Source organism: Ahaetulla prasina, chromosome 3, assembly GCF_028640845.1.
Source record: "Ahaetulla prasina isolate Xishuangbanna chromosome 3, ASM2864084v1, whole genome shotgun sequence".
NCBI lineage: Eukaryota > Metazoa > Chordata > Lepidosauria > Squamata > Colubridae > Ahaetulla > Ahaetulla prasina.
In genome coordinates, this window is record NC_080541.1 from 162,003,670 (window position 1) to 162,147,848 (window position 144,179).

Here is a 144,179-nt window from a genome sequence, read left to right on the forward strand (position 1 = left end):
TCAGCGTTTTTAAAAGACAATACGCAGGAAAAATATTTAATTGAATGGAAAAAATGGATTGATTATCTACAAAACAGATATCAGATTAAGAAATATCAGATTGCCTTTGAATAATTAGAAAGTTATTTTATGTAATGGGGAGGGGGTTGGGAGATGAAAAGCTTTGGATGTGGTTATTTGGATTGGAAGGGAAAATTGTATTCTATGCTTGGTTTATGTATAACAATACCTTGTGATTGACCCGGGAAGCCGGGGGGGGGGAAGGGTTTTTGGTTTTTTTTGTTTTTTTTTTGGGAGGGAGGGGGAAAAAAGGGGGGAAATGTTTTTGTTTTTTAAAACTCTTTCAATAAAAAAAAAAAAGTTACAACGGCACTGAAAAAAATGACTTATGACCATTTTTCACACTTAGGCCCGTTGTAGCATCCCCATGGTCATATGATCAAAATTCAAGTTCTTGCTAATCGATTCATATTTATAATATAATATAATATAACAACAGAGTTGGAAGGGACCTTGGAGGCCTTCTAGTCCAACCCCCTGCCCAGGCAGGAAACCCTACACCATCTCAGTCAGATGGTTATCTAACATTTTCTTAAAAATTTCCAGTGTTGGAGCATTCACTACCATTTATGATGGTTGCTGTGTCCTGAGGTCAGCTTTTTCAACCTTTTGACAAGCAAATTCAATGGCGAAGCCAGGTTCACTTAACAGTGTTACTAACTTAACAATTGCAATGATTTACTTAAACAGAAGTGGCAAGAAAAAACATAAACTGGGGCAAAGCTCACTTAACAAATGTTTCACGTAACAGCATAAATTTTGAGCTCAATTGAGGTTTTAAGTCAAGGACTACCTGTACATTCAAGAGGCTGTACAAAAGATGCATTTTAAACCTTACCAGTGCATCTATTTTAACCTTGGAGTGTTATCATGTTTGAATAAACAATAAAATATAGTTTATTAAATTTCTTTAAATAATATACCTATTCTAACAACAACTACAACTAGTGTAGAATTCTATTCATTTAAAAAAATACATCTTCCATAACAGTTGCTTTAAAATGTGTTTGTATGTATGTTTCTCATGAAGAATGTTGATGCACTATTTTAGACTATAGTCACCCAATTACATTTCTCTATAATTCCACTTCAGCCCAAAAGCAATCTTAGTTCCTAGGCATGCTAATTTGCTTTTTAAAGAATCAGTGGCAAAATAAAAGGTCAAAGACCCCTATGGATGCTGTGAGCATTGCTACTGTTAATCCTATTTCCTATACTCCTAATCTCTTCCCACCCACTGAATTTGGTTTAAATCAATTATTTTAATCATACCATTTCAATGAGTCACCTCATAGGAAACATACTTGGAGATTATTCTAAACTGAATCACAGTCATACCAAATTTTCTATAGATTTGTATGTATTTCAATTTTAGAACTATATTTTATATTTATTTTATAGAGCATGTCTTAACTGATGATATTCCTTGATTTCAAATGAACTTACCTAATTGAGGTCAGTTACTAAAATATAATAAAATTTCAATTTTGCAGAACAATCAGGGAAGACAGGTATACCTTAAATCCACATATCCAATAAATCCAAATGTATATAATTGATGTATTTTACAGTACTGATACATAATTAATTCATTAACATCAACCTATTCATTTAATTACAGAAAATATGTAACTATTTCATAGAAATTTATACTGATTATAGAACTATGCAAATTATATAAACTTTTGTAAATGATGATTATATCATCTATTTGTAATACGTTAGAATTAAAGGAATTAATTTTGGAAATTTGCAAATCAAGTTTAAACTAAAACTTTGTCTGACACATCTGTATACCACTGAATAGACATCCCTAAAATCAAGCATTTATTATAATGCTGGTTATTTTCTTTCTTCATATGGGTCTTTTTTTATTAAACTTATAATTGCTGTAGTCTTGATTATTTTGGCTGCCCACAAAGAATGTAACAGAATTCAAAATAGTCACAATATGGTTAAAATAGTAATAATAGCATAAAATCCCTAGCAAAGGCAGTAACAACAACAAAAATCTCTGAAATTACATATTTTCAGTATTTTCTCGAAGACCAAGAAGAAACTATCCTGATTCAGTATGGATGCTCATTCATTCAAAAACTTTAGCTTTTTCTTTCCCAGCCAGAACCTTACAGTCTCCATGACACTAGCACAGGCATCAGTGGCATTTCCCCTACAGCTTGTGATGGCATGGAACCATCATATGACCTCTTCCTAGGTGTGTCGCATACATGTTAAAAAACAAGGGAAGGAGAATATATCAGGAGGCACAAGAATGACCTCCCACCCCCCACCCACTGTGAATGAAACAGAACCACTGCAGAACAATGCATGGTCAATGGTATCAAAACTTGCAGGACTGGCTTAGATTTTTAAATTTAGAGGGGTTTTAAATTGATTTTAAATATTTATATTTTATATTTATATTTCTATTTTTAATAATTCGGGCGCTAGAATAAGTTTTTTAAGGATTATTTTAATTTGTATATTGATATTGATGTTTTATATGCCTGTGAACCGCCCTGAGTCCTTGGGGAGATAGGGCGGTATATAAATTCGAATAATAAATAAATAAATAAATAAATAAATTTACATCCTTGCAGTTTACAGGGCAAAAGTAATCCAGTTAATATTGTAAGACAGTGCTCTCGTCATGACCAATGCAACTACTGATGTAAAGTCAAGATTCCAGCCATTATAGTTATATGTTTATGTAAGAAAGATTCATTTGCAAAGTAACAGATTCTATATTTGTACTACTAGCCATTGACAACTCAATGGACAATATGATGGAACTAAAGTTAACTTTCTAATAATTGCATGCATCCTACAGTGACGTTACATGATCTTCTGAATAATCCATAACTCACAGTGAGACTTATTAGGGAGGCACAAATTAGAGAAAGCTACTCAAGTACTTAAAAGAACAATTTAATTACTTACAGATGTCCAAGATGAGCTACTGAAATTAATCATTCTCTGGGTTCAGAGCAATTCAATTGACTAAAAACCATCAATTCTTCTTTGTTTTTCATATGTAAAACAAGTTCATTAAAGCCAGAATATTACAATCTATTCCAGGGAAACTTTCAAATGGCTTTTAAAACATATTTACATGAGTTGTTCACTTTCTGTTGTTATCAGGAAAAGCACCTAATACTTTTATATTAAATACCTTTGGTTATTTCAACTGTTTGGAAGGAAGAATGAGTCTTTCTCAAGAAAAAGCAAAATGAAATTATAATAAATACTGTATATTTATGTGTGTGCATATGTGTGTATATAATATGATATATAACTAATAATATATAAACTGATTATAAATTACAGAGAAATCTATAGACTTAGCATATTTTAGAACAGACAATTATTAGGGTATGTCAATTTCCAAACATTAGGGATGCTTAAAAGTTGTGGATGCCTTGGGGATTATAAAGATATTTTGGTTACTTTAATATAATTTAGATTTGCTTGGTAAGTAACTACATAAATATCATAACTTTTTAATTTGTTTGTTTTATTTGTGAGGAGTTAAGAACAGTTTCTATTATTTTATGTTAGTAATTTCTCTTCAAATTTTTAAAGATCAATATACTTTTGTCAAACCAGGAGTGCACCGAAATATAGAAAATGTGATCTCTGAACAATTCTATCAATCCTTTAATTAAAAAAAAAATGTATTAGTCAGTTCTACTTGTCATCTGCTATAAAGATTAGTCACAATGTAAAAATAATTGCATTTTGTATGAGTAATAGATGCTCAATGAAATTTTTCTCTGGTCTTTTATGTTGTTATATTTATGCACAATGAATTCTACAGTTTTCTAACGTGTAGCAAATTATCATACTAGTCTCTGCTATAAATGTTCACACATAATGCACACAACTATTATAATGAAACTTCTCCATTTTCACATCAGGATGTGAACTCATGTTCATCTCTACTGTAAAAAAATGAAATGTAATAAAAGCAATAAAAATGGTTGTGAGCAATATTCAAAACTACAGTAAATTATAACTCTGAATTTCTGCATTATACAATTATATTAAAAAATTAAAAGACTGTTTAAAAATTGTTTTACAAAACATTCAAAACCTGATTTATAAACAATACATAGACAATGGACATTAAAAGTATCATAGAAAGTGATCTTCATTATTTCCTTAAATTAAAACTGAATTTTTCAATAGCTTATTGGGTTTTGTGATAGAAATCAAGCTTGTTTAGCTTAAAATGGAAGCAAAAGCTCAAGACAGTCTGAAAATTACCGGTAGCTGCTGTATAAAAAGAAAAGACAGATAAAACTATACTGAAACTAACCTATTCAGACAAACTACATCGTAGTTTTTCATTACATAAAAGCTAGTTTAGTGTCTGCTATTTTCTTTCTCCTGCTAAATATCTCAGTATCACATAAATTACTAAGTCTTGGGTATGGATCTGTGTGTGTGTGTGTGTGTGTGTGTGTGTGCATGTGCACGTGCATGCACCTATGTGTGTGTATATGTGTATGTGTATGATGTATGATGTATAAGTATATAAAAAAACTTAGGCTAAAATAGTGAATACCTTATAGACAATCAATCTATGCATGCCCAGCAGCAGAATAAAGAAAGAAAGAAAAAGCTAACAGGAGGTCCACTGATATATGTCACATCATCCCTGACAATAATGATACTGGAACTCATAACACTGACTGAAGATAGTAGCCTAGCAGCCATGCCCGGAAGGCATTAATAAATGCATAAAAATAGCTAAGCAATCACACACTGTATACAGCCCTCCATAAACAGTGAAACCATAGCACTTACTTTCTATAAGTTTACTATTCAAATCTACAGCCAGAAGCTTCCTAGGTAAACCTCAAAATGATGACACACGTAGTGATGTCATGATGTAAATGTCATGATTAAGTACACGCATTCTGATGTCTGACTCAAGTAAGTCAGTCACAGCATTTGTGTGATATATCCCACGTTTCATCATTCACCATCTCCCCCGGAAGCTCATGAATAAAGCTTATCAGCTTTTGTTCAATTTTGAAATGGTGAGCACATTTTATCTTTGGTAGCTTATGTATAGTGTGCACCATCACAGTAATTAAGATGAGTAGAACCAAGTGGTGCAATTCTATATATGTAGTGCTCAAGTTATAACTAGTCATCTACTGACCGTTCAAAATTATGACAAACTTTATTGCTGATAAAGCACTTCCAACTGTCATAAAAGATTGTGCTAACCCCACGGTCACATGACTACATTTGGGGCACTTTGCAATTAGTTGTAATTGTGAGCTGGTTGCCAAGTGCCAATCATGTGATCACCGTTTGCAATTTTCTCTGCTAGCTTCCCCAAAAAATCAGTTGGGAAGCCAGTGGAGGGAACTGATGGTAGCTGAAATCTTGTAGGCTTCAGGATTTCTCTTCCATGTTATAAATGCGAAAATTGGTCACAAATTTATTTCTCCATCACCATCTTCACTGACAATAGTCATTGTACAAGGCAGTGACTAAATGAGTCTCACCAGCATTTACTGGCCAATTCAAGTAATTTGAGAGCTAATATGCCTCATTCACTGATCAAGTTTTAAAAATATAATTCAACAAGAAAAAAACCGTAGTACCAGAAGAATTACATAAGCAAAAATCAAGCCCCTAAAAGCAATGTTCCTCATCCTTGGCAACCTGAAGATATTTAGACTTCAACCCCCTGAATTTCCAAGCCACTTCAAGTTTACACATTTCCTGGTTGCCAAGGTTGAAAACACTAAGAAAGGAAACATTCTATCTTTGAGATCCCAAATACTTGCTGAAACTAACAGATCTTGATGTGGCTACAAAACATCCAAAATGTAAGGAACAATCTGATTTCTAAAGGAATATTATTTCCATAGAACATGGCCAGTGAAGGAGAATGCCCACCTCTGGAGTTCTTGTAGATGACATTCCCTAAATGTAGAATCAAAGGGAGCCCCTGTTCAGATCCTAACAGATAAACAGACAAGAAATCCATCTCCTTCCACTTATGACTATATGACTGTAACTTTGTTGCTTGTATCCTTATGATTTATATTGATATTGCTTCCTGATTGCTTATTTGTAACCTATGACTATCATTAAGTGATGTATCTTATGATTCTTGATGTACGTATCTTTTCTTTTATGAACACTGAGAGCATATGCACCAAGACAAATTCCTTGTCCAATAAAAAATTCTATTCTGTTCTGTTCTAAAATATGGAGCATAAATTGATGGGATTGTTGTCATGGATAACCCTATATTCTTCCTCAGGACCAAAAGACCCATGTTTAGCCCAGCAATTTAATCCTCCAGATACTCAGCAAATTTCTTACAGAGGCCTAACAACCATTTGTCTGACTTGTTCTTCCCAGAATGGGTCTGGATCACCTTGCATAGGATAAGTGGTAGCAATTTGCTTTAAGAGCAGAGAAATGTTTCCTCTTATTTGGAAGTTGAATCATGGCAACTGGATTTATTTTCCTGTTGGTTTGAGATGTTTCACTGCCCATCAAGTAGCTTCAGTCTGAAACAAGTTGAATAAGGGAATCTGAGTAGGTAGAGTTGTTGGAATGTGTCAACTCCTAAAATTCTTAGGGGTATTCCCACATCAACATCAGGGTTTCTTCCCCAAAAATGAAATACTGTCATTGTCATGAACATATTGTCTTTTGTTTCACCACACTATAGGCTCAGATCTAACTCCATGTTTGATCAGATTCGGTCCTTGTCTTCTGTCAGCATCATTTTAGATATTTCCTCTTTCTCTTCATCTCTCAGAGCTCCTTATTAAATCAAAGAGATTCCTCTATATTGGCAAACAGGAAGAGACTGTCCAGATGTAATCATATCCAAGGATGCTACTATCACTATATTATAGGAAGTGACCAAGTTCTTAGCAGAATTGTCTCCCATAATTGCAGGAAAAACCCCAACCACCTTCTGGAAACCAATTGATCTATTAGGACTGATCAAATAGGAGTTCATAGCACCATTGAATCCACAGCAGTGAAGGAATGATCTGACCATTTATCCAAATGATAAATAAATACTTGATTTCTTGGTCTGCACTGCCTAGTAAGACTGATATTAGTCTTGAAAGTCTGATTATGTTGTAATTCCTCCTGTTGCTTATAGTTCAATGAATTAGGAAGCTGCCTGTCTGATTCACTTTTGAATATTATCTGTCTGTTGCATATTTAATTTTTTTTTATCCCCCATTATCCTTGCAAAGAAGCTTGCATGTCTCTGTCAAGGTCATATTCCTTACTCTACAACTTCCTGAAAATTTAGGTCATCTTCAAGTGCCTAGCTTTTTGTAAACTATTCATTCTGGCAACAAAGCTTTGCACCACCAGATTAGATAACTAAGTAAGATCAGGCCATCAGGAAACTCCAGATTGTAGTATATACAAGAAAGTCAAAGTAATATACCAGAAGAAGGCACAAATCACTTCCATATGGTTTCTAAGAAAAGCTGAATTTGAAGAAGTCATGCTTCTAATGATACATAAAAGTTTCTGTTCAGAACATATTCTTGAGGAAGATATCTAGAAATAAATATAATTTACTCTTGCTGTGTTAAAAATGGAAGATGCATTTTTATTCCTTTTGTAGTTTATCATCATTTTGCAATCCTATTCTAATTGGAATGTGAATATACATTTCAGTAGAAAAACTGAATATTGGATATATACCACTAGACTGTGAATGGCTTTCAGCTGTAGATGAGCAATTTCCACTGGAAAATATCAAGTGTTGAACTTACTTTAAGGTTATACTTTTAACTATCTACTCTAAAATGTGCATAAAAGTACATAATACCTTTATATACTGAGTTTGAATCAGATTTAGGACATAAAAGCACTTACAATTTAAGCTGCTCTGTCCTATGTTCATGCCAGCTTAACTCAAAGCCAGCTTAAGAAAATACTATCCAGATTAGGACACTTTAGCAATAACTTGCAAGATATTCAATCTGGAAAAGAGCCTAGTAGCTTCTCACTGGAAAATTCTTTTGCTGCTAGGTCCTCCCACATTTCTTTTCCATTTGTTTTTCTTCTTGGGGGCAGATTTTTCTGAATATAAATATATACCTTTATATGTGTGAGTGTATAAATTTGTAAATATACATGTGTATGCACATATGAACATATACATACATGTTTATACATACATATGTATGTTTTCTGAGGTTTTCGCGGGTGTTTGTATGTAGGTCAAATTTGCTCCCAGAAGCACGAAGCTGAAGCCTGAAGATGACGAATGAGACTTCGTCGAAACGTCGCCAAGACACTTCCAATTTTACGTGGGAGAAAACCCAAATAACCAAAGATCTACATACACATGTATATATACATATGTGTCTATGTCTATGTGTTTGTATGTATAGTTGTGTATGTGTATATGTATGTATGTATATATGTATGTATGTGTGTGTGTGTATATGTGTGTGTGTGGATAGATAGATAGATAGATAGATAGATAGATAGATAGATAGATAGATAGATAGATAGATAGAGATATATACACACACACACACATATATTTGTTTTCAGAGGTTTTCACGGGTATATATATGCAGGTTTTGGTATGTTCGGGTCTTTCCCGTGTAAGATTGGAAGTATTTAGGCAATGTTTCGATGAGATCTCACTCATCGAAACATTGCCTAAATACTTCCAATCTTACATGGGAAAAGAAACAGCTGCAATCACACATTGCTCCCAGAAGCACGAAGCTGAAGCCTGAAGATGACGAATGAGACTTTGTTGAAACGTCGCCAAGACACTTCCAATTTTAGGCGGGAAAAACTCAAATAACCAAAGACCTATATGTGTGTGTGTGTGTGTGTGTGTAGGCTTTGGCATATTCGGGTCTTTTCCCGTGTAAGGTTGAAAGTATCTAGGCGACATTTCGACGAGGTCTCACTCGTCATCTTCAGGCTGGAGTTTTTGGCTTTGTGCTTATGCGAGCAAAGTGTGGTTATAACCACGTGTTATAACCCTTACATGGGAAAAGACCCGAATATGCCAAAACCTACATACCTTTACCCGTGAAAACCTACGAAAACAAATGTAGGTATGTATGTATAAAATATACACACACACACACACGTTTAAATGAACAAGGTACAAGGCAACAATATGTACATACAACCTCCAGTACAACAACCTCCTTTAAAATAACATTTTTTCTCTTTCCATCTTTTCCCACCTTAATAGATTCTATACAATCCTTTATTAGTGTTGCTGAAATAACCTGACCATTCTATAAGGATAAGCTTTCTGTTATGTTTCAAAAAGACATCCAAATATCAGTGTGACTTAACACAGTCATAATCAATTCATCCTATTGATTTCAATATATTAAACATGACAAAATCTGAATTCAGCACCCTGTAGACATGCATATTGTCTGGAGACAAGACAACAGGAAAAGGAAAGAAAAATCTCAACAGTACTTTAAATTTAAAAATAAGGCAGGTCTTAAAAGAAACCACCAGGAAATTGAAAAGAGATACTGGTTACAGATAACCTCATCCTCACTACATTTATAATGGGGCAGGGGGAAATTTATTAAAATATATATCTACAAATGGATCAATTCAATCATCTAAAAAACCTAAGTAAAATAGGACACATGCATAATATTGTAATATGTGCAATATCTTACTTCAAAGTCATATTGTCATCAAGTAATTGATGGTTTGTTGATATTCATAGTTATTAACCCTAGAATTCATGCTATTTCAAAGTATACTGTTTGGATTAAGAATACGTTAGAAGCATTCCATTTGTGCTAGAGTCTGGGGACTAGGGAGAAGTCTTTTAAATGCCTCCTATTTGTGAAATACCCATATGTTGGAAAACTCCAGGCTGGCAAAGGGGAAGGGTGAAGCATGGAATTAGACTAGAGTCGCAATAAAGTAGCTAGCTTGACTTCTGTACTTCTGGGTCTGTTTGTTCACACCTAACACCATCTCTTAAAATCTTTATGTAGAACACAGGAGGGAATCCTTCCAATGGGAATGAAAAATGGTGAGGAGGAAGAGGAGTCAACAATGTTTGCTTCTCTTCATCCAGGGAGATCTATGCATTGGCATAAAATTAAACGCTTTGAATATTTCTGTGATTATATCACTGTGATTATATCACTGATTATATCACTGTGATTATATCACTGTGAATCCAGTATTTATTTGAAGGAAAACATATTAAGGTATTGTTGCTTTTAAAAAAAGATATTTTATAGAAGCAGATGCCCTGGATGCCACAAGCAAATGTAGGAAATGTAGCATTTCATAAATCACAGTGCAACAATAACAGCAAGAAAACTTGAATAATATTTTTCAATACAGGTTCAATTTTCAATACAGGTTCAATTTAGTCTAAAATTACCTTTTAGATTAAGCAATATTTCTATGTAAAGATAAAAATGAACTAAAAATATAGATTTTATGCAATAGATTACATACATAGATAACACCTCAACTTAGCTTTGAGGGTTTTCAATTTTATTAGATTTTTCTTTCTTGTGACCTTCCTATGAAATTACATCATTCACAGCAGAACTGGGCTCAGGATTCAATTCAGAACTCCACAAATGATCTAGAATTCCTCTGGAAGTAGACCAATCTAAATCTAAGGTAAGATTCAGAAAATATGTTTTCCCATAATCTGTCATGAAAAATCATATTGCCTCCTTATCTGTCTTTATCAGATTACATTTTCAGAAAAAATTACAATATACAGTGGGACATGACTTTTAAAAAAAAAATCAGTGGAGTAGATTTAATCTATGCTAATTTGTTATCTAAAAATAATTCCTATAATTTAGTAGTTTTGGATATGGTGTATTTGGAGATTTTCAAATGATGTGTATATGTGTGATAAGAGTTTAGAAAGTATAAATTTACTGTAGTTCCATTAACATTCTGAGGTGTAATAGTTTTTAGCAAGGATCCAATAAAAGAGTTTATTTTGAGTACTTATATAGATATCTATACAACTATTATTACATAGTCAGCAATTTAATTGATTGCACCTCATTATTCTTGTTTAGGGGGGAAAAAGAACATCTATTGAATTGATCAAACTTTTAGTATCATGTATTGAGTGACCCACAGCGAACCAATCACACAAAGCAGTAATTATACATATAAAATTGTATAATTTTATATGTATAATAAATCAGCAGATGTAAATCCCCAACTGTTTCCTACATCCAAAGAATATTTCACATTGTGCAAAAAATGAAAGAGTCAACTACACTTTGTTTATATAAGAAGATCCCCAACAATGGGGAAAACAGTATTTTTTATACAATAAAATGAAAAAATTCAAAAACCAATATAAAAATAAATAGAGAACAATTCGGCACAATATATTCTATTTCCCTAACTAGATATATTCTATTTCCCTAAATATTGCTGGAGGCAACGCTCAAACCAATGTCGTATCTTTCTATTATAAACTTCTATCAGCAGAAGGATAGAAAAACTAAAAGAGATGTTAACTATTGAATAGTTTTCTGGTTCAATTCAAACCAAACAAAAAGGGGTCCTAGTGCATTATTGTGAGGAAATTATGAATATTGTCATGTATTAAAATTATATAAATGCAAAACTGAAACTATCGAAACTAAGATCTATTCCATGATATATTGTGCCATCTTATAAATATATATTGGCTCCAGCTCAAAGTCTAAACTAAGTTCAACCATCTATGTATAATAGATAGATAGATAGATAGATAGATAGATAGATAGATAGATAGATAGATAGATAGATAGATAGATAGATAGATAGATAGAGATAGAGATACAGTAAAACCAGAATTAAATCCAAATCTGCAACATCTGTTATAGTAACTTAGAATATATTAACTAGCAATGTCACAATTCTCCAGCTATCTGCATCCCATTTATCCCGCACAAAATATAGGTAAAACACCAGTTTGTTTTTCCAAAAAAAAAAAAAAGGATAATTATAGCACTCCCATAGATAGAACATCAGCAAATGCCCTCATGTTTACTTTTAGATTGACATTCCAGTATAATCTCTCATTTTTTAATGTTTCCCGCAGTAGAGTTTGTTTCCGTTCCCGGTTTGTAAAACTTCACCATTTGCCTCCACCGTCTCCTTTCAAGGGTCCCCTTTCCAACCCCCGTTTTAATAAATAAAAAGTCCTTCGCCCCACCTGTCAGCGCCTGGAAAAGGCAGCCTCCGCCTCCTCCTCCTCTTCTCAGAAGATCCGTGGAAGACAAACCGAGGTGGTGGGAGGAGGGGGGGGGGGCTCAATGCCTCAAAGTTCACCGAGATCTTTTTCCTGCCGGGGCTTCGCTGAAAAGGCGAGAAAGGAGTTTTCAATCTGCCGCTCAGCGCCAGACAGCTCAGTCGGAGAGAAGGCACTATCCGTTCCAGCCGCCGAAGCACGTTTCCCGCGCAGATGGGGGTTCTCTCTCTCTCTTTACCGGATTCAAACAAACCAACCGGTCACTTTTTGGGGAGGGTAGAGAAAGGATTCACACAAACGCGCGCGCGCGCGCTTCCTTTTAGGTCGCGTTCTGCGACCTAAACGCGCGCTGGCCGCTTCCCCCCCACCTGACATTTCCCCCGACGAGGTTTTTTTGTTTCTCCTCTCCCCCACCCCCCCACTACCACCTCTGCCCGGAGGGCTGGCTATTACAGGACCCAACGCGCGGCCATTGCCTCAGTTGAGGAAGCCGAAGTGAGGAGAGGACCCCGCGACATTGCTTTCCCTCAAAGGCAGACAACTGACGCGGGCCCCCCCCCCCAACCCGGCTCTTGGGGCGCTCTTACCTTTGCCGTTTGTTCTTTCTCACCCAAAAGAGGCGCGGGCCACGGCTCGGCTTTTTTCTTCCTCTGACTGCGGCTCTCGTCCAACCTGTCGCTGCCTGGAGATGGGGCAGCCCAACCGTCTCCGTTCCCCTCAGCGCCTTTCCGCCTGCAGCAGCAGCAGGCAGGCAGCTAGCTCTGCCTGCTGCTCTGAATGACAATGTTGCTTTGACTAAGTGTGTGTGCGTGCGTCGTCTCTCTCTCTCTCTCTCTCTCTTTCGTGTGTTTGTGTGTGTGTGTATGGGAGAGAGGGGGAGAAAAACCGCGGGCCACCACCTGTCGATGCTGCCAGCTAACCCAGGCAACTCCATGCGTAAACAGACCCCACGCCAGATGCCCTAGTTAATGGGAAGGCACTGGCAGCATAAATCTCTAGGGAATTGAGAGGTGGGGAAATAAAGAATATTAATCTCTTGGGGAGTGTGAGGGGGAAATGAAAAGATTAACCTTGGAGATCAGTGTAAAAGAAACGATCCACATCAGTCTTTTCCACTATCCTCCCCCCCCACTCCTCCTACTCTTCTTAAAGAGCCTGAATATCGCCATCGCACAAAGGAAGCTATAAAATAGGCCCTTTATGATGCTATTCAATATTAACATCTAGCCATGTTGGCCTAAACACATGTTTGAGGAGGTGTTTTTTAAAAGAATTTCTCCACATTTGAAAGTCTGCTGCTTTTCTATAAAAAGCCCCCACAGATAATATTAGCAATAGCACTGAGATTTCCCAGGTTTTCTGTGATTTGTCACAATGAAACAGTATTACACTGGGCTTCTTTTAGAGTATCATCTAAAGAACATCTGCAGACCCTTTTTTATATCAAACACTGTTTTATAGTCATGGGTAGGCTCTGGGATTGAAAGCAAATTATTTTCTAATTGCATATCTGGTGTAATAAGAATTCTCCTAATGTTACATTTAATAAGTTATTCTAAGGAGACATTTTTCAATACAAATGCTGAGACAAAATATTTCTAATAAATAAAATCCTGTCATTGGGTTGGGAATATGAATATTCCTTGTTGAGTGGAGGTTTTTTGTCCCATTAAACAACTATTATTCTTAGGGCTTTCATTTGATGAAGAATCACATAAATTTCATAATTGGAGATAGAAATATTAATTTCCAGGAGGAAAAATATTTTTTGTGTGGGGAAATTTATCTTTCGATTATTCTACAATCAGTCCTGTGGTGAAATTATCAAATTTGGGTTTTCAGATTGAAAAAAATCATATTCTAAGTTTTATGCCTGTGAATTATGTCAAAGCAAGATCTAATTCAGTTGTTTTTATCAATGTACACAAAGAATTAGGCACATTTATCAGTGACACAGATTCTTTTTAGTATCACTTTGGAATAAAATCAAGGGTGGTCCCGATTACTTCAGGGTCTTACCTGGATCTGATTTCAAACAGTTATTGCAAAGTGAAGTTCCAACTATCAAAATTACATTTATTTACTGAGCTGTGGTGGTGCAGTGGTTAGAATGCAGTATTGCAGTCTGATTCTGCTGACTGTCGGCAGTTCGAGTCTCACCAGCTCAAGGTTGACTCAACCTTTCATCCTTTTCAAGGGTGGTAAAGATTGTTGGGGGCAATCCTGACTCTGTAAACTGCTTAGAGACGGCTGTAAAGTGTAATATCACTTTTTGCCCCATCTCCTATTACTGTTGCACCATAAACACAATAACTGAAAAACATTCATGCTGTTTCTATATTCTATCTAATTCAATATTCTATATTATGCAGTAACCAGTCAAGTTCTATTGGGAAAGACACAAGCAAAACAAGAGTTTGCTGCACTCTTAGCCAGGAACTATTGAAAATATTGAAAATCAACTGCTAATTTATTTAGGATAGTAACTAGTAATAAGTAATGACTAGTAGACATTGCTGATTTTATATTATGTATATTTGTCCTGTTTCAATCAATATTGTTTATTTGATTGATTATGTATATTTAGTCATTTAAATATGTATTCTCTTCGTTTGCTGGTCTTGAATCTCTCTATATTTAGTAACCTCTATTTAGTTTCAATGGCCAAATCTAATATTGTAAAACCAAGACAATCTTTGAAATATCTTCATTTTCCATATGTCATACCATATATTTGTGTTATAGTATTTACTTCATGATATTGGTTGCCTTTTTCCAACTAACCAGAGTTATACATGGGAGATGTGTGTATGGGGCCCTGGTGGCCTTTTAATGGTGGCCTGCCATTACTCATCCCAGTCCCATGAAGTGGAGAATTTTTTCCACTTAAGTCTCATAATTACGAAGGGAGGGTATTTCTAAAAAAATACTGATCAGAGCTAAAAAAGAATTTTTTTTCCTTTACTGTGCATTGCTTCATCCAGTATGAAAGCAATTGTATGTTCCCAACTGTTGGGATGGAAAGATTATTTCATTGATATACTTCAAATTCCCTTCTGTGACTAAGTAATAAAAGATAAAAACTGAGATGTAGCTGCATCATACACATTCAGAGGAACATGCAGTACAATCTTAAGGGAAAGTTGTTGAAAACCATCTGCATTGAGCAGTATTCAACCTTGACTTCACTCATCAGTGAAGAAAATAGGCAGTAACAAGGATCTCAATTTCTGAACTAAGAGCAGATTCTGCTTGAAATGCAATACTAACCTACTTTCATAGATTGATAGTTTGGTTTTATTTATTTATTTATTTACATTTAATGGCTGACCCTTTCCGGTGAACTCTGGATGACACACAAAACTGAAAGAAGCATAAAGATAGCTAAAATATTAAATCAACAGACAGCCCAGGGTAACATGTTCTAGTAAAAAAAATCCACAAACAAGGGCCATTAAACTAATAACAAACATCTTCAGCCTTAATTTAAGACCTAAACAAAGTTTTCAAAGCTTTCTGGTATCATGGGAGAGCAGATGCCGTTTTATTCTGGAGGGATTGGGATGGGGTCTAATATGCATCATATTGTACTGGCATGATGTCTTTCTTATCTTACAGCTCAAGAAGAAGAAAGAAGAAAGGCACGGTCCTTGGAAAGCTCTTCCCAAATTGGCGCCATCTCACCTCACAGAGTTTTTGTTGTGTGGAAAATAAGAGGGGTAAGGAATATTAGGTATGTTCATTGCCTTGAGTTATTTATAAAAAATAACAAAGGTGGGATATGAATCAATCAATCTGTCCCAGAGGTGCTGATACAGCAAAGGCAGCAATTAATTCCTTTTTTTTAATTTGTCTTGCACCATGGACTCTTTCTTTATAGTGTTCATTATTAGGTCTCCCCCTTTTGCATTCTGAATATAAATGAGGCTGGAGTGATATGAATTTATGAGGAGATGGCAGCTATATCATCTGAATGATAGATGCAGTGTGTTGTGGTTGGATGCAAAGTTGGGCCTAGAAGAAATGCATAACAGAAATTACAGTAGCCTCATCCTAGTGTGTCAGTATTGCTAAAGCAAGGGAATCCATACAGTAGCAAAAGGCACAACAATAGCACTTGTGCCAGGCACAGAAGTTTGTTTTTTTCCTATTTGGCACGACAAATCTTGAATTGCCACAAATGAGTAAAGACAACATCAAGAAGTAGAAAGGAGCTAGGGCAAAAATTAAATTCATTAGATATTCTGTTACTTTTAAATGTTATTAATTCAATGCAAATCATGAAATTGCAAACATATTCTTTTAATGCTTTGCCTGTTTTTTATTATAAATATTACAACTGGGATGGCAAGTTACACAGGAGATTGTGCAGCATACTTAAGTTTGTGGAGGGTGGGAGTGTATAATCTTGCAGTTGTAAATCAGGTAACTTTACTATAGTCCCTTAATTGGATTATGCTCCTTGATACTTACTATAATTCTTACTCTCTATATGCATATGTGAAACCTGACTGTGTGATATTATCAAAGATTATAATTATCCTAAAATATTTTCTTATACTGGTCCCTTGATTATCCCCTAACCAGCCAGCATGATTATATGCTTCCAATTACCACCAGACTTACTGCCATCAAAATATCTAGAAAACACCATGGTGTTAAATGTGAATAATCAATCTGACATTTTATGTTGGCATGAAAACAAAGAAACCTAACTTCCACTCATAATAATATTTTATTAATGTAATTATGAAATACAAATGTGTGTGATATAGCCAGATAATTCTATTTCATAAATGACATTTATATTTGTATTTAATGTATTTATCAACAAGAAACTATGCCCAAGGCAACATACAAAATATTTTAAAAAGCACATGCATTTTATTATAAAATCTACAAACTAATTTTCTCCTTGAATGTTATAAAATTGGCAGACATATTTTAGGTCTCACTTATTCAAAACCAGGCCCTTAGTTTCTCATTAGATATGAATCAAGAAAGTATAACAGGTATAAGTTTAAAGTGCACATGAAATAAAAATTTTGAATTCATTTTGAGTTCATCTAAAATTTAGTTAATAATTTGCTGTATGTGTATATCAGGGGTGAAATGCTCCCGGTTCGGACCGGCTCGCACGTTCCGGTAGCGATGATGGCTGCTGGTTCAGAAGACCGGTAGCAAAAATCCCTGGACCCGCCCCCACCCCCCGCTCTGCTGAGCCACACCATCAGCAGAGGGTTTTTTTTTTACTTTTAAAAGAAGGTTTTGCTTCAGCCGAAACATGCCTTTAAAAGTAAAAAAAAGCCTTTGAGGATCCCGCCCCTCAGCTGAGATCGGCAGAGCCTTTACCTCATCAGCAGAACCTTAAAAAACATGTTTTCTGTAGAAAACATGTAGAAAACCTCCTTTTAAGAGATTCTAAGGCACTTACCTGATTACTGATCAAACGCATGGCTTTTTTTCCAGTCCAAAAGCCCCAGTTTCACTTTCAGCCAGACAGAATCAATTGCTTAGCTAATCTATTTCCTCAGTGAGCAACTAATGCTGGCTGGCTTTGCTGGCTGAGGAATTCTGTGAATTGAAGTCCACAAACCTTAGTTACTAAGGTTGGAGACCTCTGATTTAAAAATATAAATAAAATAAAATAAAATAATAATATTAAATATTTGTGCAGCTTTCTGAGATCTGGTGTGTTTCTGTAGTGTTCCACTCTAACTACACAAACACACAAAATCTCATAAAGCTGTATGTGGCATTTGTGTGTTTGTGTGTGTGTGGTGTTGTGTGTGTGTGTAAAGTGTGAAAGTTGTTTTTTGAGCTTTTTGTGGCTGTGTGAAGTGTGAAAGGCAGCTGCTTTTACATTGTGTGTGAGTCAGTTGTGTTGTGTTGTGTTGTGTGTGTGTAAAGTGTGAAATTTGTTTTTCGGTACCTCTTATTGTTTTTTATACTTTGTTTATTATTTTTATTATTTATTGTTATTGGCCACGTCCACCCAGCCATCTGACCACCAAGCCACGCCCACCAATTAAGCCACGCCCCACAGAACAGGTAGAGAAAGTTTTTAGATTTCACCCCTGGTGTATACCAATCTGAAGAGGCCCAACTAGATTTTATTTTTATTTTTATTTTTTTAATTGAAAAAGTTTTAGAAAACAAACATTTCCCCCCCTTTTCCCCCCCTCAAAACCCCCTTACCCCCTCCCTTCCCCCCATCCCCCTCTCGCTTCCCGGGTCAATCACATGGTATTATTACACATAAGCCAAACACAGACTAAAATTTTCCCTTCCAACCCAATTAATCTCATCCGAGTCTTTTCATTTCCTAACCTCCCCCATAACATTCTTTTTTTTTCTAATAAATAATTTTTTATTTCCATTTTTCAACATCATATTTATGTACAAACTATTATCCATCATTAATCATTCTAAGATAATACATCCTTATTATTCAAAGGCAATCTGATATCTCTTAATCTGATATCTAGATTTTATTTTATTGGTAAATCTCATAATAGGTCATATTGGAGAAGACCATTAGAAAATCCGAAGATTGTGGGTTAAACTAGGAAGTCACAAGACTTGAGAAAGTCAGTGGCAGATCACTTCCATATTATTACAATGAGAAAAATATGGACACATCCGTGCACTCAAAATCAGTCACTCAATTTGAGAGAGATTTTATCTACAATGACATGGATGCAAAAGCGCAAATGTAGAAAAAGTCACTGAATTAACTTCTTAAGTTACAAACATCTTTTTTGTCTCTATAATAATTTAATTGGAAGCTGTGAGACAGATTCTCACTAATTTTCCCAAGTGAAACCCTGCTGTGGTTATCTGGGTTATGTACATCAGTGAAACAAACTGAATCATAATTACAATTCAGGAAGTCATGCTATTAAGAGCATGTTATGCTCATTTAAATTAGCATTAAATTACTGCTAATTAAATTACTGTTGATAAGTAAAATTTATATGTTGATAAATACGATAGACTGAATGTTTATTTGAGGATGTCACCTTTTAAAAATATTTGTTTGAAAAATAATTTATTTGCTTTTCGTTTGATTATAATTTTATATTATACTATTACATTATATATAATTTGTTGAGAGCAGAGAATAATAATATTTTAATGGGTTGGCTTAATATCCCAGCATGGACTGTGTATATTTCACCACAGAATTTGATAAAGTAAAGGAGTAATATTCCTGTCATTGAAGTAAGATTTAAAGTGTTCAAGCAATGTCAGATGAAGTCTTCAGAAACACTGTCTCCAACTTTGGAATGTTCCATCTTGCCATTATCCTCTCTCAAGCAGTACCCACCATATGCATTGTCCCCCAATCCCCCAAACTGAACATCAAATCAAAATCCCCCCACAAAGAATGTTCCGAAATCTAGTGTTCAGAGAAACAGTGCCTTTGATCCTTAGGTCTTATCCTACTTTGATTTGTCTAATCTCTTTTAGCGTCATCTAAGCCAATAAGCAGCAATCCCTTTAGTCTTAACGTATTCCATAAATTAAATATATACTACAGCAGAAATAACTTTCTGTTGTTAATTTCATCAGGTGGCCTGTATTGTAGTGTTATATTATTCAAATCAATCTTTCACATAAAACTAAATCCTAGTTTTCTCTTTGTAAGACATAATCTAATTATATCTCTTTTTTTCTTTGTTTAAATTATACGATATATCATATCCCATTACAATATTTTTAATAGGAAAATGAACCCATTTTCGTACTATTAGGATTTTATGTGAGTTCTGCAATCAATGATTTAATTAGGTTGGCAAAAATTGCACACACTGCCTCCCAAAAGTGACCTCAGTAAAGATTTATATATGACCCTGGCAATTTTGTTTAACTGCTGATTATCAAATAACCCAGAGTTAGCTGAGATTGCCTGATAAGACATAAACTATAAACCATGGTTTATCGATTACTACTTCAGAACAAAACCAATTCTCGATTACAACTCATTTGTCTGGAACCCACACTGCATTTCGGACATTAATACAATTGAGCATGTCCAGAAATATTTTACAAGAAGAGTCCTCCACTCCTCTGATCGCAACAAAATACCTTATGCCACCAGACTTGAAATTCTGGGTTTAGAAAATTTAGAACTACACCGCCTTCGGCATGACCTGAGCATAACTCATAAAATCATCTGCTATAATGTCCTTCCTGTGGAAGACTACTTCAGCTTCAACCACAACAATATATGAGCACACAATAGATTCAAACTTAAAGTGAACCACTCCAATCTTGATTGTAGAAAATATGACTTCAGTAACAGAGTGTTAATGCCTGGAATGCACTACCTGACTCCGTGGTCTCATCCCAAAATCCCCAAAACTTTAACCTAAGACTGTCTACTGTTGACCTCACCCCATTCCTAAGAGATCTGTAAGGGGCGTGCATAAGAGCACCAGCGTGCCTACCGTTCCTGTCCTAATGTTCCCTTTGGTTGTATTCATTTTGTGTGGTTATTTCATGCTTATACTTATATCTATTGTTGTGTTGACAAAATAAATAAATAAATAAAATATTTGAATCTCCATCAAAGTACTGAGGTTTAAATAAACTCCAGTTTTGAGCAGTTATTTTTTTTAAAAAAAAGTCAAGAGAAACAGACAACACCAAGTAGCAGAGATGCAAAGCAGCAAACTTTATAAAGGAACACAATGAAGAAAATGCAGAAGGTTGAAGAAGAGAGTCAGAAGCAAAAGGAAACCTAATGTTTTCAAAATGTTGGCTTGGCTTCTCAAACCTCCTGTCCTCTTGTATAACAGAGAATCACAGATTGTTACTGACCAATGTGTGTCTCAGTCAGTGAAGGGGCAAGAAGACCAAATAACACTTGCCAGCTTGACCACTCAAGCACTGCTCTCAGACAAAGCTCACTTTAGTGAACTCCTGAGTGCTGGTGAAAACAGTTCCATTATTATAGAATGGATCGTGCCAGCCAGCCATTCCATTTGAAAAGGACAGTGATAAGAGAAGCTTTTAAAAAAATTACATATTACATAAGCAGAAGCAAAGTTGCTGTGCAAGTCCAGTGATAATGGCATCACTATCTCTAACTATAGGCCATGTTATATTGGTGTTTTTTTTTCAACCAGAGATGGAATTATTAGTGGCTATTATGTCTAAAAAGCAAAACCATGCAGTTTTGATTTTGTGTCCCAGGTGAAGATAGTCTTCTCTAAAATGTTTTGGCTCGGCTATCAGATTGTGCTACTTAGCATTTGACCAGTCAATACGTAACATGTACAAAAGTTCATCCAACAGCAGGGAGGATCCCATCCATCCTACCCCACAGTCTGGGAGAACATAAGAGGAGAGAATTGTCATAGCATTCAGTAAGAAAAGCAATCTTTCAAAGTAGGCTTTCTTTAATATATTACTGCAAATAGTAAACTCAAAAATCTCCCAAGGCCCAATTCAGATGCAAAGCTGAATGCTATATTTCAGACCAAATTCAATCATTTGTTTTCTCAATGTTAAAATGTTAAAAATACTGTGTAACACAACCCATCTGTTATTTTAAATGGCAAAGTATTTTCTTCAAGAATACAAATTTTAAATATTGGAGTTTTGCTGATACTTTATAGATCTGCGCATATATTTGATTAACCTGCCTGGAGGGCACCATTTTATATTTTAGTATGTTAGTATTCTATTTTCGTCCATGTTGTCTTTTTCTAAATTGCACAGTTCTAGACATGTAAACTTTTCACCATAGAGAATTGCTCTAAATTTGTGATATTTTGGCTAACGATTATTTCTTTATCTTTTCTGTTTCTATATGATCTATGTTGAAGCATAATAACAAGAATTGCCCACAATAGGTCAAGTACTGTATAATACATTTGCTTTAGATCAGGTGATTCTTGATCATTTCTCCAGTACATTCAGTGTCTCATGCAATAAAGACAATAGTTGTCTAATTTTGCTGTTGATTTTGTTAACTGATTTCTCCTCCAGAAGACCATAACCTATGAAAGAACATTTATGCCAACGTTATATCAAACTTTATTGAATCCGAAGCTCCACTATAATGAAATTATGGTCTTTCTAACACAACTTAGCAAGATGTTTGGGCCACAATAGCTTCAAGGGATTTTTAACATGTTCTTTTAGGCAGCATCCTGCCTCTGATGTAGTTTGTGAAGTGTTGTTGGAGAAAAAAAGACTACTTTTGTATATCTCTTATATATAAACACATATGAGAAGGGTCGATTTATTACAGTGCCATGTGGAAGCTTTCATTTAAGAATTGAGATTCCTAGAAGTGGAAGTCAGTAACTGGGGGAGAAAATTCAATTATTAATGTCCAGTTAGTACTTGGGTCAGTGAAGGAGTAAAGAAGCCAAGCCATGCATCAGCAATAAAGTAAGCATTAGTTTTACAGTACTTTGGATAAAAAGGAAAAAATCTGACTAAGAACTTGAGTGGCACTTGTGTAACCCCTGCCAATTGCATCTTTTCCTGAGAAGATATGACTAAGCTGCAGATCATTTCCAGGAAAAGGTTCATTAGGTTTAAGGAAAGATAGGCAGAAGTCACTCGATTTGCTGCAATGCTCCATTTTTTCCTTTGAATTTGCATTACACAACTTAGAACAGTGTTTCCCAACCTTGGAAAATTAAAGATGGACAGACTTCAATTCCCAGAATCTCTCAACTGGCTAAGGAATTCTGGAAACTGAAGTTCACCCATCTTCAACTTGCCAAGGTTGAGAAACCCTGGCTCAGAAGAATGGTGGTTTCATTCTTTTCCACTTTTCAGATAAGTGTCTCTGCTATAACTTTGCCATATTTTGTTAAGTTCATACCTCCCATTTTTTTCAGTACACTCACTGGGAAGGAAAATAATGTTTAGCTAATATGCTCTATAGCTCTTTTTTTCTGTTTCTAGCAATAACAAACAGGAGGCTTAGGGGCTTTTTAATTAGTTGTTTTAATAGATTTTTTAAAGGGAGTTTTAATGGGGATTTTAAGGGGGGGGAGGGGGGGAGGGTCAAGATGGGTGGGGAAAAACCCACTGGGGTGGGGGAGGTATGTCCAGTCCCAGTGTGTGCTCACGGCTTCATTTCATCGGGTCCGAAGACAGGGGAGGGGAGGTCAAGATGGGTGGGGAAAACCCACTGGGGTGGGGGAGGTATGTCCAGTCCCAGTGCGTGCTCACGGCTTCATTTCATCGGGTCCAAGACAGGGGAGGGGATGTTCAGAGCGAGAGTGTTATTCCATCTGTACGGTAAGTGGGAGAGGCAGATATGGCGGAGGCAAGGGTCGATGTCGTTCCCTGGGAGCACGTGCTCGATGTTTAAAAGCGATCACGTGCTCCGGCCCCTCAGTCCTTACTCGTTCCCCGGATGGCCAAGATCCTCAGAGCTTGGGTCTTCGGCTGATGCTGTGCAATGCCCGGTCCGTGGTAAATAAGGCTCCCTTGATTTACGACCTTATACAGAGGGAGTCCGCGGACTTTACGGGCATTACGGAGACCTGGTTGGGCACAGAGGGGGGTGTTCCCCTGGTTGAACTGTGCCCTCCGGGTTTCCATGCATTTCATCAGCCAAGGGCCCAAGGTAGGTGTGGGGGGGTGGCGGTTGTGATTAAAGAAAATCTAGAGCTGAGGGAGTCCACTGTGCCTCAGATAGCTGGTTGTGAATCCCTCCTTGTGAAGTGGGGCCATAGGAATCAGATGGGTCTGTTGATCGCGTACCTGGCTCCTTGCTGCGTGACTACAGGCCTGCCTGAGCTGCTTGAGGTGCTGGCCGGGGTGGCAGTTGAGACTCCCAGACTTTTGGTCATGGGGGATTTCAACTTGCCATCGGCCAGCTTGTCATCAACGGTAGCTCAGGAGTTCCTGGCTTCCATGATGGCCATGGACCTGATTCAAGTAATTGATGGCCCTACACACATGGGGGGAGGCACACTAGATCTGATTTTTATCTCTGGACAGTGGATTAATGATCTGGTATTAGGAGATTTAGTGACGGAACCGGTGTCGTGGTCGGATCATTTTCTCCTTCGCTTGGACTTTCGGACCGCCGCTCACTACCGCAGGGAGACGGAGCCAATGCGTTGGTTCCATCCCAGGCGCCTGATGGACCCTGAGAGGTTCCGGACAGAGCTTGGGCCGTTCCCTGAGGATCTTGCCCACGGCACGACTGAAGAACTAGTTGCGGCCTGGGAGCGGGCCGCGGCTGGGGCTTTGGACCGTGTCGTGCCTTTGCGGCCTCTGACCCGGCGTAGATCTCACTTGGCTCCTTGGTTCTCTGAGGAGCTGAGGGAGATGAAACGCCGGAGAAGACGCCTAGAGAGTACCTGGAGGTCTAGCCGTTCCGAGGCTGATCGGACACTAGTGAGATCTTTTACTAAGACCTACCTAGTGGCAATGAGGGAGGTGAAACGTTCCTACGTTTCCACCCTCATTGCATTGGCAGATGGCCGCCCTGTTCCGGGTGACTCGCTCCCTCCATCAGGAGGGGCGGGATGACCCCCTACAGGGACGTGCTGAGGAGTTTAACGGTTATCTATACGATAAAATCGTTTAGCTTCGGGATAGTTTAGACCAAAATTGCGATGATCCAAGTGGGATGGCAGAGGCAGGTCTTGTTGAGGTTGTTTGGGATGAGTTTGAGACTGTGGCTCTCGAGGACGTGGACAGGTTACTGGGGAGGCTACATGCGACCACATGTTTACTGGACCCGTGTCCTTCCTGGCTGGTGCTGGCTACTCAGGAAGTGACACGAGGCTGGCTCCGGGGAATTATAAATGCTTCTTTGATGGAAGGGGTTTTCCCCATTGCTTTGAAAGAGGCGGTGGTGAGACCCCTCCTCAAGAAGCCTTCCCTGGACCCAGCTATTTTGGGAAATTACCGTCCAGTCTTCAACCTTCGCTTTGTGGCGAAGGTTGTAGAGAAGGTTGCATGGCAGCTTCCCCGGTATCTGGATGAAGCCGTCTATCTAGACCCGTTCCAGTCCGGCTTCCGGTCCGGTCACAGTACGGAGACAGCTTTGGTCGCGTTGGTGGATGACCTCTGGAGGGCCAGGGATAGGGGTTGTTCCTCTGCCCTGGTCCTATTAGATCTCTCAGCGGCGTTTGATACCATCGACCATGGTATCTTGCTGCACCAGTTGGAGGGGTTGGGAGTGGGAGGCACCGTTTATCGGTGGTTCTCCTCCTATCTCTCCGACTGGTCGCAGACGGTGTTGACAGGGGGGCAGAGGTCGACCGTGAGACACCTTACTTGTGGGGTGCCTCAGGGGTCGATTCTCTCGCCCCTCCTGTTCAACATCTACATGAAGCCGCTGGGTGAGGTCATCAGTGGTTTCGGGGTGAGTTATCATCTGTACGCTGATGATACTCAGCTGTACTTTTCCACCCCGGACCACCCCAACGGTTGTCAAGTGCTGTCCCGGTGTCTGGAAGCCGTACGGGTCTGGATGGGGAGAAACAGACTCAAGCTCAATCCCTCCAAGACGGAGTGGCTGTGGATGCCGGCACCCCGGTACAGTCAGCTGCAGCCGCAGCTGGCTGTGGGGGGCGAGTTATTGGCCCCAACGGAGAGGGTGCGCAACTTGGGTGTCCTCTTGGATGGGTGGCTGTCGTTTGACGATCATTTGGCGGCCGTCTCCAAGAGGGCCTTCCACCAAGTACGCTTGGTGTGCCAGTTGCGCCCCTTTCTTGACCGGGATGCCTTATGCACGGTCACTCATGCCCTTGTCACTTCCCGCTTGGACTATTGCAATGCTTTCTACATGGGGCTGCCCTTGAAGTGCACCCGGAGGCTGCAGTTAGTCCAGAATGCAGCTGCGCGGGTAATAGTGGGAGCAACTCATTGCTCCCATGTAACACCAATCCTGCGCAGTTTGCACTGGCTTCCTGTGGTCTTTCGGGTGTGCTTCAAGATTCTGGTCACCACCTTTAAAGCGCTCCATGGCTTAGGACCCGGGTACTTACGGGACCGCCTGCTGTTACCTTTTGCCTCCCACCGACCCGTACGCTCACACAGAGAGGGCCTTCTCAGGGTGCCGTCCGCCAAGCAATGTCGGCTGGCGGCCCCCAGGGGAAGAGCCTTCTCTGTTGGAGCTCCTACACTTTGGAATGAACTTCCCCCTGGTTTACGTCAAGTGCCTGATCTTCGGACTTTTCGCCGTGAGCTGAAAACACACCTATTTATTCAAGCAGAACTGGATTGAAATTTTATTGGGGTTATTTATATTTTAAGATTTTAAATTGTTTTAATATTTCAGCCACATTATAATATGTTTTTTAATTTCTTTTAATATTTATATAGTATTTTTACTTGGCTGTACACCGCCCTGAGTCCTTCGGGAGAAGGGCGGTATAAAAATCGAAATAAATAAATAAATAAATAAATAAATAAGATATATTAATTGCCTCACACAAAAGAGCATTTAAAGAGGTTTTTGTACTCTCATTTGGAGCTTCCCCCCTAGACTGGTCTCTTACAAGCACTTTGTGGAAAGTAGTGAAAAATGCTGCAAGAGCAGCTTAAATTGTAATTCAAACGGATCAAGCCTAATCGCCTTTGGTAAAATAAAAAATGTCATCAAGTAAAATTGCATCAGAAAATAAGGTGAAAATTACTTGATCAACACAGTAAAGTCTCCTAATCTAACAAAAAGCTAGGAGGCATGTAAACTGAAGCAAGACAGATCAATCTTCTAGCAGAAATAACTCCTGGATCTTACTAAAGTAGTATATACATGACTTTGGTGCTGTCAGTGGTTCTCCATCTTCTTTGATAGGTAGCTTTGCACTAACTAGGTTCTTCGACAAACTCAGAGCATATGCACCAAGACAAATTCCTTGTGTGTCCAATCACACTTGGCCAATAAAAATTCTATTCTATTCTATTCTATTCTATTCTATTCTATTCTATTCTATTCTATTCTATTCTATTCTATTCTATTCTATTCTCAGTATTTTGTCCCTGCTGATTAAATAATAATACAATTACTCAAAGTACAATTTAACTCTTAACTTTCAGTTTTAGAACTTTTTTTTTTCATTGCTGAACTGAAATACTATCCAACCATCCTTAAATTCCCAGCAAACAACAGCGGCATTAATTTTTTTTATCCCCACTATCTTGTTTAAGCCAAATCCCAATGCAGTTGTCAGGAAAAGGTTGTGCTCTAATTAAGTGCTAATTAGGATCCAGCCTTATCAGAACTCTGCCAGTACTTTTCCCAGAGTAGGTTCACATAGTATAGTTGACTTTGTGTTAGCGTGCAATATTGACCCAGCCTTTATGGTTTTCAAATTGTAGTTTATCATTAACGTATATGAAATCTGCCAGTGTGGTTTATTCAGTAAATCAGTGTTATAAAAAGTCATAGTCTAATGTACAAGCATGGCTATTGTTTTATCATGGTTGATCACACAGCAACCAGATGTTTACACTGGATGTGGAATTTTTATACACCTAAAGTTAGGTGGTTATTGATGGTGTTAAAAGTACCATTGTAGGATGTGAGTTTTCAAAGTAAAATTGACTTCTGCAATTGACTGATGGTGATTCGGTCACTGCAGAGATATTCAGGGGGGGGCTCAGGATATTATTTTGGAATTGCACCCAACGTGCCTATAGCTATTAGTACCAGCTTTGCTTTCTTTTGTCATAGATATTTTATTTCTATTTGCAGGTTTGCAGGTTTTTATATTTTGTGAATTTATCTCTCTTCTATTCTGTTGTCCCCAGAATCAGATGCTGCCATGTCCACCATCCAGACATTTTTGTCTTTATTATCAACAGTTGTTAAGGTGTTATATGGCAGAAAACTTTCATCTTATTTATTTATTTATTTATTTATTTATTTAATCAAATTTGTATACCGCCCTATCTCCCGAAGGACTCAGGGCGGTTCACAGGCCAATAAAAACATATAAATACAGATTAAGATCACAATTAAAAAACTTATTCTAAAGCCAAATTAATTAAAATGATATAAATACTAAAACCAATTAAAATCAATACAAATTTAAAACCTAGCCCAGTCCTGCGCAAATGAATAAATATGTTTTAAGCTCGCGGCGGAAGGTTCGGAGGTCCGGAAGTTGACGAAGCAATCTTCTATTGCTTTGCAAATAAATGGCATTTCTTGCACCATTGTAATGGTTGGTCACAAGGTTAGCCAGATGTTTATACTGAATTTGGCATTTTTATCCATGTATGGATATGACCTCGTATATAGATGTTAGTATTATTATTATTACGGTTTATTACACAGTCAGATGTTTAGACTAGATTTGACATCTTTTGTCATTATGTCTTTGTACCATTTTTATTCCTGCAGCCACCAACATGCTATCTGAACTTATTTTCCTGAGGCTAAAACAAATCCCATGGATAGAGTTTAAAAACACACACAAAAAAAATAGAGTTTAAAACACAAAACCTCCATGACTTTGCTGCAGGGGGAAAAAAGGGGTTAGGGTACTTGTGGGCTAATTTCCTGAAATCTTCATAATCCAATAACATGTTATTTCAGTGATAACGGTAATAAAATCATGTGGGTAACTCGACTCATGATTATTAGTCAACTTCCAAGTTTATTATTATTATTTTTTTTATTTTATTGGATTTTTATACCTCCCTTCTCCCGAAGGACTCAGTCCATAGAAGTCACCCTTCTACTGATGTGCCATAATAAGAATTAAGAATTTCTTATTTCACCCAAAAAAACATGAGGACATTTGAATGATTTATTATTTTATTGAGTTAACAGGCACCCTAAACTGATGCAAATACCACAAAGAAGCAAAAGAGCAACATGCATTTATAGGATTTGCTTTTATGCTGTCTCTTTCTCTCCCTCCCTCCCTTCCCCCTCCCTCTCCCTTCCTTATTTTTAATTAACAATGTACACTTTGTGATCTGAAATCTTAAGACTGATGTGTCATATTGACCCTGAAAGTTCACTATAAATGTGGGTATTCCTATTCCTAATATTTGTCTCTCTTCCTTCTTTGCCTCCCTCAGTTTTGTATGCTTCAAAACATTAATGCTTAGTTATGCTTTTTCTTTAGCGTCTAGATCAGGGGTGTCCAAACTTGGTCCCTTTAAGACTTGTGGACTTCAACTCCCAGAGTCCTCAGCCAGCAAAGCTGGCTGAGGAACTCTGGGAGTTGAAGTCCACAAGTCTTAAAGGGACCAAGTTTGGACACCCCTGGTCTAGATTGTCTTCAACCATTAGATCTAAGCCAAGAAATTAATGCCCTCTTGATGATCTGCACTTTGACCCATCCTCCAAGTCACCTAAAGGTAAGGGAACAGGGAAGAAGAGCCCATATTTCTAGAGGATGCCAGGTTCATTGCCTCTGTTCTAACCTAGCAGAGAAGCCATTTATAAAGACAACCTGCCAGGCTTCTTTTTATTCATTGAATATGTCAGTACTGTCTTATTATAGAATTTGAAAGCAAGTTAATGTATTCAACAGATCAGGATCACTGAGGAACTTTTATGAGCTAAAGAAGAATATTGTAGCAGGTGACTCAGAGGCGGCTAGGTAGGTGTCGATTCTAGCCTCTTACATTATGAGGTATATGTGAGTGGGTTATAAAATAAATGACTAATCTAGGCTGAGCCTTCACATAGTTGGTTATTCAATAAAAGCTACAGTGGATTTCTTGGTTTTTGGTTTATTTTGACTCTACAGTCACAGCATATGAAATTGTTCAATGGTCTCTAATTTTTAAAAAAAACCTATTTTTGTTAACAAGTGCCAAGTTACATTTTGAACATAGTCTGGAATCAATTCTAGATCTAGAAGAATCAGACATATATACATATCACATTATTCTGAAAGCTGGTGCTTTGTTTTGCATTGTGCAGTCCCCATTTCTTTTTTTCCTTTTAATTTTTTTTTTTGGAATCGTATGGAGACAGGAAAGCTTGAAGAAAACCATCCTCAGCAAAATAATACCCAAGACTTTCATACTGGGGACTTAGAACATACAATATTAAAATAACTTTCATTTGACTTCATCTTATGGACCATGAGAATTTTGACAAAATCTTTGCAGTATTAATGACCCACATCTTTGAATATTAGTAGCTCAGGTATGTAGTTATATTGTTGGTTTGAGCTCCAAGCTTGGCAATTTGGTTGCAACCATTTCTTCACCATTTGAGGAGACATCTTCAGTGCACTTTGGATTGTTCTTGTCTGGGGGGGCACTGGCCTGATTTCTGGTTGTGTGATTGGCTGGCTGTAGTTGCTGAGGTCTATCACCTGTAGTTGCTGTAGGTCCATGACAATGACATCATCAGATGACATCAGAACAACAACACCAGCGCTAATTTATTTATTTATTTATTTGAATTTATACCCCGCCCTTCTCCGAAGACTCAGGGCGGCTTACACTGTGTTAAGCAATAATCTTCATCCATTTGTATATTATATACAAAGTAAACTTTATTGCCCCCAACAATCTGGGTCCTCATTTTACCTACCTTATAAAGGATGGAAGGCTAAGTCAACCTTGGGCCTGGTGGGACTTGAACTTGCAGTAATTGCAAGCAGCTGTGTTAATAACAGACAGACTTAGTCTGCTGAGCCACCAGAGGCCCAAGTACATCACATAGACGTACTTAAAACCAAGGACTATGACTCAGCAACTACAGCCAGCCAATCACACAACAAGAAATCAGACCAGGACTCAGCAAGGTATTTAAAGGCCAGTGCTCCCCCAGACAAGCACAATCTAAAGCACACTGAAGATGTTTCCTTGAATGGGGATGAAACATTTGCAACCAAATTGCCAAGTTCAGACCTCAAATTAACAACATAGTTAATGACCCACATTTTATATTTTTTTATATTGGAGGTGTGAATCCAATGGCATAGACTCTTTAGCCTTTCATGACTTACTGATCATAAGGGAACAGTAGAGCCTAAATAAAGAGTTAAGTAATTACTCTGTGTTCCATTTTTACTTATCACCCAGTGAACTCTTTTTTAAGAGTCTGCTAATCGGAGGACTTTCTTCTTTTGCCTTCCCATTCAGGCACACGCACACAAAACACTTATTCTTTTTTACTCTTCTCTTGATAAGATATAGATAGCTAGATGCTTGGCTTTGCTTATCATATATTCCATGTAAATAAATCTCATTTCTGTAGAATTATAAAGTCTGCTTCACTACTGTAATAGAATATGTAGATGACCTTGAAGGGGAATGATGCTACCTAGGAAACAATGAGACAAGAGACACAGGAATCCCCAATGGCTTAATGGATAGAGAAAGAAACTTTAAAAGGACCCGTTCTAGTTGATCAAGCAGTTAATAGTAGTGGCAAAGAGTTTGTGCTTTCAGACTTGCTTCTGTTAATGTAGCCTTATAATAAATTAGAATTAGTTTGTCTGTTCAGGTTGCCTATCTGGTTTACATTCCTGGGAGGTATAACTAGTAATTATTTTGTGTCAAATTGCTGGTCTCAGGAAAATGGAGAATTGCTGCATTTAGAGTAGTGTGGGTCATTTGCACCTCAGTTATCCTTGGGAAGGTGACAAGAGAAGATTACATTCCAAAAGTAATATTTCACTTAGCTCAATATAAGAAAAAGGCTAGAAAGAATATAAAGAATATTATATAAGAATATAAGAATATATGCCTCTGACCCGGCGTAGATCTCAATTGGCTCCTTGGTTCTCTGAGGAGCTGAGGGAGATGAAACGCCAGAGAAGACGCCTAGAGAGTACCTGGAGGTCTAGCCGTTCCGAGGCTGATCGGACACTAGTGAGATCTTTTACTAAGACCTACCTAGTGGCAATGAGGGAGGCGAAACGTTTTTACGTTTCCACCCTCATTGCATTGGCAGATAACCGCCCGGCTGCCCTGTTCCGGGTGACTCGCTCCCTCCTTCATCAGGAGGGGCAGGATGACCCCCTACAGGGACGTGCTGAGGAGTTTAACGGTTATCTATATGATAAAATCGTTCAGCTTCAGGATAGTTTAGACCAAAATTGCCATGATCCAAGTGGGATGGCGGAGGCACGTCTTGTTGAGGTTGTTTGGGATGAGTTTGAGACTGTGACTCTCGAGGACGTGGACAGGTTACTGGGGAGGCTACATGCGACCACATGTTTACTGGACCCGTGTCCTTCCTGGCTGATGCTGGCTACTCAGGAAGTGACACGAGGCTGGCTCCGGGGAATTATAAATGCTTCATTGTTGGAAGGGGTTTTCCCCACTGCCTTGAAACAGGCGGTGGTGAGACCCCTCCTCAAGAAGCCTTCCCTCGACCCAGCTATTTTGGGAAATTACCGTCCAGTCTTCAACCTTCGCTTTGTGGCGAAGGTTGTAGAGAGTGTGGTTGCATGGCAGCTTCCCCGGTACCTGGATGAAGCTGTCTATCTAGACCCGTTCCAGTCCGGCTTCCGGTCCGGTCACAGTACGGAGACAGCTTTGGTCGCGTTGGTGGATGACCTCTGGAGGGCCAGGGATAGGGGTTGTTCCTCTGCCCTGGTCCTATTAGATCTCTCAACGGCTTTCAATACCATCGACCATGGTATCTTGCTGCACCGGTTGGAGAGTTTGGGAGTGGGAGGCACCGTTTATCGGTGGTTCTCCTCCTATCTCTCCGACCGGTCGCAGACGGTTTTGACAGGGGGGCAGAGGTCGACCGTGAGGCACCTTACTTGTGGGGTGCCTCAGGGGTCGATTCTATCGCCCCTCCTGTTCAACATCTACATGAAGCCGCTGGGTGAGGTCATCAGTGGTTTTGGGGTGAGTTATCATCTGTACGCTGATGATATGCAGCTGTACTTTTCCACCCCGGACAACCCCAACGAAGCTGTCGAAGTGCTGTCCCGGTGTCTGGAAGCCGTACGGGTCTGGATGGGGAGAAACAGACTCCCCATCCAGACCCGTAGGGGCCGGATAGCTCAGGCTGGTAAGGCCTGTTATTAAGAACACAAAAGCCTGCAATTACTGCAGGTTCAAGCCCGGCCCAAGGTTGACTCAGCCTTCCATCCTTTATAAGGTAGGTAAAATGAGGACCCAGATTGTTGGGGGGGCAATAAGTTGACTTTGTAAAAATATACAAATAGAATGAGACTATTGCCTTATACACTGTAAGCCGCCCTGAGTCTTCGGAGAAGGGCGGGGTATAAATGTAAACAACAACAAAAAAAAACTCAAGCTCAATCCCTCGAAGACGGAGTGGCTGTGGATGCCGGCACCCCGGTACAGTCAGCTGCAGCCGCAGCTGGCTGTGGGGGGCGAGTTATTGGCCCCAACGGAGAGGGTGCGCAACTTGGGTGTCCTCTTGGATGGGTGGCTGTTGTTTGACGATCATTTGGCGGCCGTCTCCAAAAGGGCCTTCCATCAAGTATGCTTGGTGCGCCAGTTGCGCCCCTTCCTTGACCGGGATGCCTTATGCACGGTCACTCATGCCCTTGTCACTTCCCGCTTGGATTATTGCAATGCTCTCTACATGGGGCTGCCCTTGAAGTGCACCCGGAGGCTGCAGCTAGTCCAGAATGCAGCTGCGCCGGTAATAGTGGGAGCAACTCGATCCTGCGCAGTTTGCACTGGCTTCCTGTGGTCTTTCGGGTGCGCTGTAAGATTTTGGTTACCACCTTTAAAGCGCTCCATGGCTTAGGACCCGGGTACTTACGGGACCGCCTGCTGTTACCTTTTGCCTCCCACCGACCCATACGCTCACACAGAGAGGGCCTTCTCAGGGTGCCGTCCGCCAAGCAATGTCGGTTGGCGGCCTTCACTGTTGGAGCTCCTACGCTTTGGAATGAACTTCCCCCTGGTTTACGTCAAGTGCCTGATCTTCGGACTTTTCGCCGTGAGCTGAAAACGCACCTATTTATTCAAGCGGGACTGGATTAAAATTTTATTGGGGTTATTTATATTTTAAGGTTTTTAAATTGTTTTAAATTTTCGGCCACTTTTAATATGTTCTTTTTTAATCTCTTTTAATGTGTATATAGTGATTTTTTACTTGGCTGTACACCGCCCTGAGTCCTTCGGGAGAAGGGCGGTATAAAAATCGAATTAAATAAATAAATAAAATAAAATAAAATAAAACAATGAATGCAGGAACAAATGGGCCACCAGATGGTGTCTGTTTTGAATCTGCAGAAACTTCTGTTTTTAGTAAAGAGAAAGACAGGTTTGCTGAACAGAATGATTGTAAATCTATCTTTTACTTGGCTAAACAAACAAAAGAGCACCTCAACCAGAAGAAAAATTCTATAATTTTTGTTAATTTTAAAATTCTACCATTAGTCAAAGAAGAGATGCTCATTTTAATCATTTCCTCATCATTCGCTAATGACGTAAAACTATTCAACTATTCCGACAATGCTGCTGCCCTTCAAAGAGACCTTGACTATGTGTCAGAATGGTCAAACAATTGGCAATTCTGAATCTCAACCAACAAATGCTCTGTCTTACACACTGGCAAAAAAAATCAGAACACCAAATAAAAATTGGGCGGATACGACCTCAAAGACAACCCTTACTCTGTCAAGGACCTTAGAGTACTCATCTCAAATGATCTAAGAGCCAGGGCCCACTGTAACAGCATTGCCAAAAAGGCATTAAGAGTTGTTACCTAATCTTGTGAAGCTTCTTCTCCGCTAATATTGAACTGCAAACTAGGACATACAAAACCTTTGTTACACCGATTCTAGAACACAGCTCATCAGTCTGGAATCCACACTGTATATTGGACATTAACACAATTGAGCGAGTCCAGAGGTATTTCACAAGAAGAGTACTCCACTCCTCTGCTTACAATAGAATACCTTTTGCCACTAGGCTTGAAATATTGGGCTTGGACAACCTAGAACTATGCCGCCTACGGTCTGACCTAAGTGTAGTACACAAAATTGTCTGCTAAAACGTCCTATCAGAAATGACTTCTTCAGCTTCAACCGCAATAGTACACAGGCAAACAATAGATACAAACTCAAGGTAAACCACTCCAAACTCATGCAGAAAATACAATAGATATTTTCAACTTCAGCAACAGAGTGGCCAATGCCTGGAATACACTACCTGACTCTGTTGTTACATCTTCAAACCCCCAAAACGTTAACTTTAAACTGTCTACCGTGGACCTCATCCCATTCCTAAAAGGTCCGATGACCACCCCATTCCTAAGAGGTCTGTAAGGGGTGTGCATAAGCACACCAATGTGTCTACCATCCCTGTCCTACTGTTCCCATTTATTCGTATCCATTTCCTGTATTCATAATCATGTTTATACTTATTTTTTAAGAATCAAAGATCCTTTATATGTTTCAAATCTGGAATCCGGTCTGTCCTCAGTAAAATAGATCACAGGGAATAGCTGTGATTTAAGACTGAATAAACATCATTTTTATACAATCAACAATTGAAAATTGCTCATGAACTATACTCTTAGATCCATTTGAACTAAATTGTGAAAAAATGCAGCAAGAACAACAAAAAATTGCAATCACAAAAACTGTATAACCAAATGCACTAAAAAAGTGGGGCACAGAGAACCTGATGCATTTTAAAAATTAGAAGTCTTAGAAAAAGTTGCGGTCATGCGTGAATTATTCCAAATATTTATGTTGTATAAAGGCCAAAAACACTTATTGCTATTTTGCTACCATGTTTTGCGGTTAGAGGATGTTGGGAAATTCAGATTGACTGTTGGAACAGCATGCAAGTCATGGGCACCCCATGCTAGTACAAATGTCTAATGCTGGAGCATCAATGATGATGGTTATGTCTTTTGTAATAAATGATATATGGACACCGAACTCTTACTATAATTGCCAGTTACATTGATTGTGAAGACTACCTTTTCCAAATTCTGGGTTTTGACTTAGTCATTTGTGTTACTCAGTCTACAGTGGGATGCTATTGAAAAGAATCTGGAATTTGCATCTGGTGCAAAATTTAGTAAGGAGTCCATCTAATTTAATTCCTAGATTAGCTGAATTGTGTCTGTTGTAAGCATGGATCATGGTTATTTAATACTTTAAATTGCTTTAATCTGGGGGGTTTTAAGAGCTCCATTCATGAGCATCTGTGTGGAAAACAAATGTTGAAAAATGTGCATCATCATGCAAATGCTGTGAATTATTACTGGCACTAGGCACTGGGACACAAGTACAGAACTTTTTATTTTTGCATACTTCATATATACTAGCCATTTCAATAATTTCAATAATAAATGTATATCTAATCAGCAAATCCCAAAGCCAGAATTTCATTTTTTTTCTGTCTCAAGGCCAAAATTTAGAAGCAGTTTCCAAATAGAACCAAAGTTTGATATATTCTTTTCTTTGATTAAAACTGTTAATTTAACCATGTCTGCTAATTCCATCAGTTTTTCCATCCATTCTTCTGTTGTGGGAATCAGCGTATCTTTTCATTTTTACACATAAAGCTTTCTCGCTGTAGTCAGCATATACAACAACATTACAGATTTTTTCCCCAAGATCATTATTCAATAAACCTAAAAGGAAGTTTAAATTTTATATTCATTTTGAAAATCCTGAAAATCTTCTACATTAAAATATGAACATTGCCCCCAATATTTTTAACAGCATCTTGTTATCATCTAAAATTCATATTCATTATTTCTTGAAATGCAGCCACAAATCTATAGCTTTTTAGTGGTACTACCTTACATAAGGATGTTTTCTGCTTTATCTCATTGAAAAAGGAATCATTCCTTTTTATAATTTACTTGGCTGTTTGACTCCAATTCTGAATCTCCCCTTTGGCATAATTGTTCCTGAGATCAGTTCTCAGGATAAGAATAGGTAAATTCAATATTTCAAGTGATCTACACACTTGGAATGTGTTTCACACAAAAGCTTGCTGCATTGCCTTTTGCAGACCAGAAGAAATTTATTTTCACAGGATGTTCCGCATAGATAATAATCAAATCTTTTAGAGTCCACTAGATGGCAGTCCAGTGCAAAAAAACGAGGTAGAAAAGAAAACACACACACCCCTTTTTTTTCCTTGGTAACTCTGGAAGAAGATGAATTACAGCAGCTCAGACTCAAAACTTGCTTAAATGATTCCTCTGCTGGAAATCTGCTGTTTGACCTGCACTTATTTATAAAGAGTGTTAAGCTTCAGCTGCGATATAAAAGACAATGTGGCATTTTGTCATATTTAATGTATCCAATATCTGCCACTGAAATAAGTCACCACTCCTTTGGGAAGTTTTGAATGAAGAAAGCATAGCAGACACACACCAAGAAAGCATAGCAGACACACACACAAAAGGTGAAACTTAAAATGTCACTGTACAATTGGTTTGCTTTGGTTTTAAAATCAAAGCAGTTGTGGGAAGGCAACTTCACATCTACTTTCCTGATTTTAGCGGAGTGAAATATAGTGGAGTGAAATGTAAAATACACAATCTATGTAGACTTATATTTTTTATTTGCAAAAAAATATAAGGCAACTTCATAAATTCCAATAGTAGCAAATATCTATAGCTCAAGACTGAATGGTAGAGTCTGTGATGCTCTGAGTTTGGTTGTTTGCTTGCAGATGATACCCATACCCAACTCAGTAACGTCACCAAGCGTGTGGGTTTTGCTCCCTGTTTATATACAAAGGTGCCAAATTACAGAATAACAACAGGTGGGTAAAAAATCAGTAGGAGCAAGAGAGAGTTCCAACTTCTTGTTGATTTCATCAGTGGGTTGTCTGTGGAAAGCTGGCAGTGAAGGAATTCCTTCTTTCTTCCCTCCATATTCCTATATTCCTTCAATCATCAGCTCTGCGAGATGGAATCCTCCACTGGATTCCAGGTTTCTGTGAATGAAAGGAGCCCTTTCATTTAAAGAAGCATCAGGCTCAATTCCCAGAACTTTCCAGGAAAAATAAAACTTAACGTTAAGCTAAGCTTATTCCTGGAAATTGTTTTTGAATGTCAGCTTCAGAGCATATAAAAGGAAAAATGTGTCCTTGGGGGCATAGCTTTTTTCACCACCAAATGACTCAAAAAGTGTCCTATATGTTTGCCTTTTGATGATGAAAGCACAATGCCCAAGTGATTTTGACTTTTCTCATGATTCAATTTCAACATCTGAATTTTGAGCAAATCCTAGATGTGAGTAAGGGGCACTATCCCTTTCTCAAGCACATGTCTGCATGATGTTCTTAGGGTCATTTATAGCTTCCACACCAATCATTATAGTGAAATAGCTTCCTCAGACCCCTGTTCAATAGGATTTATACCCCTGATTGCGTTTCAAATACAAAAATCTGGATGACATTTAGATGGCAATCAAGACAAGCAAAAAGTGTCACTCTTTGTTGCCACCTAACGATTGATATGATTGACTAGTAAACTCTTTTTTTAAAATTAGAGTTCATCCTATTAATGGTTTAATGGGAAAGAAAAAATCAGTGAAAAAAATGGAGGCTTTTCCCATGTTGGACAGGGCTGGAATTTCAGACAAAGAACCCACAAATTACGCTCTTAGAATGTTGTGGTTCAACAATACTTGGAAGATCACTTCTCAGAATAAATAAGCTGTTATATCTCACTCTTATTTCAAAATTAAGCAATATTCCACAAACAATGTCCTAGCCTAGCCTAATTTCTAAGGGTTTGGTACAAGGTTATATTATTTCTCTTCTTGAGTCTCTCATTCTCTTGGCCTAATCCTATTCCTCAAGTACAGTTTCATAAATATGCTATGAATCATATTCCAACAATTTGGTGATTATCACTTAGATACTTGAAATGCAACATAGCAATTCAGCTTTGGCCAGGGCATTATGTTTCTCTATTCTACTATGTGCTAATTCAATATCTTTATTGGCTCCTGTTCTTTTTTGTAATTCTCAGATTACATTTTGCTGAAAACATTCAAACAAAGATTCCATGCACAAAAGATTACAAAATACAGTTGCAATGCAACTTCAATAGTGAACCTTTTATTCACAAAAGTAGATACAAAATTACTTTGGCAAGTATTTTAAAACATGAACTCAAATTGTGTTTGAACAGCTAAGAAATTATGATTGAAATCCTAAATCCAATGTTTGGCAGGAATAAAGTTCAAAACCCATTTTTCATTCAAATTCAAATACTATGACTAATCAAACAGCATAATGTGAGAGGTAATAATTCTATGGACACACATAGGATATAAAAAACAGAGCCACCCTTGATACAAATGTTATTCACAGTTTGAAAAATAGTATGTATTAAATTCATCCAGAGTAAAAGCTTTTTCAAATGACCCATTAATATTAAATATCATCCATGAATTCAAAAACACATATAAATTCAAACTGAGCTCTGTTTTTGAAGATAGCAGAAGTTATTTTGAACATGAGTTCCACCTATATATACTGTATATTCAAACATAATGTAGATATACTGTATCACCCCACAAATATGACAATTATACTTCCAAAATCATAAAAACCTATATCTTCTGCACTCAGCAGAGCTTAAAGTAAATTTATACGGAGAGGTTCACCAACCATTTTTTTCAGTCCTTAATCTTTCCAATCCTATAAACCTAATTTTTGCTTTATCTACAATTTAGACAAAACATTATTTATCATTTGGTCAAAAACATTCCATATTTCAATCCTTCTATACAGCCCAAAGTTTCTGATGCTTAAAAGTTTTACAACTTAACAGTAAGTAGACTTAATTAACATCTTCTAGTTAGTAACAAAACAACATGATATGGACAAGCACTGGACAAGCAAAAGAGCAAGCTTTACAAGAGCAAGCACTATAAATTATATGCATATTGATATAGAAATAGACATCTCCTTTTCTATATTTCTAATATTAGAACTAGCATGGACATGCTGCTGGGAATTCAGACATTAGTATTCCCAATGTATCTGAAGGATATCAAATTATAGAAACCTCTTTATACTATAAAGTCTATGGCAAAACAGAGATTAAATATAAAAGGAAATATTGGACCGGACTAGTAAACTATTTGCATACTTCTTTCTATAGCTACTGTTCCATGAATACCATTGACTATGGTATTGCCATCATTTCTAATTGCATTAATCAGTAAATATCAGAATATACTGGGTGACCTGGACAAAGTAAATGCAGCCCAAAATGAGTATGAACCATTTTATCAGCATCTGGTCTATTTGTATCATGTAAAAATAATAATATCAGTTTGCTAGTTTTGTTGTGAAATCAGTGTGCTGTACCAATGAAAAAAAATAGCACCTGTTGACTCAAATTAGCCAAGCTATTTGCTATTGTAAAGGTGCTGCTTTCAAGGATCATTGGCTTGCTAATCTGCACAAAGGTTCTTTCTCAAACATAAATATGTAATTAACCAGACATTGGACAACTAATACATGGAGCTCTTTGGTTAATTTCTGTGAATAGGATACACAAGCACACACAGAAACACACTTTCACACACTGTATGCATGTGTGTTTGTAGGACAGGGAGTATATCCTAACCTAACAGTATCCTTGTTAAATTTAGAAGCATTATGTGAAAGAGAAGACTAGTGATTAAGTCCTCCTAAACATTAGCAGAGAGCGGATCTGGTGTAGACATCAGAGTAGAAAGTGGGAGTCTGTGAATTCTAGCTCTATCTTAGACCCAAAGCCAGCTAGTGATCTTGGGGCCAGTCACTCTCTCAGTCTTAGGAAAGAAGCAATGATAAACCATTGCTGAAAAACTGCCAAGAAAACTGCAGGGACTTGTCCAGATAGCCTCCGAAATTAAACAAGGTTAAACAGAATGGATGGGAAACCATTAGCAACTAATCATGGACCTATGAGATAATATGAATTTATTTTTAAAAGTGTGGAAATAGAGGAATAATATTTCTTTCAGATCTTGCCCAAATTCTGGGGGCTTGCATTAAGACATCTAGTTTTCTTGCTGAGAATTTGGAAGTGGCTTCTCAATGAATTAAAATTAACAAGAACACAAGTTCCAGCTGACTATTATGGAAACCTTCCTAGCAGTAAGAATAATTCTCCTTCAGAACCAATTTCTTCAGCAATTCTAGCAGAGATTAGATAGATATTAATTAGTGCTTTGGATTCTTGGTCTGGGCAGATCTGATGGACAAACTAAATAGCTTCCTTCAACTGTATGACTGTATCACTTTATTAGTCCATATATCCATTTAAATGCAGTTAATGGGTTATCCTCTATGAATTTAATAGTATTCCTTTGTTATGTTAAAAATATAAAACAGTAATATAGAAGCACATTTCACTTCGATAGTGAAGAATATCTGCACTTTCCTGAACCACCCTGTATGTTCTGTGGGTATCTAGGCTAAATTTGAATAAGCATGAAGCTAAATAGTATAAACCAGTAGTGTATTATTGAGACCATCCTATTCTTCGGAGCAAGTGCATTGTCCTTGGGATCAATGGACAGTCATAGAAAATTTATTTAAAATAAAAATTGCTTGCCATTTTCACATAACCAGCATTAATTTATTCAGTTGCTACTGCCCCTATGGCAATCTAGCTTGCCATATTGCATCTTTCTGATAAATAGACTCCTTGCAAAACTACTGTAAGCTTGTCTAAATACTTTTAAGAATATTTCAGAAGCACATAGAAGGAGAACATACTCAGATGAATGGATTGTAACTGAATGAATAGTTTATACATCTTACAGAAATAGGGTTCTGGTTTATCATAGCATAAAAAGTTATACCATAAATTTCATGGTATATGTACTGTTCACTTCAGGAGCTGGTGCCTACATTATTGTAAACTAGATTTCAAAATACTACAATGAAATTGGCAAACAAACACATCATAAGGCACAGTATTAAGAATTCAGAGACAACAGCAGTTAGAACATTTAAAGTGCTACTAGCAAATAGTACAATTACAATAAAAAGAACTCCAAAATAATTGCTGTGACATAGCACATAGCATATAGCTAATTTTATCAGATTACATCATCAAAAACATATTTATACATTCAAATACATGACATTGGCTATTGATACACAGCTTTTCCAGGATAGATAATACGTACTTATTATAGATAGTAGGAGTCTCTGTCAGCCTTTGTAAAAGCAAACTTTACTGGATGTTGATGGTTAAAACTAAGCTGAGAAAGGAAATAAGATAATTCTCCAGGAGTTTGCATAATATTAGAAAATGTATCTGAGTATTATTTTTTCTTCCTTCTCCTCCTCTTTATAGTATACACTAAATAATTCATGATTGTTGTTCTTTTTAATTTGGAATGTTCATTTTGTATGTTAATTCACCATTTTAATCTGATTCTAATTATTATTATAGAACAAAAAGCTTTAAAATGTTTGAATTTGGATTTCCCAAGCTATAAAACCTAAAAAAGAAGTGAACAAAAATATTTTTTCTCTACTACCCTGCTTCCCCCAAAATAAGACATCCCCTGATAATAAGCCCAATCGGGCTTTTGAGCACATGGCAATAAGGCCAAACACTTATTTCAGGGTTCAGAAAAATATAAGACAAGGTCTTATTTTCGGGGAAACACAGTAAATGTTTTTTAATGGGTTTTTTTCCTGCCCGGCATTGGGAAACCAAAAGTAAAAGTTAAAGGATTTATGTGAATTATGTATAAACAGAATTTATTAAGTAAGATATAATGCAAAATGGATATAGTCTGCTTTATCTTACTTTGACCACATTCAGTTTTACCTATCATACTTTTTAAAGCAGTGATTCAAGCACATTTTTAACCATTTATATACAGTTGATTGTTTCAAATATTTTTCAGCAGTATTAATCTGTAAAAGGAATACATACCACAAATCTCCAGTTTAATACATTGAGGATTAGAACTCTTCTACATCAGTTCCTTTGTCCATCATCTAATACTCAGAAATTTTGCTATCATTGTTTACTTAACAGTTAAAATTTAATTAGAACAATTAATTTGAAATCAGAAACATTTCTAACAAAATTTATGATGGAAAATTACCTAGGAAATGACTAAATGTTGTCACAAAACTGTACATGGACAAACACTGTTCATTTTTTATGCAAATCATGAATAAAAGCATGCCAACTTTCTAAATTTGGTTCTGAAGATAATACTGGTCATTCTCTTGCAAATAAAAGTCTTTGAGATACAATACTGTATGAAAGGGTGAACATGTGCAGTTTCATTCATAAACAGCATATTCAAGGGCTGCATAAATATATTACCTGTGTCAGTATTCATGTATTGCACAAGGTTTCCCTCTATGTAATAGGATAATTGTAGCCATGCCCATTGACCTGCTATGGTTCCTATGTCAGTAGAGAATAATACACTGATATTAAACTTGCAAGATTAGAGACTTAAGACATGCTGGCACAAGTTTGGTTATTTCAAGCTTTCATTGAAGCCTCAATCAGAAAATAGTACAGACATCATCCTGAGAATATCGCTGAAGCTCGATTATCACTCAATTAATTGCAGAAAATTGACAATATAATAGCAGTTTATTCACAAGTGCAAGTTAACTATGGAAAAAAGAATCTTCTTATTTGGAAAGATAGAATTTACTTTGTCTTTCCAGATAATCAAGCATATATTAAAACTGTACAGTTGTTCTCCTTCAGGAAAACACAATATTGCACTACTTGGGAATTAAATATGGATTATTAATAAAACTTGAACATCTAGCTGTTCACTTGCAAAATACAGAATTTGCCAAAATGTTCTGCATGAAGAAAACTTGTTGGACATACAACATTATAATCAGAATAAATTATAAGTATGGATTAATTAAGCTTTGCTACTAGCTGTCTCTTGTATTTTAACTCTCAGTGTTTGAAACTGTGGCATATATGGTATGAATGTTTGAAGGGGCCTCTCACAGTTACAGATAAAAGGATTTAGATCAGGTGTTACATTTTGAGAAATCCTCACGCTTCTAATGAGAGTATTGGTATGAAAGTTACATGGTGCCACATTTGAATTTTCTGTTAAAAATATATCATTTTCGTTATTTTTGAGTGGGCCCATGCCTAGATAGAACAAACTTCTCTCTGGACTGTTACCTTCAGTGAAAGTTTTATCCTGTTCTGAAGATTCTGAGAAACCTTCAGAGGAAACAACAGAAAGAGAGTGAGTTTTTCTGGGAGGGTCTTGAAAATATTCAGGTAATATCAAAAATGCTTGATTTCCTACTGCCCAAGAAATGCTAGAGAAAGAAGCTGGAACTGAAGACTTAAGGTTCACAAAGCTTCTGTCAAAAGGTTTACTTGAATCCTCTGGAGGCTCATAAAGCCCACTTGACATGGAGCCACTTATAATAGTTGCATATTTTACATTACATTGTTCTGACATGCCTCTTTTATTTTCAGCATCATGGACATTCTCAGAGAGACTGTCCCTATTGAAATGACCACTAGAGCAAGTTGAGTCATGCTCAAAGTCCTGAATGGTTGAAAACAGTGAGTCAACAGCTAATAACTCTTGTTTATCTTCATGTTTCATTGCTTTATCAATACTGATATCTTCCAATACTATTTCTGATTCCAGAAGTAGAGGACCAAATGACAATGCTTCAGGATGCTTGAGAAAGAGATGCTCAAAGGTTTCAGGCTAAAAAAACAAGACACATTGTAAAGCTCATTTATCAGTTAATTGTTCACACTGAAAAGAATACAAGAATAAGAAAAATTAAGCAAATGAATATTTTATTACATTTGAATCTTCATTTTCAAAGCCAGATGAACTACATTTTTGAAATAATCTCTCTTTGGGAGGGGAACCAAATTATGGTATTGAATCTGGATGTTTTCACTTATATAGTTCAGATTAAATAAAGTGTACCAACATAAGGCAGACATGTTAAAGTAAACAAAGATATATCTGCAAGTTTTAAATATGCCATTTTAGATATTTAATTTTTATATGCTTTAAAGTAATTGTTTAAACCCTAGCTTTAGAAGCTTCTGCTTTCTCTCTTCTCAATTAGAATTATGGATATAATTCATCTTCCTTTCAATAAAGAGGAAATTAGGAATACAGTGGCTCTAAAAATAACTGATAAATAAAATGAATCATAATCAAAATAACTACAAAGCAAACCTGCAATTCTGTGTACACTTACCTGTCAATAAAACAACTGAAAATATTTTATTCTGGCCAGAGTTTATATTCTATGGTGCAGCTCTGTCTCCAGAAATCATCACTCATTGATATGCAGTACAAGGGTTTATCAGGTTTTGCTATTCCTCTCCAACATCCAGAATGAAGTTAAGTGTATTTCTCATGTAGACTACATCAACAATATATGATGATATTCCCTAAGTTCAAATATACTCTTTATTGTCATATTAAACTCCTGTTCAGTTCAACTACTGGCAAAATTTTCTGCCTTTCTTTGTGAGTGGTTAAGGAGAACTCCAAAACTGTAGGAGATGTTTTGCATCTCAGAAGTATTGCTTCTGTCACCATTCCCGAAAAAAAAAATTTCTGGGCAATTTCTTAGCTTAGCTTTATTGAACTTTATTTAAAATGTATTATGGAGCTGACCTTTCATATATTTTTTGTTGCTGGAAAGTTAGCACCCAGGGGCCTAATCCAAATCAGAATCATCATACATTGAGATGGAGAAGGCCTATGAGGATTTGATGCAGCTTCTATAGTGGCAATGAGCATCTTTGTTTCCAAGTTATGTTAGTGTCATTGGGGTAATCAAGGGAATCACTGCAATTTAAATTGAGTTCTAGAATGCTTGGAAGTAGTTTTTTCATTCATAAGAACTTCTATCAGTGCTCCATTTCAAGTTCTTTGTCCTCCCCTCCCCATTTACAATGTCTCTAAAGCAACATAGTGCCCTTGTATAAGGTTCTGGGGCTCTTGCAACAATACCAGTTTCCTGCTTTTGCCACAAACCTGTGGGAGGAAATTAATGTGGGCAAAATGGGTTGCAGCCTGGATACTGATTTCTTTGTTCCTTTACTGGTCAACTAGAAAGAGTCCAGCCTAATTGCCAAGATTTTGGCAAAAGCTTCTATGGATACTCATGGATCTTTGAAAAAATGATGTTCAGCTAAGAGCAGGGAATTTGCACACTGCCCACATGGAATGCCTTTAATATTCTGTTTGTCACAACCCTGCATAGATATGCTGCTAAAATATGCAGTGCACAATGAGAGAGAGAAAAAGAAGGGGAGGATTAACAGAGTTTTGATAACAGCTGACATGGGTGAAGAGGGCCTACAGTGTAAGACTTTCAGAAATACCTTGGATTCTGAGATTTTTTTGAGGGTAGCCAGTAGCTAATGTGGCTGAGATATAACATGCAGCTCCATGGCTTAGGACCCGGGTACTTACGAGACCGCCTGCTGTTACCTTATGCCTCCCACCGACCGGTACGCTCTCACAGAGAAGGTCTCCTCAGAGTGCCGTCCGCCAAACAATGTCGGCTGGCGGCCCCCAGGAGTAGGGCCTTCTCTGTTGGAGCATCGACGCTCTGGAATGAACTTCCCCCTGGCCTACGCCAAGTGCCTGATCTTCGGACCTTTCGCCGTGAGCTAAAAACATACTTATTTATTCAAGCTGGACTGGCATAATGGTTTTTTAACATTTTAAACTGGGTTTTATTGTTGTGGGGTTTTAAATTTTTTAAATTTTAAATTTAAATTTTTAAACATTGGCCTTTTTGTAATATGCTTTATTTTAAATTTTGATTTTAATTGTATATATATTGTGTTTTATTTTGGCTGTACACCGCCCTGAGTCCTTCGGGAGAAGGGCGGTATAAAAATTTAATAAATAAATAAATAAATAAAAAGTATTCTATTACAACATTGCAATGAAGAGGGGTGTTTATATTTATTCATATTTAAGTCCTGTTCTGTGCTATTTTCAGTTATTCTACTGACAGAAGGATGGATAGACAGACACAACGCTGGCCTCATTTGCAGAATTTGATCCCAATATTCTGTTGGGCTGGAGATAATGAATTAATGAAAACCTTATGTGTTAGAGAAATTATTAGCTGATAAAATATAATACTTTGATTACAAAATAGGTTTAAGTTTGCCTGCTATTGATACTTGGTTGTGGAATCATTTATGACGTGACAACTGAAACATATTTTCAAGAGACAGCCAAAAGAATCTATAAGATTCTGTTTATATGTCTGAAATTCACATACACACAAACTATAGCATGTGTGTATATGTGTATGTGGTACATCCAAACATACACAGGGCAACAAATACTAAGAAAATAGATAAACTCTTTTTATTCCTTATGTAAAAGAGGTTAAGAACTTTGTGTCTGTCAACAGGATAATTCTCTGTAAATAGAACAGAATGAGATCAAATCTGCAGCAAGGAAAATTTAGCCAGATAAAGAATGAGATGGAAGATGGGTTATGGGTTATGGAGATAAGGATTCCAGAAAAATTTCCAATGAATCTCATTTTGAAAGGCAGGTCAGAATACTGGCCAGCCCTTCACCCAAAGATCCTCCTTTTGGTCATACGATGAAGAAGAGGATGTGTGTGGCTTGTCCCTTCCTTCCCACTGCACACATATTCACATAAGTATAGAGATACCCTACCTGAATACTGTGTCATGTTCTGGGCTCCACGGTTCAGAGAGGGCAGTGACAAATTAAATTCATAGAAAGGCTAAGATAGTGAGGGATCTAAAATAAAGCCTTATGAGGAAATGCTAGAGAATCTGGGTAGGTTTGACCTGTACACAGCTGATAAATGGATATTAAAGCAGTCTTCAAATATCTGAAGAGTTGTCACATAGAGGAAGGGATAGAGTTATTCTCTATTGCTCCAAAGGTCAGGTTGAGAACCAATGGATTAAAATACAAGAAAGTAGGTTCAGCCAGACATTAGGAGAAACTTCCTAATTTTATAAACTGTCAGTCCATGAAACAGACAGCCATGTGGGGTGATAAACTTTTTGCTATAGGGCTCCAGGCTCCAGGCATGATCAATCAGAGTTGCTTTGGTGCAAACCAAACCTTTTTACAGAACCTGTAATTTCTTTCTAAATAAATTCCTGGAATCTCTAATCAAGAAGCAAAGCTCATGATAGGAAATTCATTGTGTTTGAGTGATGTCTTGTCCCTTTTGTACTTAGTTTTTCATGGAATCCCATCAAATTGTTCCAGAGCTTAGGGTTCCATAGAAAACAATTTGTAAAACTTCTTCATTCAACCCCTTGTCCCATGCATACAATAGTGGTGTGCACATACCCTGATTAGTTTCTGGGAAGAAAGTGCACATACACAAACACACACACAATACTTTATTATACAGAACACATACAAATACTTATGGCCACTGCTGCTAAAGATGTTGAGAAAATTCCAGAAATTATCCCCCTGAGCTTGTCAAATATTTATCAAGGAATAATTTCTGTCATTCTTGTTTATGCTGCTATTGTTTGGAATTATAATATCCAGATAGTTTTTTATCTATTCATTTTTTTTCTCCTAAAAATAGGGATAGATTTCTTACTCCCTATGATTTGCTGGTGGTCTGCCTGCTTGCATTTGTCAAGTTTGCTGAAAAGTGAGAGTGGACAAAGACTGTATTGAGTTTCTATCATTCCTCTGATAATAAATATTGTGTCCAAATTAGGAAGAATACTTGTCTTTTGATAAATACTTTATTAATTTTTCTTTTATAGCTTTAGGAAGTTACTTCAAAATATACAGCTCTTTTCCAAGTGCCCTAAAAAAAATTAGAAATCAGGACAAGGATTCTGCTCATTTATATGTCCTTCTGTTCATTGTCAACACTTCCTTTTTATATGATAGCATTTTAATGACGTAAACAAGCTAAAACAAAAGATAAAATTATCACTGGAATTAGACCAAATAAAAGCTAAAATGTTCAGAAATAAAGCTTTCAGAATATTCATAAATTTCATTTCAAAAATATTTTGAATATGATGTTAAATGTTGTAGAATAGTCTCAGCAAAAGCTGCATGGCCCTTGTATGTATTGCGTTTAGCATGAAATAGAATAAGTTTGTACCTTCTAAATAAGCTTTTAAATATTTCTGAGTTTTCAAACTTTCTGTTATATTAAGATTGAAAATTCATAGAATATAAAAGATGCCACTTGAGTGCATTTTTATAGAATTTTATATAGGAGTTCTATTCTATTTAATTTCCCGTTTCCCATTCTCTGACTGTAATCTCAGGGACAGTTTCTACCAACTAGAGCAGATAACAGTTTTTTGGCCTCTATCCCCTTACCTAACCATTTTGGCGGGGAAAGCCATTTTGTAATGGATGCCATAGTGTAATTCATAACGTTTTGTGGTAGCCTTCACCAATAATAACCTGAAACGATGCAAAATTCATGACCTTCTGAAAACACCAAGTTATGTCATGTTGCCCCAAGCCCTGGGCCACAGCCAGTGGTGGGATTCAAATAATTTAACAACCAGTTCTCTGCCCTAATGATTTCTTCCAACAACCAGTTTGCCAAACTGCTCAGAAAGTTAACAACTGGTTCTCCCGAAGTGGTGCGAACTGGCTGAATCCCACCACTGGCCACAGCTCATCTGGAATCAGGCCATGGAAGTGGTGGATGAGCGTGTGCATGCACTGCTGCATTTGTGAAAGTGATGCACCCACACAAAACCATCCCTTTCTCCCCCCTGCCACTGCAGCCTGTGCCGTCTCTGCTTGTTCACTGAGCTGTAAAGGTTGGAGACCACTGGCATAGAGCCAGTGACATTATTAAACAATTTCACTTTTATTGGAAAGTCTGATAAAATGATTCTCCCACTGACTACAAATATAGGAGGAATTTCAGAAGGCCGTTTATACACACTTTAAAATAAACTAAATAGGGTTGTTTTTCCTTTTAATAATTTTCATTGTCTTGTCTGTCTAAAACATTTACTCTATTCTTCCCTGCTTCTTGGCACAATTCAACTAAAGGACACATCAAAGTCATACTGTTCTCACTTCCAAAGCCCACTGAAGCAATTTGTAGGCCTAGCTGTCTTTCCTTCTGCTAATATGAAACACAAGTATTGCCCTGGCCAAGCTGCTGCAGTCCTCCAGTGCCTTGCAGGCATTTTTCCATCTGGGGTGGAGAAGAAATCTGATCTCTTGTCAGTGTCATCTTTGTTTATTCGCTGTAAAATCATTAAGCCAGCATTCCCTTTGTAACTAATTTCTGTCAGGAATCAGAAGGAGGGATGAGGTAAGTGTTTCCTCTCACAAGAAAATAGTAAGCTAAATTCTCCAATCCTGTTGACACAGTGAGAATATGGAAATCCAGAGCGGCTTTTAAACTGGTGCAGCAAATGTGAAATTGAGAGATTAAATTACAGGTAGTCCTTGACTTACGACCACAATTGAGCCCAGAATTTATGTTGCTAAGTGAGAAATTTATTAAGTGAGTTTTGCCTCATTTTATGAGTTTTCTAGCCACATTTGTTAAGTGAATCACTGCAATAGTTAAATTAGTAACACGGTTGTTAAGTGAATCTGACTTCCCCATTGACTTTGCTTGTCAGAAGGTCGCAAAAGATGGTCACATGACCCCTGGACACTGCAACCATCATAAATGTGAACCAGCTGTCAAGCATTTGAATGTAAATCATGTGACCTTGGAGATGTTGCAACAATAAGTGTGAAAAATGTCATGTCACTCTTTTCAGTGCCGTTATAACTTTGAATGGTCGCTAAATAAATTGTTGTTAAGTCGAAGACTACCTATAATCAGGAAAAGTACCTACACTGAGTATGTCTTAGGTACATATATGTGGCGGTTATGAAATGGTTGCTTATAAAGATTCAGCATATGATGCTCTGAGTAAGAAACATGCTCCATAATAAGCACCTGCTTATTTAGAAAACAAAATAGTTTTAGGAAAATGTGTAGAATTAAAGACACTTTGATATCGCTGGCTTTAGGACATGATGCTTTATATCTATATCTATATTCTAAATCAGGTGCCGGGAACATTCCCCAGCTATCATATAATCCCAGCTTTATTCATTCAACCCAGTCATAAGGATAGTTTGCCCAGACTATTCTTTGAGCTTAGGTTACTTAATCAGAGTTTTCTACAGGAACTTAATATATTAAGGAATATAACATAGTACCTACTGTCCTTGAATCCTCAAGTGTTCCTCTTACACAACAAAACCTGTCCTTGCTGAAAAATAGTATTCTTAGAATGATATACCATTAATATAACCTTTGTACAAAATTATTTCCAACACTATTATGTACGAACAAAGTCGGCAGACAATGAAATGATAGGAAAGTAATTCTGTCTTCTGAATTCAAATAGATAATTCTTCTAACAACTTGTAAAGGAAGTCTGGGAGCTGGAACAATGGTTCAGCGGGCAGTGACCAAGATTAGACTTCAAAGAATGTCCATTCTCTGTTTAAATGAAATGAAATAAAATTAACAATAAAGATGAGAAAGTAAAGTTTAATGGAAATGAAAACTGAAAATAATATATTAATTTTAAAAAAATCATTTCCCCAAATGTTTTCTTTCTACCTATTAGAACGTTTAATTCAACTTTTATAGTTTCATTCAGAAAGTATGTAATGGTAAACTTAATAAAACTTCCAACTGCACAACGTAAGAATCAAGAAATCTACAGAAAGCTGTATAGAGAGGGATGAGATGGAGATAAATGGATTAGATTATAATGCATTGTAGACGTTATGACCTGCTCTGTCAGAATGACCAGTTTTCTTAGATAATGTCCTAAAGATTGAAGATCCATGGTTCCAATAGAAATGTTGAATACTTGTGGCATATTGTCCTAGCAGAACATGGAATCTCTAGATTTTATTTTGAGCACTGGAGCTTGTATAATAGTAATAATGATAATAGTATTCTATAATAGTAATAATAATATAAAAACCTGGAAGGATTTTTTTTAGAATGTACATGTATCTCTGAAGGGACACCTATTCAGGCAGATTTATTTTTGTCAGTGTACCTGAAAACCCATTAGTAATTTAATGGTAGTAATCAGCTTCAGTTTTCAAATAACGTATAACAATGAAATGCTTTAAAATAAAATTCCATACCTTTTGGAAATTAACTCCTTGTGCCCAGGAACAATTCTTCGGGTTTGGGACATCAACCCACAATAATTTCTTAATTCTGAAAAAAATGCAGATAATGAATTGATTTGGTTCAAAGATAAGCAAAAGCAAATTTGGTGTAGAGTCTAAGGCTGTGAACCAGGACCTGGAAGATCCTGATTCAAGGCTACCCTCAGCTATGAAGATGTACTCTATGGTTTTGTCTCTCTCTGCTCTTTCTTTCCTATATGAAAAATAAAAGAAGCAGTGCTATGTATACTGTATAGTCTTTAACAGAAGCTAAGATATAAATCTAACAAAATAATGATGAGAAAAAATATTACAGCTTCTGGGTTGCTGCAAAGAATAATACTACAATGCAAACTCTAATAATTGTGAAATATTTCATAATTTTAATTTTTAAATTTATTCTCTATTCATCCATTCAAATGGATGATCATATAGATTATTGTATGTAATATTCTCCTAATATGAACAGATTCAGCAAGCCATCATGAAGTAAAACTTTACCTATGCTGCAAAATCAACAGTGCTCCAAGCAGCAGAAATGAGCATGAAATCATTAAGGGTAGAATCACATAGAAGTTCACATCATGTTGCTTTTCAATCCCATCTGGAAAAATAATTTATTTATTACCATTGCATTCCAAATACACTTGCAAGATATTACTTCAGTGACATTAAACTGAATGGGTGAAGATTATTCTAGAGAATATGCCTAACGAAGTCTCCTAAAATAAAAACTGAATAGTAGATACTCTAGATTATATTTTTCAATTCAGATCCTATGTACAATGCAAGAAAATTCCATTAAATTCACCAGGCCTCCAGCTTAATTAATGAATAAGATTAAAAGGCTTTAAACCTTGAGTCCTTTTTTCCTCAAAGTTAAATCTTGATCGGTTTGAATTAATCAGATTTTTTAAAAATGATTTTAAGTAAGTTTGAATATATAGTTAAAAATACATTGATTGGCTAAATTAGCCATGCATCTCAATTCTCTGTATGAATACTCAAAAAGAAGCAGCATTAAAAACAGCATTAACAGGCAGGAAATACTGCTAAAGAAGAATGACAATGACTGTGTAGTTTCATTTTTGCCCTCCATGGCCTCCTGTAGCACTGCTGGCTGAAAACAGGCCATGTGGCCCATTTTCTGCCTTCTGGGCCTCCAGCAGCACTCTGCTGGCCAAAAACAGGCCACAGGGGGGCCGCACATGGCCCATTTTAGCCAGCAGAGGCACCGCGGGCTAGTCCTTTGATATTTCCAGGCAGGCCCCATAGGCCAGATTTAAGCATCCCGCGGGCCGAATCCGGCCTGCTCTAAGTAATGCATACTTAATAGAGCTAAGCATTCAAAGGCACTTCAAACAGTGGTGGGATTCAGCCAGTTCTCACCATTTCGGGAGAACCGGTTGTTAACTTTCTGAGCAGTTTGGTGAACTGGTTATTGGAAGAAATCATTAGGGCAGAGAACCGGTTGTTAAATTATTTGAATCCCACCACTGGCTTCAAACATATATCAGCAGAAATGAAATGCATCCTAACCCTATATAAAAGTATTAATAATGTATATTATACAAAATTATATTATATGAACTAAAAGCGATATTTAAGGCAGATACAATCTCCTGCTCTGCCATTGTAAGTAGCAATCATGTCCCACTATACTTGACAAAATGATATGTGAAATAAAAACATTTCTATACTTAAATGTAAACTATTACTATGCTGCTATCTGTTATAAAGGTTCGGTTGTGTCCAGAAATTCTTCTTGAATGTTTTTGTAGTGCAATTTTTTGTTTTGTTTTACATTTTCAATATAAATAGTTGAACCAAAAAAAAAAAAATGGCTGAAGCTGTATTTCAAGGCAGGATTATTTAGAATTAAAAGTTAATAATAATTTGTACAAACATACATATCCTATTTTTCGGAGTATAAGACACACTTTTCCCCCCTAAAAGAGGATGAAAATTTGGGTGTGTCTTATACACCGAATGTATAAAGCAGGCTGTTTCCTGTTTGCTGTTTGCTGCAAGGAGGAAAATTGCTGGGGGCAGAGGCAGATTTTTTTTCTTCTTGTTTTCATCCCCAAAAATGGTAGGTGTGTCTTATAGTCCGGAGCATCTTATACTCTGAAAAATATGGTACCCATTACACTGTTGAGATGAGTGGCTCTATAAATCAATCAATCAATCAGTCAATCAATCAAACAAGCAAACATTCTTCAGCTTCAAACTAAGCAAATAAGCACAGAACATGAATAAAAAATAAAACACCAAAATGCATGATATAAGAAAAAAAAAATAGTTAAATCTAATTTCGATCAAAATCAGTCACTGTATTCATTCAATTCATTCAATTCTACTCTTGCAATCATTCTTGCTTCTACAATTTCCATATATCACTTCATACATTGCCTTTTGTTCTTTCAACTTAATTTCTCTTATTTTGAGTACCAGTAATCCTTGACTTACAACCATTCATTTAGTGCCTATTCAAAGTTACAATGGCACTTGAAAAATTGACTCATCGTTTTTCACACTTACGACCGTTGCAGCATCCTCATGGTCATGTGTCCAAAATTCGGACATTTGGTAACTGGTTCATATTTAGCCTTCCCTGGACCCGGCTGTTTTAGGTAATTATCGTCCGGTCTCCAACCTTTGCTTCGCGGCGAAGGTTGTAGAGAGTATGGTGGCATGTCAGTTTCCCCGGCACCTGGAGGAAACTGTCTATCTAGACCCGTTCCAGTCCGGTTTCCGGCCCGGATACAGCACGGAGACGGCTTTGGTCGCGTTGGTGGATGATCTCTGGAGGGCCAGGGATAGGGGTTGTTCCTCTGCCCTGGTCCTATTAGACCTCTCAGCGGCTTTTGATACCATCGACCATGGTATCCTGCTGCGCCGGTTGGAGGGATTGGGAGTGGGAGGCACTGTTTATCGGTGGTTCTCCTCCTATCTCTCCGATCAGTCGCAGACGGTGTTGACAGGGGGGCAGAGGTCGACCCCGAGGCGCCTCACTTGTGGGGTGCCACAGGGGTCGATTCTCTCGCCCCTTCTGTTCAACATCTATATGAAGCCGTTGGGTGAGATCATCAGTGGCTTCGGTGTGAGGTACCAGCTGTACGCTGATGACACTCAGCTGTACTTTTCCACACCGGGCCACCCCAACGAAGCTATCGAAGTGCTGTCCTGGTGTCTGGAAGCCGTACGGGTCTGGATGGGGAGAAACAGGCTCAAGCTCAATCCCTCCAAGACAGAGTGGCTGTGGATGCCGGCATCCCGGTACAGTCAGCTGAGTCCGCGGCTGACTGTTGGGGGCGAGTCATTGGCCCCGATGGAGAGGGTGCGCAACTTGGGCGTCCTCCTGGATGAACGGCTGTCTTTTGAAGATCATTTGACGGCCGTCTCCAGGAGAGCTTTTTACCAGGTTCACCTGGTCCGCCAGTTGCGCCCCTTTCTAGACCGGGATGCCCTATGCACGATCACTCACGTCCTCGTGACGTCTCGTCTGGATTACTGCAATGCTCTCTACATGGGGCTCCCCTTGAAGGGCATCTGGAGGCTTCAGTTAGTTCAGAATGCGGCTGCGCGGGTGATAGAGGGAGCCCCTCGTGGCTCCCATGTGACACCTCTCCTATGCAGACTGCACTGGCTACCTGTGGCCTTCCGGGTGCGCTTCAAGGTTTTGGTAACTATCTTTAAAGCGCTCCATGGCATAGGGCCGGGCTATTTACAGGACCGCCTGCTGCTACCGAATACCTCTCACCGACCCGTGCGCTCTCACAGAGAGGGACTCCTCAAGGTGCCGTCTGCTAGACAGTGTCGTTTGGCGACACCCAGGGGAAGGGCCTTCTCTGTGGGGGCTCCCACCCTCTGGAACGAACTCCCCCCAGGACTTCGCCAACTTCCAGATCTCCGAACCTTCCGCCGCGAGCTTAAAACATATTTATTCATCTGCGCAGGACTGGACTAGATTTTAAATTTATATTGGTTTTAATGGGTTTTATTATTTATATTGCTTTTTTTAATTATTCGGCTGTGTAGAATAAGTTTTTTAATTGTTATTTTATTCTGTATTTATTTGTACTTTTTTATCTGCCTGTGAACCGCCCTGAGTCCCTAGGGAGATAGGGCGGTATATAAATACGATAAATAAATAAATAAATAAATAAATAAATAAATAAATAAAAATTTACAAACATATCCCCAGGTCATGTTATCACCTTCTGTGACCGTCTAACAAATCATTATGGAAGCTAGATCATTTAACAAATGTGGCAAGAAATGCTGTAAAATGGGGCAAAGCTTACTTAACAACCGTATTTGCTTAGCAATAGAAATTTTGAGCTCAATATTTGAAATTGTGGCTGTAAATAGAGGACTACCTGTATCATGCAACCATGATTTTCTTGGCCTTCTCTTTCCCCTCAATCTTCTTCCATATTTTTGTTCTGTAATTAAAGCCTCAATCATGCTCTTTATATCATAAACTGTCTCGGTATATTTCTTTTTTTACTAATTACTTATTACTATCCTTTAATTTTTTTCTTACTCTTGTATTCAACATTCAGTTTCTTTTCACCTACTCTCATTTCCATATAAACAGAGCAAAAGTATTTTATATATATAACTGTTTTATTCTGACAAAATAAAACTACTCAAAACGCTACGTTTATTATCATGTTTTAAAATTTTCTCCATTTTTCAATCTTTAGCACAGATTCTGTCAAGTATACAAATGTATCAACCTATTCTAGTTTTTTCTGTGTGTGTGTGTGTGTGTGTGTGTGTGTGTGTGTGTGTGTATTCTGAGGTTTTCGCGGGTGTTTGTATGTAGGTCTTTGGTTATTCGGGTTTTCTCCCGCGTAAAATTGGAAGTGTCGTGGCGACATTTCTACGAAGTCTCATTCGTCATCTTCAGGCTGGTGTTTACTAGCAATTAAAAGGAAGAAACAGCTGCGATCACACATTGCTCCTAGAAGCACGAAGCAGTAAACATCAGCTTGAAGATGACGAATGAGACTTCGTAGAAATGTCACCAAGACACTTCCAATTTTACGCTGGAGAAAACCCGAATAACCAAAGACCTAAATATGTGTGTGTGTGTGTGTGTGTGTGTGTGTGTGTGTGTGTGTGTGTATACACATACATATATCTTTCAATTATTTAACTGATTTTTCTGTTAAATACCACTGGTCTCAGATTCCTTGGACTCTGAATAAAACATATCATCACCTTAGAAAAATATATTCCCAACTATATGAATTGAGACTGGTGACAGAGAACTAACTGCTTTCTCTGCCAATAAAGAGAACTGTTATATAAACATCCTTCAACTACCTCCAAAGGCCTTCACAAGATTTGCCAAGAATCCATTAATTGTGAAGGATGAAAAAAAAATAGAATTTAAACCCTGCAGCACAGATATGTATTAATAGTTTCTGATTTCCTTGTGTTTAACTGGTTAATCAACTGTTGTGTTTAAGGCTTTATTCCTGTCTGCCGTAAAGATTATATATAAAGATTATAAACTAGCTAAGTCATTTTTTAGTATTTTCTGCCAAAGCAGGGACCTAATAAGGAGTTAAGGCAGTGGTGGGATTCAAGTCATTTAACAACCAGTTCTCTGCCCTGATGGTTTCTTCCAACAACCCGTTTGCCAAACTGCTCAGAAAGTTAACAACCGGTTCTTCCGAAGTGGTGCGAACTGGCTGAATCCCACCACTGAGTTAAGGGACTGGATATCTATTACTAACATCCAAGTCCTGAGGTGTAGTGTGAAAACAACCAATGGTGGGATTCAGCCAGTTCACACCACTTCGGGAAAACCGATTGTTAACTTTCTGAGCAGTTTGATGAACTGGTGGTTGGAAGAAATCATTAGGGCAGAGAACCGGTTGTTAAATTATTTGAATCCCACCACTGAAAACAACCAATATACTTCTAATGTCACAAGCATAAATATTCCATTTATTGTCTTCCACTTAGTTCCATCATACCTCCCGCAAACTTTACATGATATTGTGATGGAATGCCTCATCAGAAGGTTCCCTGGATCTCTGCATGAAATACATCATCTCAAGGAGACTCTACCCAGTAGATAAACAATCTAGATATCTCACCTGTAGATTTAACCACCTCAGTAACTTTCCATACATAATTTAATTTTATTTGTAATTTTATTCATCACTTGTTCTGTGTGTTTTTTAATGGTTCGTTGTTCTGATATTTTATATTGAAACATTTAGTGAGTTTTCTGCATTAATGCTTGTATTCTGTTATGTCACATGAAATAATAACAGCTTCATCAAACAGTGTTCTTATCATATTCAGCAACTGCCAGCTCCATGTTCACACAAAACATTTCATTACCAAAGCCAAGTCACGTTCTCATGTGGTTCCTCTAAATCAACAAACATAAAAATAAATTATCTCACATTCATACATTTTTCAATGACCTGCTAACATTGGATCTGCAGACCCCCCTGCCCAGTGTAAAGGTACACTGTACTTCTCACATTTTGTTCATTGTCACACCATCACTCTTTCAAAATCAGAATTCAGTTAAACACTTTCTCAGGAACATTTAGCAGATTAGTACCCCAGTAGTTTTTAAATAGACTCTAGGTACCTTGCCTTTTCTATAGGAGACCCAACATATAATCTTCCAATCATTATGCACACATATTAAAGTCTTCATACAAATTAAATAAGTCACAGAACCCTTTCATAAGCAAACCATATCTGTATTTTTACTTTCCTTGGTATTTTAATATTTCTGCCTTCTTATGATTTGTCAATATTTTCACTAAAGTTTTTCTATCATCACTTTTTTTCTTTGACTACAAGTAGTCCTCTACCTACAACCACAATTACAATTGTAAGTCGTCAGAGTCATAAGTCAAGGGGCCATGTGGCAAACTTGATTTTTTGACTATCTTACAACCAAACATTTTGATTTGTATTGTTTTTTTCTGAAGAATGGCAAAAAAAAAAATCCAATGCAAATCATAGTCACGTAACCATGGCATTTTGCAACCAGTTATAAATGTGAACTGGTTGCCAAAGTCTCAATTGTGATCACATGACCATGAGGGGAAAGTGCAGCAGTTATAACTTCAGCAACAGTTCACAGCTTTTTTGAAGTTTTTTTAACAGACCAATCATGAGTTGAGGACTACCAGTACAGTTATACCATTTGTTTTCATTCCACTTTTGATACCTACTTATCATTCCCAAGTAGAACTCTAGAGTACTTCTAGCATTCCCTCACTTTATTTTCATCCTAAAACATTTAATCACTTTTAATCCTATTAGCTCTGCTGGAGACACTTTTAACAATTTTCACTTCCAAGATAGTTTTTCCAAGATTGCCACCAATTTAAATAGTTTGTTTTTCTCTATATCCTTTAAATTTAACCATTACTTGCTCTAGTTGACTATATTCTTCACTACTCTTTTTCTCTATTTCTATCATTCTCATTTTTTTTGCCAGTTGTTCTCTTATATAAACTTTTTCTCATCCACAGCCTCTTCTTTCATTTTATCATGTCAGTAAGCATGCTTTTTACACTCCCCATAAACATTGTACAACTGATGGAGCATGAACATCCTTCCAATTACTTTTTTTGTGATCACATTAACTTGAAATATCCACATTGCCACAGAAATTCAGTGCAAAGAACTTGCTTGTGGTACTGAAATATAATAAATGGAAAAAGGAATAAAAGCTATTTTGAAAACCTACTACAAAGATTCAGTAATATTAATCATAAGTAAAGTTTTCATATACATGAAGTTTTTCAATTTTTGAGTCTTCAAAGAGAGAAGGAATAACTGATGGACACTTTATTGTTCAGACATTTTTGGGAAACAAAATAATCATTCCAAGACATCCTGGAATCAGTTTGGTGGGCAATATTTTCCTTCAGAGAAGGGAGAATTAGCATTCCATTGTCTTATTTCTAACTAACATGTAACTAATAATTCAGAATACAACATAAACAAAAGTAATTGGGCTAGGGGCAGAAAATATAGTGTAGTGAAACACATATCTTAGACTTCAAGAAATCCTATTGTAAAAACGTTTAATGATTATATATAGGACTTCACAATAGTAGGAGAAAAGTGGAAAAAGTATGCACAGATTAATGGGAATTCCTGAAAACTGAGATTCTAAAAAGAACATTTGGAAATCATTAAAATGTGGAAATAAAAAGAAAGGAGCAGAAGAAACCAATGGGGTTGCTAATAAAGTTTAGTGAAAAAACTGAAAATCCAAAAAGGCACATATAAGAGGAAGAATGAAAGACATATTACCAAGAAACAGTACACGTATACCTAGATTGGTAGAAAGATGTCAGGAAAACTAAAGAGCAGAATGTACTGAGATTAGCAAAAGGGCTTATTTAGAGATGTTCAAAGTAACAAAGAAAACAATCGATATACTAGCTGCTCATTGAGGAGGGCAGAACAGATAACAAAGAAAAGGCAGTACTACTTAAATCCTATTTTGGGCCCATGTGCTCAGCGAAGATATCCATTCAACTAGGCAATTTTGAAGAACAGATTGAAGGAGCAGCATTTTCACTTCAGTTTAGTCAAAATAATCAGAAGAACTTATTGCCCGTGAACGAGTTCACATTTCCATAGGAACTGTTTCTTAAAATATTGAAGGAACCCTGTTTCCTGTTTGGTTCTGTATTAAATCAGCCAATATTAGGTTTACCGTATTTTTTTCTTGTGATATTTGAAACATTAAATACAATTATCCACCCCCTTTTTAATTAAAAAAATGCTGCCATAGAAGCATTTTCAATGAGGATTAAGGCATGAATCATACACATGGATAATATCTATTGTTTTATTGCTGCTTGTAGATGTATCTTTTTTCAGGTGGGACAAGGTAGAAAATTCAGTCCAGTCCAGTAGACTTACTAATATGTTTTTGGCTGCTTTAACACCCAACAAAATTAGCTGTGTGTATAGTGCCATCTTGTGAGTTTAACTGGAAGACATATGTCAGATATGACAGATAAGCAACTTGCATGATAAATACTTGACTTGTTCCCACATGTGTCACTTGCATGATCCTTTGTAGTCTGAGTGGCAGCAGTCATTAACAACTAAATCCCTTTCAAACTATTTATTTTTTGCAAGCATGTTTTATATTCTATCTACTAACAGGAATAAAAATATAACTGGAATATAAATATATTCTGTTAAACGCTGTAAAAAAATGTTTTGAAGTGTGTCCTAGTATTATTTGTATTCTCATTACTATTTAAGAAGTTATAAGATAACAGTTCACTAAAATCACCTTTGGAAAATCCTTCTGTTATCGCAGGTTTTGTGACTCCTTCATTAATGACCGGATATAAACTAAATCTGTATTTCTCAATGAGTACGAAGTTATCTGGAATGAAACAATCATGTTTAATGTACAAGTACTAGCAACTCACAGTCAGTCAGATTCATGGAAGAAACTCACAGCTGCATAAAGCGTCAGAGTTAAAGAAAGTCAAGCACCAGTTTGAGACTTACAAGTTTAGAAAACTGGCACTTTCCTATATTCCATTGTTTTGACATTGGAAAACTACAAACTACAAAACTCTCAAAATCACAAATAAAATGTTACCACATATAACAATAATACTCTTCTTCTTCATCTATCATAATTTAAGTTGGGGCAATCCGAAGTTGCTTAACTTCTTATATATGGTTCCCCAATATTGCAAAATCATGTTGCAAAAAAAAATTAAGGAAGGAAGGTTTTTTAAAAATTTATTTTTAAAAAAATCAATGCAATTATATTAAATATGACTTAACATGACTTTTTCAGGAATTTTTATTTTAATTGCATTCCTTATCCTTCTATGTCTCATGTCCAGATATATTTTTTTCTTCCAACGTAAGTATTGTTTAACAACAACAAAAAACACAGAAGCATATGTTTTCATATTCAAACTCACCAAATATATGATACCTCCTAACATTAGAAGGAGCTGTTATCCATTTAATTGGTTCTTCTCCATTTAGATTGGTCCATTCAATTACAAAGGATGTAACCACATAATCCATAGGTAAAAGTGTCCAGGACATTATTACACAACTGCTGTTCATTAGGTAGATATTCAGAGACTGCAGAATGTTTACTAACTCAAACCAATCAAGAAACAAACAAAAAATGGTAATCAGATAGAAAATTAGAAAGAATTCACCTAATCTCTTTAAAAAGAAAATACAAAATTACTTCATTTTACTTTGTAGATTAGAAATATTGTAAACTTCATAAGTAAAGAAAAGAATAATATCACTAGATTTCCAATTGGAAGAAACTAGTTTAATTCACATGTATAATACAAGTACATTTATTTGGATAAAAAAATATCAAATTTAGATCAGCAAACCCAATTTTAATCTCCCTGGCCACATGTCCAAATAGCTATACCTCATTATTTTTTGTAATGAAATGGGGTATTAAAACTTATTTAGAGACTATAGTCAATAGTATTTAATATTTATTAAATATAAATATAGTTTTATAAATCAAATGTAGATCTTGCCTTGCCGCCTCCACTATTCTGGAGGGCATCAGGGAGAGAGAGGAATCAAACATATCAAAATGATGGGTACAATTGAGCAATCAAATAAAATGTCTGATATCTGCATTACTTGGTTAAAAAGGGGCATGACTTTATCACTCAACTGCATCCATTTTTTTAATGTATGATGACCCCATTAACACTTTTGCACTCAGTGTTGGACTGTGGCCTCTACATGCCATCCAAAAGTGCGATATGGCCCTTGGCTGAGGGAAATACAGATCACTGTATAATTTTAATAAGTATACTGTCCATATATTTTATCTGTTTTATATACAGTACATTTATCAGAATGCCAGCATGAGAGTAATAAAAATGAGTGAATTCAAGATTTGGTTGGAAATCCTACACTTTTTATTTAAAGAGAGGACATTCCAAAAGATCAATAGTTTCTGAATACCTTCTTTATTAAACGTATAGTCATACATTAAAAGGGTTGTATGGGAGCAAGAATCCAAAATGGTTGCTCTTACCTGTGCTGATTTGTTGTGAAAGAGTTAAAATAAAATTCACAGAGGAAGGTCCAATTGAGTTGATTGCTAGAATTTTAACAGAATGTATATCTTCAGACCATGAAAAAGTATAAGTAGTGTCATTTTCTACATAGTCAGACCAAGCCATATTTTCTGAGGTATTATGCTCTACTACATAGTCTAGGACACTACATAAAGAAAGATTCTTCATCAGTGGCTGTAAAAAAATACATATATATTAGATATTTTGTATTGCAGTTGAAACTAAAGTTTATATTTTTTTTAAATAATACAGGAGAAGATATTTGATTCATTTCCTACAAATGTTAACTTTCACAGTCTTATATAGCCAATTAGGTCAGAAATTAAACTAATTTGCTGAGAAATCAAGAATTTTAAACTGATTTTTTCAAAGTGCACTGGAGGTTTTTAAAGTGTGAAAGCAATTAGATGGATTTCTAATTTAGTAAACTATCTGTGTTGGTTCCATATTTCTAAGAATTCTGATTGGAAACACTTGTTAGTTTAGACAGGCAGACTGTTTTTGGTTTAAGGCATTGGGTAGAATCCAGTGGCATGGGAACAGACTTCTGCTCATACAAGAGAATATTCTCTCCTTCTCTGCAACAGCCATGTATCCTCAGGATCTAATCTTTAGACCTGGGAATCCTTTGGAGCAAATTTTGAAATCATGTAGAATATTGCAAGGAGAAGGAAGAACTGTTTGGCTTTAGGGTTTATTTGCATTAACTGTTGACATTGCAAGTACAGTTGTACCTGTTCAACTTTTTAAAAGGTTGTAGGATTTTAAAGAACCATGCTATAAATTTGCTAATGAGCTGATTTTGATAATGAATTTGTTTGGATCATGCATCCCTGAAAGGCAACGCAAACCTGAATTATGCCTATCACAAATAGAAATGAAAAAAATTCTACCTTTAATTCCTTTGAAAACGAATTTACAAATTCTATTCCAAGGCAACTTTTAGCATTAAAGCCTACTAGGATTTATTTTTTTCCTGAATCAAAGCTTAATCAAAAATAGTTCTGAGAAAACATACACTTCGGAAAGTTGCGTGTAAACAATAATAATTACATTGTGGAACTTCAACTTTTAAAAAACTTCCCCTTTTCTATTTTTAAAAAAAGGTTCTTGATTAATATATGTTAAGAATTGTGTAAATCAGGACACTACATAAAATGTCTTCTTTATATTTTTAACTAATTGAAAGAGAAAGCCAAATTGACTATTATCCCACCAACATTAACAGTAAAGGAATTGCAGTTTTAGCTAGTTTGATATATCTAATTGTAAGGAATAATAGAGCATTACAAAAAATTAGATGTTGAGCAGCTGCTTCTTCTTCTCAGACTTACCTTCCAAAGCAAAGTGACATTTTTCTGATTCATAATGGGATCTTCATTAATAACTCTCCAGAATTCCGGTCCTCTCAAAGGAGCTGAAAAAATAATGCATATTTCAAATTGTTTACATACAACTTGTTCTAAATGAAAAGCATATAGGTAATATAGCATATAGCCAAAAGCAAATAGGTAATATACTGACCTTTGATATCCTTAACAACTGTATAAGCAGATCTGCTCCAATCACTCCAATAGCCAATTCCTTCAGTCATCCTGCAGCGCACCTGTATAATGTAAACTATGCAGGGATCTTGTACTGCAATACTCACAGAGCTAACTGATACAGCAGGAACTTCCTGAATCTATAAAAAAAGCAAAGAAACCTAAACAATAATAATAAAGTAATTTTTGAGTGGCTAAAGCCAAGATTGGATATCTATTAAATATTCTAGAGAAAAGAAACACATCACAATTGTTCTTTTTCCTCCCAAAATGAACCAGACACTAATAAAACTAACAGAACAATCCTAAGTAAAGAAGTAGTTTGCATCAAATCAGAACATACCTTCCAGTTAATGTCTTCTCCGCTAGTCACATATCGAACTTGAAACTGAAGGTCATTCTTTGGAAGTTCAGGGTTCTTCCAACTCACATTCAGTTGCCCAGTGTCCTCTGTAATCTCAGCTTTGACACTGAAGGGAGAGAATGGCTTCACTAGAAAGGTGAACAAAAGAAATTTGGCTGACTTACTGAATATCTCCCTTGGATACCTATGCATTGGTTCTTCCCTATTGCATTTCACTAAAGCAATGTATCCTGCAATTTATAAAAACATGCGTTTGTCATACTTTAATTGTAAGCAATTGCAGTAATAACCTGTTGCCTTAAAAATAAGTTCCTTCTCATGAAAAACTCCTTCTGTGATTCTTTCTCACCCAATCTAGAATTAACTCATGACCACTATGTTAAACTTGTGCCAAAATCTAGAGGACAGCATTGCTTCTCCAAGGTTTTTCTAGTGTTCTTACATTTTTGGAAGAAATATAATATCTAGCTTCTCAATAATCTGGTAAAGACTAATAGCTGAAAAATACTGGGTTGCCCAATTCTAAAGATTTTATGGAATTGGATTTCTGATGTTATACTTCCAAGACCAGCAGTCAGGCATTGCACAGTGATACATGAAGAAGAGTGGTTACCAAACTATTAACATATAGGCAGGGCAAGAAGCAATGGATGGAAACTTATCAAGGACAGAAGTAACCTAGAACTAAGAAGAAATTTCCTTAAACAACAATTAATCAGTGGAATAACTTGCCTCCAGAAGTTGTGAATGCTCTAACACTGGAAGTTTTTAAGAAAAGATTGGACAACCATATGTCTGAAATAGTATAGTGTTTCCTGCCTAGGCAGGAGGCTGGATTAGAAGACCTCCAAGGTCCCTTGCAAGTGTGTTACTCTATTCTATTCTATTCTATTCTGTTCTATTCTATTCTATTCTATTCTATATGATACAGATGCAAGACAGGAGTAGTATTCACTTACCTTCATCACCGGTTTGCAAATGTGGGTGCGCGAGCGCATGTGCTCGCTTTGCTTGCGTGCAACACCTCTGCACATGCGCAGGACCTTCTGCGCATGTGCAGAGCATCAAAAACAAGATGTGATGACATCCGAGCAGGAAGGCAGAGCCTCCCGCAGCCACCGCTACTGGTTTGCCCAAACCGGATAGAACCGGCTGAATACCACCACTGATGCAAGATCTAATTAAAAATCATTTTGTTTTCAAATTAATTTAAGTAAATTTTACAATAATTTATTCAGGAAGCCAATTATGTTTGGTGGCTTTTAGAAATGCAACATGTATAAACCTGTTCAGTAAAGATGATTGGTTCAAACTGCTCAGAAAATCACAGCAACCGTTGCTGATCTTCAGCAATGCTAGAAAGTAATCATAATCTCAGGCCCATGTAAGGCAATGGGGTGGATTTATAAAGTAAATATGTATTATTTTTTCCTCCTTATAACACGTCATTGTCCCATTTTCTCTTTCTTCACCACCTTCCCGGCAGGCTGACTCATGCCCAATACTGGAGAACCGTAAGGGAAATGCTCAGAACAAAGAACTGAAGGCAGGTAAAGCTGGGGACAAAGAGAAGTTTAACTACTCCTGTACACACATCTCTTTCTTGATGTTAAAATGAGGCGTCTTTCATGTGCTGCTTTAAAGGTGAAAGGAGCAAACAAAAAACACTGCAGCCTTTGTTGTATCTGTAGCTGCAACAGAACTGAATCTCCAAAACCAACCTTTAAATCAGGGGTCTCCAACCTTGGCAACTTTAAGCCTAGAGGACTTCAACTCCCAGAATTCCCCAGCCAGCAAAGGAATTCTGGGAGTTGAAGTCCTCTAGGCTTAAAGTTGCCAAGGTTGGAGACCCCTGATTTAAATGACCATTCAAGGCCTTATGATCTTGTTATTGAATCGTGTAATATGACTCTTGAGCCAAAATAATCTGTTCTATATATCACCTCCCTATCTATCAACATGGAAATGTAATAAAAACATGTTAGAAATAAAAACTTATTTTAAATGTTTATTAAAAGGCCTGATAATTCATTGCAATTTCATATGCATTTAATTTTCTTTCAGTTTTAATAAAAACAGCTATCTTTATCTTCCACACAGACTGACCAAATAATTAAAATGGCCAATTGAAAGGAATACTTTGGAGGAGGAATATGAAAAAATAAAAAAAAATTCAACCAAATAGTATATATGTAAGCAGCAGCAATTACATTTTTATAATTACAGATTGAAATATAGGATACATCTTAAAAGGAATGTTGTATTGCAGCTTGCATTAGCTGTATTATACACCTTAAAAGGGACGCAAAAACCTAAAATTTCTATTTCCCTTTCATTCATACATTTAAAAAGCTGTTTTGCAAACTGTCTTTTTCCTTGGAAATGAAATTTGTTGCAAGCCCTTAAAGAGTTATATTTGAACATGTACAGTATAACATGCAGATTCAACAATAGCAGCCCTCATCTCAAAGTCAAAACTCAGGCTCTGGGATACAGTATGTTATAGTATGTAAAGTAGTCTTTATCACAAGAAAATCAGTTTGGTGTAGTTATCAAGATATCAGGATAGAAATTGGGAGACAGAAAGCACAAAGTCAGCTGGGTAACCTTGGGCCAGTCATTCTCTCTCGGCACTAAGAAGTAAGCGCTGGCCAGGGGTGAAATGCTCCCATTTCGGACCGGATCACTAGATCCGGTAGCGATGGTGGGGAGTGGTTCAGAGAACCGGTAACAAAAATCCATGCCCACCCCCCCATGCCCAGCTGAGCTGCGCGATCATCAGAGTTTTTTTTTTACTTTTTTACTTTTTTTCTTTTTCTTTTAAAAGTAAAAAAAAGGCCTCTGATGATCACGCAGCTCAGCTGGGATCGTCAGAACCTTTTAAAAGCATTTTTTCTACAACCTCTTCAGCTGAAGAAGTTGTAAAAAAATGCTTTTAAAAGGCTCTGATGATCCCAGCTGAGTTGCCTGATTGTCAGAGCCTTTTTTTTCTTTTAAAGGCAAAAAAAATTCTTTTAAAAGAAAACAAAAGCCTCTGACGATCAGGCAACTCAGCTGGGATCATCAGAGCCTTTTAAAAGCATTTTTTTGCAATCTCTTTGGCCACAGAGGTTGTAGAAAAAATGCTTTTAAAAGTAAAAAAAAAAAAGTTGGCCATGCCCACCCAGTCACATTACCCCCACCACCACCAAGCCACACACAGAGAACTGGTAGTAACAAATTTTACATTTCACCACTGGCAAACCACTTCTGAAAGCCTTGACAAAAATACTACTTGGATTTGTTTAGGCACAAGTCAAAATCAACTGTGACTTAGAAACATACCCCCCAAAAGGGGGGATTTATGATGTGAAATCACAACCCCCATGTCAATCTTCCCTTCACCTGTCCTCTCCTCTGGTTGGTGCTTGTACTGTGAAGATAACAGAGAAGAAGAAAAAGAAAGAGGAGGACTTGGAAGAAGAGTTGGAGAAGGAGATATCTTCAAATCAATTTAGGCCACAATCCATTGTTGGAAATCCCTTTCACTTACCTACTTCTTTTGGAAGGACACATACTGGCTTTGATGTAATTGTTCCCAGTGAGTGCTTAATCTCTATCCACATAGTGTATCCAGACAGAAGGTAAAAGGGTTGAAAGATGCACTCATAAACATTATTCTTAAGCAAATTGCATTCTTTCACCTCTGAATCTGTATGCATGCTTGGAGACTCTGAACAGTATATATCGTTCCTTAAAATAATAAAAAAACAATACATAGAAAACTTCGCACTTAAGATCACATAAATACTGTAATATAACTTCTTCATGAAAAAAAATGTAAATGATAAAACATAGTCTTCACATAACCTGCAGTTTTTTAATTACAAAATTTGTAGTTAACTATTTCAGCTTACTCAGCTAAAATAAACAATTTTATTTATGTATTCATTTATTTGTAAAATGTATATGTCATTGAATGTTATTTCAGCATATCTCCCTGAAATAAAGCTATCTATTATAATACATTAAGATGTAAACAAAATCCTTAGGCAAATGCCTGGAAAATCTATTTGCATCTCAGAATTTCTCATTTTAGATCATCAGCACCATTGTCTCAAGTCTAATGAACGAACAAGCCTGAAGCTCATTCTAACTATACACATTTTGCTATAATGTTTGAGGCTACTGGCTTCATTACATTTGAGGCTGAGTTTCTCCATACTGCCATTTCAGTCAGATGGGAAGTCAATTATGTCAAGTACTGGAAGACATTTGGCATGTGTCATCTTACCAGAACCTGAGTACACACAGCTGGTGTACTCATGGTTGATTACTTGATTGTTGTTATTAGTCATGAAAGATATTGCCTCTTTAACCAAGCCACAGATTTTTAGCCTCTTTGAAAATAGGCAGGTCATTCAGTTTTATATTTACTTTTTGGTAATCCACCAGAAAAAAAATAAACCTCACAGTTTGATGTAAAGCCTGCTAAAATCAGTGGGAATGCTGATAGTGATAATGAATAGGATCTGTGAGGAAATGAATAAATGTCTCTACAAGACATCACACTAAAGAAAGGAACTGCCATCAATCTAGTTTCTCTCTGCGTTGATGAAAAACTAAATGTGGCAGGTACATAATATGTTTACTTTCATTCATGTTTTCTCTTTCTTTTGCAGACTTTGGAGATGGAGGGGTGGGAAATTGAATTATTGGTTTCATAGTGCTGACTGGTGACATAATCTCTATGTGAAAGAGTACACATGAACAAAGATTATTAAGGGCTATATTGCAATTAGAAAAGAGGGACAGAGACAGAGATCACTTCTAGTACACAAGGAACTTTGTAAAACTTATTCGTGTTCATCTTCACAATGACTCTAAGAAACAGGTCAATATTAATCTCATTTTGAGAATGGGAAACAGAGGTTGAAGAAAGGAAGGTGATTTCAACAGCAGTTTGCAAAAGCTAATATCCAATGCTGCCACAATACTAAGCCAAGGAGCCTTAAGGCAAATGTAATACATACTCCTTTCCCTGGCAAAAGACCTAAGACTAAATTTATTGATTTTAAATGAAACTCGTTTTTTTCCTCTAAGATGCTCAGAACTGTATTTGCAGCTTAACAATAAAACTATGAGTATATTAGGCTGTGAGACAATGACTAAGACAAGATAGTTCAGAGGTCTTCACAGTTAAGCCAAATTTGAATCTGCAACATCTTAGTTGCTACCAGAAATGTCCGCAGGGAGATCAAGGGAAGGCAAATTATGAAAACACCTTCCAACATTTTCAAGAAAGAATTAGATCCTGTGGATGCTTCTGGTCACCATGTTATATGACTTATTTGTTAAAGTGTCAGTCCGTGATTGAAAGCCAGTTTATCTCCCCCAGAACATATTATCTAGGAGCTCTGGTCAGCAGGTGCTGTTTAGAGCTAAAAGGTAGCAGTTGAAGTAGCACGCCACTGGATTGATTCACATTAGAATGAAGAATTAAGATACCCAAGGGTCAGTCCTGATCATCCTTCACTTCGATGACGATAGGAAAAATATTTATTTATTTATTTATTTATTTTATTTATTTTATTATGAAATTTATTTGCCGCCCATCTTGTGTTCAACGACTCTGGGTGGCTTACAACATAAAAACGTTTAAAAACAAATACATTTCATAATAAATAAATACAAATAAACATTATTTTTCAGAAAGGAAAGGTTTTATTGTATAAGAGGAAGACCTGGGGATTCAAGGACATTGGGGACTATGTTACATTCTTTAATACATTAAATTCCCCTAGAAAACTTGGATTAAGTAACCTAAGCCCAAAGAATAATCTTGGCAAGCTACTGTATCTTCATGATTGAGTTGAATTAATAAAGCCGGGGTTATCAAATCTGCAGGTAACACAAAATTTGATAGTTTAATTCATATCCCAGACAATCAAACTGGTTACCAAAACTGGTAAACTGATTACTTTAAAAAGTGATAGTTCTTTAAACTATCATCTATACATTACATTTACACATGAGTTATATATTTGCACAAAGACCTGTGGAGAACTTCTTAAAGTTTACAGAATCATATCCATTACATACAACTTCACTAGGCACCACTTTCACTAAAACCAAGAAATGACTTCAAAGGAACAGAGAGGACTGCAACCAGGTAGAAGGATGAGTTCCATAAGATAAAGTATAGTTGATTACCATTTGACCAAGAAGTCAATGTGGAGCTTGTAATAATTTTATAATATCTTGAGGAAAATTTCTGAAGAACTCAAAATATTAGCACATTCATTCATTTGTGCCCTAAGGAAAGTACTGCCTCAGCAAGTGGCAGCACCTAGCTGACCTGCTGTTGATTCAATACCTATGTAAGATTGGGCCTGGTTTGACCTACATGGAATATCAGTGGTACAATAAGATTGGTATATTTAAAAAAATACTGCAGGAGGTAATTTATTTATTGATTTATTTTTTATTATTATTTGCATTTATATCCCACCCTTCTCCAAAGACTCAGGGCAGCTTACACTATGTTAGCAATAGTCTTCATTCTATTTGTATATTTATATACAAAGTCAACTTATTGCCCCCCCCAACAATCTGGGTCCTCATTTTACCTACCTTATAAAGGATGGAAGGCTGAGTCAACCTTGGGCCTGGTGGGACTAGAACCTGCAGTAATTGCAGGCAGCTGCTGTTAATAACAGACTGCATTAGCAGCCTGAGCCACAGAGGTTCAGGGAAAACACATATTTAATTGCATGAAAACTGCATGGACATGTCCCAAGTTACAGTGAATTATCTTGATAGGAGGAACATCTCAGCAATGGATGGTTCCAATCCAGCTAAATATATTTAGTAATTTATTAAATTGAATATTTTTAAAATATCTTTCACCTCTAGAAAGTGAGCAGAATTAGCACTATTACAACAAGGATTGTGATCAGAGTGCGAGAAGCAGTGTCATGAATAAAGCCTGCAATCCATGTTGGTATTGATAGGGCTGAATTTCAAAAGGGTCACAAAATATCTCTACTTCTGCTGTTCAAAAACCAAAATTTGGGACCTTAATAGTGTTCATCAGATATTTGGTCTCAAAACTGGGCCGGGATAGCTCAGGCAATAGAGAAGCCTGTTATTAGAACACAAAGCCTGCAATTACTGCAGGTTCGAGCCCGGCCCAAGGTTGACTCAGCCTTCCACCCTTTATATGGTAGGTAAAATGAGGACCCAGATTGTTGGGGGGGCAATAAGTTGACTTTGTAAAAAATATACAAATAGAATGAGACTATTGCCTTATACATTGTAAGCCGCCCTGAGTCTTCGGAGAAGGGCGGGGTATAAATGTAAACAAAAAAAAACACAACTGCAATTCCCAGAGTATCTAAATTATGTTTAACCATGCTCTCTGAAATTTTGAGAGTTGCACTTACCTCTGAGAGTATCAGATTTGAAAAGGCTATTTTAAAGGGCACAGAATTCAGTTTTTCCACTTAAATCACATCCAACCTTTCTTTTAATGAACAGTTCCATATCACTGTATAGGATTTTCCTCAACCCTGTACTAACTTGAGCTTTGAAAGAAATAGCTTTTCAAAAATACTATATTGAAATGCATGTATACCTGTAGTATCTTAACAGCAAAGTACTCTCCAAAAGTATTGGATCTGGGTTGATGGACCAGGAACACGCCATTTTTTGTAAGTTGCCATAGGTTTCACATGTGATATTGATATTAGCATCTATTTGAAAGACAGCATTAGTGAATATGCAAACAAAGAATAAGGGTTCATCAACATTTATAATTGTAGAAACAATCTGATATATTACCTATGATGTATAGTTCAGCGTAACGGTGATTACATTCCTTATTTTCATTACAACAGTATAAAGCATTAAAAAGAAATTTTCCTCCAGGCTTCATTGCAGGCAAGTTGGTAAGTGTAACTTTGCTAGTGTAGTCATTCACAAAAGTGTACTGGCTACTTGGGATTTCTTTTGCTAAATTCAACCACCAGACTATCTTCTTCGATGAGATAATTTTGTCTTTGGTTTTATAAACACAATAAAAAGAAATGTTTGTTCCAACACTTGCTAGGAGTTTGGGAGGGAAATACATGACATCTATTAAAAACAAAAGAAACAAGCCTTATAATATTTTAAACAATTTTTATAACATTATTCTTTATAAAAACAACCACAAATGTTGGATTTTTTAACAACACGTTTCCCATGTTATTTTTTTATTACTTTGTAATATACTTTATAATTCTTTCTCACTAATCAAGTTTCAAATTTCAACACAAGAAAAAGGCAGTCCTCTCTCAGATTAGATCATGAGCATCCACGTTTTTGGTTTGCCTAGGCCACACTGAATGAAGAGGAATTGTCTTGGACCTCATATAAAATATATAATATAGTTGATGTATATAAAATCACATCATAATATTAAAAGTTTACAAACTTGTGGGGTCATGTTACTAGCTATCCAGGGCCACATGAAGGCCATGGGCCATGGGTTGAACATCCCTGAATTACATTATATGCTCTTCCTCCTTAGTTATGAAAGACGATGCCCCAAACTTTAGAATTCATTGATTCCAAATGTGCATTTTAATCCCTCCTTTCAATTATTCTATAATGTGACAAAAACAGCCATTAGCCCACCATTCCTTTAGCTTTAATTCATTATTGTGGGCATCTATTCAGGATCCATTTGATACGTTTGGAATCTGTAATGTATAACATCTTGTATGCCATTCAAGATCTTTAGATTGGGATCTATTACAGATATTGTAAAAATAAACAAATAAATTTTAATTTCTCATGGGCCATGATGCGGAGTGTGTGTGTGTATCTATGTGTGTAGGCTTCTTTTACCCTTCTATAACTTTTTACTATTTCTTCTATGTTTCTGTAGTTTTTAAATCTTTGTAAAATTTTCTTTTAATGATACGAATAATAAATAAAACATTTATTATCATCACTATCATTATTACTATTTTCAAAATTATACAAATACAAATCTATTTTAAAAATTGCAATTATTTAGAATAAATTCTCCATTTATCCAAATTAAGATTACATTGAAAGTTCATTTGAATCACAGTTCATGGTATTCTTACAAGAAAGATACTCTGATTTCAAATATTATGAACTATTATTTCATGCATAAATTGCATGTATCATGTCAAACTTGAACCTACTCAAAGTTTTTGTTTTTACTATAAGTGCTTCAAATTGTGTAACACACCAACATATACATAAGTGGCTTTATATTTTTCAAAGCAGTCAAATAAAATGATCTAATATCCTGGATTAATAACATTTTTTACGTGAAGGTACCTTGTAGATCCATGTTAAAAGGTGAGCTCCAATCACTCCAAAGACCTAATTCCTGATGGTTCTTGCACCGAACCTGAATTATATATGAAGATTCGAGTAACTCATTATTTATAATCAGCGATGTTCCCATGGTAATTTCAGCCACCTATTAAATTATATTTTTAAAAATAATAAGAATAATGCCGTTCTTTCGCTGAATTAATTAAAAATATAAAATCAGAGATGATAAAATGAAGCTAATAAAAAACAAAAGAGGGCTTATTTCTTGGTTTTAACACCTGACGTTATATAAAGTTTATGTGTTCAGAATGCAAAGGTTACATACATGCACTCCATGGGGACATTGTCCCCTTCCAATTTGATTGATAGAAAATGCTTTCAGTAATACAAAATGAAAATAAAGAGGATTGTGCAACATTTCACATATGCAGATAGAATTTGCTTCCTTAAACAAATCCATGCTAAACCTTAAACAGACCTTAAACCAAACCTTAAACAGATTTAAAGTACATTTAGGGAGTAGTATTTTTAGGAATATGTGCAATTGGGGGAGTAGATTGTAATCCCACTGCATCTCACTTAAAAGTATGTTTTCATGCTTGCATTGTGAGCTAATGAAATACAGGCAATCCTCAATTTATGACCTACAATTGAGTCCAAAATTTATGTTGTTAAGTGAGAAATTTGTTAAGTGAGTTTTGCTCCATTTTACAACGTTTCTTGTCACATCTGTTAAGTGAATTACTGAAGTTGTTAAATTAGTAACCTGGGATGCTCTAATGATCATAAGCGTAAAAAACGGTCATAAGTCACTTTTTCAGTGCTGTTGTAACTTTAAACTAAATGAACTGTTATAAGTCAAGGACTACCTGTATAATCCAATGAAAGTGAAGCATAATTAAATCTCTTTTATTTTGAAGTATTAAATTTGTTAGTTTTAATCATTTCAATGCATAGGTATCCAGCACAAACCATTATAATGACACTTGGCCAATAAAAAATTCTATTCTATTCTATTCTATAATTGAAGGCTGGGTACAAATATCTGAAACGTATGGTTTGTGTATTGATATGACAATATCAATATGTATTTCCTCATTATTCTATCTTGCTACTGCCAAATGTAAAGTCATAGTTACAAGAAAACTATTATTCTCCATATACTGAATAACTATTTATATTGCATAGTTCATTTTTCAGCTTCTCAGAAATATAAGATTGATTAATCTTAAATTAAGGTTGCCAAATTTACAGTGACTCTTAAACCTATTTTATAAGAGGCGCAGAATAAGGAATTTGTCTCACCTGTTGAAAACTTTTAGTTGAGTTTGTAAAACATTTCACTTCGTACAGAAATAAATTGGATTTAGATGCTGGTTGAGACCAAGAGATTTTTATTTGTCCTGTGTCTGTCATTTCAACTTGCAGATATAACGGAGGGTCAGGTTTTACTGCAAAATAGTATGATAAACAATATGCCTTAAACACATTTATTTACAGTAATATTTTAAGCTTGCTAAAATGTTTGTTTTAATTTAATCATCTCTGTTTGTGTATACAAATATTTTATTTACAGAGGTTCAAATATTTTTAAATAACACAGTTAATATCTAGAGCATCTTTTTCAATCAATTTCACCTTAAGTAAGAAAGAGTACTCTATTGGCTCATGTTCCAGTTAAACAAAACAATTTCAACATACAATATGTATAAATGCCTTGGTGAATTGTGGTTGTGGTCTGAAACAGTTGTGGCTGGAGTTTGTTCAGTATCCAAAGGAAGCAAAGTAATAATTAAAATTCTCATATTATTTACTATGTCAAAGTTTGAAAGGAAGATTTCCCATACCAGGCAATAGGTTTGGTAGAAAAAGAACAAAAGTAGGTATTTTTAAAAAAAAGATGAATAATATAAATAAATGACTAGGTTTTTCTAATTCATGGGATGGAAAGTTTAACAATATTCCCTTATATTAATGCTAACTCTAAAACTGCCACCTGTCTAGGTTGAAATCTGAATACAGATATTTAAGATCAAGTATCAAACAATATACAAATTATTATATAAGTAATTATAGAATTTGATAGTATTTATTTAAGGAGCTATAATATTAAATACTGTATGGTTTATCTAATTGTACCCTTAATTGGCCTGTATATTATAATAATCTCATTTATTTTCCATAAATTATATTCACATAATATATATTTGATCTGAATCACTGTTATGAGAAAATGATGTATAATTCTGTACTACTGATTTGAATATTCAACTTTTATCACTATTCTTGAATTTCATCTATAACTACATTTCTAGGTTTATTTTGAGAATCATTTCTTTCCAAATAAGCATACTAAAGCAATATAATTCAAACAATATGACAATACTTAAGACTGACATAATTCAAACATTATTCATATTATTAAAATATTTAATCATTTACAAATTATTCAAGATATTTGTAAAATGAGTGAAATGATGTACAATAACATACAATATATCAGTAAACCAGCAAGTATGATTAAAATATAAAAGGTCAATAAAATCAATATTTGCAATGGAGTTTACAGTAGATCATATGTAAAGTTTTGCTTAAAAATATTACTTATTCTTATGAATATATACAAGACTGCATTTCTAGTAATTCAGTACACACTGATTTATATTATGAACATTCCTGTGGCTGCTGCCTGAAAAAGTATGCACAAGGTTAAATCTTCATCTTGTATTAAAGAAAGAATCTCACTTCATGTGACTGATTTTTAAAAACTAACTGCCACTAGAAACTCTGCGCCTTGGAAGAGTAAGTTTAAAAGTGGAAGTTAACATCACAAAGCTCACTTTCGCAATTCCATTCCACAACAAAGTATAGCTAACTTTTATATAAAGTTATCTTAAGCCATATTTTTAAAAATAGATCCAAACCTTGCATCATTTGAAGTGATGTAACTGAATTATAACAAATGCTATTTTAGTTCTGCTAACTAGAAGATTTAAATATCTGACTACTGAATAATATGATTTACAGAAACATTGTGTAATTCCTGTAACTCCATCACGTTTCCCAAACATTAAACTATATTATAACTAATATAAAACACTCATTCTAAAAAATTTATAATAATTTACTAAACTAACATAATAAAAAACATTATTTATCTATTTGTATTATAATAAAATACAAAATAGTTCAGACAATGAGTAATTTTGAAGCATCTACTTATTAAGCCAGAAAGTATCAAAAGATTAAATGCAACTATCATCTGATTATATAAAACTCTGATTTAATTATATAGAAGTAAAATTAAGAAATCTAAATTACATTTTAATGAAACAAGCATTATATTAATACAGCTATCTTTCAGAATGTCAGCATCCCCTCAAAGTGAAATTGTATGTTTAAAAACATGATGTTTTTTATAAGAACTACAAGATCAATTTCCCTATTGTTATTCCATCAAGATATGTTGAAACTATAATTTCCACAATTGCTAGCAACCAATTCTGGGAGTTGCAGTTGGAGTATAACTAAGGGTACCATAGAATATAGTAGAATATTTTATTGGCCAACTGTGATTGGACACACAAGGAATTTGTCTCTTGTGCATAAGTTCTCAGTGTACAGACAAACAACAAAATAATATAATCATAAGATGCCAAAAAGAGAAGGTAGTAGAAAATATATTATTTTATTAGAAAGAACTGATATCTTTGACTTGTCAAATCTTCACACTCATTCTTCACACTGTGTTTTGTGCCACAGCATGGATTATGAAAAATAATATATTCTTCCTTGAATACAATTTTATTTATAATATAAATATAGTATAATATGAATTTAAATAATTTAAATTTACTTATATTAAGTCTGAGTGTCAGAATAGTGAGATGTCAAAGTACAAATCACAATATTCAATGAATGCTAGAGTTATAACTAATAATACTAATTCAATGTTTTAGGGAATTCATTCAGGACTAATATCACTAAACAGAATGACTGTTTTACTTCTAATTAAAGCATGTTGGGATGCTGAAAAAAAGATTTTAACATAAACATTTCGTTCTGTGCTGCCTTTCTCATTGCTTCATAGTTCTGAGAGAATCTATCCTTTAGAGTAAGTTTGACTTAGCCATGATGTACATCTATACCTATAAACCAAGATTGTCTTCATTACTGTGGAATTTCAAAAATAATTTTGGCTTAGTTTGACAGCTTGGCAAGCATGCTTGATGTTTTTGCTAATAGATCAAAACTTACCAATATCTATAGGCTTGACTGACATCAATGGTGACTGCAGTAATATATTTCCATTTGTGATCTTGAGCCACATAATGTAAATATGATTCAATTTTATTGAAGATATCTGACATTCATATGTTTGGGCTTTTAGAATATTACAGTGAATGGCTGTAGAATTTTCCTTTAGTAAATTTGTAGAAGCACTTTCCAGTGATGCATTTGTTCTGAAAAGAAAAGAAAACCAGGGATTTTCTTGTTATTTCTTTTACTAGATCATGCAAAGGACTTTATTAGAAATTCTGTAAATTGCTTGCATTATTTTTGCTATTCAAGAAATGAAAAAAAAAACCTGTGTTGTAAATGCCACAAAGTACTTTTACTTATACAAAGGCATGGTAAAAATGTGTAGCCATTTTATATAAATATAACAATCCATTCCAATTATATTATTAAAATACATTTCTACATCAATATCAATAAGCACTATCAAGCCATTACTGTGGCAGATGGAAAAACAAACATTTGAGTGATGGTGTGCCTGTACATTACAACTATCCCATTTTTATCCATTTCATCTATTTTATTTAAAATTGAAGAAAAATGTTCAAAAATATGAAATCTTCACTGATCCCAAACTGATCAGTCTATAGAACTCCCTCTCTTGTCCTGTAAGTGGTAAGTATGCTTGCTTGAAGGCCAGTTACTAATTTGCAATAAAATTCCTTTTGGAAAAAAATTTGAGAAACAAGAAAGGAGGCAGAGTGTCCAGGAAATTCACTCCACGGGGGGGGGGGAAAAACAAACCTTAGTGGCTTCTTGTCTCGCTAAAACTCCACCAATCATCCAAAGGCAACACAAGCTCTCTATAATTATAAAACTTGACTGGGGGAGAGGAAACCTAACTCCAAAGCTGCGTCAGTGTTTTACATACAATTTTTAAGTGTCCCTGTTTAACAAAGGGAAAAGAATTTGGGGATAACCAGAAGTTCAATTGTTTTACAAGGAAAAACCATAAGGCAGAAAGTAAGAAGGCAGAAACCTCAACTATAGAGCAGACATGGTTGTAGGGTGACATATTGTGTTGTTGTGTAAATGGAGAGTTTACGAAATAGTCCAATAGTGCTATTGTTCACTTGTGTAGAAAGACTCAAAAGAATCCAAGAATTAGCACCACTGTGTGGCAGTTATTTGGGTAAACTGGACAAGCAGAAATTCCTGCAAAATATTATTGTGTATTAAAGGATAATTTCATATGGTTGAATTTTTTGGGTGAATTCCCCCATTACAAAGCCAAAGTTTGAAAACTTCAAAATTTTATATAATATTTTTAAAAATCCTATTGGGGAGGAGAAATTATTTTTCTGCAAAAAAAAAAGGTATCTGCTTGATGCTTTAAAAAACCTTCAGTGACTGAGATACTTTTAAAAGTTTTTTAAAATGTAAGTAAGTAAGTTAATAAATATCGAACAAACTTATACTATTTGGAAAATGAATTCCTGGGGAAGGATAAAGAATGGAAGAAATAAATAGAAGCAGCTGAAAAACACTCACAGTTGCCTTTGTACAATATTTTGTTATAATATTAGATTCATTCACCTTGGAATACTATTGAAATCTTTTCAGAATGAAAAGATATAATTTTCTTGATGTTAAAATCTGAATTTTTCTTTTTTTAGTCTGTACAGACATAATACCAACAGAATGTTAACAGAATATGCAACAAGGCAAGAAAAAAGGCTTGCAAAGAGAAATATAAAATTGCATCTGTTGCTCTATAAAAGGCTATGCCTCTTTTCAGCTTTTTCTTCAAAATTATATCCTTCAAAATGTAAAATTATACTAAAACATCAAAATTAATATCTCTCAAATATTCTTATGTTATCTTCATGGTGTTAAATCTAACATTGTAGTTTATTAAGTAACTATATAATATGCTTTTCTCATTTCAAACTCTTTTGAGTCAATGTGCATGAGATATATGTGTAGGGTTTTTTCTGCACATCTATTTTTTTATCTTGTCTAGTTTTGCTTTGCTTTTATATTTTCTTTCCTTTTAGGAGTTTGTATTTTAATGTTCTGAATAAAATGAAAAAATATTGTCAAAAAAAGAATTCAAACTCTTCTGAGTTCATTATTTGGACTAGATTATGGAAAGTCTGGGGTTTTTTTTTTAATTTGACAGTATACTATTTTGTTTTCCTTCCTCTAAAAAATTTAGTTCAAAATATCTTCTTTGGCTGACCTCTCTAAATAATTTTGTTTTTTTCCCAAACTAGAAAACTGCTCAGATGAAACAAACATCTTTTTGAATATATATTAACTTGTGACGTCCAAAATGGAAGGTACTAGATGAAGTGTAATAAAAAGACCAAATTAGCCCTTGGCAACAACAGTGTCAGTGTGAACAGAAGCAGTAACTAACAAAACACCTCAGCCCTTGTGGCAGATTGTCAAAGTAATAAACTAAGCACACACATAAATTAAGCAGTGAGTGAGTTTAGCAACAGGGCAAGGCAGTTGATCATTTCCTTGCCTGCAACAATGAATAATTCAACAAATAATTTTTAAAAATAATATGGTGAATTGTCATCTGGTACGAATGATCTCTATGTTTACTATCTTCTTTTAGTTTTTAGACAACGGTTCTATTCTTGATAGAAAAAAATATTTGTTGCTCAGGGTAGAACTGTGGGGTCCTTGGTGCAGTCAATTGGTTGTTTTCTTGCAGACGTGTCATTGCCAAACGATGGTTAATATGATGATGTTACCTGGTTTGGTAATGAAATGTCTGCAAGAAAACATTCAGGCTCGGAGAGCACCAAGAACAAATAACGATCACCTATTTTTTTCTCTTTTTTTCTCATTTCTTCCCTTCTGAAGGAAAAAGGTGGCCACCTTTCATAAAATGAGAGCTTCTTCTACCTCTGAATTTGGATTCAAAGTTTTAACATACCAAGCTGTATTTAATATATTAAGATCAATACAGAAGCAAAAATTTTCTGCAATGCAATCTATGCTAAATCAGACTTTTTTTTCATAGTAATAGTTATGATAGAAGTACATGGAGGAAAAGCGAGATAAATGACCCAGAATATTCTTCTTAAAGTTAAAAGCATCTGAAGGATTTGGAGCTTGAACGATACATAATTTCCTCCGGTGGAAGACACATCCCCAGTCTCTTCCAAACTTATAAATTCTGCAGTCTGTATTTTGCATTCTTCTGCCAATATTCTGAGACAGCATGTAAACACTCTATAGAAACATATAAAGCACATCAGTATTACTCCCTTTCAAAGAAAGTAAATATTTCTTCTATGTCCCAGCAACGTGGCAAGCCATAACGGAAATAACACAACCAAAGCCCATATCTGGTTAGCAATGGAAAACCTAGAACTCATTTCCAGGTAACTTCACAGCTAGGCTATGGGTAAAGCATCTGTGTCATTCAAATGAAACCACAATCTATATCCATGATGGCGAACCTATGGCATGCACAGCCATATCGGTGGGCACATGAGCTCAGCTCCAGTGCACATGTGTGTGCCAGCCAGCTGATTTTCAGGTCCTCTGAGCCCACCAGAAGTAGGGAAACAGGCTGTTTCCTGGGGGAGTGCGGAAGGTCCATTTTTTGCTTTCCCCAGGCTCCTAAAGAGGCAAAAATGGCCTTCCCTACCCCCCCAGAGGCCTTCCGGAGGCTGGAAACAGCCCGTTTGCCAACTTCCGGTGGGACTGGAAGGCCTGTTTTTTGCTCTCCTCAGGCTTTGGAGCCTCTCTAGGAACCTGGGGAGGGCGAAAACAGCCTCCCCACCCCCGGGAGGCCAGAAATGGCAATTTGCCAACTTCTGGTGGGACCGGAAGTACGCAAATGGGCCATTTCTGGCCTCCTGAGGGCCTCCAAAGGAGTGGGGAAGGCCATTTTCACCATCCCCAGGCTCCTAGAGAGCTCTAGAGTCTGGGGAGAGCAAAAAACAGGCCTATCGGGCCTACCATGCCATTGCATGCCAAAAGCAGGGGAGCACAGGGGGATCGTGCATGCATGTGGGGGGTGGGGCGCATATTATTATAGGTGTGGGCATACATGTGGTGACCCCCCTGTACTACCCCCACTTTTGGCATGCAATGGGAAAAAGGTTAGCCCTCACTGGTCTATATGATATATTGCCCTAATTTATAGTATAGTCAATAATAAGTGCCAAATCTGGATTCATGGATGTTCCACATTCTCAGTATCAAATATCACTAATTTAATATTGATAATTGAACTTTTTTTGCACTACATTGGAAAAAAGGTTTGTGATGCTGCAAATTATTGTTTCCATCTTTCAATAATTAGGGAAAAATTAGACCATGAAGGCAATTCATAACCAAAGAGAGATTCCAAGTGTATCTCACATAAGTCACTAGTTATATTAAAGCATATAAATTACTGCAGTGAAGGAGCTAAAAACAATATAGAGAAATAGAACATATTGTGTGCTAATAATGACCATGTTATTGCCAGTGTTGTTGAAATTGAATCTGGAAAATGAATATGTGAAATGGTGTATGATTCAGTGGGCTAGAATTTTGGTAGTAACATAATGCTTGAGTACTGGGGAAAATGTGGACAAATGATTTAAAATTTAAACTAAATTATAATTTGCAAAAATTATTTGTTACAAAATGATACATATACAGTAACACCTGGCAAATTTTCAAAGATGTATAAAGGTATCAAATATATGTTGGAAATGTAATTTTAAGGGTACATTCATGGGTGAAATACTACCCAGTGGTGAAATCCAAAAATTTTCCCTACTGTTTCTATGGGCGTGGCTTGGGCATGGCTTGGTGGTCATGTGACCAGGTTGGCATGGCCAACTTGACGTCACTCACATCACTCACTGTTAGAGCCAGGAGCTGCACATTCTGAAGCACATTCTGCTCTTCTGAAGCCTCCAATGCTTTGAGTTTCCCCCTGCCATCTGGCTTGACTGCCCAAGCAAACCTCAGAGCCTTCTCTTGACCAGCTCTCCAGCCCAGAGGGCCATGCGTCCTCCCCCCACCAATCCTCTGTACAAACCGCCCAATCCGTTTCTGCAAAGGCAGAGCCCCCACCTGCAGGGTGATCCAAAGAGGGACGGGGATGTTTCAGAAAAGACCGCCTTCCATCCGGGCCTGCATGCCTCCCAGGCCAGCTCCGCAGGGCTTGGGGCTCCGAAGCAGCCCACTGGTTTCCCAACTGGCCACCTGTCTGCTCTCTTTGCCATTCCACTCCAGGAACTCGGCCTGCGGAGTCCAGCGCTCTGGGGCAAGGAGGCTCGGTCGCAGCAGCGCTTCCCGCCAGCGAGGAAATCCTGCTTTCTAGTGAATCTAAATCACGTGGCATTGCTGTTTCCCCCCCCCGTTCTACTTACCTTCTTAAGCCTCCTTTTCCATGCTGCTCGATAGTGCCTGCGGTGCACATGCACATGAAGCGTGCATTTGTCACACAATGCACATGCATGCAAAGCATGCATGCATGCATGCACCGCGCATTTGGCACACACCACACATGCGCGGGCAGCGAACCAGTGGCAAACCTCGGAGGAGTTCACCACTGGGCACATTGTATCATCTTTAGTGGACTTATGCTGAAGAAAAGAAATATTGGGAACGGATCCATTTTATAATACAGAAGATCTTTAAAATGAACATAAAATTGAAAGCTGAAGTTCTTCTTTTAGGGTTATTGGATAAGGAGTTGGAAAAATTCTGGAACTTCATTGTTTTTTATAGCGAGAATTCTTTATGCACAGTAACAGAAATGCATGTTAATCCCCACAATAGAATAGATGGAAAAAGTGATGGGAACTAGCAGAGAGGGCAAAATTGACTGTTTTAATTAGGGAAAAGAATACATACAGCTTTGTTTCTACCTGGAAACCACATCTGGACTTTGTATTCAAGTAAAAAGAAATTAAATCTTGACTTTGGGTTTCTGTTGATTAAGTTAGTTTGTTATTGAAATAACTAGTACTTGCTAAATTGGTAAAGTAAAAGTAAAAAGAGGCTACAATTCTATTTTATATTTTACTGTGCTGAAAGAATTTGGAAATCAAAGTTTTCTTTTTTCTTTCTTTCTCCTTTTACCCTATACTTCTCTTTCTTGTCATTCTCCTTTCCAATTTCTATACTATCTTTATTTTCATTTGTATTTTAGGATAATTCTAATGATTTTTTTAAGAGAAATAGAACAAACAAATACTCAATGACAATGATATTTTATTTTGTCTTTTCAAGTATCTTCACAATTACTATACCGTAAACCAGTTTACATGGATTTAGAATGCATTGCTGCTCAATGCAAAGAGAAAGTGTCATTTGGAACTTTAAAAAATAAAAGTAAAACATATTGAGAACTTTAAAAAATAAAGTTATAAATTCATATTTTTGGACCACACTTCTTATAAACGAAGTGTAGGGGGGAAAATACTCTGGTTAAAGTTTGTGCTTTTATTCTTCCACTGGCTGCTATTTTTCTCTAAATTCCCAAGAGAATTCAGATGCAATTCTCAATATCTTACTTCTTTCAAAAAATTAACTAAAGATATTACATTAAGATCAATTTATTTTAGAAATCAAGAAAAAGCAATATTTCTGGGGGAAAATAAAATGATTGTAAAATCTGGGGAGAAATAGATAGATAGATAGATAGATAGATAGATAGATAGATAGATAGATAGATAGATAGATAGATAGATAACCAGACAGACAGACAGACAGACTCTCAAAGTGAATCAATTCTCATATGAATCAACATTCACTAGGTTTATAGTAAGGATTTTGGATTCTCAAATCTGTCCATTCCTCCAAAGTTAATATATTTTGATGTATGTGGGAATCCTTATAATTGGTTCCTGAATATTTATGCTTTTTTCCTTTATCTTACAGAGGGCATACAAGGCCAACGATGGTAGTTGGCCATGTATTCCCAGGTTTCCTTGGAGAATCTATTTGAAGAAGCACAAGGAAGGGAAGCTCATTTTATTTAAATGAGAGAACTTTCTTCTCATTCTGAACAATACAGCCAATGAAACCACAAATATTGCATTCTCCAGTGTTGTGAGTTTTCAATTTTTGATATTTTAATAGCCAACTCTACATTCCAGAATAAGCCTTCTGAGTTCAGCATGCCTGGACTCTTGGCCACGATTAAAACCAATCATGCCTTAGGCTGATACATAAACACTGCAAAAATACACAAATGATGCATGCATATGCCTTTTCCTCCTGTGGATTTTAAAGCAGAAAGCTTTTTGATATAGTGTTTCTAATGAAAACACATATATTCCCAATAGGGAACATAATACTCAGGCCAGACCAGATCACATAAAATAATTATTTCTGTATTCCATTCAGTAAAACTAAGAACTAAGTCAACAAAATATTTTGCTATTCAGAAGACTGTGGAATACAAAATAACATTTTTAAAGATTTCAAAGAGGCTGCATGATAATACAACTACAATTTTAACAGAAGAATCGGATGACAATACAAAGCACTCTACAATATTGATTGTTATTCCAATTGCTATTCCTGCTTTAAGTCTTAAAAAGATATTACTGAAGTGGTGTGTTCATAGAAGGTATCTTTCACCTGCCGAAAAATAAACATGCCACTTTACAAAATAACAGAGTAGAGAGGATGGAATGTTAACAGTTTACTTTTTATGTTTGAAATATAGGTCTGGTTCCAGAGTTCTTAAATGCCATGATACTATGATTTCATAACACTATACAATGAATTTGTGTTATATATCATCTCCAAATAAAATGAATAATTTTATTGGGTTAGGTATGGACTATAAACTTTTCATAAGTACAGTTTAATTTATTAAATAAAATGATATAATGTTATAATTTTATAAAATAGAACTGTTCCGTGGACAATATTCCTGAAATGCAATAACATTTAAAACCATATTTTCAGAGGGAGAATAGACTTGCTTACTGAATAATTACTGAAATCTTTAAATTTATTTTGAAGACAGAAGTTCTCATTCACTCCGGGGGAAAAAAGATTTTCCTTGCCTTAAATCAACTGTTTTTAAACTGTTCTTAAAATGTAGAAGACAGGTAAGAAACTATATTTTGTTTTTAGTACTCTGTTTTCCATGTCAGCCCTTTTTATCCTTTCAGCTTGGTACTTGGCGCAATAAAACTGCAGGTACCCTTACCAGAAGTCAAAAAGTTACAGTGGAGTAAGATCCTGGAGGTAAAAACCTCACAAATTTTAACTTGGATTTTGATTATACTTACAATGCATGCAATAGATTAACTGTAAAGTCTTCATTCAAATATGGTGACTTAGTAGATAATTTCACAATACAAAACAATTCTTCTGTGGTTTCATTAGTCCAAAACTGCAGATTCCAAACTGAATCTAAATAGAAAGTTTTTTTAAAAAAAATAGAATAAAAGAACATCCTTGTAATTCTGAACTCTAGGCAATAATTTATCATGCCCTCATTGATGGACCTATAACTGTAAAAATTAAATTACATTATATCAAATCATTTTTGCAAATACAAAAATGGTGGTGTTTGTGTCATGAAGTAATATTTTATCATCCCCCACTTCTCCCCCATCTCTTGGATAACTCCATACAACTGCTACTGGTATTATGCTTATTTATTTATCCCTTCAATAATACCTATAGGCAAGACTGGGCTATCCAATTTCTCAATTGACACTGACTTTAATTCCATTCAAGCAGCAGTCAAAATTCCGTTGCTGATGAGAGACGACTTCCGGTATCCAGTGGCAACGGACGTCTGGAAGGTTTCTCCTGCCTCCAGCGCCCGAATCCGGCCGCCGCCGAGGCCCTCAGGGGCCAGGTGTTCCGAAAAGGACACCTGCCGTACGGACGGCTCGCCAGGGGTCTCCCAGCCGACATACAGGACTGTGGGGACCGATGCTGGCGCGTCCTAGGCTTGGCGGGGTTCGGAGGCCACAGGCCGCGGCCATTATTTTGGTCGTCGCCTGGGGCGGTGTGGCCCGTGACACCGGGCATTGGATTTATAACTGCAGCAGCCTGGTGGTGAACAGGGCACGGAGAAGAATTGAGGAGGAGAAGGAAGGGAATATCGGTGGCGTGGTGGAGTGCTCCGGAGTGCGGGGGGGTTTTCTCTCCCCTGCGGTTGGAAGGAGCACGAGTTATTTTGGAGAGAGGAGAACTTAAAATAAGAAGATTACCGGTTTTGTGGAGCTCTGGAGAGAAGAGGTGATGGAGAAATTTAGGAGGGAAGGTTTGAGGCCCCCCCTCCTTCTGGGGAACAGTGGTGGCGTCCAGCTTCCGCCTTCACTATGAGAATTTTGATGACATCACTTCCCTTCCGTTTCCTGGTTGTCTAACTGTACTCTGGACCCGTTGCTGCTGGGGGTGCCCCCTGGGGGATCCGGAGGAAATTACAAGGATACTGTGCTTGCCTGAGGATTTTGATTCTTTTTTTTCAAATGGCAAAGGTCAGAGACCAACTGCTGGAGAGATGGAGAATTCTGGAAAAGTTATCCAATATGGACAAGAAACTGGATGATTTGCAAAGAGGCCAAACGGAAATAAGAGAAGAAATTGTGACTATCCAAAAGGATTTAAAGGATACTCAACAAGTCTCAGCAGAAAACAAGCAGAAAGTGGAAGGTCTGGAGGGTGAAATGCGGGCAGTGCAGAAAAGAGAGGAGACGACAGGCAATGCTGTGCTTGGACTACAGATGGATAAAATGTCTTATTTCCTTAGGTTTCAAAATTTGGAAGAAGTGGACCAAGAAGACTTGAGAGATGTTGTGACTAAATTGTTGGGAGAATTTCTTGGGAGAAGTGTTGATTTCATGAATTGGGATGTGGATCGAGTTTATAGAGTTAATTAGCAATATGCACGCACGCATGCAGTTCCCAGAGAGGTTCATGTCAAATTTGTGAGAAGAGGCGAGATGAAATTCTTAGAAAACATAGGAGTGGGGCACTGATTTACAGGGGCAGGAGATAGCCATTCTGAGGCAGATTCCCAGACAGGTACGTGAAAAAGAAAGAAATATTATTTTTGTCAAGCAAATTGTACCAGAAGGAGTGGGCTTCAGATGGCTGATGCCAGAGGGATTGATGATTTTCCGGGAGGGCATTACGAAAAAATCAGTACAATTGCGGAGGCTACGGCCTATGTGGAGGAACACAAAGCCTTCCTGGAATCAGATGACCCAGGAATTGAAGAAGGGAGGTTATAGATCATGGGGCTGAGCGGCTGCCGCTGTTGCGGCCCTGGAGTTGGGTCAGGCTGAACCCAGAGTTCTGAGATCCAAAACTAGGAAGTGATAAAGATATTTGGGATTGTGTTGGTTTTCCTTATTCTCTTTTGTACGATATTCTGTTTATTCTTGACTCTTCTTTATTACGTATTTAAAATTTGCAAACTTTGCTACTTCGTGTCACCTGCTTGCCTTATGGCTGTTGTATGTGTTAAAAAATTTGAGTAAAATTCTTATTTTAGATAAGAAAAATGAAAATTTACCATACCTGATATGTATTTGTATAAACCTTTTTTGACTAATAAAAACTTTTTGAACAAAAAAAAAAAAAAAAAAAAAAATTCCGTTGCTGAAAATATTTTTTTTTAAAGCTATAGTAATTTGTTTTAATTTGGTCACTGTTTTATTCATGATCTATTTTACTGTATACAATTTGATTTATCTACTGTATATTCTTTGCTTATATTTTCATTGTACAGCAGCTATAACCCTTTAAAATAATCTCAGTAATAATTAAAAGCACATTTTCCAAGCACACCTATCTGCTGAAGTGTTGAACCAACAATTCTTGAAGAAATAAGTGCTTTGGCTTCCATTTCTGCAGTGTACGCAAAACAATTCATATATGTATCACTCCAGTGGCAACATGAGAAATTATCTCCAGCTACCAATACAGTAGCATTGTCTCCAATTGTACCATGCACATCCTGCCAAGTAGGACCATCCTCTGTCATTCTAAGTGGTATACAGGGCATTTCAAAGCTCTGTGATGGAATCTGATATACCATGCAATGAGAAATGACCATTTGAAAGAAATCTAAAGAGAGAGAGAAAAAAAGAAGAGTTTGAATATTTTAAATAAGGAAAACCTAAATCTCTATTGTTAGTAAAGGAAAGCTTAGGTATACTTATAAGTTTATATATCTTTAATTGATATATATCAGAGGTGGGTTTCAGCAGGTTCTGACCAGTTCTGGAGAATATTTTGAATAGTTTGGAGAACCAGTAGTAAAAATTCTGACTGGCCCTGCCCCATCTATTCTCTGCCTCCCAAGTCCCAGCTGATTGGGAGGAAATCCCAAGCCACGCCCACCAATAGACACCCACCAAGCCATGCCACACCCACCAAGCCACACCCACAGAACCGGTAGTAAAAAAATTTGAAACCCACCACTGATATATATTATGTTACATTAATCAATAGAATTTGATTGCAGCAATTTTTAATATCAACAATGTTTTGAAAGACAAATGTATATACAAATAGCGAAATAACATTAATTGTCACACAGTTTCTTATCTGTTGCAATTCTTAAACTACCTTTGGTGGCTTAAATAAACTGAAATCTGTGGACCAAATCTATAACCATTTTAGTAAGATGAGCTGGTATAATCCTAATAACTATTCAAAATGGCTTAATGTGCCATTCTAACGTTCTTTTAGTATTGTACAGGGTGCAGATCTTGCCTGCCGTAAACAGACCTTACAGGATATCTCTGGGTTAAGAGAGGGTTCCATTCCTGTCTGTCCTTAACTAAAAATTATGTATATGAATTGATTGCCTATTACTAAAAATGGTGGATGGTGTTTTTTGTTTCATGAATCACTGCTTCATGCAGCTTCAGCAGTTCATGAAAATATTATGCTTCAATATGAGGAGGGAGTTTTCCATCTGTAAGTACGAGTCATCCATAAGTTGGACATTCTTAATTTGGGGACTGCATCAATGGTGGATTGCTACCGGTTCGCACCGGTTCAGGAGAATCGGTAGTAAAAAAATTTAGTTGCTCACAGAACCGGTAGTAATAGATGGCTGGCCACGCCCCCGAACCAGTCGCCAGTTGCCAATCGCTCGCCCCGGCCGCCATGTTTTTTGCCGCCAGATTCTTCACTCATGTGCATCCCATTTCCTTGCAAGTCTAATGGGATGCACATGCGCAAGGAACATGGCGGAGAAAGCAGCTTTCCAGCAGCAGCAGAAAACTCCTGGCAACTTGCCTTCCTTGGCTTCCCGGTCAGCTTCCCTTCCTGACAGCCGCTGAGGAAGGTAAGCAGCTGAACAAAGAGGCGGTGGTGAGGGAGGAAGGCAGGAAAACAGGCCTGCCACAGAACCACTGGGAAGGGCGCATGGAAGGCAGGCAAGCATGTTGGGGCCCTCGGCCATCGGAAAGGCAGCTAGCAGCCTATTCCCTTCCCTGCGACCCTTCCATACTTGCCTGCTGTGGCAAAAGCCGCCCAGGAAAACTCCCTGGGAATTCTTGGATGACCCGCCACAGCTGCTGATGCCTGCCACGGCGAAAAGCCATGCAAGAAAAGTACCCGGGATTCCCCTCAGCTGCTACTGCTGCCCCTGGCGCCGCCTCTGCCACTGCCATCACTGCCGCTGCAAAGTCCCCGGGAACCAGGATGCCCTGCTGTTACCACTGCCACTACTGTCACCGCCGCCGCTACCGTCACTGCCGCTGCTACCGCCGCCACTGCCAAGTACCCAGGAACCAGGATGTCCTGCCGCTGCCACCATGGCTTGCCGCAGCAAAAGCTGTGCAGCCTGAAATTCTCATTTCAGTTGCTGCTGCCGCCGCCACCTGAAGCTCCCGTTTTGGCCCCCGCCTGAAGCTCCTGTTCTGGGTGCTTAATACTTTGTCTCAGGCCTCCTGGTCTCACTCTCTTAGACCAGGCATCTTCGAACTTGGCTCCTTTAAGACTTGTGGACCAGTCAACCCCCAGAGTTCCTCAGCCAGCTTTGCTGGCTGAGGAACTCTGGGAGTTGAAGTCCACAAGTCTTAAAGACTGAACTATCCTAGACTTTGAAGGAGGGAGGGAGAGGAGAGGGAGAGAGAGTGTAGGAAAGAAAGAGAGAAAAGGAAATAAAGAGAGAGACAAGAAGAAAGAAAGAAAGAAAGAAAGAAAGAAAGAAAGAAAGAAAGAAAGAAAGAAAGAAAGAAAGAAAGAAAGAAAGAAAGATTGATTCATGGATATTTGATTTGTGGCACAAAATATTGCAAAAGAGAAAGAAAAAGAGAAAGAAAGGGAGAGAAGGAAGAAAGAAAGAAAGAAAGAAAGAAAGAAAAAGAGAAAGAAAGGGAGAGACAAGAAAGAGATAAAGAAAGAAGAAAAGAGAAAAGGAAGGAGAGAGAGAGAGAAAGAAGAGGAAGGAAGGACCACAAACCCTGGCACTAGACGTGGTTTCAGAAGATGCTTTGAAACAGGACAGCAATCTAGGGCTGGAAGGGACCTTAGAAGCCATCTAATTCAACACCTTCCTCCAGCAGGAAACCTTACATCTCTGGATTATTTTGGTACCTCTAACGGAGAGGAAAATTGCCAGAAAGGAGAAGGAGTTTACTAGGACAAGGCTGCCATGCAGAGGAAGGCAGAGATAGTCCTTGTCTTATGACCAGAATTGAGCCCAAAATTTTGGTTGCTAAGCAAGAGCGTTGTTAAGTGAGTTTCATGGCATTTTACTCAATCCATGATCTCTCCTGGCTCTAACAGTCATGTGCAAGTTAGGAAAGAACACCTGAAGTGTGTGTAATGTTCTAAATGTACAGCAGTTCATGAAAATATTATGCTTCAATATGAGGAGGGAGTTTTCCATCTGTAAGTACGAGTTATCCATAAGTTGGACATTCTTAATTTGGGGACTGCATCAATGGTGGATTGCTACCGGTTCGCACTGGTTCAGGAGAATCGGTAGTAAAAAAATTTAGTCGCTCACAGAACCGGTAGTAATAGATGGCTGGCCACGCCCCCGAACCAGTCGCCAGTTGCCAATCGCTCGCCCCGGCCGCCATGTTTTTTGCCGCCAGATTCTTCACTCATGTGCATCCCATTTCCTTGCAAGTCTAATGGGATGCACACGCGCAAGGAACATGGCGGAGAAAGCAGCTTTCCAGCAGCAGCAGAAAACTCCTGGCAACTTGCCTTCCTTGGCTTCCCGGTCAGCTTCCCTTCCTGACAGCCGCTGAGGAAGGTAAGCAGCTGAACAAAGAGGCGGTGGTGAGGGAGGAAGGCAGGAAAACAGGCCTGCCACAGAACCACTGGGAAGGGCGCATGGAAGGCAGGCAAGCATATTGGGGCCCTCGGCCATCGGAAAGGCAGCTAGCAGCCTATTCCCTTCCCTGCGACCCTTCCATACTTGCCTGCTGTGGCAAAAGCCGCCCAGGAAAACTCCCTGGGAATTCTTGGATGACCCGCCACAGCTGCTGATGCCTGCCATGGCGAAAAGCCATGCAAGAAAAGTACCCGGGATTCCCCTCAGCTGCTACTGCTGCCCCTGGCGCCGCCTCTGCCACTGCCATCACTGCCGCTGCAAAGTCCCCGGGAACCAGGATGCCCTGCTGTTACCACCGCCACTACTGTCACCGCCGCCGCTACCGTCACCGCCGCTGCTACCGCCGCCACTGCCAAGTACCCAGGAACCAGGATGTCCTGCCGCTGCCGCCATGGCTTGCCGCAGCAAAAGCTGTGCAGCCTGAAATTCTCATTTCAGTTGCTGCTGCCGCCGCCGCCTGAAGCTCCCATTTTGGCCCCCACCTGAAGCTCCTGTTCTGGGTGCTTAATACTTTGTCTCAGGCCTCCTGGTCTCACTCTCTTAGACCAGGCATCTTCGAACTTGGCTCCTTTAAGACTTGTGGACCAGTCAACCCCCAGAGTTCCTCAGCCAGCTTTGCTGGCTGAGGAACTCTGGGAGTTGAAGTCCACAAGTCTTAAAGGAGCCAAGTTTGCAGACCCCTATCCTAGACTTTGAAGGAGGGAGGGAGAGGGAGAGGGAGAGAGAGAGTGTAGGAAAGAAAGAGAGAAAAAGGGAAATAAAGAGAGAGACAAGAAGAAAGAAAGAAAGAAAGAAAGAAAGAAAGAAAGAAAGAAAGAAAGAAAGAAAGAAAGAAAGAAAGAAAGAAAGAAAGATTCATGGATATTTGATTTGTGGCACAAAATAATGCAAAAGAGAAAGAAAAAGAGAAAGAAAGGGAGAAAAGGAAGAAAGAAAGAAAGAAAGAAAGAAAGAAAAAGAGAAAGAAAGGGAGAGACAAGAAAGAGATAAAGAAAGAAGAAAGAGAAAGGAAGGGAGAGAGAGAGAGAGAGAGAAAGAAGAGGAAGGAAGGACCACAAACCCTGGCACTAGACGTGGTTTCAGAAGATGCTTTGAAACAGGACAGCAATCTAGGGCTGGAAGGGACCTTAGAAGCCATCTAATTCAACACCTTCCTCCAGCAGGAAACCTTACATCTCTGGATTATTTTGGTACCTCTAACGGAGAGGAAAATTGCCAGAAAGGAGAAGGAGTTTACTAGGACAAGGCTGCCATGCAGAGGAAGGCAGAGATAGTCCTTGTCTTATGACCAGAATTGAGCCCAAAATTTTGGTTGCTAAGCAAGAGCGTTGTTAAGTGAGTTTCATGGCATTTTACTCAATCCATGATCTCTCCTGGCTCTAACAGTCATGTGCAAGTTAGGAAAGAACACCTGAAGTGTGTGTAATGTTCTAAATGTACAGAAGTTATAGTTAAATATGTGGCAGAAAGTGGACTCTTGGTGTGTTTTTCTAAATGTACAGAAGTTATAGTTAAATATGTGGCAGAAAGTGGACTCTTGGTGTGTTTTTCTAAATGTAGTAAATGAGGTAAAAGAGGTGTGTCTGTGTGTCTGTATGTGTATGTACATACAGTATATATATAGTAGATAATGTATCTCTTTGTGTGCCTATACACACTATACTATGTAATATGTATGTACACATATGGCATATATACGTAGGATTTAATAGTATATTTAGGATGTTCAGTAGTACTAAATAAAGAGACAGGGAAATTGACGTGAGTGACATCAACCTTTGACGTGAGTGACATCAAGTTGGCCACACCCACCCAGTCACATGACCACCAAGCCATGCCTACCCAGTCACATGACCAAGCCATGCCCACTGTCACATGACCATCAAGCCACATCCACAAAATAAGCCACACCCACAGAACCGGTAGTAAAAAAATTTAGAACCCCCCTGGACTGCATGCTTCTAGTCCACTGTAAAATTTGTATATATTTATTTATTTTGTACCTTCAACTCACTGGTGACTACTGGTGACTGCTTGAGCTAATCCCCTTGGCAAAGTTTTTTTTTCTTTTTTTGAAGTGGTTTGCCATTACCTCCTTTATAGGCCTGAGACAGAGGAACTGGCCCAAGGTCACTCAGCTGGTTTTGTGCTAAGGTGGAACTAGAACTGATAGTATCCTGGTTTTAAAATTACTCCTACTTCTAAAACTGTTCTGGAGAATTGAGGAACTTGGGGTAGGAAAAATTGGCAAAATTATGTCTTTACCATTATATTATATTCAGAAAAAAGTCCAGGTGGTAAAGAAAAAGCTGAATCTAACCCACAGTATACATTTATACAGAAAATTAGCTATAACAAGAAATCATATATAATATTATACTGTAATTAGGGGGTGAAATTACATTACAGATGTGTCAAACACATCTTCTGATGACACAATTTCTGCAGTGGAATAGGAATAAATATTCTGGCAATAAGTATGATCTATTTGTTTTAACTGTTAGTAGAATTATAAACTCATAAAACACATTTGAACTTAATCACTAGTTTTAACAGTTGCACAGATTCTGGCATCTGCAATTTAAAAAGGAATCCATCCTACAAATGAGGAGCAAAGATAAGATATTTCAACTTACTTAACTGTAGAAATCCAGTCAAAATGTTGTTCCAATTCATCTTGCTCTGGTCAATAAATCTTGGAGGAAAATAGGGAGAAAGATCATTTAATTTATACAATCTGAAGGATGTTTCACAAACTAATTTTTTGTTTTAAAAAAAATGTCAACTTTTCCAAAGAATTGTAGACTTGGGGAGTGAGTGAGATTTTTATTAGATGAAAGCAATAATGAGGGACTTAGTCTTAGAGGGACTTGGCATTTCAGGTATCCAATGGATAGCTTGCTCTTTGACCTTTGCCACTTAAATGTGCAAATGAAGTGCCTTCATACAGCCATTCAAGAAACGTTCCTGAAGATGACTGTGTGCTGTTGGTGCACAAATATAGTGATCTATGATTGATGCTGAACAAATTCTGAGAAGCTGCTATGCTTTTCAGCCTATCAGACTGAACAAAACTGAAGTACTTTACCAGCCAGTGCCAAATACCAAACCTGTAGAACCACTGTTGACACCACCCAGCTGACAAATATAAACAACTTCAAATACTTGGAAAGCATCATCATGAGTGATGGGTCTTTGGACAACAAAATTGATTCCAGGATCAGTAAAGCCAACCAGGCATGGTGATGGCTACATACCAGAGTGAGCACTCAACACAACATTCATACCACAACATAGGTAAAATCTACAGAGCTGTGAATATCCCTTCCTTTCTATATGGATGTGAATGCTCAACTCTACATCAAACAACAAAGGAATTTTCACAGGCATGCTCTCTGCTCCATCTTTGGAATTTGTTGCCAAGACTGTGTCTCCAACCTGGAGGTTCTGGATTGTGTGCAGTCCACCAGCATCTAATTTCTGATAATCAAAGCCCTGATAAGATGACTGGCACATGTCATCAGAATGGATGTCTGCCATATGCCTTGTCAATTATTCCACAGTATGCAGGAATCTGTGAAGACACTTTGAGGTCGATCATGCAAGCTCTAAAACGACACTGAGAAAGAAACTCTGTGCCACTGTGACATCCAGCCAAGAAATTAGAAGCTCTGCTTGTGAATTGTGCTAGGCTCTGTGCTTCCAGATGGGGACTCTGTCTCCCTGTCAACAGATAAACAGCACAACAGAATGTTTTCTTTGAACCCAAGAGATATAATAACATCATATCTATCATCACATCATATCATGCCATAATATAGAATGGGCATTTCTGAAAAAGGTACTCTTTTGATATATTTTAGCATAAAGATAAAAGTACAGATATATAACATGTCAAATAGAGTAAAGGAAAATTCCAAAAAATGTGCAGTCAGAGGTGGGTTTCAGCAGGTTCTGATCAGTTCTGGAGAAATAGTAGCAAAATTTTTGAATAGTTTGGAGAACCGGTAGTAAAAATTCTGACTGGCCCCGCCCCCATCTATTCTCTGCCTCCCAGGTCCCAGCTAATTGGGAGGAAATGGGGATTTTACAGTATCCTTCCCCTGGAGTGGGGTGGGAATGGAGATTTTACAGTATCCTTCCCCTGCCACACCCACCAACCACACCCAACAAGCCATGCAATGCCAAGTAAGCCACGCCCACAGAACCAGTAGTAAAAAATTTTGAAACCCACCATTGTGTACAGTGATGAGATTTGAAAAGGAAAAAAAATTATCTGGGCAGATATATAGCATCTGTTGGCACTATCTTAAACCAAATGCAGGAAAATATATGGTTTCCTTAACATGTTGCCAACAAGTGCAATGGGGTTGTCCACATATGCTCCCAATGATTTTTTTTCCTTTTGGATTGCTGAGTAGCCAATCAAAAAAGTTTTCCAATGATATATTTTACAGTACAGTCTCAAAACATTAAAAAAAATATTCATACAACACATAATTAATGGAATGTATTGCTAAAATTTATGTTCACAACCCTTTTGTTACTTCACTTTAAAAAGAAATTTTAGAACTGTAGAGAATAGCACAGTCAGTGACTACTAATATAATAACAAATACACATGTGAGGTGAAAACCAATGGCAACACCAGCATGCACTGAAGGTCAAAAAAGGCATTTGCAGCAGTGTGATGGAAGCACTGTTCTTTTCTATGAGCATGTGATATTTATTTATTTATTTATTATTTACATTTCTATACCGCCCTTCTCTGAAGACTCAGGGCGGTTTACAGCCAAGTTAAAAAGACATATACAAAAATTAAAACACAATATTTGAAATTTAAAAATCTGAATCCATAAGCCGAATATTAAAATAACAAGTAATAAAACCACCCATTAAAAATTACCCTTAGGCCAACCCTGCTCGGTGAAACAAAAAAGTCTTGAGCTCGCGTTTAAAGGCCCGGAGGTCGGGAAGAAGGCGTAGCCCCAGAGGTAGTTCGTTCCATAGGGTAGGTGCCCCCACAGAGAAGGCTCTTCCCCTGGGGGCCGCCAGCTGACATTTTTTAGCTGATGGCACCCAGAGGAGACTCTCCCTGTGGGAGCACACAGGTCGATGGGAGGCTATTGGCGGCAGTAGGCGGTCCCGTAAGTAACCTGGTGCCATGCCATGGAGCGCTTTAAAGGTGATCACCAACACCTTGAATTGCACCCGGAAGACCACCGGCAACTAGTGCAGCTTGCGCAGGAGAGGTGTTATATGGAAGCTCCGAGATGCTCCCTCTATCCCTCTATCTATATGGTCCACAAAGAAAAGGATTGGTGCTTTGATTGTACTTCCATATCCATCAACTTGCCTTTCTTAACTTCCTCTCCCCAGAGATGAAAATGAGCATTTGGGGAGATTATTCAATTTCTCTTTAATTTCCCTAAACTTTTATGGCTTCCACAGATTCCCAACTTTTTTAAAATTACTGGTTAATATTAGATTGCTTTATGGAAGTATTTGCCCTACAAAAGTAAGGAATGGGTGAGAGTAAAATATGGAAAAATAATTTTCAAAAATCACATCTACTTAAAATCAAAATGTAAAAAGTTGCAGATGGACGTACAGTCATACTGCAGTGATTCCAAAAACAGACTTTCCATATTATTTCTAAAGTGCTGCACAGTCCTATTCTTTATTTCTTTAAAAGCTTAAAAAATTTATAGAATCATTTATGCGTGAAAGAGCAACCAAAGCCTAACTATAATAATCCATATTTTTGCTATGAAGCACTAGATGAATAGCATACAATAACACTTGGCTGAAAAATGGAGTATGAAAAATTCAGAATACCTTAATGTATGGATATTACATAAGGCAGAGACAAGAAAATGGTCAAATCTCTATGCTATAAAATCTAAAGCTAATGAATTGTAAAGTCTTGAACCATCCACTTGCTTCTAGTCAGTTCTAATATAAAAAGTAAAGGATAGGATTAAAGTATATATGTGTGTGCCTGTGTGCACACACACATATACAGGAAAAGTTTTTAATACTTCTAATTCAACTTTTTATTCCAAAGAGATTGCAGCTGAACAGCCTTCAAAGTTTTGTTAGTTTATGAATAGTTGTGAAAAGTTATCTGCCTTCCATTAAAAATAAAGGAAGTTCTCTGATGGGGTTTGGAGGGGGTGATACCACAAATTGTTTGGATTTTAAATTGTAGTTATGATCTTATGTATTGTTATTATTTATGCTTATTTGTGGGAACCACTGATCACCTCAGTGATTGTGGCAGAGTATAAATTTGTTTAATAACTAAAGAAAACAATAAAGTTAAGTTGGAAATATTTCTGAAAATAGGGAGTTTGAACTTCACTGCCACACGTGGAATAACAGAAATGGAATAGAAGCCTAGATTACAAAAAGAAAAAAGAAAAAGGATGAAATGAGTAAATCACATCTGCCTACTGTGAAATAAAGTGACAGCAAATTTATTTTACTCAAATAGGCAACATATCCTTTTAGCTTTGTTGAAGAAACTAAAGGCCTATATGACATCATCTGATCTAAAGGGCATTTAATCAGCATTGCTTGAGTTTCAGAATATTCACAAAATGTTTCTCGTTTCATTTCAACTACCTAGGAGATGTCAGATAATTTAAAGTTCAAGTTATTTAAAGAACACATCTCCTCCTACTTAACTTTGGTTTATATTCATTGTCAACTTTAGATTACAGGTTCCTTGAGCTAGAGGCACCATTTTCATGCTCATACCAAATGGGTCATATGCATTATGCCTATGTAAAAATAATGCATATATTAGAATATTCTTAAAATTCTTAAAATCAACAAAAACATATTGGAAAAAAGAATCCTATCAACAAGTACAAACTCGATGGTCATTACCTTACTGATGACCCCCATCCTGTCAAAGATCTTGGAGTTCTCATATCAAATGACCTTAATGCCAAAGCCCACCACAACTACATAGCAAAAAAGGCTCTAAAAGTTGTAAACCTAATTTTACGCAGCTTCTTTTCCAAAAACACTACACTACTAACTAGAGGATACAAAACATTTGCCAGACCTATTCTTGAATACAGCTCATCCGTCTGGAACCCATACCACATCTCTGACATAAATACAATAGAACGCGTCCAGAAATATTTTAGTAGAAGAGTTCTTCACTCCTCCGAAAACAACAAAATACCTTATACCACCAGGCTTGAAATCCTGGGATTAGAAAACTTACAATTCCGTCGACTTCGACATGACCTGTGTTTAACACACAAAATCATCTATTGCAATATCCTTCCTGTAAAAGACTACTTCAGCTTCAATCGCAATATTACAAGAGCAAAAAATAGATTCAAGCTTAATGTCAACCGCTTCAACCTTGATTGCAGAAAATATGACTTCTGTAACAGAGTTGTTAATGCTTGGAACTCATTACCTGACTCCATAGTCTCTACTCAAAATCCCAAAATCTTCAACCAAAAACTGTCTACTGTTGACCTCACCCCATTCCTAAGATGACTATAAGGAGCGTGCATAAGAGCACAAAAGTGCCTACCGTTCCTGTCCTATTGTTCCCTTCATTATATCAAATTAATATAGCTGATGCATATTTTTTTACATACATATATATATATATATATATATATATATATATATATATATATATATATTCTTCATGATATGTTGTTTTATTTATGACAATGTTTGTGTATACTGTTGTGACAAAATGAAATAAAAATAAATAAATCAATAAGCATTTTCTGAAACTTCAAATAATGCATTTTAGCTTTCAGGAAGCTATTATTTCCCTTAGTCTTTCAGCCAAACTTCTGTCATGTTAGGGACAAATATAAGAATTATGTCAACACACTGGTGTTTGTTAGTGAGGTTTCCACAGATTCTGGGGCAGTGATTATTAAAAAGCTACATGTGTTCATGTGCTAAATAATGTAACCTTAACTAAATAAGTGATTAAAATTGGAATTCTTAAGCTGATAACAATAAGAATATTAAGGCAACACAAAAAAGAGATCTCCACCAAAAACTTTCCATTTTTAACACCATCTCAATTTGCAAGTGAAATAAAAATACCTGTCCATCATGGTCATAAGTTGCAACGGTTGTATAATGGATCATCAAATGGAGTCCCTGCAGATGTTATTCCACTAGTCGTCGCCAGCTCTAAGCACGGCGATGCTTATCTCCATTTCAATGCCATTGAGACAGTGCTGTTCAAAGATATTTCTATGTCATGTGGCCAGCATGTCATGGAGTGCTGTTACCTTCCCATCGAATGGTACCTATTTATCTACTCTCATTTGCATGCTTTCAAACTGCAGGAGCTGACGTGAGGATGGGAGCTCATCCCATCGCGTGGAATTCAGCTCAAAAAACCTGGGTTGCCAGCTTTTAACCACTGAGCCACCACACTGCCTGGTCATCATAGGATTAATCCAATTTTATGAGCTTTTTCTGTGGTGGTCATTAAGCAAATCACTATGGTCATTATGTCAATCCATGGTAGTTAAGCAAACCCATTCTTTGCTATGGAGTGTATAAGTCTAAATGCTATTGCTAAAAACATCATATATCATGCTCATATAATTGCAGGATGCTGCAAATGGCCATAAATCAGCACTATTTACCATATTCCCCTGTTGCAGCCATGCAGTCACATGGCTGCAACAGGCCCCTAACCATCAGAACTTTGGAAGTGTGTCATAAGTATCTTTTGGGAGGGTCCATGGTAAATCCAGAACTACCTGTATCTGGAATTGGCATAAATATAATAGGAAATGCAGAGCATCTAAACCTGAATCTGAACTGACAAAATATCCTGTTTGTTTCTTTGTTTAAGATTATACTTCTAACAGCAAGTTTTCCACTGTAATTTCAGAAAAAAAGATTGATATTGTTATAAATATGTTTTTAGCCTCCTTGATAAAAGAATGCATCTCTCTCTCTCTCTCTCTCTCTCTCTCTCTCTCTCTCTCTCTGTGTGTGTGTGTGTGTGTGTGTGTGTGTGTGTGTGTGTGTGTGTGTGTGTGTATTTTCTGAGGTTTTCGTGGGTGTTTGTATGTAGGTCTTTGGTTATTCGGGTTTTCTCCCGCGTAAAATTGGAAGTGTCTTGGCGACGTTTCGACGAAATCCGATTCATCATCTTCAGGCTAGGTGTTTACAGCTTCGTGCTTCTAGGAGAAATGTGTGGTTGCAGCTGTTTCTTCCTTTTAACTGCTAGTGGGGGTTTGAACTGATTGGTTGGGAGCTTGGCTGGGTGGAGGTGTGTTCTGATTGGGTGGGGGTTTGGCCGTGTTCTGATTGGGCGGAGGTGTGCTCTGATTGGCTGGGGGTGTGTTCTGTTTGCCCCCCCCCCAACTCCACCATCCAATCAGAGCACAGCCAAACCCCCAACCAATCAGAACACACCTCCACCCAATCAGAACACAGCCCAATCAGTTCAAACCCCCACTAGCAGTTAAAAGGAAGAAACAGCTGCGATTACACATTTCTCCTAGAAGCACGAAGCTGTAAACACCTAGCTGAAGATGACGAATGGATTTCGTCAAAACGTCGCCAAGACACTTCCAATTTTACGTGGGAGAAAACCCGAATAACCAAAGACCTACATATATATTTATTCATTTGTAAGTTTTTATAATAGAAGTAACTTTTTCTCCCTTCAGAGAAATCTGATTTTATGAAAGGTATTTTATTTGTTTTCCCCAATAGAGCCATAAGGGTTTTTAATTTACAATTCTGTTATTGAGACTTGAAACAAAAGGATATGAACATTTTAAACCTTTAAAAAATTAAATTCAGAACAAAGCTATAAAATGTCAACAAATAAATATTAGAAATTGAAAAAGACTTTGATGATTTGAATGAATTTTTAACAGGTTGCAGTGATTTAATGTGCCATGAAGTATCATTGTCTTGAATCCCTAATATAATATTTTAGAAAAGCTAGAACAAAATTTACTTCAAATTAATTCACATTCTAATTTGCAAAAATGAATATACTTTGGAGGATATTAGTACATGAAAACAAATAACCTACTAATTCCTAGATGTCTTTTCATATTACAAACAAAACAATTTACAAGATAAAAAGATCCTGTACTTTACATCAATAACAATTGGGAAGATTAATACTACGGTTTTACATTTTTAAGTTTATCTCCAATTATCAAGACAAAAACTAGCTAAAAAATGACCACATTTGTTAAAAATTTAATTCTAGCTGTGGTTAATTCTTTTCTGAGTAAGAGAGATATTCCTTTGCCTAAGTTAAAAAGGCCTTAGTTCACCTCTTCTTCAGGAATCTCCTAACATACTGGACAATTTTTGTCCAGTATTTAATTTCTCTTTTGGACGGTTGAGAAGGTATTTGTGTGACAGCTTTGGAGGATCTTGGATGAAGTAGATTATCTGGATCCTTTCCTGTCAGGATTCAAACCAGAATAGGGGATGAAAACAGCATTGGTCATACTTTTGGAATGATTTCTGGAGAGAGTGGGAAAGGGTTTATGCACCCATCCTTGCCCTACTGGACCTCTCAGCAACTTGGTATCCTCTGGATCAGCTCAGAGGATGGGGACAGGTGGCACAGTATTGTATCTGATCATAGTAAAGTAAAGCTGGAGGCTGTGAGGATCTGGATAGGAAACAATGGTCTTCAGCTGAACCAGGGGTAAAATCCAGCAGGTTCTGAGAGGTTCTGGAGAACCAGTAGTGGAAATGTTGAGTAGTTCGGATATTGGCAAATACCACTTTTGGCTAGCCCCAGAGTGGGATGGGACCACGCCCACCAAGCCACGCTCACAGAACCAGTAGTAAAATGGTAGTAAAATCACTGAGCTGAACCATGGCAAGACTGAATGGCTTTAAGTTTTGGAAACTACTGGTACTAAGTTCTAAGATTATCTTTGGTGCTGGATAGTGGTACTGCTTCAGATACCGGTGTGCAATATTGAAGTCCTCCTAAACTAGAAAAGCAGGTGGAAGTCATAGCTAGGAGAGCCTTGCAACTTCATTTTATGTGCTAGTTGCACCTGTTCCTACATCAGGAGGCTCTAGTTTCAGTCACTCATATACTAGTTGCCTCCAAATTGGAATATTGTAATGTGATCAACATAGGGTTGTTCTTAAAGAGTATCCAGAAGCCTCAACTGGTATGAAATACAGTGGTATGGGCAATGTAAGGTGGCACCAGCAGTGAAATCTGGCCGGATCTATCCAGCTTGCGCAAACTGGTGGAGGGCTGACAGCAGGAGGCTCTGCCCACCCCCAGGATATCATTACGTCCAATTTTTGACTCTCTGCACATGTGCAGAAGAGGCACGCGCTCACATTTCTGAACCAGTAGCAAAGGTAAGTGCATTTCACTGCTGGGTGGCACATCTTGCATTTCTGCTCTGTGAGCTGTGCTGACTGTCAAGTTGCTTCCAGGTGCAATTCAAGACCTAAAACTAACATCCTATGGCATCTCAGGACCCCTCCACAAATGGATATCTGCTTTTCTGTCTAACAGACAACAAGTGGTCAAAATTGGCAATGCTTTATCAAATCCTGTTCCTGTCAAGAGTGGCGTTCCTCAAGGCAGCGTCCTTGGACCAACACTCTTTATACTATACATTAATGATCTTTGTGACCACATCTCAAGTAATTGTGTTCTCTTTGCTGATGATGTCAAACTATTTAACACCACAGACAATACTTCTATCATTCAAAACGACCTTGATCATCTATCCGCTTGGTCTAAAAATTGGCAGCTCCAAATTTCAACCAGCAAATGCTCAGTCTTACATATAGGAAAAAAGAACCCAAAAACTAAGTACATACTAGATGGACATTACCTTACAGACGACCCCCATCCCGTTAAAGACCTTGGAGTTTTCATGTCAAATGATCTAAGTGCCAAAGCCCACTGCAACTACATAGCAAAAAAAGCTCTAAGAGTTGTAAACCTAATTTTGCGTAGCTTCTTTTCCAAAAACACCACACTACTAACCAGAGCATATAAAACATTTGCTAGACCAATTCTAGAATACAGCTCACCTGTTTGGAACCCTCACCACATCTCTGACATCAATACAATTGAACGTGTCCAGAAATATTTTACAAGAAGAGTTCTCCATTCCTCTGAAAACAACAAAATACCTTATCCCACCAGACTTGAAATCCTAGGCTTAGAAAACTTGGAACTCCATCGCCTTCGAAAAGACCTAAGTTTAACTCACAGAATCATCTATTGTAATGTCCTTCCTGTCAAAGACTACTTCAGCTTTAATTGCAATAATACAAGGGCAACCAATAGATTTAAACTTAATGTTAACTGCTTTAATCTAGATTGCAGAAAATATGACTTCTGTAACAGAATCATCAGTGCTTGGAATACTTTACCTGACTCTGTGGTCTCTTCCCATAATCCTAAAAGCTTTAACCAAAAACTTTCTACTATTGACCTCACCCCATTCCTAAGAGGACCATAAGGGGCGTGCATAAGCGCACAAACGTGCCTACCGTTCCTGTCCTATTGTTTTTCTTTTCTTCTTCCTATATATATATATGCTCATACCTCCTAATATTTATTCACATATATGTTTATATGCTATATAATCTTTTTGTATGATGTTGTGACAAAATAAAAAATAAAATAAATAAAAGACGCTGATTTTGACCTTTAATTCTCTTCATGGCCTGGAGCCATTATCAGAGGAGCTATCCCAGTAGATCTGGTGGGGAGAGCATGCTTCAAGTACCATCTGCAAGACACCTATATTTGATGGGTCCCAAAAGGAATGCCTGCTCTGCTGTAGCATCTGCCTTATGGAGCATTCCCCGCCTCCCCAAGTCAGGTTAGTTCCATTGATCTTTCCCTCCAGACCTGATTATGTCATTAAGATTTGGGGTCTCAGGGAACTGGTGACATTTTAAAGTAGCTCCCCTATTGTGGTTGATGTGGCTGATATACTTACTCTCTCCGTTTATGGCTTTTATATTTTTAAAAGTATTTTCATTTTTAATAATGAGTGTTCATATTTTATGATGATTGTTTTTATAATGATTATTTTTATGTTATTGTTTTATTTGGTTGCTGGACACTACCCAGAGTCACTTTTGATGAGATGGACAGCTATATAAATTTGATAAATTAATTAAAAGCTATACACCTTTGTATTGAGTGAAAATATATGCATACTTTTGTCAGCTTTGAAAAACATACGAGGCCAAAGGCTTCCACGCTGCCACTTTCTCCTGTGTGGGAAAGTAGGAGAAGGGGGGTTGGTAAAAGGGGCCATTAGACATAATAACATTCTTCCTGCCGGTTAAGGTCAGGCCAAGACTGCATCTGGAGAAGGAGTGGTCAGAGTGATGCCTCGAGATGGGACGGTTGATGATTGGAGCACGTGATCGGCAGAGAAGTCAAGGAGGGGTGGTCTGGGGTTTTGTACTACTGAGGGAAAACCCAGATCTTCAGATTCAGAGTTTATCCAGCTGTGCCAGTTTACCTATGCTAGTAAAAAAACTGAAAGATTTGCCTTGGAGTCTTTTCTGCAGGAGGGGATTTTCTGGAACGTTGACATCGAGTTTTCTGGAACCCTGACAACTTTCATATGATTGTGCTAACCAATTATTTCAGCTAAGTTTGAATGAAATAATTGTATTCAGAACTATTTTTAAAAACACAAAAACCAGAACAGCACTGTCTCAGAGAACACTACCCACAATAAAATGCAACCTTTACAGGAGCAAGAATATGTTTAGCAGTCACTTTCCAGAACAACTACAGTATTGTTTTCATTTACCTATAACGTACGAAATAAATATATTAACAGGTGTTAGCTAATATGGATTGGCAACATGGTAATGTGAGTATCTAAGCTATCATGAAAAACAAATTGTATGTCACAGCTGTTTTTCAATATTAAATAGATAATTCTGAAACATAAAATCCTACTCCTAATACATGTGGGAGTGTGTTATTTTATTTCTTCAGAAACTGGGAGTCACTCCAGACTTCCAAGAATTAGATTGTTCCATATTATTAGCGCTCTCTCTCCCTCTCTCTCTCGCCCTTTCTCTCTCTCTCTCAACATAACAAAAAGTACTCGGAATGAGTGAAAAGTCCTTTGAATACTTTAAAACTAAAAATAATAACAGTGAACTTGTCATAATAGAAAGGTTTACTATATCTGATGCATCTTGCTAATAAATAGTTTAATCTTTGTCTTACTCAGTCCTGGGAACACGAAAAAATGCCAGATCATAGGTATCCAGAGAGGGGCAAGGGAAATAACAAAACAAGTGTCACAACATCACAATGCAAATTCTACTCCTTAATATTTGATTCCAACCTATATAAAAGAGCAGTGATCTCATCATGCCATCACAATGTATGTTTCATCATTTTAGTGCCATCATGGCCAGCTGCAGACATTTATAGACCAGAGTACATATAAACACTAAAAGCAAATTTACAACATGAGCAAAATGCATCATTCAGACTGAATAACTTCTAATTTTCACTTACACATACAGACCAGAGGGAGTATTTAGCAGGTTCTGACCAGTTCTGGAGAACCAGTAGCGGAAATTTTGAGTAGTTTGGAGAACCAGTAAATGCCACCTCTGACTGGCCCTGCCCCCATCTATTCTCTGCCTCCCAAGTCCCAGCTGATTGGGAGGAAATGGGGATTTTGCAGTAATCTTCCCCTGGAGTGGGGCGGGAATGGAGATTTCACAGTATCCTTCCCCTGCCACGCACACCAAGCCACACCTACCAAGCCATGACATGCCTACCACGCCCACACAGAACCAGTAGTAAAAAATTCTGAATCCCACCACTGATACAGACACCCTTTTTTATTTACTATATTTAGAAGGCCATTCAATTCCATAAATATTTTGAATGATGTGCAACTTTAATAATTGTAAACTGACTTAGTACATAATAATATATATTTATTAATTATATAATAAAAAACATAAAACCCCATTCAAACTAATAGAAAGATTTCTATAAAGCCTTATTGCCACTCTAGCCCAAGCACCTGGGGGAATGGCCAGATTTTTAAGCACTAATGTTGGTGGATGGGACCCATTTGGGCCTCTTGTGGAAGGGAAGGGTCCAGAGATCAAGTGCTGCAACAGAGATCAAGTGCCCTCTTTCCCTCAACAATGTTTAATCTATGGGAATTCTAACACTCACGATTTGTTTGATCGTAGGTCAGGTAGAAATTATTGGACATAAACAGTTTGTGATTTTGTTGGGTCATGAGCCTTGAAGGACTTTATACTTGGCACCATTATCTTGAATTTCATTCTTGCCCTATGTTCTGACTCCCTTAATACTAACTGGAACTGGCCACATATTTTTCCCCTTTCATTTAAGAATTCATTCTTTGCACGCTTCCGTATTAAATGGAAAGTTTTAACAGTTTGTTATTCCATTAAGAATATTTGTAATTACAAACTTTGTCCCTCCCTTCCTCTATTTCTGCTTTATAATGAAAACCACATATATCAAAACGCTTATTTATTCGTCTCTAGAAAATTCAAATTCCAATTGATTTGATTTTGACAGATTGTTCAATGTAATGTTTTCTTGTTTGGATATAATTGCAAATTATGGTCTATGAAAATAGAAGCAAAAGAGAAAAAACACAGCTGATAAACAGTGAAAACATTCAAGTATAAGGTTTAAATCATGGATAACCAACTATGATTCAAAAGTGAGTTAGCTGCATGACAAATTATTTCCTTTGATTTCTTTAATTTATATATGAAGATGTTGTAGTTATTCCAATTTTGAATATGCATCAATATTTTTATCAGCATCTGTTTTAATATTCATTACAAGTCTATAACATTTTATTTTGGTCATGTTTACGAGTAGTAAACACATGTCTGTGATCATTGGAATTCTGTTCATACAATCATTATTTTAAATTGCTAATTACTGAACTTTAAATTTCATGTATAAGCCTGGATTACTTCTGAGAAACAATCAATTCTTGTTGATTCTGGAGATTTGGATCTGGCAGTAGGTCTGCAAAGAAAGGTGAAAAAAGTCAAGATGGCAGGTGCGCAAAACTCATTTGTATGTAAGTGCAACCAGCATAAATGGGGTGGGAATTTAACTGCTTTGAAAGGCCCATCATCTTGACTTTTCAACTTCCCAGACAACAACGCCAGTAATCACTCAAATAATTGAGCCAATTTACAGTATAAATTCAAACTCAACATTCATCCACTTCATCTAGTATTTGTGGAACTGCAGTGCTAAATATGAAATATTATACAATATTCCATAACAGTATGAAATACTGTTAAAATCAGCTGTATCCAATGATGCTTTAATACTCTTAATTAATCAGTCAAAGGCTAGAATCCAAAGTCTATTTTAGGTTTAGGAGCTTAGGCTTGTTCATTTGATTTTATTAATAACATTTGTGTTTCAACAACAGATCTTCATGCCAAATGAAAAACAGCTTTATAATTTTCTTTGCTTCCAAAATGGTTTGCTATACAGTAGATTCTGTTTGAGAAATATATAATACATTTCTCACTGGGTATGCAAAATTCTACTAGTACAATAGAGTTGGGTGATTAATACATTTGAAAAATAAATAAATGATCATACAAATATAGTGCATATAAGGTTTAAATTTAACACTTTAGTTTAAATTTAAGGTTTAATCCAATCCTTTCTTTTTATTCTCTGTAAAATTGCTTTCTAGTAATCGATAATTGCTGCATTTCCATTTTTCTCTTAGTCTCTGGAACTTGTCACCTTGATTCATTAAGCCATAATTTTCTCTTGATTTAATTTGTTCTTATAAACACTATAAAGAGTCAATACAAGAAAACTTTAGAGACTTTTTTTCTATGAGTTTATCATTAGGAAAGAGAACTTTCAAAAAGTGGCACAGTAAAATGCAGAGTAATATACTATATACAATAATAATCAAAGAAAATGGAAATGCACTGATTTACTTGCAAATCTGTTCCTTTGCCTTAAGAAAGCTGTTCAGAATCAGGTTAGCATAGACAGCAAATTTTGTTTCAGAATATATTTAATTAATAATTTAACATTATTTCATGTGATTTATATGCTCTCCCAGGTATAGTTGTTGCTTTGTGGTTTTGATGCCTTCAAGTCAGTGTTGACTCATGACTGCTGCCTGGAATATTCCCTGAAGTTTTCTTGGCAAGATTTCAGAAATGATTTACCATTGCCTGCTTCCTAGGGCTGAGAGAGATTGAATGGCCCAAGATCACCCACTTGGCTTCGTACCTGTAATAAGGTATTAGAATTCACAATTCCCCAGGTTTTTTAGGCTGATAATTTCACTGCACCAAATTGGCTCCCAGATGTAGACTCAACAATACAAATATAACATCAACTAACCCTAACTGTAATCCTAATCACCCAAAAAGCTTGCTATGGCCAGAGTTTATAAGAACATGAACCATAAAGGTGTTTATCAGTAATGATTGCTGCTTTTATTTGTACCCAGAAATCTATTGATGGCCAAGGCAACTCTCACAATATCAGTGTTATTTGACTAAAATTATCACAGCCAATCAGCAAGGAGATCAATTTTAATTTCCAGTTAACCTTAAAAACAGAATCATTTAGAACATATTTCAGTAATTCATACATAAGGATGAAGGTAACACAGACAACTATTCACTCAATGAAGAATCTACTAATTCTCAAATCTGATCACCTGTTTTGTCTCAGGCAGTTCAAATCAGTCAGAAAGCTGGGTATCCAGCTTGCAAGTGGCTGGGCTTTTATGCCTGTTATCATGGAGCTGTTCCATTTCTTTACCAAAAAAAGTGTATTCATTTTATAGCTAACATCTCTCAATTTGCTGTACAATAAAGTATCATGAAATCTAAAATCCATATAAATCAGGACAAAAGCATCATCATAAAGCAGCACATAAGAAAGCAGCAATCAATTATAACTAAAACAGGAATCACAAGAAGATATAAAACTGTAGGGAGACGACTTCCGGTATCCGGCGGCAACGGACATCTGGAGGTGCCTCTCCTGCCTCCAGTGTCCGAATCCGGCCGCCTCCGAGGCCCTTAGGGGCCAGGTGTTCCGAAAAGGACACCTGCCGCACGGACGGCTCGCCAGGGGTCTCCCAGCCGACATACAGGACTGGGGGGACCGATGCTGGCGCGTCCTAGGCTCGGAGGGGTTCGGAGGCCTCAGGCCGCGGCCATTATTTTGGTCGTCGCCTGGGCGCTGTGCCCGTGACACCGGGCTTTGGATTTATAATTGCAGCAGCCTGGTGGCGAACAGGAACGGAGAAGAATTGAGGAAGGAGAAGGAAGGAGATATCGGCAAATGTGAGTGGAGTGCTCCGGAGTGCGGGGTTTCTCTCCTGCGACTGGAAGGAGCACGAATCACTTTGGAGAGAGGAGAACTTAAAATAACAAGATTACGGTTTGTGGAGCTCTGGAGAGAAGAGGTGATGGAGAAATTTAGGAGGGAGGTTTGAGGCCCCCTCCTCTGGGGAACAATGGTGGCGCCCAGCTTCCGCCTTCACTATGAGAATCTTGATGACATCACTTCCTTCGGCTTCCTGGTTGACTAACTGTACTCTGGACTCGTTGCTCCTGTGAGTGCCCCTGGTGGATCCGGAGGAAATTACAAGGATACTGTGCTTGCCTGAGGATTTTAAAAATTTTTAAATGGCAAAAGGTCAGAGACCAACTGCTGGAGAAATGGAGAGAATTTTGGAAAAGTTATCTAATATGGACAAGAAACTGGATGAAATAAGAGCAGAAATTGTGACTATCCAAAAGGATTTAAAGGACACTCAACAAGTCTCAGCAGAAAACAAGCAGAAAGTGGAAGGTCTGAGGAGAGATGCGGCAGTGCAGAAAAGAGAGGAGACGACAGGCAATGCTGTGCTTGGACTACAGATGGATAAAATGTCTTATTTCCTTAGGTTTCAAAATCTGGAAGAAGTGGACCAAGAAGACTTGAGAGATGTTGTGACTAACTGTTGGGAGAATTTCTTGGGAGAGGTGTTGACTTTATGAATTGGGATGTGGATCGAGCTTATAGAGTTAATTCAAAATATGCACGCACGCATGCAGTTCCTAGAGAGGTTCATGTCAAATTTGTGAGAAGAGGCGAGAGATGAAATTTTTAAAAAACATAGGAGTGGGGCACTGATTTACAGGGGCAGGGAGATAGCCATTCTGAGGCAGATTCCCAGACAGGTACGTGAAATGAGAAAGAAATATTACTTTTTGTCAAGCAAATTGTACCAGAAGGGAGTGGGCTTCAGATGGCTGATGCCAGAGGGATTGATGATTTTCCGGGAGGGCATTACGAAAAAAATTAGTACAATTGCGGAGGCTGCGGCCTACGTGGAGGAACACAAAGCCCTCCTGGAATTAGATGACCCAGGAGTTGAAGAAGGGGAGGTTATAGACCATGGGAGGCGGCTGCAGCTGTTGCGCCCTGGAGTTGGGTCAGGCTGAACCCAGAGTTCTGAGATCCAAAACTAGGAAGTGACAATGATATTTGGTATTGTGTTGGTTTTCCTTATTCTCCTTTGTATGATATTCTGATTATTCTTGACCCTTCTTTATTGCGTATGTAAGATTGATAAACTTAGCTACTTCGTATCACCTGCTTGCCATATGGCTGTTGTATGTGTTTAAAATTTTGAGTAAAATTCTTATCTTGTATAAGAAAAATGAAAATTTACCATACCTGATATGTATTTGTATAAACCTTTTTTGACCAATAAAAACTTTTTGGATAAAAAAAAAAAAAAAAAAGAAGATATAAAACTGTCATAGATAAATACATTAATTTAAAAGACAACACTATATATATATATATGAAAGAGGAAAGGGGGAATCTAATATACTTGATGATAGTATCCCCAATGCTTCAGCATGGAAGGACATCACTGCAAGACCTCCAGTGATAATTTCAGGGAATAGACAGGTGGACAGGAATATACAAGAAGAGGCATTCCTTCAAATACTCTTGTCTCCAAGAAATTAAGAAATTTATTAATACCAATATCTTAAATTAGTCTTTAAATTATAAAGGCTGGGAGCAAATGAAGATCAGTATCAGTAGCATAAAATAATCCTGATACCCAAATTCACTCCATTATTCAGTTGCCATATTTTGTTCTAACTTAAGTGCCCAAACCATGTTCAGCAATTGTTTCTATTTAAGTAACACACTATGTGGCAAAATATATCTAGTAAGCTAGTAAAGGGCATTCCAAACCAAATAATATTCTTGGGCTTCTAAATAACAGAAATGGATCCATATGTGTACCTATACACAGACACCAAATGTGATTCTTTTAGGAAGATTCTAACCTTTGAACATCATTCATCCAGATACACAAACCCCCTATTAGCAGTGCCTCCACTGCCTCCATTTTCCTGTGTGATTCTTTAGTGTATTGGACATTGTCAAGATCATTTTGACAAACAGCATTTTCACTGCCTTACCCTGGTTGATAAAAACAAAGTTGGATTTTTTTTTATCAGCATACTCATGGCACTACAATGTAATTCTTCAAAAGACAATTCTAAGCTTTTCATGTATATTTTATGTAGCTTAAAGTGTGAGTGAAATAATGAAGGTCCACATAGTATTAAAAAAACATAGGAAGGGAGCTCAGATGCTGTTCTGCAAATATGCAGATTGTTAAACAGAATAGAGATAAGATGAAATCTTAAAAGTTTTGAAAATTTGAACTGCCATAAAGCCTACCAGGAATTCTCCAAGTACCACCTTCTGGAAGCAGTCATCTAAGGTTAAAGGGAACAACTATACAAATGCACTGCCAAAACCCTAACACTGCAAGCTCTTCAGAAAAAATTGATAGATGATGGCATCAAAAGCCACTAACAGGCCCAGGAGTCCAATTCAACCAAGATCAGCCACCACCCCTTGAGCACTTCATCTACTGGTCTATACTGTAATTGCGCAGTTTATTTTGGGTCAGAAACGGAGGGGAAAGGTTGTTTTTCTCTTTCTTCACGGTATCCCTTGAATTTTATCCAGTAGTTTCTTTTTCTGAGTAATCGGAACTTGTTATGTTCTAATAGTCAACATCACACTGTGATATGACTGCAAGAGTTTTGAAAGCTAATCATTCATATGTTCTATGTTTCACAATGTCTACATAAAATTACCCTGCTTCATTTTTCTGCTTATATAAGAAGCATGTGCTTTCCCCAACAACATCCCAGAAGTGAAGTATCACTCCTTTGAAACCCATTTTATTTGGCAGCAGACTGAAGTGGTGATTGCTCAAAAGAGCAAGCATAAAAGCAATCAAGAAACCTACCCTTATTTTCCAAGGTAAAATAATGTGAGGAAGAATAAGTTGAGCATGCATTAATTGTTCTAAAAAGATGTATACAAGGTACAAATAGGTTGTAATATCTCTGATTTTTTTCTTCCATAATGAAGGCATAAATAGGTGGACTTTTAAATTAATTTAAATTAACCAACAAGGAATTCACTAACAGCACTATCACACAAAGATGCAGGCAATTAAGATGATTAAAATTCTTCTAATGAAGAATTTTCATTTTATCATATAAACATAAGGGCATGCACAAACCATAGTACAATGTTAATTTACTGTTTGAAAATTATTTTAGAATTTATTATATATAAGAATAATTTAAAATGTTATTGAATATAAATTTCTAACATTTTTCAAAACAAATTAAAAGTGGCTGCTTATTCCAAGATGTCACTTAGACCTTGACTGGGACAGAGCCAATCTCATTTTAAACCAGCATTATATCTGGCTCAACTTACAAATTATAAACTTTGAAGGATATTTATACTGTTGTGGTTTAATAGCAAGGAGGTGGGGGGGATGCCTCAAAATGCCCTATGCCCTATCCCTGCAAAGATGGGAGCATTGGATCATGGGATCATAACTGCCATATGGTAATTTTTACCAAGGCACTCCCAATGTGTTACTTGCATGTACTCCAAGCTCATTTCCACATTAGACAAAATAATTCTTTATGTGGCTTCTTTTGTCAGATAAATATTCCAAGATAACAAAACAATCCTAAACTGTTGCAAATTTTGTATTTATAGCTTGTAGAATTCTTGATAGCAAAGTAGACATTTTTAAGCCTTTCATGTGCTACATTTTAATTCTTTAAATGAAATTTGGATAAGTGACTTGTAATAAAGTTTGACTGGACTTAACATGACTTGCTTATCTGTGATCCACAAGATTTAAAGATGAAAAATATAGAGACATGCAAGAAAGCACTCAAATCCTACAGTCTAGTTACGTAGTCTACTTAATCAAGCTATTCTTTTAAAAAAAAAATATTTGCAGTATCTTTATAAAACTATCTACACAAAGATATCTAGAACATAATTGTTATTGCTGTTTTTATATAACACAACTGGCCGACTCATCCTATTACTCCCATGAGCTGGTGACATGCAATTATGGATCATTGAGTCAATTAGGAAATGGCATTTTATGAATCCTCCCAATCATGGCAAAAGAGATTGTGAGGCTGTACCTGACATATTTTCTTCTACTCAGATATAAGAAACAAACAGGAACTGGGGATAGAGTGCCTAGAAAAGCCCCATTTTCATGGAGCCTCTCTTTACTCTCAGGAGTAGGAAGGGATAATTAATATGGTAAACATTTTTACCAATATCATTGACCAGAGGAAGACAGTTTTGTCTTAAACAGCTTTTGGATTAGTTATCAGAGTTAACTGACTAGGTCAGAACATTTGTATCAATTATAATACCTCCTGGCTTGTTCAAGAATGTTCTGTTAATAGGGCCAATTACATTCAGACAAGATAGTAAGTACCTGTAGTAATAGTCTTCCAATCAGTGACACTGCACTCATATTCATATTTGTACATTTTATAAATATCTTCATGTTTCTGAAGTTGCATCCAACAAAATACATAATGTAATTGCCAGATTTATGCCATAAATCATTGACATGAGTCATAGGGTTGTGCATGGCTTATTAGAAGGAGACATGTGTAAAACAGAGATCGATAAACAGGTACAATGGGCAGCCCTTTCAATTCATTGGTTGTCTTTTTAATTCAGTTTCATCTCAGCATTGGAGATGAATGAACTAATTGCATCAAAAATTATTACTAAAGGCCACCGGAAAGAGGCAAGCCAACTTACATAGAAATATCCCAAGCAACCTCAAAATGAATAGCACTCATAAGGACCTTTCACTATTCAATCTATTTTTTTCACCCAAAACTAATGTAAGTGTTTCCAAGGTGGCATATAAGGCATTCATAAGCTGTGGATAGCTTTTTGCACTGGAGGCTATACCAGAAAGATTTTTACTAAAGTTGCAAAGCAAAATGTCAGCCTTCAGCATCATCTTCATTTCCAAGAAGATGGGCCACAAATAAACCCTATAATCTTAATGGGTAGCTACTACACATTATGCCCACCTGCCTGGAAAAGGTAAGGAGTGACAACGGAGTGATAAGTAGTATTCTTATAAATCAGGAATACATCATTTTTTTTAATGGCCCTGGGCATTTATGTGCCCAGAACACCCCCAAATTTGGGGAGCCATGCACTGGCAATGTTGGCACATTATGATTGTCACTCAGACAAAAGGAAGGGCCATTTTAGATGTAGCATGTTTGTAATAAGTCTGAAAAAGTTATTTTCCTAATTGACAAACCATATTATATATATATAAGCCAATTTATTTTCTGAAAACTGTTCAATTGTGAGGGTTTGCCATAGCTTTCTTCAGCTCTGATTGACAATACAATGAAGGATCCACAAAACTTTTGAGCTCGAATATCCAGTCCTCTGAACTGAAGTAATTCGAAAGTACCGTCACCCTTAATATTTCAGTCTCCTTATGGATTCTTGCATTACGTGTCTGCGAAAAAGAACAGTTTGGAGCAAGATGGCAAAAACCATGTAAAATCAACAGTACTGTACATTCTAATCAAGAACAATCGAGTTTTTTTTTTAACGTGGATCAAAAACACCCCTATTTCAGTCTCCGGTTGAGTGTAAGTCAGATAAATATAGATTTACATTTACTATCAAAGACCATTCAAATGTGATTAATTCAACTCTTCATTAATTCAACTCTTCATCCTTCTGACATATATGCACATACACATAAAGAAATGCTCCACACAGAGACACTATGAAAAGTTTCTTGGAGAAAGGACAGGATGGAAACCAAACCAGCAAATCAAACAGCAACCTAGCCATCAGCTTTAACAGCTCTGCTCAGATTTCCAAACCTCTGTTCTGCTGCCTGTCTTCCGTCGTCTTTCCTTTTGCAGGCGGTTTGTTTGTTTCTCCTTTTTTCGTCCAACTTTAAAACTTTTTTTTCCAGCAAGTCAAGTGCTTCTTTAAGACGAATAAGCTACAGCAGAGCAGAAAGCATCTCCCTTCGCTCCCTTCTTTCCCCCCCGCCCCAAAATAACAGAAAAGACAATGCCCAGGCTACCATCGCAAATGTCAGATCAGAGCAAATTTATATGGGAGAAGGGTCTCCCAAAGCCCACCATGCGCATCTCATTTGATTGATGAGGGCAGGTTGGTGAGCAGATTCCCTTTCCAGAAGAAAGACATTACTTTTAGTTTTATTTCCGCCAAAAAAGACCCATAAAAATAAAACCCGCGCGCCCGCGCCCATGCCCACGACCTCCTTCCACGACGATTTGTAGCCCACGAAGGGATACCGTCTCATAATCGATTTAATCAGCCTTTTCTTTAAAGGTACCCAAAGTTCGCTTAAAAGTAGCCGGAAAGCTACCTGAACTGTTCGGAGGAAGAGATGCTGAGGCACCGACGCACCTAGAAATACCCCCTTAATGTCTTTTTTTTTTCTCCTAAGCGCAGCTTCTGCCAAATAATAATAATAATAATAATAATAATTTTTAAAAAAAACCCGGGACTTTCTGCAGCTGGAAGAAAGGAAGCTGGGGTTAAAAAAGAAAAAAAGCAAAGCGTACCTTTCGCTGCGACGGTCAGTTCATTTCCCCACCGCTCCTCCACGGGAGGGGGCTTCCTGAAAAAGGGAGGGAAGGCTGAGGAAACTGAGCACTCCTCCTCCTCGTTTTCTAGTGGGTTTTTTTTTCCCCCCTGTCAATGGCCACGCCGTCAGGCGACGGGGTACTGGATTGCCCCCCCCTCCCGCTCCCCTTTGCTTAAGCCCCCGCCGGCTTTCATCCCAGCCAGTCAGCTTAGCGACGGCGCCGTCTGCTGAGACGGCCCTGAGGGCGCGCGACTCTCGAGCGGCGGGCGGGAAAAGCGGCGGCGGCGACTGCTGCTCGCGCTACCTGGGCAGCTCCCTCGCTCGCTCCTGACGGCAAGGGAAAGCCGGCCGACTTCCTAGGACGGAGAGATTGGCGTTTGGGGGCCCTTGCGCGATACCGAAGCAGAGAACCCGAGCGTGGCGTGCTTTTTTTTAACCCCCACCCCCACCCTGGGTCTGACCCGCACCTGCGCCAAGGTGTGCAAATTTCTCCTGTGGAAAAGGAAATCGTTGGAGTCTTATGCTCAGCTCCGGTTAGTGTCCTGAGTGTATAATGAAATCCCTCATATGGCCAGCTAATAGTCTTCAGATTATGATATACATGAATGAAGTATGTGTATCTCTCAAAGTGAAAAGTTTGTTAAGAGGGGGGGAAACTGTCAAGCTGGAGCCCCTGGTAGTTAGCTTACTGTCTGCATATTTATATCTATCTATCTATCATTCTATCTATCTATCTATCATTCTAGCTAGCTAGCTAGCTACCATCTATCTATCATCCTGTCTGTCTGTATGGCTGTCTATCTGTATATGTATGTATGTATGTATCTACTGTATCTATCTACGTATCTAAACTATCTACTGTAATCTCTATCAATCTAAGATCTAGCTATCATCTCTATCTATCATCTATCTACTATATCTATGTACTGTATCTATCTTAAATATCTCTATCTATTTATCTATATATCTATTTGCTCTATCTATCGATCTATCATTTATCTACCAACCTATCTGTCTGTCTGTGACTCTTACTGTATGTATGTATCTATCTGCCTATTCCATATCTTTCTACTGTATCTATGTACTGTATGTACTGCATCTATCTTATAGAAATGCTCCACACAGAGACACTATGAAAAGTTTCTTGGAGAAAGGACAGGATGGAAACCAAACCAGCAAATCAAACAGCAACCTAGCCATCAGCTTTAACAGCTCTGCTCAGATTTCCAAACCTCTGTTCTGCTGCCTGTCTTCCGTCGTCTTTCCTTTTGCAGGCGGTTTGTTTGTTTCTCCTTTTTTCGTCCAACTTTAAAACTTTTTTTTCCAGCAAGTCAAGTGCTTCTTTAAGACGAATAAGCTACAGCAGAGCAGAAAGCATCTCCCTTCGCTCCCTCCTTTCCCCCGCCCCAAAATAACAGAAAAGACAATGCCCAGGCTACCATCGCAAATGTCAGATCAGAGCAAATTTATATGGGAGGAGGGTCTCCCAAAGCCCACCATGCGCATCTCATTTGATTGATGAGGGCAGGTTGGTGAGCAGATTCCCTTTCCAGAAGACATTACTTTTAGTTTTATTTCCGCCAAAAAAGACCCATAAAAATAAAACCCGCGCGCCCGCGCCCATGCCCACGACCTCCTTCCACGACGATTTGTAGCCCACGAAGGGATACCGTCTCATAATCGATTTAATCAGCCTTTTCTTTAAAGGTACCCAAAGTTCGCTTAAAAGTAGCCGGAAAGCTACCTGAACTGTTCGGAGGAAGAGATGCTGAGGCACCGACGCACCTAGAAATACCCCCTTAATGTCTTTTTTTTTTTCTCCTAAGCGCAGCTTCTGCCAAATAATAATAATAATAATAATAATAATTTTTTAAAAAAACCCGGGACTTTCTGCAGCTGGAAGAAAGGAAGCTGGGGTTAAAAAAGAAAAAAAGCAAAGCGTACCTTTCGCTGCGACGGTCAGTTCATTTCCCCACCGCTCCTCCACGGGAGGGGGCTTCCTGAAAAAGGGAGGGAAGGCTGAGGAAACTGAGCACTCCTCCTCCTCGTTTTCTAGTGGGTTTTTTTTTTCCCCCTGTCAATGGCCACGCCGTCAGGCGACGGGGTACTGGATTGCCCCCCCCTCCCGCTCCCCTTTGCTTAAGCCCCCGCCGGCTTTCATCCCAGCCAGTCAGCTTAGCGACGGCGCCGTCTGCTGAGACGGCCCTGAGGGCGCGCGACTCTCGAGCGGCGGGCGGGAAAAGCGGCGGCGGCGACTGCTGCTCGCGCTACCTGGGCAGCTCCCTCGCTCGCTCCTGACGGCAAGGGAAAGCCGGCCGACTTCCTAGGACGGAGAGATTGGCGTTTGGGGGCCCTTGCGCGATACCGAAGCAGAGAACCCGAGCGTGGCGTGCTTTTTTTTACCCCCACCCCCACCCTGGGTCTGACCCGCACCTGCGCCAAGGTGTGCAAATTTCTCCTGTGGAAAAGGAAATCGTTGGAGTCTTATGCTCAGCTCCGGTTAGTGTCCTGAGTGTATAATGAAATCCCTCATATGGCCAGCTAATAGTCTTCAGATTATGATATACATGAATGAAGTATGTGTATCTCTCAAAGTGAAAAGTTTGTTAAGAGGGGGGGAAACTGTCAAGCTGGAGCCCCTGATAGTTAGCTTACTGTCTGCATATTTATATCTATCTATCTATCATTCTATCTATCTATCTATCATTCTAGCTAGCTAGCTAGCTACCATCTATCTATCATCCTGTCTGTCTGTACGGCTGTCTATCTGTATATGTATGTATGTATGTATCTACTGTATCTATCTACGTATCTAAACTATCTACTGTAATCTCTATCAATCTAAGATCTAGCTATCATCTCTATCTATCATCTATCTACTATATCTATGTACTGTATCTATCTTAAATATCTCTATCTATTTATCTATATATCTATTTGCTCTATCTATCGATCTATCATTTATCTACCATCCTATCTGTCTGTCTGTGTCTCTTACTGTATGTATGTATCTATCTGCCTATTCCATATCTTTCTACTGTATCTATGTACTGTATGTACTGCATCTATCTTATGTATCATTATCTATCTGTATGTATGTATGTATCTACTGTATCTATCTATGTATCTAAACTACTATAATCTATATCTAACATCTATCTATCATCTCTATTTATCATCTATAATCTATCGCTATATTGATCTACTGTATCTATATATATCTACTATATCTATGTACTGTATCAATCTTTCTATCTATATCTACATAATGTATCTATTGTATCTACTATATCTATGTACTCTATCTTATCTATCTATATCTATCTATATCTATCTCTACTACTGTATCTACTGTATCTATCGATCTACTCTATATCTATCTACTGTATCTATCTATCTACTCTATATCTATCTACTGTATCTATCTATCTACTGTATCTATCTACTGTATCTATCTACTGTATCTACGTATCTAAACTATCTATTTATTTTATTTATTTTTATTTATTTAATCGCATTTTTATACCGCCCTATCTCCCAAGGGACTCAGGGCGGTTTACAGCCTAATAAAAATACATATAAATACAAAATAAAACACCAATTTAAAAAACTTATTAAATAAGGCCGAATATTAAAACTAGAATAAGATAATAAAACCCCGTTAAAACCAAATTTAAAATTTGAAATTCTAGTCCAGTCCTGCGCAGATAAATAGCCACTCTGTCTTGGAGGGATTGAGCTTGAGCCTGTTTCTCCCCATCCAGACCTGTACGGCCTCCAGACACCGGGACAGCACTTCGATAGCTTCGTTGGGGTGGCCCGGTGTGGAAAAGTACAGCTGAGTGTCATCCGCGTACAGTTGGTACCTCACACCGAAACCACTGATGATCTCACCCAGTGGCTTCATATAGATGTTGAACAGGAGGGGTGAAAGAATCGACCCCTGTGGCACCCCACAAGTGAGGCGCCTCGGGGTCGACCTCTGCCCTCCCGTCAACACCGTCTGCGACCGATCAGAGAGGTAGGAGGAGAACCACCGATAAACGGTGCCTCCCACTCCCAATCCCTCCAACCGGTGCAGCAAGATACCATGGTCAATGGTATCAAAAGCCGCTGAGAGTCTAATAGGACCAAGGCAGAGGAATAACCCCTATTCCTGGCCCTCCAGAGATCATCAACCAACGCGACCAAAGCCGTCTCAGTGCTGTAACCGGGCCGGAAGCCGGACTGGAACGGGTCTAGATAGACAGTTTCATCCAGGTACCGGGGTAATTGACATGCCACCGCACTCTCTACAACCTTCGCCGCAAAGCGAAGGTTGGAGACCGGACGATAATTACCTAATACAGCTGGGTCCAGGGAAGGCTTCTTGAGGAGAGGTCTCACCACCGCCTCTTTCAAGGAGGCCGGGAAGACCCCCTCCAACAAAGAAGCATTCGTAATCCCCTGGAGCCAGCCTCGTGTCACCTCCTGCGTGGCCAGTACCAACCAGGAGGGGCACGGATCCAGTAAACGTGTGGTGGCATTCAACCTCCCCAGCAACCTGTCCATGTCCTCGGGAGCCACAGGGTCAAACTCATCCCAAACAATCTCAACAAGACAGCCCTCCGACATCTCACCTGGATCCACCCAATTTTGATCCAGACCATCCCGAAGCTGAATGATTTTATCGTATAGATAACCACTAAACTTCTCGGCACGTCCCTGCAACGGGTCATCCCGCTCCCCCTGTTGAAGGAGAGAGCGAGTCACCTGAAACAGGGCGGCCGGGCGGTTATCTGCCGACGCAATGAGGGAGGAGACGTAGCAATGTCTCGCTTCCCTCAATGCCACTAGGTAGGTCCTACTATATGACTTAACTAGTGTCCGATCAGCCTCCAAACGACTGGACCTCCAAGAACTCTCTAGGCATCTTCTCCGGCGTTTCATCTCCCTCAGCTCCTCGGAGAACCAAGGAGCTGGTTGAGACCTACGCCGGGTCAGAGGCCGCAAAGGCACGACACGGTCTAAAGCCCCAGCCGCGGCCAGTTCCCAGGCCGCGACTAGTTCTTCAGTTGTGGCGCGGGCCAGACCCTCAGGAAACGGCCCATGCTCCGTCTGGAACCTCTCCGGGTCCATCAGGCGCCTGGGACGGAACCAACGTATTGGTTCCGTCTCCCTGCGGTGTTGAGTGGCGGTCAGAAAGTCTACTGTAATCTATCTATATCTAACATCTATCATCTATATCTATCTATCTATCATCTATGTATCATTCTATATCTATCACATATATCTATCTACTGTATCTATCTATCTATCTATCTATCTATCTATCTATCTATCTATCATATCTATGTACTGTATCTATCTTATCTATCTATATAACTACCTACTGTATCTACTGTAGCTATCTATCTCCTGTATGTACTGTATCTATCTATCTGTACTCTATCTGTACTCTATCTATCTCTATATCTATCTATGTCTGTCTATCTCCTCATTTATCTCCTGGCTTTATTATTTTTACAACTAATTCATGTCCATGAACAAATCCAGCACTCCAATTTTTCCTACAACAACAACCCTTTGAGGTGGGTTGGGCTGAGAAAGAGTGACTGGCTCAGTTACCCAGCTGGCTTTCAAACACAAAAAGAAAATACTCCAGTATCACTATAGTATTCAATATCATCAGATTCAATAAAAAGAATCGTTCTATCAAGTCTCTTGCTTGGGGAATGTATGGTTTTTATTTTAGAAGTTCTCTCTCCCCCTGAGCTATTTGCACCAAGCCTTCCTCTTTGTAGTGAATAGTCCTCAAGTGTCAGAAAAGATGCTCTAGGTCTGTGATGGCAAACCTTTTCGGCACCAAGTGCCCACAGAGTAATAAGTGCGTGTGCGCGTGCATGCATGTGGGAGCACTGGAAACCCGAAGACCAGCTGGCTGGTGCGCATGTGTGCAGCGGAAACCAGAAAAGCAGCTGGCAACCGCTGCATGCCCTCAAAGCATGCGTGAGGAATGGAGGCTCGCGGCTGAAACGGGAGCCAGCGAGGGACTGTTTCCAGAGGATGGCATCATCCTGACGACCCGCCGCGCTGCCTATACCCCCTGACCTGGTGGACTATCACCGTAGCAGCCGCAGGAGAGGTCTTTAGACCTTCTCGGGTTAGCGGCTGCTGAGAACAGGCAGGGGGAAGGCAACGATGCGGCGAGCGGCGGCCATTTCCATCGGCGTTTGGTCCGCTGTTTGCTTTCGGCCTCCGGCGTTCTTCGGCGTCTTTTTTATCAGACTACCTACCATCGTCCCTGCAGCCCAGGAGTGGATTTTGGTGGTTTTCGGGTTGCTGAGGTATGTGTCCACTGTTGAGGTTTGTGGCCATGAAGAAGGGAGGTGGCGAATGGCGGCCATTGTTTGGGCGGTTGGGAGATATGTGGAAGGCCACGGCCCAAGCCCGCATTTCTCCATCGACGTCTGGTCCGCTTCTCTAACATTGGCGTCCGCCCCTTACCATCGGCGTTTGGATCTTGGCGAGGCCACGGCGGGGAACGAGGCCGCGGCGTGGTGAGCTCTGAGATCGGCATCTCTTTATTGCCCCATTTATTATCCTCCATCGCTGATTCATCGTTGTCTCCGACGGCATTTTGGCCCTCCCCCATGCCTTTTGGAAGAGGATGGGGTGAGGGGCTACTACCCGGTTCTGCAGATCGACCGGGGGACTTATCCGGGAATCAACGGTGACAATGATGGTGGGGACGATAACGCTACTCACCCTGTTTCCAATGGGAATGTTTGGCCCCCATCTGACTTACCATCGGACAAATGGGCTTCCCACTGGACGGAACATCAATTAATTTGCCTTGCTTATCTGAGGATATGACTATCTTTCGCTGACTCTTATTCCTTCATGCGATACTCTGCACATGAACTCTTGCGCCTGCGAGGTGCCCCCGCCTCGCAGGAATGGCCCGCCTCATTACCTAGGGCCGGCCTCAATGACGGGTCTTGGGACCTACAGAGGTGGCATGCGTCGAGAAAGAGCCTTTGGGGATTTTTAAATAGGGAATTTTTAAGGGGAGGGAGGGTAAGGGCGGGTGTTGAGGGAAACCCATCGGGGGGGGTATGTCCAGTCCCAGCGCACGCTCATGGCATTACTTTAGTTGGTCCGAAGACAGGGGGGAGGGGAGTGTGCAGAGCAGAGAGTGTTATTCCATCTGTACGGTAAGTGGGAGAGGCAGATATGGCAGAGGCAAGGGGCCGTATTGTTCTTCGGGAGCACGTGTTCGATGTTTAAAAGCGATCACGTGCTGCGGCCCCTCAGTCCTTACTCGTTCCCCGGATGGTCAGGACCCTCAGAGCTTGGGTCTGCGGCTGATGCTTTGCAATGCCCAGTCCGTGGTTAATAAGGCTCCTCTGATTTGTGATCTGATTCAGAGGGAGTCCGCGGACTTTGTGGGCATTACCGCCCTGAGTCCCTTGGGAGATAGGGCGGTATATAAATACGATTAAATAAATAAAATAAATAAATAAATTACGGAGACCTGGCTGGGCACAGAGGGGGGTGTACCCCGGGTTGAACTGTGCCCTCCGGGTTTCCATGCATTCCATCAGCCGAGGGCCCAAGGTAGGGGTGGGGGGGTGGCGGTTGTGATTAAAGAGAGTCTGGAGCCGAGGTAGTCCACTGTACCTCAGATAGCTGGTTGTGAATCCCTCCTTGTGAAGTGGGGCCATCGGAATCAGATGGGTCTGTTGATCACGTACCTGGCTCCTTGCTGCGTGACTACAGCCCTACCTGAGCTACTAGAGGTGCTTGCTGGGGTAGCGGTTGAGATTCCCAGACTTTTGGTCTTGGGGGATTTCAACTTGCCATCGGCCGGCTTGTCGTCAATGGTGGTTCAGAAGTTCCAGGCTTTCATGACGGCCTTGGACCTGATTCAAGTAACTGATGGCCCTACACACATTGGGGGAGGCGCACTAGACTTGATTTTTATCTCTGGTCAGTGGGTTAATGATCTGGAATTAGGAGATATAGTGATGGAACCGGTGTCATGGTCAGATCATTTTCTCCTCCGCCTAGACTTTCAAACCGCCGCCCACCACCGCAGGGAGATGGAGCCAATGCGTTGGTTCCGTCCCAGGCGCCTGATGGACCCGGAGAGGTTCCGGATGGAGCTTGGGCCGTTCCCTGAGGATCTTGCCCACGGCACGACTGAAGAACTAGTTGCGGCCTGGGAACGGGCCGCGGCTGGGGCTTTGGACCGTGTCGTGCCTTTGCGGCCTCTGACCCGGCGTAGATCTCAATTGGCTCCCTGGTTTTCCGAGGAGCTGAGAGAGATGAAACGCCGGAGAAGACACCTAGAGAGCACTTGGAGGTCTAGCCATTCCGAGGCTGATCGGACACTAGCGAGGTCTTTTACCAAGACCTACCTAGTGGCAATGAGGGAGACGAAACGTTCTCACGTTTCCACCCTCATTGCATTGGCAGATAACCGCCCGGCCGCCTTGTTTCGGGTGACCCGTTCCCTCCTTCATCAGGAGGGACGGGATGACCCTTTACAAGGACTAGCTGAGGAGTTTAACGGTTATCTATACGATAAAATCGTTCAGCTTCGGGATAGTTTGGACCAAAATTGCGATGATCTAACCGAGATGACGGAGACGCGTCTTGTTGAAGTTGTTTGGGATGAGTTTGATTCTGTGGCTCTCGAGGACATGGACAGGTTGCTGGGGAGGTTGCATGCAACTACATGTTTACTGGACCCGTGTCCCTCCTGGTTAGTGCTGGCTACTCAGGAAGTGACACGAGGCTGGCTCCGGGGGATTATAAATGCTTCTCTGTTGGAAGGGGTTTTCCCCGCCGCCTTGAAAGAGCGGTTGTGAGACCCCTCGTAAAGAAGCCTTCCCTGGACCCAGCTATTTTGGGGAATTACCGTCCAGTCTCCAACCTTCGCTTTGTGGCGAAGGTTGTAGAGAGTGTGGTTGCATGGCAGCTTCCCCGGTACCTGGATGAAGCTGTCTATCTAGACCCGTTCCAGTCCGGCTTCCGACCCGGTTATAGTACGGAGACGGCTTTGGTCGCATTGGTGGATGACCTCTGGAGGGCCAGGGATAGGGGTTGCTCCTCTGCCTTGGTCCTATTAGATCTCTCAGCGGCTTTTGATACCATCGACCATGGTATCCTGCTGCGCCGGTTGGAGGGATTGGGAGTGGGAGGCACCGTTTATTGGTGGTTCTCCTCCTATCTCTCTGACCGGTCGCAGACGGTGTTGACAGGGGGGCAGAGGTCGTCCACGAGGCGCCTTACTTGTGGGGTGCCTCAGGGGTCAATTCTCTCGCCTCTCCTGTTCAACATCTATATGAAGCCGCTGGGGGAGGTCATCAGTGGTTTCGGGGTGAGTTATCATCTGTACACTGATGATACTCAGCTGTACTTTTCCACACCGGACCACCCCAACGAAGCTGTCGAAGTGCTGTCCCGGTGCCTGGAAGCCGTACGGGTCTGGATGGGGAGAAACAGACTCAAGCTCAATCCCTCCAAGACGGAGTGGCTGTGGATGCCGGCACCCCGGTACAGTCAGCTGCACCCACAGCTGACTGTTGGGGGCGAGTTATTGGGCCCAAGGGAGGTGGTACGCAACTTGGGCGTCCTCCTGGATGGACGGCTGTCCTTTGATGAACACCTGGCGGCCGTCTCCAGGAGGGCCTTCTACCAAGTTCGCTTGGTTCGCCAGTTGCGCCCCTTCCTTGACCGGGATGCCTTATGCACGGTCACTCACGTTCTGGTCACTTCTCGGTTGGATTATTGCAATGCTCTCTACATGGGGCTGCCCTTGAAATGCACTCGGAGGCTGCAGTTAGTCCAGAATGCAGCTGCGCGAGTAGTAACGGGAGCCACCCGTGGCTCCCACGTAACATCACTGCTATGCAGTCTGCACTGGCTTCCTGTGGTCTTTCGGGTGCGCTTCAAGATTTTGGTTACCACCTTTAAAGCGCTCCATGGCTTAGGACCTGGGTACTTACGAGACCGCCTGCTGTTACCTTATGCCTCCCACCGACCCGTACGCTCTCACAGAGAGGGTCTTCTCAGGGTGCCGTCCGCCAAACAATGTCGGCTGGCGGCCCCCAGGAGCAGGGCCTTCTCTGTCGGAGCTCCAACGCTCTGGAACGAACTTCCCCCTGGCTTACGCCTAATCTTCGGACCTTTCGCCGTGAGCTAAAAACATACTTATTTATTCAAGCGGGACTGGCTTCATAGTTTTATTAAATTTTAAATTGGGTTTTTATTGTTTTAGGGTTTTAAATTTTCAAATTTTTAATGTCGGCCTTTTTTGTAATTTGCTCTATTTTAAATTTTGGTTTTAATTGTATATATATTGAGTTTTTATCCTTGGCTGTACACCGCCCTGAGTCCTTCGGGAAAAGGGCGGTATAAAAATCTAATAAATAAATAAATAAATAAAATAAAAATAAAGAGGGCCCTGCGTGCCATCTCTGGCCCGCGTGCCATAGGTTCGCCATCACGGCTCTAGGTCTTTTCAGGCTGCCCAGCAGAACTACGGTAGGTGAGAAAGTCAGTTTCTATGACCAGTCTTTGTGTAGCATAATCCTGTAGAAGCTGCATTGAAAGATAACCTTGCAACGGCTCAGTAGAAACTAATCCAAAGTATGTTGCTCTCCTTAAGATAATGATGTACCTTGGACACAACTACTCATTGTCTTAAACATTGTAATTTAGTCTTTTTGGGGGAAAGAAGAACGTTCAAATATTATCGCAAGCTCTATTTAGTCTTTAGCAAAAAGAAATCTTGGTTTCCCAATTACCACAGTTTCACCAAATCTAACTGCTTTACCAATTATACCAACCTGAGAAGTTGTAGGCGATGTTAGCATAAGGAGATGGATAAATAAGTTGAAAAATGTTTGCATATGGAACAAAATTTCAAACCAAACATTGAAGGTTGTGTCCTCAAATCTAATAGATACCAATCCTCACTATCTCCTTTCCTCCTGGTCCTCCCCACTTCTCCTTTTATCCTAAAAATAAGACCTAAGAAAGACCATGCCCCACTAACCAATTTTAAAGGAGAATTATTTTAAACATGTTCTCATTTCAGCTCACAGTAGATGTAGCTTAACATTGTTTCTCAATCAAGTCAGCTTTCCAAATTGAATCAACAGTTTAGTTCCAATATTTTAAAATATATTTAATGATTCTGGAGGATATTTTATAAGATTAATTCAGGTAAGTTTGAATAAGATAGCATCTAATAATAATAATAATAATAATAATTTAATTTTTATACCGCCCTTCTCCCGAAGGACTCAGGGCGGTGAACAGGCAGATAAAATAATAATACAATACATTACAATAAAAACACTATTTAAAAAACTTATTCAATAAAGCCTAAATTTAAAATACAATACAAGATATAAAAATAAACCCCAATAAAATCCATGTTTAAAAAACCCTATTAAGCCAGTCCTGCTCGAAAGAATAGATATGTTTTAAGCTCACGGTGAAAGGTCTGGAGGTCAGGAAGTTGTCGAAGTCCTGGGGGAAGCTCATTCCAGAGGGTAGGTGCCCCCACAGAGAAGGCTCTCCCCCTGGGGGTCGCCAGCCTACACTGTTTGGCTGACGGCACCCTGAGAAGGCCCTCTCTATGGGAGCGTACCGGCCAGTGGGAGGCATGTGGTAACAGAAGGCGGTCCCGAAGATATCCCGGTCCTATGCTTATCTATTTATTTTACTTTAGTAACTGGATTCCTAAAATCAGGGGCAGCTTTCTTTTGGCTTTCTTGGGTCTTGAAAAAAGCTGAGCTACTGTAATAAATAGCACAGAAGTGCTGCATTTGTGGAAGGTCATAGGCACTTCTAAATAATTTTTGAAACATACAGAGTCCTATTATATGGGTATTCTTTGGGGGCAAATGATGCAAACACCATGACTTACTAGCTCCAAGCATCCTGATTTTGGTTATAATTTTGACGCAGCAAGTTTGACACCTGTGGCTTACATGAAAACAGATTCAGATGAAAAGTTAGGGAAATTTTACCAATAATAATATCAGTTCAATAGTGAAATATCAAGGGAGGAAATGGGCTCACCATCACTAGAGATTTTTCCAATAACACAAGAAAGTCATATACTGCACAAAGCAAGGAATTGCAGTCCAAAATGATTGAAGAAGGGGTGTATTGTGCCTCTGAATCACTTTTTTCTTCTTCTGGCAAACTCCCTGGATTAGTCCCTGTAGTTTCCTCTGATAACATTTTTCAGACATGGTTTGCCATTGCTTTATTCCTAGGACTGAGGTTACTCACCAGACATCATGCCTAAGGTGGGACCAGAACTCAAAGTCACCCAGTTTCTAGCCTGATGCCTTAATCACTAGGTCTTGTATACCTTGTGAATGCATGCATGCTGTTTCTTTCTCTACTTCCAAAAGTTCTCATTCCCCAACAAAATGGATTAATTGAAATCCATAGTATTTGTTAAGAATTAAATGGTACTATATTCAAGTACCATAGAAGGGACTATAGAAGGGACGCTCAGGGGCTAGGACATTGAGCTTGTCGATCGAAAGGTCGGCAGCTCGGCGGTTCGAATCCCTAGTGCTGCCGTGTAACGGGGTGAGCTCCCGTTACTTGTCCCAGCTTCTGCCAACCTAGCAGTTTCGAAAGCACGTAAAAATGCAAGTAGAAAAAATAGGGACCACCTTTGGTGGGAAGGTAACAGCGTTCTGTGCGCCTTTGGTGTTGAGTCATGCCGGCCACATGACCACGGAGATGTCTTTGGACAGCGCTGGCTCTTCAGCTTTGAAACGGAGATGAGCACCGCCCTCTAGTGTCGGCAATGACTAGCACGTATGTGTGAGGGGAACCTTTACCTTTACCTATATTCAAGTATTTTTATTTATAACTTTATAATGTGCAGTATACAAAAATACTATAGTGTAATGGAAAATATTAAAATATTGCTTCTCTCAAATCATATGTCATTGTGGGATGATTCAGTATTTTCTCTGCATTATTCAGGGAATATCTAATTTTTGTAATATAGGTGAAATAAATATAAATTATGCAGTTATTTTTATAAAATTGTAAAGTGTCTTGTAGCATCACGCTAGTTAAACAATTTGTTTTATTTACTCTGCTGTTTGACTGTAAATGCAATTAATGCATAAACCATTTGTTTAAAATGAGTACTTTGTATATCAAGGTAATTTGAACAATTTACAGTTTACCACTTTTCTTGAAATGAATTGTAGTGGTACATTATTCTTATTATTAGTCTGATATTCTATGAGCCTAATGAAGATATAAACCAGCCTTCTTGTTCCTGACATCCACCAAATATGCTGAAAGTACAACTCTCAAAATTTCTAGGTAACATGACCACAGTTGGGATTGTTGTAGGGTGAGCATTTATTAAAACTGACTATACTACCAATATCAGAGACTCTATTACACCACTTTAATACAGCTGACATGTTATTAAAATGTAATGGCAGGTTCAATAAATGATAAGTGAGCTAACTAATCAACTTAGTTATCACTTCAAAATATGTCAACTCTAGCATATTTATCTAAAAGCCACAGTACTTACCTCTAATTTTAAATATATTCAGCTGTGGAAACCTAAGCCCAATTCATACTTTGATAAGTAATAATTCAAATATAGGAGTCAACTCCATTTCTCTTCTTGGAACAGGTAATGAGTTGGATTCATAGCAGAGTTCCATTGAGAATGTTCTTGCCTAGATAATTGAAACTTACAGAATTTTAACTGATTTTGATTTCTCTGAAGCTCTTTCTTGCTTATTTCTCATTGTTATAAAAATTCTTAACTGATCACAATAGATTTTAAGATGTATTTCCTGGATCAGAAAAGTTAAATAAATAAGCAGCAATTGCTGGGTTATTCATCCACCAGCACATACAATTTTGATATGCAGATGTTACTAGAGTAATATGAGAAGTGAAATGCTTCTTATAACACTGTGCTCCATGGAGATGAAAGAGATGAAGTAAAATGAAACTGATGACATTATTACTAAATTAATAAAGATACGCTGATTTGATAAATTTATGGTTAAATACTGGATTATTTGAGAATCAAATTCGGCACACACACACACACACACACACACACACACACACACACGATTTTATTGCCAATAGTAAAAATATTAAACACTTTCCCTTCTGTTTTTTTGTTAATTCTCTTCCACAATGAATGTCTACATCTTTGTCTAGACTCTAGAGTTTCACATTTGTGCCTAGAAACTCAAAAAACATACCTTGGATATTGCTGTAGCCAGGAACTGAACACATGCAATGCAAATATCTATTAATGTATTTATAACATACAGAGAATTTCCTGGAAAAACAAGGCAATGCAGAATAATTTATAGCACAATTTATATGCACATGATAGTGTTTATTTGCATATATAAGTAAGAACTTACATGCATACTAGTTTCTTGCTAAACTGGCAATATGGAAAGTGATTATGAATTGAAGATGTTCTTATAGGTCCATAATCACTTAGAGCCATTCATATAACAACTTTCATTGATTGGTTATATGCTATCAAGTCAGTAACAACATTAATAACCCCATATGGAGATGAACTCAGGACAATCTGTCCTCAACTTGGCCTCTTAGGTTGTTCAACAGTGTACCCATTCCTGCTGTAATCAAGTCTGTCCACTTTGCTGTTTTAAGAATTATGGATTTCTTAAAGAGGGTTCTTAAAGGAGTCTTCATATAATATGTCCAAAATATAATAGTCTGAGCCTGGCCATTTGCACCTCAAGCCTCAAACTGACCTTTTCAGTCATTAATTTGTTTGTTATCTTACTTATCTTTGAAATCTGCTCCAATACCAAAAGCATCAATACGCTTTCTATACTTCTTCAAAGCCCAACTTTCACTTTGTTAGAGTGTTACAGGGTAAACCTGCATGATTCTGATCTTTTGCAGATAAATACAAAAACAACCTTGTAGAAGATATGCAGGAATACTTAAGGCAGAAAATAAGAAGAAAATATGAAAAACCTATTCAAATCAACCCTCCTTCGAATCTATTTGGCATAAGAGGGGATGGATGAAGCGAGCTTTCAAATTTCTTTTGTTATGCCCAAAACAATAATGTAGCATTCCTGTAATCCTAGCATGAGTTAAAGGACTAGTGTCTTTGTAGGTGTAGACACAGCATCTGAATAGCTTATTTATTTATTTATTTATTTATTTGTCAAGCATATATAATATAACAGGTAAAAGTATAAACATAATTTGAATACATGAAAAGAGTAAGAGTAAAAAGGAATATTAGGACAGGGACAGTAGGCATGCTGGTGCACTTATGCATGCCCCTTACAGACCTCTTAGGAATGAGGTGAGGTCAGCGATGGACAGTTGAAGGTTAAAGTTTTGGGGGTTTGGGGAAGAGACCACAGAGTCAGGTAATGCATTCCAGGCATTGACCACTCTGTTACTGAAGTCATATTTTCTGCAATCGAGTTTGGAGCGGTTTACCTTAAGTTTCTATCTATTATTTGCTCATGTATTGTTGTGGTTGAAGCTGAAATAGTCATTGACAAGTAGGACATTGTGGCAGATAATTTTATGTACTATGCTTAGGTCAGACCTAAGTCAGCGTAGTTCTAAATTGTCTGAGCCCAAAATTTGGAGTCTGGTAGCATAAGGTGTTTTATTGCAGGTGGAGGAATGGAGGACTCTTCTCGTAAAATATCTCTGGATTCTCTCATTCGTATTTATGTCCGATATGCAGTGCGGGTTCCAGACAGATGAGCTGTATTCAAGAATTGGTCTAGCAAATGTTTTGTATGCTCTAGTTAGTAGTACAATATTACCAGAGAAGAAGCTACGCAAGATTAGGGTAACAACTCTTAATGCCTTTTTGGCAATGTTGTTACAGTGGGCTTTGGCACTTAGATCTTTAGAAATGAGTACTCCAAGGTCCTTGACAGAGTGAGGGTCATCTACAAGGTCATGTCCATCTAATTTGTATTTTATGTTTTGATTTTTTTTGATTTTTATTTTTTGCCAATGTGCAAGACAGAGCATTTGTTGGTTGAGATTTGAAGTTGCCACTTGTTAGTGGCACAATCTGACACATAGTCAAGGTCTTTTTGAAGGGTAATTGCATTGTCGGTGGTGTTGAATAGTTTAACATCATCACCGAAGAGAACACAGTTACTTTTAATATGATTGCAAAGGTCATTTATGTAAAGTATGAAGAGTGTTGGGCCTAAAACACTGCCGTGGGAAACACCACTATTTATTTATTTTAGCTATTTATTTCCAAGATCAAATCCTAGTCTGAGGCTTATTTCTTCAATGCTGGTTTATAATCAAGCCTAAACATCAGAAGTTATCCAACACTTCACTGTTAGTTTGCAGACTAGTTGCTGTACCTGTTGTCATTGCCTTGGTGTTTTTTATTTTAATCTTAATCACATGTTTTCACTGTGCTCCTTGACTTTCATTAGCAGAGTTTCCAGATCATCTGCATTTTAAGCAATTAATGTCATCACATAGCACAGGTTATTGATGTTTTTTTCCTTCAATTTTAAAGCTACATTCATCTTCTCCCAATAGAGCCTTTCTCCCTATACAGAGTAAATAAATAAGGAAAGAGTGTACAGGACTGTTTCATTGTGTTAATTAATGATTCAATTAAGTAGCTATATAGCATGAATAATATTGATTGTGTCTTTTTCTTTTCAAAAATCAGCTTGAATCTCTGGCAGTTCTCTTTCCTTATAAGACTCTAATCTGCATATCCTGCTATGTCTCCTTTTTTAGTATTAAATATGTAGACTGACCTCTTCCAATTTGTTGGCTACTATGTCATTTTCCAAATTTGTTAATATATTTTGTTAGAATCTTTTTTTAATTATTTATTAAATTCATTATGGCCACTCACTCTAAAAGACTCTATTAGCCTTGCAATATCAATAACATAACACAACATAACACATGACATGACATGACATGACATAAATCAGTTAAAAACACATAAAACATGATAAGGCAGCTTGAACAAAAACAAACATACCACTAAAAGCAAGAACAATAAAAACATGATAGGGCTTCACAGTAAAGTACCCCAACTGATCAGTTCCAACTGGGAACTGATTCAGAGCATAAGGGTCTTCTGGAACCTTAGGAGAGTGAATGGTGCCATCTATTTCCATGGGAGGTTGTGGTTTCAGAGCTCATGGTTAACAACAAAGAAGGCATAATTCCTGAGTCTCACAGGATGACAACATTTAACTCAGGGACCCTGGACTAAATGTACTCTTCCCAAACATAACAGTTAAGAAGAAATTACTGGAGAGAGGAGATCCTTCAAATAGACAGACTCTATGCCATAAAGGGCTTCATAAATAACAACCAGTATCCAGATTTGCATTCCCAAGGTTACTGGCAGACAACACAGCTTGTGAAGCAGCAGTGACACATGGACATAAAGAAGAGCTTGTTTCTGCTCAAACCACTGTATTCTGAACTGACTGTAACTTCTGAATAGTTTTTGAAGATAGACCTATGTAGACTGCATTGCATTAGTCCAGTTGTGCAGTGACCAGGGCAGGGGTGAAATGCAGCAGGTTCTGACAGGTTCTGGAGAACTGGTAGTGGAAATTTTGAGTAGCTGGGAGAACTGACAAATACCACCTCTGGCTGGCCCCAGAGTGGGGTGGGAATGGAGTTTTTGCAGTATCCTTCCCCTGCCACGTCCACCAAGCCATGCCGACCAAGCTACGTCATGCCCATCAAGCCACGCCCCCAGAACTGGTGGTAAAAAAATTGGAATTCACCACTGGACCAGGGTATGAAAGACAATCCTGTATAACAAAAGGGCCCAACCGATACACAAGATCAATGAGAATAAAATTATCTATGAAGATAAACTTATGCAAAGGCTCTCCAGGCCACAGCTGCCACCTGGTCATCAGGCAGTAGCTGTAGGTCCAGGAGAATCCAGCAGTTGTGCACGAGTCTCAAATGGAAAAATGTAACTAAAGGCTCTTGTAAATAGCACATATATTCTAAGATAGGCTGGATCCCAATTGTACAGAATTTAAGCATACTCCTTCCATCTCTGATCTTCTTTGAATTTATCTGTCCATTGGCATACCTCTCATACACCTCCATCCACCCTTCAATCACTCTACTTGTTTTCTCTACCGTTGAGAGATAAAGATAAAGAGACTCATCCTCATCCTCCAGCCTCCATTTTACACCCTTTATCCATCCATCATCTATCCATCCTACATCATCCCAACATCCTACATCTTCTCAACATTGCCATCTTGTGGAAAAGAGAGAGAGATTCTAAAATCTTACCTTACCACCTATTAACATTAGTCTAATTACAGTTAAATTAACTGTAAAATACAAACAGAATCATGCCAAACAGAAATTCCAACAAAAATATAAAACGCTCTCGATCAATAGATGCCACTGCAAATAATGACCAATATGAATCAAAGTTATGTCATAATTGTAATAATCCTATATCTGATAATACACAAACTATGGATACAACTATGGAATCTCATCAAAATATCATTCAATCCATTCAGGCTAACTTAGAAAAAACTATCACTAACTCCATTCTAACAAACCTAGAAAAAACTATCACTAAATCCATTCAAACAACCTAGAAAAAACTATCATCAACACCATTCAAACAAATTTAGAAAAAAAATTGCTAGCATATTTTGATACACTTTTCACAAATCTTGAAAAAAAACTCACAGCACAAATAAATGGAAACGCAACGGATCAGAAACATTTCCCAAACGAACAACCATTGCCTTCTGCACAGTCTAAGCCACAAACATTTACCAATCAGCCAAACAACGTAACAATACTAGTGAAAGATACCATTGAGAGAGAGCAAAGGCGTCAAAACGCTATATTATTTGGATTAGATATTACAAATGAACCAGATATTGATAAAATACGTAACATCATTTCAAATTACAAATTATCAACCTTCAACCCTAGTGAAATATACCATTTACGGGACCGCCTACTGCTACCAAATACCTCTCACCGACCCGTGCGCTCTCACAGAGAGGGACTCCTCAGGGTGCCGTCAGCTAGGCAGTGCCGTCTGGCGACACCCAGGGGAAGGGCCTTCTCTGTGGGGGCTCCCACCCTCTGGAACGAACTCCCTCCAGGACTTCGTCAACTTCCGGACCTCCGAACCTTTCGTCGCGAGCTTAAAACACACTTATTCATCTGCGCGGGACTGGATTAGATTTTAAAGTTATGGGTTTTAAGGGGTTTTTATTATTTATACTATTTTTAAATTTGGCAATAGAATAAGTTTTTTAATTGTTGTTTTTAATCTGTATTTATATGTATTTTAACTGCCTGTGAACCGCCCTGAGTCCTTAGGGAGATAGGGCGGTATATAAATTTGAAAAATAAATAAATAAATAAATAAATAAATAAATAAATAAATAAATAAATAAATAAATAAATAAATAACCGAAGTCTCCAGAGATGGACCCGAATTCAAATACAGTGATGGTTCAGTGGCACCTAAATTCTGTAGAGTTATATGCAAAAATGAAACCAGCAAAAGAAATTTCATCTATACTATAAACACAATCGCCAGAAACAATCTCAGCCTCAACAAACTCAGAGCTAGACCAGACCTATCATTCCTACAACGTATTAGATCCCGTGAACTTCGTTCAGAGCTCAAACGACGACAAGAAGAAGGCGAAACCAACCTTTACATTGATTACCGTGCTGACTGCATAAAAAGAAAATCCTATAATCAAATAGCCATCACTCAACCACACTTCAATCTAAACATCCAACAATCCATCAACCAAGGCATTCATCCATCTAACAATCGAAACATCCATCCACCTGTTCAATCAACTGTTGATCAACCAACTAGCCCCCAACTACCCGTACAAAATCTCCAACCATCCAATGAAAAACCACTCATAGCTCAACTAACCTTCCTTCAACCACCTGTTGTACATAACCCTCAATCAACTATCAATCAAAAATAGGTATGCACACCCCTTACCTCTTCTACACCAAACACTGCAGGTCTCAAATGTAAATTAATAAATGCAAGAAGTATTGTAAACAAATTATCTGAATTTATCCTATTGTTAAACAATGGTACATTTGATATTATATTTGTTTGTGAAACATGGCTGAACTCATCCCCCCCAAGTCCATTATTTCAAACAAAGAATATCAAGTTTTTCCATCAGATCGTGAAAACCGCAGAGGTGGTGGTGGCTATCTTTTACAAAAAATCTCTGAACCTAAAAAATATTCAAGTTGCACATAAACTTTCTCTTCCTGAAACTATTGTATGTGATCTGTCCATTAACACCACACTTTGATTCTTATTATGCTACAGAGCCCCTGACTACGACATCGCTCACGCAAATATGTTAACCACACTGCTAACATGGGCCACCTCTTGCCCATATCCTCTCATCTTCCTGGGTGACTTAAATCTACCTTTTATTAACTGGATAACAAATGAATATACAACTGAACCAATCCATACTACTCTATACAATGCCATTACAGACGTAGGTCTTGAACAACTAGTAACTAACAATACAAGACTCAACAACTGCCTTGACCTCATCTTTTGCAACAACACAAACTCAATTTATGGACTACAAATAAAAGAACCCTTTTCCAACAGTGACCACTGCATGATAGACTTTTGTCTCAATATACTCCCTCACATAAATCGTCATAATAATAGTACTCCTAACTAAAATTTCAAAAAAGCCAACTATGACCTTATAAACAACGACCTCTCATCTCTTGACTGGCAAAATCTATTCTCAACCTGAAGACCACTACAGAGTTTTCCTACTTGAAATCAATAGAATCATCAAACTATACGTACCACAAATCACCACCAAAATAAAAAAAACAAATTAGCCATATCAATAAAAAAACTTCAATCCAAAAAAAAAATCCCTTTGGAGAAAAAACAAAAAGGGCCATGTAGCAAACTTCAAAAACCGCTACAAAAATATTTACAACTAAATAAAAACTGAATGCACCATTTACCACACAAAGCAAGAAGAAGACCTTCTGCGTACAAATTCCAATTGTGCTTTTTATAATTTTGTGAACAATAAACTTAAAGAAACAAGATCCATCCCACCACTAAAAGAATCTAACGGCAAAGAATGTAACAATGAAACAGTTAAAGCAAACTTCTTTAACACATTCTTTGGCTCAGTCTTCGTTAACAGTGATGGCACATATCCAACATTCCCAATCGTACCAACAATGATTATAACGACTTAACACATATAGACTTCACAGAAGATAATGTTGAAAAAGCTCTTCGCAAACTGAAACCATCTTTATCTATTGGGCCTGATGGACTATGTGCATACTTCTTAAAAAAACTCTCCACTAATATAGCAGAACCCCTAAGCATAATCTTTGATAAAGCTTTCATGACTGGTTCCCTTCCCAAACTTTAGCCACAGTCATCCCTATCTTCAAAAAAGGAGATCCCAGCCTAGTTGAACACTACAGACCAATCTCTCTATGCTGCATCACCTGTAAAGTAATGGAATCTATCATCAACCAATCCATTAGCCTCCACCTTGAAACAAACAATCTACTCTCTAATTTGGTTTCAGAAAAAAATATCATGTAACTTACAATTTCTCCACTGCAAAAACATACGGACTACTAATCTTGATCAAGGCAAAGCAATAGATGCAATCTACATAGACTTCTGCAAAGCTTTTGACTCAGTAGTACACGATAAACCTCTCCTAAAATTAAAATCCTATGGCATTTCAGGACCTCTTCACAATTGGATAACTGCTTTCCTATCAAACAGACAACAAGTGGTCAAAATTGGCACTGCTCTATCAAATCCTGTTCCTGTCAATAGTGGCATTCCTGAAGACAGCGTTCTTGGACCAACACTCTTCATACTATACATAAATGATCTCTGTGACCATATTTCAAGTTATTGTGTTCTCTTTGCTGATGATGTCAAACTATTTAACACCACCAACAATACTACTACCCTTCAAAAAGACCTTGACTTTGTATCCGATTGGTCTAAAACTTGGCAACTCCAAATCTCAACCAGCAAATGCTCAGTCTTACATATTGGAAAAAAGAACCCAAACACTAAGTACAAGCTTGATGGACATTACCTTACTGATGACCCCCACCCTGTCAAAGATCTTGGAGTTTTCATATCAAATGATCTAAGTGCCAAAGCCCATTGCAACTACATAGCAAAAAAGGCTCTAAGAGTTGTAAACCTAATTTTGCATAGCTTCTTTTCCAAAAACACTACACTACTAACCAGAGCATACAAAACATTTGCAAGACCCATTCTTGAATACAGCTCACCTGTCTGGAACCCATACCACATCTCTGACATTAATACAATTGAACGAGTCCTGAAATATTTTACAAGAAGAGTTCTCCGCTCCTCTATAAACAACAAAATACCTTATACCACCAGACTTGAAATCCTGGGATTAGAAAATTTAGAACTCCGCTGACTCCGACATGACCTGTGTTTAACACACAAAATCATCTATTGCAAAGTCCTTCCTGTTAAAGATTACTTCAGCTTCAATCACAATAACACAAGAGCAAACAATAGATTCAAACTTAATGTTAACCACTTCAATCTTGATTGCAGAAAATATGACTTTTGTAACAGAGTTGTCAACGCTTGGAACACACTACCTGACTCTGTGGTCTCTTCTCAAACTCCCAAAATTTTTAACCAAAAACTGTCTACCATTGACCTCACCCCATTCCTGAGAGGACTATAAGGGGCGTGCATAAGTGCACAAAAGTGCCTACCATTCCTGTCCTATTGTTTTTCTTTCATTATATGTGCTTGTATATAATGTTGTGACAAAAAAAAATTGGCATGCTTTACAATACCAGTTTGAAGTTAGAACCAACTTTTGAAAGACTTCCCTTATTTTTCCATATCTGTTTCCTTCTTCAGTGCCTTTACAGATGTCATTGTTGCACTGACCCTTGTACCTTTTAACGCAATCTGGAATTCTTTGTTAAGAGTTTTCCTGATCTCTCTCTTTTTTGTTTGGCTTCCCTTATTTTCTTGGTAATTTCCAACATTTATTCTGACATGTAGTTTACTTTCTTCTGATTGCCTTTCTTGTCACATTTATCCTCAACAACTTATTTGATTTCGCTCTACAGTTCTTCAGTTTCTATATCTATTAAGTAAATGTTCCCTTTGAAAATGGCAGGTGTACATTCAATATCATATTGTGGAAATCACTTAGTTTTGATCCTTCAGTTTAGGTTGACTTGGAACTTGCAAATAAATGTTCTGTATCACAGTCAGCCTCTTGCCCTATCTTTATTCTCTTCCACCTCCGTGAACCAGTAATATAGCTAACTTGATGTTATTACACTCCAGTTGGTGATGTTTATATATATATATATATATATAGTATCATTCAGGTTGTTTGAAGAATATGCAAACAAAAACGTAATCACTGGATTGGCAGAAACTGCTAGGTAATTCTCTTTCTTCATTTCTGTTTCCTAGGTTATACATACTATGTTCTTCTCCATACTATTTCCAACTTTGGCCTGTAGTTCCCAGCTTGCATGTTCTATCAGTTGCAGATTGGATTTAGCTATAAAATTCATCAACCCCTCTTTCCTGCATCAGTGATTAAGTGATTGATTATAAACTTGGATGATCATTTTAAACTGTAATCCTTGAAGTCTAACTGATATTATTTTGTCATTGTTTTTATTGTACCCAAGCAGTCTCTCTCCTTCCTAAGAAAGCAAAACTGTTCTTCGTTTTTTATGGCCTTAGTAAACAATATTATCTTCTGACTGAAAATATCCAGTTTGTCTCCCTTTCAATTTGCCGATGCCTAAGATGTCAATGTGTACATCTGATGTCCATCGAATTTGTATTTAATGTTTAGATTCTTATTTCCAATGTGTAAGACAGAGCATTTGCTGGTTGAGATTTGGAGTTGCCAAGTTTTTAACCATTCCGACACAAAGTCAAGGTCTTTTTGAAGGGTAGCTGTATTGTTGGTAGTGTTTGACATCGTCAGCGAAGAGAACACAATTACTTTTAATATGGTCACAGAGATCATTAATGTATAATATGAAGAGTGTTGGTCCAAGAACACTGCCTTGGGGAATGCCGCTATTGACAGGAACAGGATTTGATAGGGCACTGCCTATTTTGACCACTTGTTGTCTGTTTGACAGGAATGCTATTATCCATTTGTGGAGGGGTCTGGAAATGCCGTAGTTTTTGGAGAAGTTTGTCATGTATCACTGAGTCAAAAGCTTTACAGAAGTCTATGTAAATTGCATCTATTGTTTTGCCTTGATCAAGATTTGTAGTCCATATGTTTTTGCAGTGAAGAAGTTGTAAGTTACATGATTTTTTATTGTTTATTAGAGAGTAGATTGTTTGTTTCTAGGTGGAGAGTAATGGATTGGTTGATGATAGATTCCATAACTTTACAGGTGATGCAGCATAGAGAGATAGGTCTGTAATTTTCAACTAAGCTGGGATCTCCTTTTTTGAAGACAGGGATGACCGTGGCTAGTGACCAAAGTTTGGGAAGAGAACTGGTCTTGAAGGCTATTCCAAAGATTATACTTAGGGGTTCTACTATATTAGAGGAAAGCTTTTTTAAGAAGTATGTACATAGTCCATCAGGTCCTATAGATAGGGATGGTTTCAGTTTGCAAAGAGCTTTTTCAACCTTTTCTTCAGTGAAATCTATATGTGTTAGGTTGGGGAATGTTGGTGCAGTTAGGGAATGTTGGGTATGAGCCATTACTGTTAACAAAGACTGAGCTGAAGAATGTGTTAAAGAGGTTTGCTTTAACTGTTTCATCATTATTTTCTTCAGCTTCAGTCACAACAATACAAGAGCAAACAATAGATTTAAATTCAATGTTAACCGCTTCAATCTTGATTGCAGAAAAAATGACTTCTATAACAGAGTTATTAATACTTGGAACACACTACCTGACTCTGTGGTCTCCTCTCAAAATCCCCAAAGCTTTAACCAAAAACTCTCTACTATTGACCTCACCCCATTCCTAAGAGGTCTATAAGGGACGTGCATAAGAGCACAAATGTGCCTACCGTTCCTGTCCTATTGTTTCCTTTCATTATATCCAATTAGTATAGTTATTATATACTTATGCTCGTATATGTGCTTAAGTATTATATAGTTATTTTCATGCTTATGGTTATATATACTGTTGTGACAAAAATAAATAAATAAAAATAAAAAATAAAATGATGAATGTTGATTCAATACATCTTTCACTGTGTTCAGTTTTCCCATTTCTTACTTCTTATGTTTCATGTTTCCACTGTAATTCTGTCATCATCTGCTCCATCTTCCTATATCACTACTGCCTAATATAGATGCCTCCTTGGTTTTAGATGGACAGCTAGGATTACAGGGATTGTATAACACTGGCACAACATGGCATATATACATTGGCATCCTGGCATTCTTTACTCATCATCGACACACACACCCCTTGAAACTGCCCCTATCAGTACTATGATGAGCGCGCATATCAGGCCTTCTGGAGATAGAAGTTATAATAATAAAAAGTAACCTTAGTTCCTATGAATTATGTTTGTTTTAATGGATGCTAGATTGTGCTTTAAAATGGACAAGATAAATTATCTTTAAAATAAATGTACCAAATGCATTCAGGATTTATGTAAACTCTGAAAAACAAATACTGAATAATTTTGTTACTTTT

The 144,179-nt window shown here is 37.9% G+C and overlaps 2 protein-coding genes across 2 annotated transcripts in view; both read right to left on the reverse strand.

Annotated features, from left to right (window-relative positions):
- Positions 1–13,002, reverse strand: part of PDE4B (phosphodiesterase 4B) — a 304,494-nt gene extending 291,492 nt beyond the window's left edge. The window contains exon 1 of the mRNA XM_058177096.1: positions 12,898–13,002. The gene's annotated coding sequence lies outside the window, so the exon portion shown is untranslated. The remainder of the gene's footprint in view (positions 1–12,897) is intronic.
- A 35,950-nt stretch (positions 13,003–48,952) lies between these two features.
- Positions 48,953–118,439, reverse strand: LEPR (leptin receptor). Its single transcript, XM_058178309.1, has 19 exons — positions 118,345–118,439; positions 95,940–95,998; positions 89,787–90,065; positions 87,266–87,389; positions 79,005–79,210; positions 76,053–76,198; positions 74,748–74,892; positions 73,233–73,526; positions 73,027–73,144; positions 68,944–69,143; positions 65,391–65,539; positions 65,028–65,187; positions 64,838–64,920; positions 63,461–63,677; positions 62,355–62,537; positions 61,703–61,798; positions 52,888–52,990; positions 52,360–52,435; positions 48,953–51,694 (listed from the first exon to the last, which is right to left on the reverse strand). Exons 2-19 carry the CDS (start codon positions 95,977–95,979, stop codon positions 51,677–51,679), a joined length of 2,637 nt encoding a protein of 878 aa, XP_058034292.1. The 5' UTR covers positions 95,980–95,998; positions 118,345–118,439; the 3' UTR covers positions 48,953–51,676.
- Between the last annotated feature and the right edge of the window lie 25,740 nt (positions 118,440–144,179).

What these genes read in the sequence shown, in the direction of transcription:
- LEPR (XM_058178309.1), bottom strand. Translation starts at nt 95,979, where the DNA reads ATGAATTGGAACAACATTTTGACTGGATTTCTACAGTTAA. An exon ending in CAACTAAAAGTTTTCAACAG is followed by an intron (nt 74,893 to 76,052) that starts GTGAGACAAATT and finishes ATAATTTAATAG; the next exon opens with GTGGCTGAAATTACCATGGG. An exon ending in GAGAAGACATTAACTGGAAG is followed by an intron (nt 65,188 to 65,390) that starts GTATGTTCTGAT and finishes CTTTTTTTATAG; the next exon opens with ATTCAGGAAGTTCCTGCTGT.